The sequence below is a fragment of the Chamaea fasciata genome, unplaced genomic scaffold (assembly GCF_029207755.1).
Source record: "Chamaea fasciata isolate MVZ Bird 193981 ecotype frontalis unplaced genomic scaffold, bChaFas1.0.hap1 SCAF_9, whole genome shotgun sequence".
NCBI classification, from domain to species: domain Eukaryota; kingdom Metazoa; phylum Chordata; class Aves; order Passeriformes; family Sylviidae; genus Chamaea; species Chamaea fasciata.
The window spans coordinates 18,665,063-18,806,053 of NW_027094094.1; the positions used below are offsets into that span (position 1 = coordinate 18,665,063).

General features: G+C 45.4%; 6 protein-coding genes and 2 long non-coding RNA genes across 10 annotated transcripts; 3 read left to right on the plus strand and 5 right to left on the minus strand.

The window, feature by feature from the left end:
- Positions 1-4,307: 4,307 nt before the first annotated feature.
- LOC136294011 (cytochrome P450 2H1-like) lies at positions 4,308-12,150 on the plus strand. The gene is made up of 9 exons (XM_066191297.1): positions 4,308-4,535; positions 5,530-5,692; positions 6,546-6,695; positions 8,441-8,601; positions 8,989-9,165; positions 9,602-9,743; positions 10,028-10,215; positions 10,712-10,853; positions 11,331-12,150. Exons 1-9 carry the CDS (start codon positions 4,359-4,361, stop codon positions 11,510-11,512), a joined length of 1,482 nt encoding a protein of 493 aa, XP_066047394.1. The 5' UTR covers positions 4,308-4,358; the 3' UTR covers positions 11,513-12,150.
- Positions 12,151-14,824: 2,674 nt separating this feature from the next.
- Positions 14,825-18,411, minus strand: BLOC1S2 (biogenesis of lysosomal organelles complex 1 subunit 2). Of its 2 annotated transcripts, none has more exons than XM_066191299.1 (5): positions 18,299-18,411; positions 17,429-17,545; positions 16,489-16,608; positions 15,886-15,990; positions 14,825-15,372 (listed from the first exon to the last, which is right to left on the minus strand). In XM_066191299.1, the coding sequence occupies exons 1-5, from the start codon at positions 18,348-18,350 to the stop codon at positions 15,341-15,343; spliced, it is 426 nt and encodes a 141-aa protein (XP_066047396.1). In that variant the 5' UTR covers positions 18,351-18,411; the 3' UTR covers positions 14,825-15,340. The 2 variants fall into 2 exon arrangements, with proteins under 2 accessions (XP_066047396.1, XP_066047397.1); XM_066191300.1 differs by lacking the exon at positions 18,299-18,411 and adding an exon at positions 17,963-18,099.
- A 591-nt stretch (positions 18,412-19,002) lies between these two features.
- LOC136294013 (broad substrate specificity ATP-binding cassette transporter ABCG2-like) lies at positions 19,003-38,140 on the minus strand. 2 transcript variants are annotated; one of them, XM_066191302.1, is made up of 16 exons: positions 38,066-38,140; positions 35,705-35,988; positions 35,073-35,132; positions 33,681-33,795; positions 31,287-31,439; positions 30,423-30,580; positions 29,143-29,294; positions 27,833-27,949; positions 26,757-27,022; positions 26,140-26,222; positions 25,681-25,770; positions 24,098-24,222; positions 23,583-23,737; positions 22,104-22,193; positions 20,768-20,880; positions 19,003-19,885 (listed from the first exon to the last, which is right to left on the minus strand). In XM_066191302.1, the coding sequence occupies exons 2-16, from the start codon at positions 35,986-35,988 to the stop codon at positions 19,738-19,740; spliced, it is 2,109 nt and encodes a 702-aa protein (XP_066047399.1). In that variant the 5' UTR covers positions 38,066-38,140; the 3' UTR covers positions 19,003-19,737. The 2 variants fall into 2 exon arrangements, with proteins under 2 accessions (XP_066047399.1, XP_066047398.1); XM_066191301.1 differs by lacking the exon at positions 38,066-38,140 and adding an exon at positions 37,466-37,583.
- A 10,283-nt stretch (positions 38,141-48,423) lies between these two features.
- On the minus strand, positions 48,424-64,795 carry PKD2L1 (polycystin 2 like 1, transient receptor potential cation channel). Its single transcript, XM_066190623.1, has 15 exons — positions 64,501-64,795; positions 60,675-60,788; positions 59,217-59,344; positions 57,848-58,104; positions 56,795-57,019; positions 56,203-56,431; positions 55,657-55,827; positions 54,763-54,944; positions 53,667-53,787; positions 52,985-53,083; positions 52,132-52,253; positions 51,710-51,827; positions 51,345-51,481; positions 50,431-50,578; positions 48,424-49,418 (listed from the first exon to the last, which is right to left on the minus strand). Exons 1-15 carry the CDS (start codon positions 64,793-64,795, stop codon positions 49,230-49,232), a joined length of 2,535 nt encoding a protein of 844 aa, XP_066046720.1. The 3' UTR covers positions 48,424-49,229.
- A 2,198-nt stretch (positions 64,796-66,993) lies between these two features.
- Positions 66,994-70,586, minus strand: LOC136293688 (uncharacterized). The gene is made up of 3 exons (XR_010722219.1): positions 70,464-70,586; positions 68,449-68,532; positions 66,994-67,621 (listed from the first exon to the last, which is right to left on the minus strand). It is a non-coding gene; the product is annotated as an uncharacterized lncRNA (long non-coding RNA).
- A 9,660-nt stretch (positions 70,587-80,246) lies between these two features.
- Positions 80,247-101,945, plus strand: SCD (stearoyl-CoA desaturase). Its single transcript, XM_066191303.1, has 6 exons — positions 80,247-80,675; positions 84,499-84,784; positions 91,932-92,062; positions 95,363-95,568; positions 96,761-96,993; positions 98,216-101,945. Exons 1-6 carry the CDS (start codon positions 80,649-80,651, stop codon positions 98,413-98,415), a joined length of 1,083 nt encoding a protein of 360 aa, XP_066047400.1. The 5' UTR covers positions 80,247-80,648; the 3' UTR covers positions 98,416-101,945.
- A 5,196-nt stretch (positions 101,946-107,141) lies between these two features.
- Positions 107,142-111,128, minus strand: LOC136293689 (uncharacterized). Its single transcript, XR_010722220.1, has 4 exons — positions 111,097-111,128; positions 109,865-110,137; positions 107,899-107,971; positions 107,142-107,795 (listed from the first exon to the last, which is right to left on the minus strand). It is a non-coding gene; the product is annotated as an uncharacterized lncRNA (long non-coding RNA).
- Positions 111,129-125,614: 14,486 nt separating this feature from the next.
- WNT8B (Wnt family member 8B) lies at positions 125,615-137,413 on the plus strand. The gene is made up of 6 exons (XM_066190624.1): positions 125,615-125,740; positions 131,730-131,763; positions 132,721-132,859; positions 134,181-134,306; positions 136,314-136,456; positions 136,843-137,413. The coding sequence occupies exons 1-6, from the start codon at positions 125,682-125,684 to the stop codon at positions 137,398-137,400; spliced, it is 1,059 nt and encodes a 352-aa protein (XP_066046721.1). The 5' UTR covers positions 125,615-125,681; the 3' UTR covers positions 137,401-137,413.
- Positions 137,414-140,991: the final 3,578 nt, after the last annotated feature.

The window sequence follows — 140,991 nt, forward strand, 5'->3', positions numbered from 1 at the left end:
GTTATTTGATATCATGAAGTCTTAACAAAGGTTTTGAACTTGAAGATTACTGAATTCTTCTTGGATTTTAATTTATTTGGTGAGTTTTTCTGTTATCATTTTTCTTCATGATATGCACTGTTTTCAGAGCATACAGAGTACCAGCAAATTATATGCTTCCATGATTTTTTGTGATTATGATAAGCAATTTTCAAAAGTTGCAAATTGCCTCTAGTTAAGGCCCTAGCCCGAGTTTGAGCAGGTCTGTGCTCAAATCTTGTTTGTCCTGCAGATTTCCTGATCAGCCTTTGGAAAGGCACGGTGGGCACTCTGCCCGATGATGACGCTGTTCCAGCTGGGGACAGCTGATAATGTTGCCCCTTAGCTGCTTTATCCCCCAGAGCACAGACCTTTGGGATGACCTGCTATACTCCACAGTGGTTCTGCAGCTGGTCAGGAGGAGCTCAACTGCTCATGCAGGTAGCTGAGAGCAGCGCTCTCAGGAAATCTGCTAAGCTCAGACACCCTCTTTGAAACTGGCAGCCTTCACTCTTCACTTCTGTGCCTCTTTTTACCATGTATAGCACCTGACTGATGTTTCCCATTTCCTGACTCTTTTTTTTTTCCACACTTGGGGCAGTGCATGTTCTTTCTTTATGCTGACCACAGTCTAGAACTAAGCACCTTTACTGAGAGATGATGGGGTATTGCAGCAACACAGCAATTTACTGTTGGTGGAGTCATAGCACAGGTCAATGAAAGGCTGTTATCAACTGCGTTTCCTTGCCCTTCTGATTACTAAAGAGCAGTTTGCCATGTATTGCGAATGACTGATGAACTTCATTGACTTCATCCTTTTACAACTGAGTAATGTTTTGGGTCTAGTGAGTTCATACATAAATGCTTAACCAAGTTTTTTGATCTACCTGATCAAATGTGATTTCTGTGACCTGAAACCAACAATGTGGTTTGTATCTTATCTCTAGTACAACGTGTAGCATTTTACAAATATGGGCTTCACAGAAATTGTTGAATACTGAAGATATCACTGAAGCTTAATACTTGCTGACCATGGCAGATCCTTTGTCAAATTGCTGCCTAAAATAAGGCAGAGGTTGATATTGTATTTTCTACACAGCACTAAGGAAAGTCCTGTCTGAAAGTAGTAAAAGTTCAGTAGCTAAGATGCTTCTATTCACAGCAGAACAGGCAAGATGATTTCCACAGGCTACTGTGCCACCTTGCTGTCCTGGTTTTGGATGGGTAGAGTTCATTTTCTGCATAGTAGCTGGTATGGGGCTGTGTTTTGGATTTGTGCTGGAAACAATGCTAATAATTCAGGTATGTTTTAGTGATTGTTGAGCAGTGCTTGCACACCCTCAAGGTCTTTTCTAATGCTCCTACCACCCTGTCGGCAAATAGGTTGGGGTAGCACAAGAAGTTGTGAGGAGACACAGCTGGGACAGCTGATACCAACTGTCCAAAGGGATATTTCAACCATATGGCCTCTTTCTCTAGAGGGAAATAGGCTGGGGGACACTGTTCAGCAGTGACTGGGCATCAGTTGGTTGGAAGTGAGCAATTCTTTTCAGTTTCTATTACTTGTCTTTCCTGAGTTTCATTTTTATAATTTCCTCATGATCGTCATCATCATCATTATTTATTTCAATTATTAGAATGTTCTTAAGTCAACCCATGAGTTTTCTCACTTGTAGTGTTCCATTTCTCTTCCCCTCTATCCTTCTGGAGAGGGAGAGTGAGTATTCAGTTGTCAGCTGGGGTGCTCAGTTGTGGTGCTCAGCTGTCAAGCTGGGGTTAAAACATCTCAATGAAAACGTTCAGTGAAATGTCGCATTTTAATGTAAGGACATAGGAACCCGAGGATGGGTATGCTGGATAATGCCAATAGTCAAGGCAGCCCAGAATTCTGTCCAACTCTAACCCTAGCTTAAAAATTAGTTCCCAAGGAACAGAGCAAAACCAAACGTGGCTGCCACAGAAGAATGTTCTTTCAGACAGCTTCAGTCTCCAGTGATTCCTGATTCTGTCATCAGAGGTGACCCAAGACTTTTGGCAGTTAAATCTCTTCCCAGTTAAACTCATGGATCCCTCCAAGCAGCTCTGGCTTTATTCCCGACACCATTTTGAAACCCTTCAGGGGTTATGTGAGTAATTAGATAAATAATAAAAAAGCCATGTCTGGATGTGGGATGATGCTGCAAGCAAAACCCTGCTTTCCAGTGCATTAGGCTTCACAGCAGTTGTTTACCCTCAGGGCTGCCAATAGAGGAATGCAAGGCACTTCATCTACAAAAGTAAAGGAAAAGAAAAAGCAAACAAATAGAGGTTTTCCTTGATGACAATAAAATTGACTATTTTCAGCAATATAATCGTCCCTCCAAAGCCTAGAAATTTCCTTTCAATTTCACTCATCTGTCCACTTCTGGTTTTAAATACCCTGGTGTGGAGTATTCAGAGTAATGCCCATTGTACTAGAATTTGCAGAATTTATTGCTGATAAAAAAACCCATTAGGACCAGGAGAAATGATCAGGGTATTAGAGTAATCTGCCTCAAAACAGATCCTTAGCAGACAGACATGTAAATATGTATGTCTACAGAGCCTTCCCTTTTAATCAGGGGAAACAAACTTCTTCAGTGACTGACTCATTTCATAAAAAAAAAAGTTCATAAGCAAAGTGAGATGATCTGTTCTCTGGAAGTATCAGTATTTCCCCACTAACAGGGGAGACTGTCAGTTCATTTGTACACCCACCTTTTTAATATCTAAATTTAAGGAGGACATCTTTCTTTCCTCACAGTTGTAAAATCGGCTAGTACTCAGCTAACTGGGCTAAAGATAAAGTCTCCCATCCTTAAACCCAATTTTGACAACTCAGTAGAGAACAAAGTGCAGTGTTTACAGTATGTCTTGGCTATTTTTGTACACATGAACACTCAAAAACTGATTGAACAAATGTGGACTCAAGTTCTAAGCCAAAGAATTCATGCAGGAAGACAAATTACTTTCCATTACCATTACCAGGGAGACAAAGAAGAGATTAGAGATACATATATAGATATATATTTTTATGTATAGGATGTATATTCTTATATATGGGATATGTAAGAATATATAAGATTATATGCATTTTAACACATCCTTCCAGCATCACAGCATCCAAGGGGTCAGAATAATTTTGGCTATGTGTGAAATGATGGAACGAGATGGGAAGAGTCTTGGCAGGTGGAAGAGCGTGTTTCTCTGACTGAAATGGTTCCTGGCATGGTTGTTGGGGTGAGATACCCCTAATCTGACATTAGTTTTCTGAAAATCTGGATGAGCTCCCTCTCTAGTGTGTAAAGAGAAACAGGCACTGCCAGAGGACACTGACACCAATTCAATGCTCATCCATTGTCAGTATGTGCTTTACAGAGACCCAGGTGTCTGAAGCAGAGCAGGAGAGTGGTCAGAGTGTGACCACAGCCTCTGGGGTGATGGGCAAAGGCTCTTCTGTGGGGCAAGACCTACCCAGGGAGCATAGCAATGAGGATTTCTCTCCCCTGCTAGGGGTCTGGGGCTGTAACATACAAAGCTTCTCACAAACAGAGGGGAAGGTGGGAGGGGGAGGAGGGAGAATCAAAAAGAGAAAGCTGTTTCAAATGGAACTGTCCAGAGAGATTTTGCTGCAGAGAACTCATACTGAACTTAGCTCAACTGATGAAAGCATGCTACTAATAATGTCAAGGTTGTGGGTTTGATCCCTGCAGGGACCATTCACTTTAGAGCTGGACTAGATGATCCTTCTTGCTCCCTTCCAACTCAGAATATTCTGTAAGTGTTTGACACACTTCATTTTTTCTCGCCAGCATTATCCACTGCATTGTCTTTGAGCACCAGTTTCATAGATCAGAGATAAACAGAGATAACCAATCTTCTTCTGCAGATTCTCATTCAGGATTACCGTGAGAGTAATGTCACGTCCCTTTCTTATTACACAGAGACTTCCTAAGGTAATGAAAGCTATTTATTTTTTTTATTCCACTAATACTTCCATTCCCCTTCTTAAGCTACAGTTTTTACCATCTTCCACTCTACACATGTTCTCACCCCTTGTTTATTTGTTTCCCTGCCGGAGCTTTGGCAGGTCTTAATTACCACTGCTTTAGGACTATTACATAACTCACAAAGTCAGTTTTAGTAACATTCATTCTTACCATGAGCAGATTAATAAGTAAACTCATATCTCAATAGGAATGGCAAGGCACTATTGGCTAATTGCAACCACGTACTTTGGCACCACAGCATATAAATAACCACGGATTCACAGGTCCAGCATCAGGCTTTTCTGACACTTGAGTTCTTTTCCTCATCCCACCATGGAGGTCCTGGGAGGGACCACTATTTTCTTGCTGGTATGTATCTCATGCCTTCTTTTTGCCACATGGAGAACCAGATCTCAAAAAGGGAAGGAGCCTCCTGGTCCTACTGCATTCCCCATTGTTGGAAACCTGCTCCAGATAAACCCATGGAATTTGCCTGAAAGCATGAAAAAGGTAAGGGACTGTCTTATTCTTTCCTATGTTATCTTCATGGCTTATAAAAGAAAATCCAGTCCCGCTGGTCTCAGCTAAATTCACAAGCTTAATTTGCATTGACCAAATGCTGGATTCAAACAGAAACAAAAGGTTTCCCAGATATACATGCTTATTAAGTCTATAAATTGCAATAATCTATAGCATTTCTAAGTCTATATATTACAGGGGTGTGTGTATATATATACATATATATATATGTCTATATATTGTAGGTCAGTCTATATATTTGCAATAACTGTACTGAAATGAGTTTTGTGCCGATGTCACAATTTGTACCACAGTACTACAATTTGCAGTGGATTTGCAATCCAGGCACTGATGCTGTTGCAGTATAATCCTCCTGTGCTCAATTCCTCACCATGTTGGCAACACAGCCTGGCCCTTTTTTGGGAGAAGAGCCTGGCTCTATTTTGCTGCCTCTGCTCCCTAGCAGATATGTAGGATCTCCTGGTAGTGGAAGAAGCAAGCGCAGAAATTGATGTAAAGACGTTTGGAGGTGAATTGTGCTGTCCATTCCCTCCCCTGACTAATATCACCCATCTGGCAAAAATACCCCTTGAGAGACGGTTTTGCTGTTTGTGGTCAAAACCCGTTAGGCATTTGCTTCCATATTGTGCATATAACTGATTGTCGAGCTCATGTAAATTGTTATCCACTATGCCCTTCACAAAAACATTCTTAAATGTTTTGTCAGCCCTGTGAAGGGCTATTTTCTTTTCTCAGATTTGGACTGGATACTCGCCATTTCCGTTCATATTCCCTATTTCTTGTACGATTCCCTCTTCCTTTGTCTGTAACTCATAATTAAAAGACCTCTGCACTGTTGTTAATCAATGTCATGTCTCAACAGTGCTGGGACAATGACACATCACCTCTCAGGCCTCTTTGTTAAAAACATCACAGGTTATCACTCATGTTGTCATGTTGCTCCTTGTGCTCACCTTTCCTACAGCTCAGTGAGAAGTATGGTTCTGTCTTCACGGTACATTTGGGCCCACAAAAGGTTGTGGTGCTGTATGGCTATGATGTTGTAAAAGAAGCTCTGGTTGATCAAGGAGATGACTTCAGTGGAAGAGGCATACTACCACTGATTAAAAAACTCTTCCAAGGCACAGGTACGTCCTTGGTATCGCCAGCATGCAAAACAGATGTTTTCAGAGCTTCAGAAAAACAGCTGAGAGGAAAGTTCAGGGAGGAACGGTAGATTTCATTTACTACTTTTATGCAGACAAATTAGCAATTAAAGGCCGAAACCCCAGCTCATTACTTGGACCCTTGAGTAAACTGGTGCCCTGGAGAACCGTTCAAGGTCCCAGGATGGCTTCACTGTGTGCCTTGTTATTTCCGGTGTGCTTCAAGCTCTGGCTAAAATTTTGTACATTAAATGTGCCTCTAAGGTCTTACATTCATTCTCCCATTTCTGAAAATATTCTGAATATACACACAACTCAGGAACCAGCAAAAGAAAGTCCACAGCACAACAAAGATAATATTGGCTGACCCAGCAAGGCCCACAGTCCAGATTAGGTCATGAGATTATTCAGCAGGTCAGTCTCTGGTATGGCATTTATAGCACATATTCCATGGTATTATATATATAGTGCAGTACCAATGGTATTGTCAATAATGATATGTTTTATCAAGGTGCACAGCAGAACATTTGAGTTATTTGGTTATGTCAGTGTAAAGGCCTTGTACCCAAAACCAATTCAGCATTACTTCTTACTTACTTCCTAACATAGTTTTTCTTATCCTGGGAATAAAGTCAGTTGTATTCAAGAGCTGTGACAGATGGATCAAATTTGTCACCTTCAGAATTGCAGAGAAGTTACAGTTTTGGGTAGATAGCAATTGCAGTGTAACTCCACAGAGAGGTGTCTTTGCATGCTGAGTACTTACTGTGTAGTTTCCATTAAAGGGAAATAACCCTGTTTCATCACGAAGGTCTATTTTTCCTCCCTGTCCCAGGCATTGTGACCAGCAATGGGGAGACCTGGAAGCAGCTGAGACGATTTGCACTCACCACCCTGCGGGACTTTGGGATGGGGAAAAAGGGCATTGAGGAGCGAATCCAGGAGGAAGCTCATTTTCTGCTGGAGAGGATCAAGAACACACATGGTATGATAAGGACTTTGTGCCTGCTGAGACATTGTGCATATCTGCAATGAGACAATGAGGGGTGTAGGGCTGCTTCACAAAATCTGACTCAAGGAGTGGGCATATGACCACTGCTGTTTCCGCTCCCTGCCTCTGTAGGCAAAGTTGTCAGTCCTGGCAGTGGGTCAATCAAAGGCACTGTGACAGTATGGAGGATAGAAGTAGGAGAAGCTTGGAAAGCACCTTTTAACCTATTCTGCTTGAGGAGCAAGACAGGAAGTGGCAAAAGGAATGGCTTTGCCACAGAGCCAAGGGTTTGATGGAATTTAGCCATGAAGAAAGTGATGGATGCTGTCAGGTAACCAAGTAAGCTCTTCTTCACCTTGTCTCCTGCAGCTCAATGTAAACAGATCCTGAAGAAGTAGGTGACCAGAGAACACATTTTCAGATATTTGGGGTTAGGTCCAGTCCATCTGAACACTAGACAATACGTCCCAGTATTGGTGGGGCTGTCCAATGGGAACAGAGATATAAGCTGCTTCTGAGGGCAGGGTATAAGGTTACCCACTTGGTTTCAACCTGTAAATGTGTTTTCTGGTAGTATGTAAGTCAGTGTTACTTCAAAGTGTGTCCCCTGAAGGTGGCACAGTACCAGCCTGGACCCCAAGCTTTCTTTTCATTGCCAGCCCTCAATGTGTGCCTGTTCTGCAAGGGGGGAAAAAGAGATGGATCTAAAAGAATGGTTAAGCATCACTTTTTCCATTAGCCACTAGAAAATTCAGCCTGGCTTCACAGATAAACATTTGTTTTATAAATCAGCTGCATTGCTTTTATCTTTTGACTATCACAGTAATAATATATTTCTTATGCCCTTATGCAAGCCACTAACTCTGGTTCACCTTATTACAGCATTTTTATTGTGTATTAAAAGGTTTTACAAGCAAGATATATACAAGCAAAAAGTATAAATTCATTATTTAATGCAATTAATAAATAGCTATGACTACTATCTTCTACATTCAGCTTTAATCTTTACATTCAGCTTTATCCTCACCACCTCTGAAACATCTGCTGAGTCTTCAATGGCCATGGAGTCACCAGTCAAGCAGAGAATTGATGCTATTGCTCATTGGAATAGTGTGCTACCAAGTTGACATTTTCTCACTCTGTGGTTTTCTTTCAGGATTTTATACCTTTTCATTTTATTGTTTTTCATCTTGAGACCTTGAAATGCACCCTGTCACTGTCTGTAATTGTAGCTTTTCCTTTCTGTCTTGGATCTAATCTTGCTTTTTGCTTACACCGTAATTCTCTTCACAGGAGTTATGCAGCTGTGCTATCAAACTTAGACTTTGATCACAGGCATTTGAACCCCAAAGAGAGGGCTATATAACTGAGGTTATGCTAATAAAGTTCATAAGGAGAGTGCAATAACCTAAAGACATGGTTCAGGCAAAGTCCCCATGATTTCACTGGGATTTTGTGGGAATGTTTAGGCTTTAGACTGTTCTAATAAACAGTCCATTAGACAGACAGGGATGTGCTAGCTGAAGAGGAACTAAGGCACTCAGACCAGTGTTCTGGTCTGAACCAGAATAAATTGGAGATAGAGGGAAGAATAAATTGGATAAGCCCTTCACTGTCCTTTCAAAGGAGTGCAAAATTCTGGATCTCCAGAGAATGTAAAACTACCCTGTAGTGTCAGAGGAGGGGATGATCCATTAAATACTGATAGCAAGATAACCCTTTTTGGGTGGTTGTTGCAGAGAGACCCCTCAACCCTGGCAATTTCCTAATCCATGCCGTTTCCAACATCATCTGCTCCATCGTCTTTGGGGATCGGTTTGACTACGAGGACGAGAAATTTCTAACTTTAATTGATTGGATAGAGGAAAACAACAAGCTCCAGTCCTCTATACAAACACAGGTGTGTGTGGTTTTACTTAATACATTTGTTAGTTATTATAATATTTTATTAAGGAATATTTATTCATGTTATTAGTTTTTAATTGCAGTGCATTTTCCTAAATTTGAAAAAAAAATTAGGAAGTGAAAAAGGCAGGTAAATAAATTCCTGATGTTTTTTCTTTACCTTATGGAATTGCCGTTGTATGTCCAAAGGCTATCATTGCAAAAGTTGCTCAAATCCTTGAATGCAGTGAAACCATAAAGTAAATGACAATAAAATCCTGAGTAAGAAAAACCTACTGTTCCAAAACAGTTTAACTGCCCCATTTTCATAGTTACAATTGGGGAACATTTTGTTTTATCCACATTAATAGGAATGTGCTTTTTCATCCCTTTATTTTTACAGCTATATAATTTCTTCCCAACTGTCATGGATTATTTACCTGGACCCCATCAAAAACTGATAAAAAATTTTGAAAAAGTTGATAAATTTACAACAGATATTGTAATGGAACACCAGAAAACCCAGGATCCCACTTGTCCTCGAGATTTTATTGATGCTTTTCTTAATAAAATGGAACAGGTACAGTAAGAGTAAAGATTTATCGGATTATATGGAAATCACTGCTTGAATCACATCTTTTAGTTTTACTTGTGATGGGGCATTGAGTTTTTGCAAATACAGAGGGGAACTTGATCTTCTTGACACATTGACTTCATTTTATCCTCTCCAATTTCTAACGAAGGATTTTTAAACACAGAATTAACAACATGTGCCAAAGTGACAAAAGCTGAAGACAAATTTGGTTAACATAATTAAATACTCCTTCCATATTAAAAAATGTTCATAATATTATTCAGTAAATCTACCATAAATGCTGGTGTTCTGGAGAGTGAGTGTCATATTTTTGAAAGAACCTTAGATGTGTTCATAAACCTACATTATGGGTACAGGATTATTTTTTTAAGCAAACTTCTTGGCTTTGTCATTCAAAACCTTCTGCCAAATCTTCCTGCAGGAGAAAGGGAATGATGACACAAAATTCACCATTGAGACCTTGAGCAGAACAACACTCGACTTGTTCCTTGCAGGAACAGGGACCACAAGCATCACACTGAGATTTGCAATTCTGATTCTCCATAAATACCCAGAGATAGTAGGTAATGGCAATAAGTAGTTTAAAACTTTTTAATAGGTTGTGGGATTAATTTGGACAATTCCTGTCACTACCACATGTGGCAGTAGTCCCTGACTAAGGAAATACGTTTGTGCACTGTGGAAATGTGTGTAAGTCTTAGTAGTCTTCACGGGAAGCAGATGTTAGTACTAAGTATATTCATATATTCTTGGCATGCTAAAAGCAAATTTCGTCGTAAATATGGAGAGAGGTTTAGGCAAACAGATGGGGGACTTGTTCATTCAACATTTACTGATTCCTTAACAGAGAAAATGCAGAAGGAGATTGATTCCGTGATTGGCCGAGACCGAAGCCCTCGCATGGCAGATCGGAGCCAGATGCCCTATACAGATGCTGTGATCCATGAAATCCAGAGATACATTGATTTCCTTCCTATTAATGTCCCACATGCTGTAATAAGAGACACCAAGTTCAGAGACTATTTTATTCCCAAGGTCTGTTCAACTGTGTCTGAGAAAGGTTGTAATCTCTTGGAAACAATAATGAGTTTTGTTCTTTGTATTTTATTTATTTTCAAAAGCATTGAAATGTGATACAGAATTTAATTATTTTGAATTTTTTTTTTGGAAGGGGATTCTGGAAGTTATGGAGTCCAACCCCTTGTACTAGAAAAAAAAAAACCACACACACAAAAAAAAAAAAACCCAAAAAAACTTTTTCATCCTCTGAATGAAGAGGAAGATAGTTCTATTTTTCACATCAGTGTAAATTGTAATTTATTTGGAAGCAATATTAAATTCTCTAAACAGACTCACTATTAAAATTCACTAAAAAACATCTTTGCCATACCAATGGCATATATTTTCACACATTAAATGTTCATTTAAAACTGGTTAAACTTTGAGTACCCTTCTATTTAGCTCTGGGAACTTCTAAGTGCCTCCTTGCTTTAGCATATCTCTATTGTACCTTTCTTTTTGGTTAATTCAGGACACTCTGATATTCCCTATGCTGAGTTCCGTCCTACATGATAGCAAGGAATTTCCAAATCCAGAAAAATTTGATCCAGGACATTTCTTGAATGCAAATGGTACCTTTAAAAAGAGTGACTACTTCCTGCCATTTTCTACAGGTAAGACCTCTTGCTGTTTCAGATCCTAGACCATCCTCTCCTGAAATCTCTCTGAAGATTACATGGCTCCATCACCATTGCCCGTACAGTGATGTCAGGGGCTATCTGCTAGAGTCACTTCCAGGCAGCTCTAACCCCTGCACTAGAGTTCCAGCTGACTTCCTTTTTTAGCAAACATAAAAACTCCTCCAATGCCTTCTACGAGATGTGTATGAAGTGGGACTCAGCCATGCAACTTGTCTCTCAAACTTACCATCAAACAGCACCAGAACATAAGCAAGCAGAGCCTTCAAACTGCCTTCACATACTGAGTGCTCTTATTGTTCTAGACCTTTAGTTCCTATTTTAATTCACGCTTCCCCAAAATACTGCAGTGCTACCTGTGCATTCTGAGATGTCTGAACTTTCAGGGAGCTGTGGCTAAAATCAGTTATCAGCAAAATTCTCCACTGTCACCTTTTTTTTTTTCACTTGTAGGAAAACGCGTCTGTGCAGGAGAAGGTCTGGCCCGGATGGAGATATTCATCTTTTTAACATCCATCCTGCAGAACTTTACTTTGAAGCCTATTATAGATCACAAAGACATTGACATTAGCCCAGTAATCACCAGTCTGGCAAATATGCCCCAACATTATGAGGTCTCTTTTGTTCCACGTTAGCCAAGTGAAGACAAGTTTCCCGCTCGCACACTCATGAGTGCTCTGGTTGAATGACATTCATTCCTCAATCTGTTGAGAATTAAACACTCAGACTTTTGGTAGATACTTTATGGAGAGAAGAGTGCTTAGAAAAGAAAATTGTATGGTGCTTTTAAAACCACCACAGCCAGCTCTTAACAGAGTAGGCAATCACACAGGGAAGGACACAGCTCCCCGTCCAAAATTAGACTCTTCTCTGCACCTACTTCATCCAGTTCTGGTTCCTGTCTGGCTTCTGACATGCCAGGCTGTCTGCACTAATTCTCTGAGAGCCCTGCTGCTGCTGTCCTTATCACCTGAGGGGTTCCAGCAGGAACAGATGCTTGTACTCCAGGGCTTTTACAAACTCTGCTTGAAGTACCTCTCTCTGTACTTTCAGTTTGTTTGTAATCTATTTGTAAAGGCAAACATAAAACACTGAGATTTTTTTTGTGTTAGATAATGATCATCTATTGTACTCTTGCCCCAATACTTACTATCTACTGTGGTGGGGATAGAGTTTATCAATGACTGGGCAGATGGGTCATCCTCTGTGTGATCATAATGAGAGTTTGTGAAATTAAAATTTATACTGCAAAATAAAGAAGTAGTATACTGAACTGTTGTTTTTCTGATATTCCAGAACATCTTTTAGTGAAAAAACAGTGTCTACAAAGCTTATACTGCAAAATCTCTTTCAAATCCTGGACACACGTGACTGCTTCATTTCACTCACTTACATGAAATGTGCTATGGCTTGATTAGAATCAACTGGCTAATGACCTATAAACATCCATTCCCAATTTGGGATAAAGCTGCACTGATCCTTTGGGACCTATCAGAACCTCAACTGTGGTTACAGAGCAGTTCACTGCAGAAAAAAAAAGGACAAATTAAATAATACCAGGATCCTCCCCTCAGTGCATTTTCCTAGACAAATGCCAGCTTCCATCTTCTCAATACTTTATGAAGTACATAAAGATCACTACAGCAATGTTATAATCAGGAATAAATCCATAGAGTTTATATGACTGGCTAAGCATATATGTACAAATCAATGGCTGGCACTTCCTGTCTTGACTACATTCCCATCAACGTATAATATAAAGTAATTACAGTGAAGACAGAGAGCTGAATCTGTGTATGTGGGAAAAGACAGAACTGTAATTTTACCACAGTGCCATTAACTGTTTATGTGAAACAGACAGTACTTGCTTCCTTTCAAAGGTTAATATGCTAGATATACTATACTATGCTAGATATATTATACTACATTGCAAAGGCAAAAAGCCACAAATGTCACAGAATCACAGAAGTCCTCTCACCAGATAAAAAGAAGAAAGCACTGTACTTCCTCTTTAGCCATGCCACAACTAAAATAGCCAAAAGAAATGAGAGAGCAGCTTTCTTGTTCTAGTTATCTTCCTCCATGCTGAAAACTCAAAGAGGCAGCCAAGGCAGATCAGCAGAACAGCTGATCCACCACCGCCATGGAGACTCCACCATGGTATGAAGTGGGCTTTGGGACTAGAGGAGGGCTAAAGCACCCTGATTCTGAAGACTGTGGTTATCTCCACATAGTACTGCTCTGAAACTTGAATGACTTCAGAATAACCTGTTAGAGTGGCTGGGCAGAACCATCTTAAGATGCTGGAAGAAAAGAATTCTCCTCTGGAACTGAACTGTTCTGCTTCTGCTAAAAGAGCAGTATTTACTAGGCTGATTTTCATCCCATGGTTTGCAGTTGCAGTCCAAGCCATCAAGAACTGCTTCAGCTCCAAAGCAGTTTCCAGACCATTTTGAAGACACACTTTGCCCCTGGACTTTCATCCATCAGCCCTCCCTTTTCTGTTACCCTCCTGTTCCTCCCGTTAAGAACCCACTATTTTCTTACTTTATTTTCCATTGGAAAATGTTGCAAAGGAGAACTGTGAGATATAATCTCCTTCTGTACTTCCTCTGGAATTTCTCAGGGATTCTCCAGGTGAAACATCTGAGCAGTAACCCAGTAATGCCTTTGCTTTTGGGCTGACTATACATTTCCCCAGTATAATACTGTTCACACACACCTATGTCTCTTCTGTGGTGCGACTCTCCAAGGAGCTGCCATCCTTGACACGATTTGGATTCTACCAGCGATACAGAGGCCCCTAAGGCAGGCAGGGGAACAGTTACTCAGAGACACAACTGGGAACACAGCTATCAGCTCTTAACCTAACTGGAATGCCACTGTCACACACTCCTCCAGCCAGCCAGTGAGTTCGTCTCTAAAATTTCCTCTCAAAAAGGAAATCAATTGTGGGACAAGCCCCTTCTCTAATTTTTGCATCCTGGAGGTGGAATACTGAAGAGTCTGTGAAGAAACTCATTATTTCTTACCTGAAAACACTAAGCGCTTGTGACAGCGCATGGCTAGAAGGATTTCCATTTTCAGAGTCCCTGGTAGTTTTAAAATGGCACTGTATTTTGCATACACAGAAAAGCAACTTTTTCAACAGGAACAGGACATGGTCCATATTGTGCCTTTCCTGCACGATCCGTGGTTTTCCCTGCTGGTAGGGCGCCTCCCTGTGTCCCCCTGCAGTCCTGCCAGGTAACACTGTGAGCACAGAAATGCTGTTTCTATTTAAACCCCAGGATTTTCAAAGTGATGATGAAGGCTCTCAAAAGTCATCTGCTTCACTCTTTTTTAGGAGCACTAGGGAAAAGTGTCCATCCTGACTAATTAGTGGCTGTTCACAGCCTGACAGCATGATGATTTTTATCACACTGGCACCTGACCAGACATTCTTTTAAGCACCCTAAGTTTGAACCACTTCTTTCCTACATTTCAGTTCTTGTACTGTCTTCAACTGCAACTCACTCAAAAGCCAGCTTGAATTACTTAAGGTCCATAGGTACAGAAAAAATATCCTTGGGGTAGGAGGAATACCTGCTCAGTACAAAGGGCTCCACCAAATCAGCAATTTGGAACACTGTTATGCTAGCAGAGAAGCATATTTTTGTGCTAGGCAAGCCACTTCAAAAACTACTAGGATCAAAATTCACTGGTAAAGTAGAGAAAGGGTCTGCTAAGTTAACTGAGCATCTGATAAAGCAGTATGTCTTGAAACTTCACCAGAAGTCCAGACAATCGAAGAATATATTTGCAGGAATACCTGATACAGCGTTTGAAACATGTTCTCTTTCTATCATCCCTAGTTGCTTGAAGGATTTGTCTTCATTAACAGACCCCTTTGAAAAAATAAACCAGCTTGTGTAATCTTTCTAAAAGAACTTCAGATTGCAGAGAAATAAATGCAGCAAATTTATTGTATATTTGTAATTAGTCTCTCTATTTCAAACAGATAAAAAGGGGATACCAAAATGAAGTCTTTTCAATACTCCACCCATTAAGTCCAAAGGTCCAGGTACCTTCCCAACACAAAGCTCAACAAAGGAAAACTTGAAGTTTAGGTCCTGCTGCTACTAAGGGAAAATGTCTTTACAGATTATGGTAGACTTTCCCTAGACCGAGTATTTCACGTGGAAATCAGGACGAACACACATATAGCCAATATCAACATGAGTTAAGGACAAGCTTCTATTTTTCACTGCAGAACTGAGGCAACAGTACCCCTTGACAAGAGGAAAATATTATTCAGCTTTAAGCCAGAATACAGCCTACTGTATTCAACAGCTGGAAAAAATTTCCAGTCTCCATGTCAGCTGCAACCAAATCCTTGTCAACATACAGAATGGCTGTTGTGCAAAACCAGAGATCAGTCTGATTCACTGCCCAACTCCAGCTTATTATAGACTGTTGCAATTTCATCGTTTCTCCAGTTTTTTGTACTTGGCTTCTGCAGAAGGAAAAATAGTATTTTAGTACTGGGTAGGTAAAAGATTTGCATCCTTTAAGTTAATTTACTGTATCGTTCAGGATCCTTTTTTTCTAATGCATTTAGGCAAATATAACAGTATAATAATTTTAAGAACCTGGTGCTTAAGTCAGACAATAATATTAATTTAAGCCAAGAGGGCTTAGTGCCTGGTGGAACATTATGATCCCTCAATTTTCAAAGTTAAATATCAGTCTTTAAAATATAAGTCAGTGTATGCCATAAAAAAAGAAATCAAGCCTCACTAATAAGTAGTTTAACAACACCTGTACGAGTCCACCATAATATAACTCATTACAGGAATCTTTTCCCAATGCTTATCACTTCACACACAATGTTTGTGCTCAAAACAGCATAGGCAACTCTGCAGCTCAGATTTGTTAAACAAAACAGAGTTCACTTTCTTTCTTGCTTTTTAAATCCCTTTGCAAGGCACTATGCTGCTAGGTCTTAACAGTGGAGAATGATAGTTACCAAGTTTTTTGGAATATGCATCCAATTTATAAGCTGCCTGCTCCAGAGCTGCAACCTGTTCCTCAATTAGGTTTATCTGTTCCAGATATGGCTGAAGATCAGCATCTTAAAAAAGAATAAAAATTTAATCTGTAAAAATTTCTCAGTAATGCACTTCCAAGAAACAGTTCACACTTGAAACACAAGAATTTCTTATTACATTTTTCAGATAAGACAGTTCAAAAGGTCCCCTCTCCTGCCCCAAAATTAAATGGTGACTCTGACAGCAAAGTTCCAGGAAAATATTAAATATTTAAGAGTACTGTCTAGTGTCTAACACAAGTAACAAGAGAACATGAATTAAAAGGAGTGTTATTCCCTGGAGATCCAGAATCTGGGGTAAACCAGGACACAAACTCAGATGTATTTCCTCTTACAGTAGTCTGTACATAGTCCAAAGCCGTTAAGAAATATACAAGACTGGCATTGCATGGCAGCACATTTATATCAGTGAGTTTTCTTTCCTCCAGCAGAAATGGAGTGTGAACCTTCTGACTCTAAGATGCTGTTTTTCCCAAGCAAGCGCACCATTCATTACACCCTTACCTTATTTGGTGTACTTACATTTTTGGTTTAAATCCTTCAGATTTCTACTGATGTTTATAGCAATATCTTTCATTTCTAAGTACTTCAAGCTAGTCAGCTTATTCATGTTTTCCAAGAGTTTGTAGTCTTCACTGGTGGCTTTAAAAAATACAGTTTATTTTAATTAAAGGTGATGTGGTTTGAATTGTGTGCAGACTCTTCAAGAGATTTCAAACCAAAAGCTAAATGAAGCACAACAGTTTAGATGGCAATACAGGTTATTAATATACACTCTACAAAAAGATGACATTTTGTGAATTGCAAAAATCAACTGGACTGATGCATTCACTTCAAAACTCTTTTTGAGAAAAATGTACTAAGTCCTCATATTTCTACTATTAATTCTGTCAGTGACACACTCATGTTTACAAAACTGATAGCACAAATCTAGAGTGGTAATCTGTACTATATATCCTTCAAGTCTGTGCAAGTCAGTACTGCTGTGCAGTGCTTTCAAAATTAGAGCCTATGCATTAACTTGGTGAGCAGTTTACTTTGCTCCAGTTAATTTTGCACAGCAGTTTATTCTAAAGCATAAATGCTGGAAAATGTGTATAACCCTTGTTCTCAGGAAAAAAATTACTCTCTGTAGAGCGTCCCTCCTACTCTGTCTTAACCTAGATCGCTTTTGTTAGATTGATTTTCCGTGTACAAACTTCTTCAAGACGAAGAAGAATTATTTTTAAGCAGCTGATATCACACTGAATTGTTCTGAAAAAATATTTGTGCTATTCTGGGACTTTATCAAATTAATGTAACTAATCTCAGTGTTGTTAGTAGCCTAGCAAGGTGCCAAATTTGGACTGCAAGTCTTACCAGATGTGATCTAAACAGTTGCAGTTTAGATAAACTATGCAGCAGATTTATTTGAAACAAAGTGAAAAGAAAGAACCTGCAGGTCAGTACTGCAGTGCCTTACCTGTCAGTTCACCTGTCAAGTAAGTGGCCATTTTGCTGAACATGTCTTTGCAGAGTTCATTGATATCTGCCTCTGCTGGCTCCTTAGCTTCCTCTGCGGTTTCAATAGCAGGATCCTCTACTCAGGGTAAAGACATTACATGGTTAAGGCAAACTATAGCAAATCCTGAAACACATCAGAACCATTAAATGGTTCCATTTTTCCCCCCTTCAAGCTGCCTACAGCTATTTTCCATGTAAGTTGCCTTTTTTACACTAAGGGGTAACAAACCATGGCAGCTCCTTTGAAGTAGCACCAACATTATTTCCAAATAATATTTTAGGGCCTGACAGCACTGACAAGTATTAGACCCCTCTTATGCTTAGAGAGCAAATCAGTCTGGGGAGAACTTCTGAGTGGCTGTGCACGCTGTTGTTTATTTCTAGTCACTAGAACAGAAGCACAGCGGACCCAGTTCGCTTTATAACGGCTTTAACAGATCCCCACCCGCGGAAAGCGGCAATCGCCCCTTTTCTTCTCCAGACCCGTTCCTACCACAATCTGCCCTTGTTCGGCCCCTCCCCGGAGCAGTCCGGCACCTCTCCCCCAACCCGACAGACCGCTCTTGACGCCGTCGGCAGCGTCTGCCGGCTGGCAGACCAAGGCTGCCCGCGGCCCTGGGCTCCCTCCGACCGAAGCGGCGGCGCGGGCAGGCCCCGGCCGGGCCCCGCGGCAGCGGCGGCAGCGGCAGCAGCAGCAGCAGGCATATGGCCCGGCCCGGCCCACGCCAGGCCGCGGGCTCGCCGGGTGCTCCTGCCCGCGCCGCGGCCTCCCCGGGCCCATCCCCGCACCGGGGCCCCCGGCCCCGGCCGCGCTCCTCCGGCCCCTTACGCTTGGCGGGCGGCGCGCCGGGCTCGGGCGGCCCCTCCGCCGCGGCCGCCATGGGGACAGAGCCGCTCCCGCCGCCCGGAGCCGCCTCCTCCCGCCAGGCCCGGGACCGCCCCGCGGCCGGCGCGGGGAGGAGCCCCCGCAGGCTCCGCCCCCGAGGGGCGGCCACGGCCGGTGCGCGGCGGGCGAGCGCCGCGGGGCACGGCTGCCGGAAAGAGAAATACAGGGGTGTAAAGCGTGGTGCGAGGTTACTTTGCCCCGGCTGTAAAGGGCAGTGAGGAAGAACCGAGCGACTGGTTTGTGCTCGATGCGGCTGCGCCGTCAGTGCGAAAATTTCCCCCTTCCCACCGCAACCGGACCGCTCATTGCCAGAGCACCGGCAGGACTCACACCGGTCCCCGGGCTGCTGCCAGCCCGACCCTCCCAGGCAAACTCTCCAGTGCTGTGCTTGAGGATGTTTTCCTTTGGCTTAGCTGATCCACTTACATCTGCAGGTCTTAATGCGATTTAAAAGCATCTCTGCTGCTGCTGCTGCGGCGGTCAGGAGACAAATACCGGCATGATACTCTGTCCTCTGCAGACTGTGGACGTGTTGCTGTAGTTGCCACAGCAGTGTCTACCTCGATTTTTTTCAGTCCGTAGCACTAGTGTAGCACTATAGAGATAGTGCAATTAAGAATTGAGTCTGTTGTTAAAAGCTTCAGTAGTAAGTATATAAATTTTTATTTAGAAAAAAATAAAGAAAAACGGAATTCCCTCTCCTCCTTTTAAGTAGTAAATATATTTTTTGCTGTTCACAGTGGGGAGGGAAGTTTTTTGGTTTCTTTTTTCTGCAGTACAACAGTATATATTTCTCTTCTTAGATGAGATGTCTAACACCACTGCTGTTTAGTTTTTAATGAAGCTGAAGTTGTTCCTGGAAGTAGCTTCCACTGAGAAGCTACTAGAAATGTAACTGTTCTTTTCTGGTAATGAGTGCTTGGTCTCTGTACTGACTTCAAACTCAAATGCATCTCCAACACATTGAGAGGTCTCTGTCTCTCCTCAGATGTGACAGGCACTAACAAGGGCAACATATCAATGCATAAAATGCCACCATCACCTTCCAATTCTCATGATGGAGAAGCTCACATGTTCAATGGAATACTTCGTGTATAAGCTGGCCACAGAATAATAATGGTTTACAATGTAAAGTTTGATATGTATCTAAGGAATTATGAGAATTATATTTTCTTAGGAAAAATTACTTATGCAATGTACATTAATGCATTTTTTCTTAAAACCCACATGCCTCTGGAGATCATATTCCAGAAACAGGGGAACAGGCTTCCCATCTGAAGTCTAGCAAAGTCAGCTGATACATTTAGGCAATCTCCAGTAGGCCCTCACAAGCTTTGCAGTTTTAACACCTGAGAAGCTGCAGGGCAAGGCAACACAGGAGTTTATGTGAACTTCCTCATAAACCGGAGTTTTGCATAGGCAATGATAAGGAAGATAACAGTCATGCAGAAAAGAGCCACTATGTTTTCCCACATTGCCCAGCTGGTAGGGGCAATTCCTTGGCTGCACAGGTATGCTTCACCAGAACACCTGCAGAAAAGCAAGGGGTACAAGTTCATATTACTATGTGGCACACATCTTCAGGTAATTACTTTTACTCCTGTTTCACAAATATCCTTCTACCCTCAACTATGCAAAACAGGTGATAGAAATAGAGAACCTATCACCAAATAAAACTCAAGAGACAAATCTAGATCTCTAGTTCTCATAATTTTTCAGTAGCAATCTAATTGTTCCTTATAGATAACTGGCAATTTATAAGGAAACCTCAGAACCACTTTAAACCACTGTTAAGTACAGAAGCATTAATTTCCCCTCAACGATCACTGGAAGTCCAAAACCCATTCAAACAGTCCTGTAGCACTGTTCCCTGCAAAACACTCAGTTTGCCATCTCTCTAGCATGTGTCATGAAATAGTTGCACTGCTACAGCTTAAGGTATCAATAGCCAAGAGTATTTCAAATGGGACAAAATGGAGCACTGCAAGAGAGATAACTTGGCTCTCTGTATCTGCAGGGAGGTTAATATTTACAAACAAGTTCTGTGGGGGGGGGCATGTTTCTGGTAACAGATCTAGTGCTTTCCAGCAACTCTGTAGCTGTCCACACACTGCATTTGCATTGTTAAGTGACCCTGGATTTGTTTAGGAAAACTAATTAATCAGGGCTAGGTTATCAAATACAAAACTTAATTTAGCTCATCTGCCTATTTTTGTAAGTTTCATCCCTACTTCACTCTTGGGTAATTGTTGAGTTTTACTGTATAATCCTAAAACACATTACTTTGGGACATGTTGTTGAGACTGGCTTGTAAGTAGTTATTCTGAGAAAAGTATAAAAATTTGACAAAGTCAGACTTCCCTTTAAGCAAGTCATCACAATTCAGGCCCAGAACTACCATGAGTTACTTACATTTCTTGTGAAATATTGGGGGGACAACTGCCTGTATCTCCCACAAACACTGTAGCATTTGGATTCCTCTCACCACAGAAGTAGAGATCTCTGTACTCATTCACCTGAAGAGCCTAGGGAAAGAGGCAGATACAAGATTTTTGCAGAGTTCATGGTTTGGGGTGCTAAAACTGCAACACTTTAAAGGAACTTGATTCTTAAAATACACATACAACCATTCTTGGAATCATATGCTCATGTTCCTTTTATTTTCAAGCTCTTAATCACTGCCCTTCTTAGGAACTGCTCTAAGTTCTACATGCAGGGTGGTTTGGTGTCCCAGCCTTGCCTTCAAAGTTACTTAGCCACAAGTTTCTGTCTTGCCAGCTACAAGTTCCTGTTCATCCACTTTCACCTGGGTCAATCCACTGAGAAAACCATGTGGCAGCATGCAGACACCCCAGCACCACCACAATGAAGGCATGGGACAGAAAGCCAAAGCAAGAGGTGAAGGGTTCCCCAGCACTGGTATCCTGCACTCACTGCTATCTCAGAGGACACTTCCACATTGACTAACACTGATAAAATACCTCAGTGATACCCAAACAATGAGGTCTCACACATCTCCCACCCTGCACCAGCTCCAGCATTCATTTCAGTCACTGTTACTCAAAGTAGGACACTATTCCTTCTGAAGAGGCTTGGCCGGGATGCAAACAAGGAGATGGAAACACAACTCCCACCTGTGATCTGCTCTTATCTATTTACTGTGTTTTCAGCAGCTGCATCCTTAGATTTCTGGTACCCCAGCTCCTTACTATTCAGAAAAGTAAAATTTCACTTCAGAGGAAGCCACATTAAAGACTGAGACACTTGTGCACTACAGTAAATCCTTTAACCAGTTGAAAAGTCATTGGCCCCAGACTGGTCATCCATACAGTAGTGTCTGGAGAGGCTGTACAATATTTGATTTTATTCTAAACCACAGGGATCAATTATTCAGGCTAGGAATTAGTGCCCGACTGGACAGCTTGCTCTGCTGCTGTCCAAGCAGCACTAATTCTGTAGCACAAAGTGTTTGTTCAGTCTCTGAGAGACTTCCAGCTCTCACACAGAGTTCCAACTTTTGCTTTCTTTTTGAGGCTGGCTGTTTGGTTGGTTTTTTTTTTTTTTTTTTTTTGGTTGGTTTTTTTTGGGGGTTTTTTTTGTTTTTTTTTTAACCAAGTTCATGCAACGAAATAAACCAAATCTGGCTTTTAAGAAAACTTCATACTTTATATTCAAAACCTCTCCAGGAAGCAGCCTGTAGCAGTGTGGCTACATTACTCAGAGGAGACCAATGCTACTTTCTACTCACAGTGAGGCCATATCGGGGGATGCTGAAGTACTTGAGCCAGTTCAGCCAGCCCATTACTGAAGGGAGGTTCACTAAGAGGCCAGAAAAGATCTGAAACAGAACAGAAGAGATTGGTGAGTCACAAACTCTGTTTACTGCAAATAATACCATTCCTGCACAAATGCTGCAGTTTCCAGCAGAGGTGCACTGCAATTGATGGACCTACTACTGCTTTCATGCCTGTACACAGACATGAGTTGGAGCCTTGCAGCACTCCCACACTGCTGGCCCACCAACACACCCAAGTACCTCAGCTGAACCGCTTGCAAAGAGGTCAGAAAGGTTTTCTACATCCACATATGAGCTAAGAAGCATGATAACAACTTCTTACTCAGGAGGACTGACCCATGGTAGAGCTAGCCAGAGGTTAAAGAAGGATGACTAGGAGATGAGAAAGTGGAGAATCAAAAAGGAGAAAAATTTGGAACCTTAAAGCTGTTATTATTTCATTCTTCCCCTCTGTCTTACATATTTTATCCACACTTTCTCTTGCCTGGAAAAATGTTGGCTTTTACTTCTTAGCACAAGTGGTCTTCATAGACACTTCAGCCTCTGCTTCATCACAAGTGATCTTGTGCTTACCCCACTGACTTTCAGGACATGCACGTGTCACTCCTTATACACTGTGACTTAACTCAATGTGCATCAGCTGCCCTTCACTGCACATGCACACTTCTCACCCGCAGTGAGCAGCTGAAGCAGTGCACTATCACTTGGCTTATTGCAAAAGCAGGTTAAATTGCAAATTGAAGAATAAGGGATGCTCTGTGGCTCAGAGCTTGTACACAGACAGTGACCAGGAATCATCTAACAAGAAATATGTAACTTGGTAGGTTTCACAGTCAAGAAGTTTTATCACCAGCATCACCTCTTGGAAAAAGAATTCACAGCTCTCATCTGCGAGTAATCAAAATTTCTTTTTCTCTCTCCTGTTCTCTTCCTTAAAAAATCCTTGGGGAAGAGTATTGAAGTAGTTTCTTGAACCCCAGGAAAACACTGAATTACAAAAAAGAGAGGGTTTGTGCCTTCTAATCCCCCTTGGGCAGCAAAAATTAATGCAAAAATCAACAGATGTAAAGTTTATTTCAAGGTTTTTTCCTTTTAAATTATCTAGTTGATCACTTAGATTTCTAATACTGAAAATGCAGTATTTTTTTTAAATCAGTCTTTGTAAGGACAATATAATAAAAACAAATAACACTTGTTTGGGGCACACTGTTTGGAGAAAGCTCTGGTGGCATCACAGCTACTGAACTGCACCCAACCCTTAGACTACAAGCTGGCAGAAGCGTATCTTTGACTACAGTGACAATAAAATCACAAGCATTGGGCTCATGTTCCACTGGACTATGGTTATTTCAGCCTGCCTAGGCATAGCTCAACCCAGTCCTCTCAGCTGGTCTCTCCACCAAAGGAGCACAAACCCCCTAATATACTTACAAGCATCAGGACAAAACAAATGGTGATGAGCAGATTGGCCACAGCCACCACATCCATCCCAGCACTGATAGCCAGGGACATGGCTGTGGCCGTGTAGGACACCAGTACCAGGGTCAGCATGAAGAAGAAGAACCGCCCTGCAACAGCTTGGTATCCTGTCAAAAAACAGAAAGGTAACAGTCCACTAAACAACCACATTATGAATTCCAGAGAGGTACCCTTGGATTCCTATACAAGACAGGCAAAACAGGAAGAAAGATCAAATTTGGAGTTGGCAGGAACTATGCATGCTTCAAAGGCCCAAAGAGCATTACCAAAAGACGTTGTCAGGCAAGTCCCTGCGTTAGATTACTGGTGTCTCTGCCCCTGCCCCAGAGTCCTCCAAAGTCATGATGCCAGGCACTTAAATCAGCTGGAGGTCCAAGCAGCAGTATGTTATAGATATTGGAATCTGGCTAAGTAGAAATCAGATGTGTTGGAAGACGACAGGTTCAATGAAAGCATCAATTCTTTACCAATCATCCAGTAACTGATGCATGAGAATATGATGGCTGGAGCAGTTCTCATGGGCAGCAGATCTCCTATCATCAAGGCCAGGAAGTAGGCAGACACACGGTAATATCCACTGGTGTACTGATGGCTGCGAGGACAGGAAGGAGGGGAGTTGTACAGGTTTAGAGGTTCTGTAGGAAGCAGGTTCAGAGTGCCTGTTTGGTTTATCCTGATTTATTTTCTGCTCTTTCTACCACTGACTCCTCTCTATCCAAATTGCTTATATTCTCTGTGCTACCACTGACACTCTACGAAATAAAGGCTGATCTGTCTCTCAGACCCTGCAGTGAAACTGACAGCCCTCCAAGGAAAGTGAATGAAAGACTGTATGATTGCTAAGTAAAATAACATAAAAAAACTCCTAAGTCTCTTTTTAAAGAAAAAGATCCTTAATACAAGAGCACAGGGAAGCATTAGACTTCTATAAACTGAAGGAACACTTCATCCACTGCTAACTCATACAGCTGCTTCCAAAGAAGAAGGAATGATACCCAACAATGGGAAAACGCCTTTGGGACATCAACTCACCTCCACTTCACAGGGAAATTGAATGTCATTATGAATGTTTTACTGCTTAATGGAGCTTGTGAAAAGATGTTGTAACAGGTGAGATGCCTAAATCCACACGGGCACAGCTGTTAAACTACACTGGCAAGCAGGGCAGAGTAGGAAGAAATGGTAGTGCAGGGGGATTTCACTCCTGCACAGCTGTTAGGGATTGTATCAAGCTGCTCTGAGCAGCCTGTGGGTGGACATGTACATTCCAGGCATAAATCTCCAGTTCCCTTTTTACTGCATAGGATCTGTCCCTTACCCTTCTATTGCATGACCTGGAGGCATCTCCAAACTACATTTTCAACAAATATGCATATATACGTGTGTGTATACTGTATCTACAGGCATTTACATATATATACACACACATACAAAAACATATACATATATGTATTTATAAATATAATTATAAAGACATTATACATAACTACTATTAAAAGTAAATAAAAGTAATAAATAACTATATTTAATAATATATTAAAGTAATTACTTATAACAACAATGTAATAATCAAGCATATCCCTCTAAACAGAGAAATGCACTTGATTATTAACAAGCTCTTGTAAGCCAGACAGCAGCCCCTTCATCTGAGCACCCCTTGCAAAGTTTTTCCAGGAACTCTCCCTTCATTTTTGCACAGTCTTGCCACTTTAGGACCATTGCAAGACTGTGTGTCAGCCCTTGTGAGAAAGAGGGCAGGAAGGATTCACAGTCTGCAAGATTCACAAGCAGACCACAAAACCAGCTGTTACCAAAAGTGGGTAGGAAAAGCAGTAAACTGTCACATAGCAAGCAAGTTAAAGCATTTCCTCCTTCCCCCAGCTCTTAGCATTTTAGCTCCCTGCTCTACAGACTAACTTGGCATTACTATTACAATCTGATGTTGCAAGGGAGCAATCAAGTCTTTGGTGGTAATAATTTTGTTCAGCGTGTAAGATACTGCCCCATCTCATTCCAGGGTATGAGACAGTCCAAGTGCCTTACTACTTACACAAATAGTTTCTTGTCTCTGATGAATAGCTCAATTGCAGAGACACTGGAAAAACACTGGTTTGTAGTGACAAAAAACAAGGATCCAACCCTAGAAGGCAAAACAGAACAGTGGAAAAGTGAAGGAACAACCACATGAAATACTGGCAGTCTCAGACATCATCACACCATCAAGTCAGTGCTTTTCTCTGTCCACAGAATGGAGACATTTAACTGTGCTACTGTAAATCTTAGCTGTATCCTTTATCTTCCCTTTTACATTCCCTCTGTACTTATGTGCAAGCCTGACAGAACTGTGGCCCCTTTAGGACCCCTGCCAATTCCATGCTGCAGTGCCCTGAGACTTATGAACCCAACCCTCCTTTGTATTTCAAGTGGATCCCAAGGCCTTCCTTCTCTGTGCCTCAAACCTGACTGCTACAGATAGAAAAATGGGCAAAGCTGTGGCTTTTCATCTTACCGGTTCTGAATGCCACTTCGGTCCAGTTTTACGCCAAAGAAGATAGCACCCACAACCAAGGCTAGAATTACAGTCACTGCAATCTGGAAGTGGAATGAAGAAAAGAAAAAGGAAATCCTTCAGGTAAGTAAAAAAATTAAGAACTAACATTATTAAGTCATATGCAGGGTTTAAGATTCACACCTGCCTAAAGCTTTGCTCTTGTGAGGCAATGTATACCTATGACACACACAATTAAAATCCTTATGACAGTTTTTCAGATTTTAACCTCTTCACTTTCCTACTTCATTCTTTGGCTAGGAGATTTTAGTAGAAACACACTTATAGAATAACTGAGTTTAAAGTGAGGCACAAAATTAGTATCACCCTAGAAGATCCCTATGTGACCCAGAGAATGGAGCACTTTCTTCAGTGCAGTAGTCCTTATGCTTAACCAAACTGGAGATTTTTTCCAAAGGCCACAAAGTTAGCTGAGCATCTCAAGCCACTTACATGACAGTGGCACGGGACTTTTCTCTTTCCCTAACTGCCTTTGAAAACATGATTCTGTTGTACAAACTGCAGATTATGACACTGAGATCAGCAAGAGTCTGAGACTCTGAGCAATTGTTACCTACTTGTGCAATGGAGGCCTGTGGGTTCCTAATGAGATTTTTCAGGGAACGCTTGGACACCCAGTACAGCTGAGTGAGGAATCCATTTGCATAGGTAATCTCATGCTCCTGCTTGGATAGTCTCTGCTTGCTTCCCCGTCCAAGCTCCACTTTCCCCAGTGCTTCCTTTGTGCTCTGATATAGGCTGGAGCTGAGATATTTCTGGTGCAGCACATCTACCACACTGCTATCAACGTTGTCTTCTGCCACTCCATTTTCACTGCTCGCTTCTGAATGACAAAAACAAGATATGGCTTGTGATTCCCTACGAACGTGACCTTCAGATATGGCCCATCAATAAGCTCAGCAATTCTGGAGGCTGAAGAAAAAGGCAGAAATGCCCAGAGAATTTCAAGCCTTAGCTCTGGGTTAAAGAGCTAGCTTGAGTGAGAGGTTTTGCCTACATTTTAATCGAACCTAGCTAATCTGCCCATTCTTTCTGGCACAAAACAGTCATATTCTTATAACATGACACCCAAAACCCTTGTTTTAATTGAAATTGGGAAAAATCAATGTTTGCTCTGATTCACATCACCGAAAACGGCTTTACAAAATCTGTTCCCTTATAGTCCTTTGGTCAACAATGTGCTACATGATCCCCAAGCAAGTATTTCCAAACATTTCATTCACTATACTGGTAGAGAATTTATTCTCTAACAGTTCCAATCTTTTTCACTCTCCTGTGAATCCAAACTCCTTAGCCTATCTATCTTGTCTTCTCTGCAACAGCCTCTTATGTGACTGAAAACTTGAGACTAAGCAGTTCTAGGCTTTCCAGTCTTTTCCTCATAAGTTTTTTTTTAAATTTGTGGTATTTGCCATCGCCCACCTCTACTACTGAAGTGAAAAAAAAATCAGTTTAAAAAGTTTTCTGATCTCTTTAAAGAAGCCCAAAACAAAGTATATCTATTAGTAGCAAAAACGGAAAGATAATGAAATGCCCTTAGACTCAAAGAAACCCAGAGAATAAAAGCTTACCATCACCACATACAATTTCCCTTCTACAGTAGCCAGCAGTGGATTTCTCCTTTGCAATTTACCTTTTCCTGTGTCCACAGGTCTGTTATTGTCCTTGCTTGCTGCCACAGCAGTTGAATCTCCATTTATGACATCGAGGAAGAAGTCAGCTGGATTATTGAAGGGTTCACATTCATATCCTTAAAAAAACCCAGAACAGATCAAACCAAAACCATACATGCAAAGTGTTTGCATTGCACAGGGCACACCTCAGAAGGTCAGGTCTAATACTGTATCACTTTTCCAAAACCCTGTTACCAGAAAACTTCACTGCTTTTCAGAAGTGTTACTTTACAGCAGTAGATGGACAGGATATACGAGATGGTGAATCCGGGCTACCTAAACAGCTTCAAAGCTGCTTATTCACTGATTTCAGGTGAGGAGGAATCTCTAACTTGCTTCTACCACAGCTCAGAATGGACAACTCTTGCCTCCTTCCCAGTGCTGTTCAACCACATTCCACTCTGAAAGACATGCAGTTCCTCAGCAGAGGTTCCTGGATGTCTGCTCTACAGCCTCAGATATTTCTTCTAGAGGCTCAACTCTTGCTGCTGTTTCCCTGGTCGCAAGGATGAGGAAGGACTGTCCAAGAGCAGCTTCTTTTAATACAGTTCTAAGTATGGGACAAGGAGGAAATTAAAAACAAACAAACCCAAAGACGCTTCTACAGCTCCCCTGAGAGAAAGGAAGTGGGCTAGTAAGAGAAGGAGCAGAAGTACTGACATCGGTTAAAGAATCTCCCTTAAAGCCTCAGTCTAATGTGTCCATGGTTGCATCTACAGATTGACAGTTCACTCCACATTCTCTGTTCAAAATAGTCAGACATCCTCACCCTGCTTACCTGGAGAGAGTGCAGCCACCCAAAAATGCAACTATTAAACCATTTAAGACACACCATAATTTTGTCTTCTTGGTTGCACACCTGCATTCAGTCTAGAGCATATTTTTGGATCAATCTGTACAGATTGCTGCCAATCTGCAGGCTGTGGTTTCAAAACCCACTGGATCTGCCACCAAGGCCTGGTACAACTACAAGCATTATCTTGTCTGTTGGACATCATGCTTATATATGTCCAAGTGATTCTTGGCTTTTGTCCTCATGCAAGGCAAAACAAAGGCAAGAGAGAGCCATGCCCTCTTGTCTGAAAAATTTTGGGTTTCTCACTCTGTCTTTTTCCTGTTCTAACATAACACTGCTCAGACTGTACATGTACAGTCTCTAACATCCTAGAGATAGAAAAGTATGGGCCAGTTATCCCATGCTAGGGCAAGAATTTACACACAGATTTAACTCACGAGCCAGTTGCTTTTGCTCTTGGCATGGAAGGCTTACCAATAGAACTGAAGTACTCCAGGGCATGCTTCGCAGGACCATGGTACAGCACCTTTCCCGAAGCCAGCAATGTCAGACTGTCAAACAGCTTGAATATGGAATAACGGGGCTGATGGATGGAAAATATGATGGTTCGCCCTCTTCTTGAGAGCCTGAAATAGAAACAAAACATCTCTTAAGTACACCACACTTTGAATTTCAGGAATGCATCCCCCAAGTATCAAAATTAAAGACAAATACTTGGCAACTTCTCAGGGTCTTGACCCAGAAAAACCATTTCTCCCTTCTCTGTCACTGTGTCATGCTGCCTGCAACACTTTCAAGACAGCATCTATCATTACAGGAGACCAACACTGCAGTCCAGGTAGCCAAAGTATGATGCAGTCTGTAGCTACCAAAGCCTGAGGCCACAGCTGTGTATAAACCCTCCTTACATGTTTTTTATACCAGATGTCAACCTGACTAACTGGAACAGTCCTACTGCACTCAATGGCATCACAGGTGTTACTTATCAGGCTGTCTGGCCAGCTGAGATTTCTCCTAGCTCTTCTCCTGAAGATTGACTCTAAAGAAAACTCAAAACAAGTTTTCCTTGAGGTTTGTCAGATGCTCTTTCAAGTGCTTTAGCACTGATACCCAGCAAGGACTGTTGATGATGAAAGACATATCCACAAATACGAGAACAAAGCAACCCCCACAGGCAAAACCAGACAACATGCCACAAACCCAGAAGGATTAGGAAGTCATTCTCATTAAATAAGCCTCTTTAGTCCTCCTTGCATGTAACTTTGTTCTAAATGTCAGAAGACAGTTCCTCTCCAAAAACATAGGGTACTGAGGGTAAATCTGCAGGTGAAGTTTTATCTGAGTTCAAGATTGTTGTCGGGTAATAGACTCAGATGGAAGGCCAAGAAATTATAATTTCAAGACCTGAACTCCCAGTCCACCCTTCATTGTGGCAAAGGGAAGCTGTCCAAGCTACATCTGCTTTTCGGGCTCTAATCCAATGCTTGCTGTGGAAAGATTCCCATAAGCTTTAAAAGGCTTTGGAAGAGACCCAAACAAATAATTTACCACTATTTCTGAGTATATTTGTCTAGGGGTTCTTTTTTGGTTGTTTTGTTTCGGGGTTTTTATGTTGTTGTTTTGGTTTTGTTTTGTTTGTTGTTTTTGTTTGTTTTTTTCTTAAGGAGCATTAGGACTACTCAGTCATGAGAACACTCCTATTTTTACTAATGAGTTGACAACCAAATTGTAACACAGCCCTGAAGAGCTCTTACTTCTTCAGAAGGATGAGGACTGCATTGGCTGTGCTGGCATCAAGACCAGTTGTTGGTTCATCCAGAAAAAGGACTGGTGGCTCTGTGATGAGCTCCATCCCAATGTTGGTTCTCTTCCGCTCCCCTCCAGACACTCCCCGGATCAATTCAGTTCCTACCTGCAAGCAGAAGAAATCTGATATTTGCAACAAGACCCAGTCAGTACATGCTCTGGAGTTGCGGGCTTTCCACACCCAGCAGCTGTTTTCATTTTGAGAGTCCCTTTAATGAACTGTAGGGCCAGCAGCAGGTGAGTTGGACTCGGTGTGAGGAACTGTGTAGCAGTACACTGAGCCTGGTTTTCAGAGGTACCAGGTGCCTTATGACTTCTGGAAACAAGGATGACACAGACAAGGAGGTGACAAAGCGAGGCCACAGCATTCAGAGGATGCACCGGTGTGTGGGGATGCCTTTTTTTGGTAGCTTGCCTGTTAATACAAGCTCTGCACAGAACTTTTCCATCAAAGACCAGTTTTCCATCCCTCAGAGCTTTCAGAAATGAGAAAACAATTTTCTTGTCTTGTTCCGCATAGCCAGGAAGTGACTGAACAACTTTCCAAGATGCAATGACTAAGTGACTCTTTCCCTTCTGAATTTATACAACATGCTGGACATGGTCCAAAATCTTCCCCTTTTAGTAGCAAATACAAATGCCTCTCTCCAAGCTCCCTCCTGAGCTGGAGACTGATTTCTTGCATGCAATATGGTTTAGTCAGATTCCTGTTTAGCTTCTTGCAACTGCATACATACACCATACTGCCCAGAGACAAGTCATTCTGTTTCTAGAGGTAGTATGATTTCTGAGAAAGGTGTTTTCCTGCTCACCTTAGCATCAGCCACTTTGCTTAATCCCAGCTCATTGATTATCTGGGTGACTCGCTCTTCCTTCTCTTTAATGCTGATGGAGCTGGGGAGTCGCAGTGCAGCAGAGAATTGCAGGTTCTCCCTCACAGTCATCGTGCCCATAACAACATCATCCTGAAAGTACAAATGGACAGTTGGAAAGGCTCCTCAGCTGCTGAGTAGGCACCACAGTCCCACAGTGGCAGCTATCAGATAAGCTGTTTGCAGACCAGTGGAACCCAGACTGAAGGACAACTCCTCCTTCAAATTTTACATGACATGAAATTCAAAGTCCTTCAGTAGCAGACAAGGGAAGACTGCAGCTCTGCAGGTCTCACAGCTTAGACCAAGCACCCTCTCAGCCTGTTTTCACGCTGAGAAGTGCAGACAGTGCCACTTCGTACTGCACGTGCCTTTTTCTTACTAGCCAAAGTGAGGCAGAGCAGGTAGTGATTTTGTAGAGCTAAACTTCTGTCAGTCCAGCTGACGCCAAAGGACATTGCTAGTGCTCAGTGTTCAAGGCAGGCACACTCAGGGAATCACTCTGGTCAGCTCTGTTGCCAGTTGTAAGCCTGGGACCTCGTTGTGGTCCAGAGCACCTGCTGAGTTCAGCTGCCAACAAGGACCTTTCCCCAGTTCCTCACTGGCAGCAATTCCTTAGCGAAGCAAGAATATTACACCAAGATGCTCCTGCCATGTCTCAGCCATGTACAACTCCTGGAACTATGATTTTATTCTAAGGGTTACAAATCTTCAATAGTCATGTGCACTTTGAAGGAGAATCAAATCTATCCAGCTGACAGACCTGAGCACCCTACAGCAACCTGCAACAACCATGAGCCAAACAGAGATTTGTCCTCAGGTCCCTTCAGAGCTCCATGCACCTCCATCACTCCCACTTTGGTATTTGTAACAATTCTGTATCCCACCATGTGATGAGAAAAAGGCTGCAACACTGGGTAGCTGCTGAGAAACATGCCTGTTACATCAGACATCTTTGGAAGATGTCCCCTTAGCTGAAGGGCAGCAGATTCTTGCCTGCTTTGGGACTCTGCCCATGTCAGATGTAGTGCGTCACTAGCACACAATATACCAGTCAACCATGCTTGGCACTGGAGTTAACAGAGGAAAACAAGAAGGTGCTGCCTTGCTGCCAAAGATGGTTTAGGCATTTCATACGTTCCCTTCCCAAAACCCCTCAGTCTCTGACTCCAGCCTCCCATTCTCCACTCTCAGATCCACCAGTGCAACTGTTGGGTCACTACACTGGAAACAAACTGTGAATTTAAGCTTAATACCAAACATAACCATCAGTGGCATGACACCTTCACTCTCAGAGTATGAATGGAGAGACCACCAGCAGTTTTATAGGGGTAACATATGACTTAGCATGCCTATATGCTTATCTGCATAAAAGTGATCCTATAATCACGTATTTAGGACTTCAGTGTTTGTAGGTTTTGGTCCAGCTTTACTGATCCAGGGAGTACTGCATGGGGTGGGAAGAGGGAGAGACCATTTAATGTTTCACCAAGTTGTTTATCATTCTGAAGTTATGTTCGGTTGCTTTGGACATTCGAGAGACAAATGTCTCAAACTGGGACCACTTGAGAGAAACTTACTGGCTATGCATCAGCCACTGAATAATTGGGGATCTCTGACCTGCAAGATCCAGATTTAGCACCAGTCTCATCCCACGGATCCTCCCAGAGACCCCCAGCTGGCAGCTTTCAGCAGCCTGTGTTACATCTGCCTGCAGTCAGAACCCTGGATGGCTTCCAGATTTGGCTGCTCATACGACTGCCAAGAATCCCCTTCTCCCCAAGTTCCCCAGGGCTTTGAGGGTCTATTATTGGTCCAGGCCTCCACCCACTTCCGCAGATTCAGCTGGCTTTTCCTGTCTCCGAGTGGAATGAACCTCTGTCACAGCCAGCTAGAATCAGAGGAAGAACAGCAGGGATCTATTTATTTCCTAGAATTATTGTCTGATAGTTTGAAGGTACTTCTGTCAGCTAGAACTGCTTCTGAGTTTAACAACAAGAGATTTTGGGTGTCATGGTTTTTTTCCCTCCCATTTTTAAAAATCTTTGCTAGTACTTCAGGGTAGAGCCCAAAGGACAAGTCACAGTAGCCCAGCAGCCTCGGCAATCATGTGGCTGTAGGAAGGCACACCTCTGTGCTTGACCAGGCTGGAGTAACAGCTTGATCTTAATTGTCTTCCATATCCCAGATAAAAACTAAAAACTGTAACATCTGAGTTATCAAATTAGGCTCTGTAGGGATCACTGAGAATTACCTAAACTAGTCATTCATGTTTCCTCTTATGTGGTCTTCCATCCCAAGGTCTCCCAGGCCTCCAGGAAGGCAGTTACTCACCTGCACAACATATCCTGAGATGCACTTGAAATTTGGAGGTTGTGGGATTCCATCTATAAGCACTTCTCCAGACAGACCTGCTGGGTCCTTTCTGGCAGCGAGCACATCTAGGAGACTTCAGACAAACACCAGGCATTAGGTTTTGCAATAACTGCTGCTTTTACCCTTGACTGAGTAAGTACCACCAGCCAGGACTGAATTACAGCCTGCTCACAGTGTGCTGCAAACCAGAGGGCACAGGAAGGGGCTTTCCTACTCTGCAGGCTTTAGCTCTTTGTACCGAAAGTCTGGTGTACATCCAGGATTTTCCAGCACATGGTGTGCCCCAGCAGTATGGCAGTGTACAGATGCTCACAATTCACAACAGTCAACCCCCTACAGACATAAACTTGGTCTGTGTATTTACAGATAACCTCAAATGCACAGAGACAAAAGCACCCTGCTGAGTCGTTGCAGGCTGCTCTCCAGCCAGGGGAGCACTGAACTAACTTCTCTGATCTCAAGGAAATTAATCCATATGGGTGTAAACAAGACAAGAGTTAAGATTAATTCTAGAAAGTAATTTTTTTAACGTATCACTGGATTCTCCTTACTGGCAATGCAGAGACCAGCCTGTCTGCCAGATAAGTAAACTGCCCTGATGAAGTGCTGCTCTTGAAAGCATCCTGATTAACTAGCAATCTCCTTAGAAAAGAAGATCAATGGTCACTGCAAAGACACACCTGTTCTAACCCTGGCCATATTTGCAAGTGTCTGACATTCTTTAAGTCGGAGAGTGACAAAGAGCTCTCTTACCACAGGAGAGAAAACAGCATTAGCACTGGATGGAGATGGTCTAAACGGTATTTCCCTGTGCCTTCACCCAAACAACTCAAGCATGTGTACAGCCCCACCAGCAGGCCATAGCCAAGTTGGGGTAAGGATCCAGAGCATCCTACAGACTGCATTACACCATATTCCTGTCAGTTGTCAGAGAGGGGTCTGGCCTAGCAGTTTCAAGGAAGTCTTGTTGCAGAGAGTTCAGAGGGGGTGACACCTTGCATGCCCCAGGGGAGGTTATACCCCATCCCCCACCCCATTACCAGTCAGAACAAAGCCTGCATCTGAGCTCCATCACTCCAGTTCTGCCTGGTATCTTAACTCAGGCCACCACCAAAGATGACTGCACTAATACAGAGCACCAACTGGAGCAGATGAGGGGTGTGACACAGTCACGGTGCAAGAACTTCAGCAAAGCGAACAGAGGGGCAGGAGGTCAAACTGCATCACCAGATTTCTCAAAGGCACGCACAGATCTAAGCGCGCAGATACCTCACATCTCCCCTAACCCTCAGAACCTCAAATATACTTTGAACAGCTGACTGGCCATTTAAAGGAACAGAAGGTACTCACGAAGATTTCCCACTGCCTGTTGGCCCCAAGATAGCATTCAAGCCTGGTTTCATAATGCCACTGGAAGAAGAAAAGAGTTGTTTACAAATAAGGACATTGACAAGGACCACCCATATGCAGATTTTAGTAGATGTAAGATGTGAACAAAATGCTGTTGAACGAAGAACTTCAGAGATTAAAAACTTCTTAAATCTGAAATCAATAAGCATTTTTCCTTTCTGTCCCAGACTGCCAATCAGAACAGAATCAGAACTGGACATAAAAAGCAATCTGTAAAAGACAGAAATTAAGTGTCTTTCCTGCTCAGCAGAGTCTTGAAAAGAAGCAACAACTGCTCTCTGTTGCTCTGACTGCACCTTGAACCATAGTTAAGGGAACGCTCAGATCTTCTGGCAGAAGAGCTCATACAAGTTTGGTCCTAATTTGCTCAGATCAATAACTGAAACTGCTTCAGCTATATCCCAGCTATTTTGCCTAAAAGCAAATCAAAGTGCTTACATGAACTGCTGACTGGCAGGAGGGCAGTAATTTCTGTACCAGCACAGCTGGATCTGGAAGGTGATATGAGGTCACTGGTTCACAGCAGCAGATTAATTCCTACCCTCTAGTATTTCATTTAAGCAAACGCTTACTTAACATTATGAAGGATCTTCTTTTCCACGATTTTCCGTTTACAAAGGAATCCACTGGGCTGCCTAACGGAGTACTGGATGTTATGGAAACTCACAACGGAGCCACGAGGAGATCGGAGGGACTCTTGTGTTGGAACAGAACGTTGGAAATTGCCTGCTTCTTCCTCTTCTCCAACAGAAATAACGCTGTGATCGAATGTGTCTGACATCATGTCCTTGTTACACAGGTCAAGCTCCACTGCACTGAGATTTTTGAGGTCACTGTTGTTTTGAGCAGTTCCCATCTGTTGAGACGAAGAACACAGAAACACACAGAGAAGGAGACATGTGAACAATGATTTCTCCAGAAAGTGTCTTGGAAGAGCAAGTTCATGCACACCACACCAATCGTACACATGCCAAGTTTCCAAAAGGATGGACATCCGCACCGGAAGACATCCAGTAGTCCCCAAAGGCACGGAAACGCACAGATTTAGAACTAACCTTTAAGAACAAGAAGTATGTTCTTGAAGTAAATGATGCTTGCCCAAAGGGCATCTAATGAGGCAAAAACAAGCCTACCTATGATGGTCACCATCTTTTGCAACACAGTCAGTACTACTAATGGAAGCTGTTACCATTGAAAGAGACTCAAGCTCACCCTCTTCAATCATAATATGCTTAACCCCTACCCCCCAACAAAGCCAGCAGGGAAAGCCTATTAATGAATCCATATAAAGAACCACAGCATGAAAAATGTTTGTGTTTATGAAAATGAAGGCCAGTCACAAGCATTTTGTTTGCTGCACAAGTCTGTTTCAGAGATACTAATGTGATTAAAATAACAATTACACATGCTAAAAATTACGGTGATGCTGTGGAAAGCCAAGGTGCACATCAGGTTAAAAGAGCAAGGAGAAAGACCTGTCCTCAAACACATCCACTGCTAGTTCCTTGAATTTTGTGTGAAGGTAGAAGTATCACACCAAGCACCCCTTTGCCATCATCTGCACTTTTTTCCACCCAGGACTGAGAGGGTGATAACTAGTAGGACCACCACTACAGCAGTAGTAGATTTCTCAGGGAGGGAGAGATGGTCACCCTATTAGGAAACTGGAGCTAAAAAAAAACAGGTTTAAAGAAAAGGGAGTTGTCCTTTCCTCTCTGCCTCTTCCTATGACTGAAAGCTCAACAAGTTGCAGAAGTTTTTTTCCTGTATAAGTAAAATAAGGGGCAAAGGAAGGGTTGTTTAGTTGGGACCCATTCTGAACTCTAAAGCTAGTCACCTCTAGGAACGACTTGCTTATGGGAGACAACACAGGATATGCTGGTTACATCAGCAAGAGATGCCTTATATACCCAAAAGGTTGCACAACAGATGATGGGCAAAGAAAAACCAATGGGATGACAGTGACACTAGGGACAAAGACCTTGCGAGACTTCTGAACATTTCATCTGTCCTGGCTAGGTTCTGTGGTTTAGTTCATCGTACACCCTTTATTTAATGTTGGTTTTTGTAAAGCTACCGATTAGCACCGGCAAGCGGATGTGTGCACGGACGGCATGAGGACGAGAAAAGCCTCGCAGAGGCTACAGGTAGGTTGGTGCTGCAGCAGCACCTCACGGCAGTGCCCCTCTGTCTCCCACCCACGCCCCGCGGGCCGGTTTCGCCACTGAGCCACGACCCGACCCGACCCGACCCGACCCGGCCCGGCCCGGCCGACCACGCTCCGCTCTCCTCCCCCCGCCCGCGGCCAGCCCCGGCCCGGCCCGCGCCGTTACCTCGTGGCTGCCGCGGCGCTCGGAGTGGCGGCGGCTCTGCCTTGGCGGCGTTTTATAAGCGGGTCCGAGCGGCGGGTTACATAAAGCGGCGGCGGGGAGTGCCGGCGGTGTCACGCAAGCCCCGCCGGTCGCGGGCGCAGGCGGCGGTGATGGAGCCCCGCTCGGCGGGCGGCGCGACCCCCGGGGCGGTGCCGAGCCCGGCTGCGTGAGGGCCGCGCTGCGGGAGCGCCGAAGCCGGCGGCAGCGCTGGGCCCGGGGCGGCGGCGCGGAGCAGCCCCCGTGTGCCGGGCTGCCGCGGGCAGCCGGCGCTGTCAGCCCGCCTTCCCGGGGCGGGGAGAGCAGCGGGGCAAAGCCGCGGTGCTCGCTCGTTGGGAACCCCCGACGCGGGCGGCGGGCGTCGCACACGAGGAGCCCAGCGAAATGTCCGCGGCCCCTGCGCACGCCGGCACGGGAGGAAGGCAGCGCCCACTCGCCCTCCTGCCCTCCCACCTCCTGGAGAGGTCATCGCCCCCGGGGCATGGGTCCAGTCCAGCCGGGTCAGCTGGGGCCACTGCAGCCCTAGCAGCCCTTCCCAGGGTGACAGCGCCACTGCGATCTCACCTTTTCCGTGGCGGCGTGCTCCTTGGTGGGCCCAGAGGGGGTCAGGACAGCCTGCCTGGCCTCGTGTCCTTCAGGTTGCCACTGTGTGCTGCCGCGTGTTCCCAACTCAGAGAACGTGTGAAATGAGGAGTATCGGATTTCCTTCAGTTTGTGGTCAAGCCTTCTTGTCTTCCCATTCCCAGGCACTGTTGTCTTTATAAATAAGCTCTATCTCCCCCGGTTCCTTGATGCTGTGAATGCAGAAAAAGCCCAATTTTATGGTTTATAAGCATGATTTACAGCAAAGCTGTCAGGTCATCATATTGTCTCCAGTTTGTCTGCCCTCTGCAGCTCTGTACAGCACTGCTTTTTTTCTAACTACACCTTGTACTAGATCAGTTTAAGGCTAGGGTAAAATATACCTCTATCTATCCAATCAATAACAATAATAAAATCTCCAAAGGCTCACCTCTCCCTTTTCCAACACCTGCCTCCTCTGGGTGTGTTGATATACTCAATGCCATTGATGCATTAGGCAGAAGGCATCCACATCCTATGAAGCAGTATTGCTCTGCAGGGTTGCCAGGAGTCAGCAGGTAGGTTTATGGGGATATTGAAATTGCTCTAGAGATCTCTCAGAAGAGCAGGTTTTGCCATAGGCTTGCTGAATGTTATCTTCAGTCACTCTATGGGTCAGAAGTGGACTTGAGTTCATGTTTCCTACGTGATTTAACTTCCTCTTTCAAGGAAAATCTGCCTACATTGAAGACTTTTGCCCTAGTGTTTCACCAAGCATGCACATCTCTGTCTCCAAAAATATTTCAACCTAAATACTTACTACCCCTCAACAAGCTGCAGAGGCAATCTTCTCTTGTCATGTGCCTGTAACAGTGAGACAAACAGAGCCTGTGTGCTTGGGAACAAAGGTGAGCATTTTCTGAGTCATGAACTTGCTTCTCCACATAGTGCCTGCACAGTGGTGCAGGAGAACAGCTCACTCGAGGAGCACAATTAAAAGTTCACATTATTCTTGACAGCTTCAGTTGCACATCAGCTCCTCAGATGAAGGTGGTAGGTGCTTTCATGCTGGTAATTTTGGGAAATACTACTGCTCCTCCCACACTTCATGGAGTGGAAAATTCACTTCTCTGTCCCCTGTGCCTTAGCTCATCCCAATGAGAAAGAAATAAGCAGACCCCTGATATGGGGTGTCCTGGTTTAGACAGACCAGTATCTGCCAGGGAAGATTGGAGTCTCCCTTGGAATGTAAGCCTCCCCCCCCCCCCCCCCCCTTCCAAATTATTATAAATTTGCAATTAAAAGACTGTCAGGCAAAGATTTTGGGAATAGGTATAACAGTTCTTTACTAGGGATATAAAAAATACAAATGTTGTAGTACAGAAGAATAAGCAAGCAAACAAACAAACAAGAAATCCTAGAAAACCCTGACAGAGCCAGAAATACAACCTGATGCCCTGTTGGTCAGGGTGTTGGAAGCAGTCCAAAGTAAGCCCTCCTGGAGTGGCAGATGTGGTCCTGTTGGAGTAGAGATGGTCCTGTAGAAAAAGGGTCCAGTAGTGGTGAGATGGGTCTGGTCCTCCTCCAGGAATCCAGTGGAAAACTGGATGTCTGGTGACACTTGTGGCTCCTTTTATCTACATGGAAATGGTTTGGCACCTCCTCCCTGCAAAGACCATCTCACAATGGGATTATGTAATGTGTAATGTCATTGGTGAGTTTTAATGGCCCATTAACAAAAGGTTTCCCCACGGAGGGAATGGGAGGGTGAGCAGAGATAAGAAACAATGCCCCACTTGGTTTTAACAGCTGGCTTTTTATCAGAAAGGCAGTTGCACCCTCTCTCCTGGAGTTACAACAGATAAAGAAAAAATACTTTTTCAAGTGGGTTTCAACAGATAGAATAGAATAAACTTTTTTTTTTTTTCTTTTTGTTACAAACCCCAAGACATGGGGGTATAAATCTGCCAAATACCAGATCTGGTTGGAGCCTCTGGCCTTCCTCTAGCCCATTCTTCAAGTAGCAATCTTCTAGGCTTCTTCAAGGAGAGCCTGTTTCATCTCCCACCCCAATTAGCAGTATTTTTCAACTATCATGTTACTAATCCATTTGATCTAGCTCATACTATTGCCGAGGGAGGTTTCTGCCAGTACAGGGATAGAAAACAGTGGCCAGGGCTGTAGTTATTTAAGACAAATACAAACAAACCTGGTGACAGCCTGATGTTACTGTACTTTTCTCTTGCCCACCACTGTGTAGGCTGGTCAGTGTGCCAGCACTGCTTTGTGCTCCTCATCCACTGAGAGGGGCATTTACCCTGTAAACTGTCAGTCTTTACTGCAGTCTAAAGGATGTGGTCTTCACAGAAAGACACCAAAAGCATCAGCCCAGTGTAAAGCCCTAGAAAGCACCAAGCTACAGTGCCCTGGTACATTTACTGACATTAAACAAATAATGCTACAGGCTTCAAACTGATATGTTGTGATAGCAAAGAAAGAACAGCCAGGGTCATGTTTCAGATCTCATGCAGATTTAGCACGGGTTTGAGATCTTTCCTTTTGCTCCTTAGCTCCTGCTGCCTTGAGCCTCTGATTTGGCTGCCACTACAGGGTTGCAGAGGAGGAAAGACCATGATACCATCCTGGGCATGCGGGAAGGGATCTAGCAGAAAGTGTGGCTTTGAAGAGTTCTGCTGTTTCTCCACTGCTTTCTTTAGCATGCTGCTCCCATTGATCTGAGGATCCAGGGTGTTTTTTGCTCCTACCTAATGCTGAATTTCATAAAGCTCATAAAATATTTCAGGGACTTGAACCAGCAAGAGAGTGCATAAGAAATATGTCCAGGAGGAAATGCATGATGATTAGTACTACTGCCTTCTCTACTGGATGCATCAATAAGCAGATTCCAGTGCTCACTGTAGAAAAGCAGCTCTGATATCAGTGCAGAAGATAGCAGTGCCAGACATGGCGCTTGAGTGATACTTCCTGGGCTCTTCTTTTCCAAAAGCTCCAGTAAACCATTCCAAAAGACACACCCTGTACAGATGTGTATCATGTACTGAATCTGGTGCATCTACAAATTTACCACCCTCGGCACAAAAAAACTCATTGTGCTTTTTCCACCCTAATTGTTCATCATGTCAAAGCTAGTGCGGACTGGCCTCCCTTACTTGGTTAAAGTGCTGCTTGCCTTGGGGAAGTCGACTTTTGCAAGACTTGCAGATTATGTAGAAGAAATCTGACTCTGTCAAGTTTTGTTAATCATTTAGTCCATTATCTGAATTCATAGTAGCACTAAATCCTTAATTGGTTAAAGATAGGAAAGGGTCCAAGCAAATCTAAGAGTAAAGGAAATCAGTATTTAACTAATACACTACACTGACATATCATGGGCTTCATTCTGATAGAAATCATGAATAACTGAACTGCAGGACCAACAGAATTACACACAGGTATTATCTGGTAAAGCAAGCAATCAGCCAAGGATGTCATAGATAAAGTGCCTAGTGCATCTAAACCACCATGACAGTTCTTCAGGAGTTAAAAAAATGACATCATAAATGTGCTCAGATTTTAATCACTCCTACTTGCTGCTGTTAGTAATGTGTTCAGGAGCCTGCTAAGGAGAAAGAAAGCACCCTGTCCTCTTTAGGCAAGCAGGTCTGGGAGAGACACCAGTCACCACTGCCCCTATAGTGTTCTCAAGCCTTTAGGACGAAGCCTAGGACTTCAGACCAAGAAGTGCACCAAGCACTGAGGCCACAACACACAATCCCCAGTACAATTTTCTCCCACACTCAACCCAAGCTCCTGTGCAAGACTCCTTCAAGTACAGTTTGTCTTGCTATTTGTGAGTCAGGAATGGGCACTCCATCATTCTGCTTCCCTTTTGAGGGCCTCAGTGCCTGCAGGAGGCTAACAGGATTAAAGTGTGTTTTATCTGTCTCAACTCAGCTCTGCAGAGGTCAGTTCCCTTGCTAGACATGAATGTTGACATACTCATCGTTACGTAGGCATTTCACCTCCTTCCTCAGGAGCAGAGTCCAGGCTGCCCTATGAGACAATCCTAAAAACTGTTTAACTTTTATCCACTCCCAAGGCTTGAGCTGTTGTTGTGGCAGCCCTGAACACATTCAGACTTTTTTTTTTGCAGTAGTTGCTGTACACCCAGGGTTGCAGAGTGTTCTTCCCCCACGGGACCATACACAACAGTAAGAGTGTGACATACCATTATAGCAAACAGCTTGCATTCTGGAGAAGGAGAGATAGGAAAGTAGCTCTGTCTCATCCATAACTCTTTCCTTCTTTTGTGCCTTCCTAGAGGCCCACCAGTGCTACATGACCTTGCCAGAGAACTACTGTGCCATGACACAGGGCAGAGCATCACAGTAGGTGAAAGAAAAAGTGCAAAGGCTCAGAAATCTCAGCTGTCCCCTACTCCGACACAGACTGCATGAAAATCATATTTCTAAACAAGTAAACTGAGGAAGAAAAACGGGGAGTCACTAGGTAGCAAGTGTTATCAAAGATAACCCAAAAACAGAAAGCCAGACTAAATGTTTGGATTTTTGTCTTGAACATGAAGGCAGTAACAAAGAGGAGAACAGAGAGAAGGAAGCACTTGGTTGCACAACTCACCCAATAATGCCACAGGAAAAAGCAGAACATTCCTAAGCTTCTTATGCCAGAGTTCTTGGTACTCACCTTCCATCTGGCCTCACTGGTTATGTTCCACTATGTCCCAACTCATCTCTGTATTTGACTTTTTCAGTAAAGCCACTGCCTGGAGTTTGTCTTGGCCAGGGCATCTCAGGTTTTCTGACTGTGTTGTTGTGCTCCTCTCCAGACTTAATTTTTCTCTCCTACATTTGAAATGGCTGTGTAAGTGGAGATGACAAGTGCAGGCAAAAGGGGCAGAGAGAGCCCAGAGTCATCCAGGAGCCATTGAAGGACAGGGAGGTGTCCTAGGGCTGGAGATAGTTCTCGGTAATCAGGAGAGGCAGAGGGAGTAGAGTCACAACAGAAATGCCTAGGTGGGTGTGAATGGAGATTTAATGAGAGTCTGGGTGTAGAACACCAGGAGTGGCAAGTGTTAATGACACTGAGCCTAGCTTCTCCTCATAATAGCTGCACATCTAGGGGTAGCTCCTCCAGGCACCCAGAGTGGGAGAGAAGGGGCAATGAGTAAATCTTAATGACTCAAGCAGGATGGACAGGACAAGAAATTGAACAGTCATCTCCTAAAGTGTGTGAAAAGACGTATTCACAAATAACTCCTGGTCACCAGGCTAAGGATGGAGGAGACGTGAGAGTGCTCTAGCTGGTGTTCTTTGTTCTGTGTCATGACAAGGATCCTGACCACAGCACCTGGACATAGGTCCTGGTGCCCAAATGCTGAACATTTGGGCACATCTCTCCTTCCTCGTGAGTACTAGGTAAGAGAACAGAAGAAAGTACAATCTGTTCTGTTTTACAGTAAGGTCATCCTATTCTCTTAATGGCAAAGAATGCCTGCTGGTGGCATGGCCTCTCCTGGGCCTGAACAGAATAAAACTCTTTGAGGCAGAAGAGGCAGTATTCCTGAAAGGATTCAGAAAGCCTACCATCCCTTGTTGCTGTAACACTTCTCAGTTGCGTAGGAAGCTGAGAGGAAGCTCTGCCCTTTTGTCTGTCCCAGAAGTCTTTCTATATGCTTTCAAAGCCTTCTCTCTTTGTGAACTCCAAACATGTCTGAACAACCTGGGTGGTTTGCAATATTATAGCAATATGTCTGCAGGTGTGTGTGTGCACGGATATGGAGTTTTTCTCTTTGAGCTTGCCCTTTACTATTATTTCTGATGCTTTTTTTGCAGAAGGGGACCCCACAGGGACTCACAGCCCATGGAAATGATCACTTGCGATGGCTTCCCAGTCCCTTCTCAGGCAGCACAAGCAAAGCCAGCTTCAAGTTCCTGCTTTTCACATTGCTCTGAGTGGCTGTTTCTTAGGCTGCTGTGCCTTGTGGCACCTCGGGGTAAGTGTACCATCAGAGTATAGCGATTTTCTGGGGACAGCAGTGGCCAGGAAACAGCACCATCCAGAGCTGGTTGGGACATCCTGTGCTGTAGAGCCCTGTGACTGCCATGCACACAGGCTCTTGGTAACTTGCTATGGCACGCCTCAGCAAAGCTGGGTGATTCAGGCTGGAGACCCATCGCTGAACAGCTATTGTTTTGTCAACTGAACTTTTGCACTCCTTGAGCACTCTTCAGCCAGGACTGGGCTTTATCTCACCGCACCCCGCGGGGCCGGCACCCTTCTGTCACTTGCCTGAGTGCCTGGCATGTGAACAGCCTGGCTGGCTGGCAGTGAGCTACGCCTGGCATTTGCCACCTCTGGAAACAGGCCATAAGCAGAGCCATAAGCGCTGAACTGTGCCATGTCTCTCCAAAACCCGGCACATTCACGTTATCATATCCCTTAACCTGAGCCCGGAATGGAGGATGGACTTGGCACTCACTGTAATTCCTCCTACTTTTAGTGCTCCCGCACTCCCAGGCTTCCTGCTTTCGTGTTTGGAGACCTGGAATTAGGGTTTCTGTGACCAGCAAAAGGATAGCACATCGTCTGGGCTTGATGGTCAGCTAGATTATCAGGTGCTAGCTACTCCCCACCCTTTTTCATTAGTTGCTGATAAACTCTGAATACTGATAGTTGTTCCCGGAGATTGCTCTTTTCTTTTGTAAATGACTCCTGCTAGGGCGTGTTTGTAAAACAGACAGGGGCAGGGCAGCCTGGAGCTAACATCCTTCTGTGCTAAAGACTGACCAGTTAGCAGCAGCTCCAGGCTAATGATAACACTCACTAAGAACTTTTCACAAGACTGAAAAAGTGAACAAAACCTGTACAAACCCTTTTCAGTTGTGGGGAGAATTATAACCTGCCTGAGATAAAGCTTGCAACAAATACTCAAGTGTGAGGGTCTAGTATCACAAATTACCTTTTGTAAGCCGTGGATTCTGCTTCTGTCTTTTCTCTGTCACCAGGAAGGTAATGTTTCTGTATAACAGTAAAACAAATGACAGATTCGTTTCTGTCCATTGAAAACAGAAGAGAAAGGACCATAGGTGCAAAGTGTTGTGAGTAGTGTTGACTGACATCTACTGGTAAACCAAAACAAGCTGATTAGGTAACTAGAAGCTTGGCTGTATTTGTGAAGGGTCAAGGGATTTAGTGTGTTCCTTTTAAACATGAAAGGTTAGACTTGCTCATTGTTAAGACTATGGCATCCTGTTCATGGAGAGACGTAGCAAAGAGACACAACCAGGTGCTTTCCATGCTCATGGCCACGGCTGGTGTGGGGCTGCCTATTGCCATATGCCTGAGCCTCCCCTCAGACCTCACTGCCATGCCCTTCCCTGCACACAATCCATGAATCTCTCTCTGCCTTACTTGTACTTTGAAATCATGGCTAAGACACCGCTGGCTCTAAATCAGGAGCACACACAGCACCTGCCACTGTGGGCCTCAGACCACATCCACTGCTAGTGCCAACATAAATAACAGTGATAACTGCTGATATATTTTCAAAGCACTTGATACTTTTCCAAATCTTTTCCCAAAGATTTTAACCACTTCCAAGCACTGCTGGCACAGTGCGGTTTGGAAGGCTACCCTCTGGAGATTGAAACAAAACACAGTCATGCACATTTCTTTTGAGGAAAAATACTTTACTTTACCTATCAGACATGTATCATCTAAGTAATATTGGCTCCTGATGGGAGGCCTGACAACACGCATTTGAAAAGAAATGTTTGTATGAACTTAACATTTGGTGTATTGATGTTATTTCTCAACCAGCTTGAAAAACCAATTGACAATTGCACAAAAGCAAATGCTGGGGACAAGTAATTTCCTTGCCTGCTCTAAGACACATCGTATACATGACAGCATGGACAAAGAACAGACAAGGCACAGTGGCGTGAAGATGTACAAGAAATACAAGATTAATGCAGGCACAGGCACATGTCAGTAACAGAAGCTGTTTTACACTGCGAAGCACTAGCACTACTAAAATCACAGCACAGGGGAAGGTGGTCTTTCTGCCAGGAAGGGGGAAAAAAGCTGACCTGGGAGACCACTATAGCCTGCAGTTCTTTTCTGATCACAGCCAGAGCTGGTTTAGGGCTCCTCAACATGTCAGGCTGACTGCTGTCTCCCAAGTCCAAGGGAGAGGAAGCTACCAGACTGTTCTTGCCAGAGAGAAAGTGAGAGCCCTGGCAAGCTGGGCTAGAGTCTCCTGCATTTACCAGAGACAGGCAGAGTGACAGGCAGGCATCTCTCCCAGCAGCAGTGGCCCTGTGGAGACTCCCATGCTCTCGCTTTGCAGGGGAAAACTGGCTTCCCAAATTTCAGGCATGAACAAACACTGCACGTGAACATTAGGATTTTGCTCCTCCTACTGCCCTAAAGAGCAGACTCAGTACCTGGGAGATGGTTGCCTGATGCTGTTGGTCACTGTCCCATGGATCTGAGTTCAGCTGTAACACCTCTCCACCTGCCTTCCCTGATAGTTATGGGATTCCCTGTGCAGAAAGGAGCGGGGGGTGGGGGGGGGGTGGGGGGGGGGTGAAGGTTGTCTTCTGGTGTGTAGTGGCAGGCAGGGCTCTTACGCTGTGCTGCTGTGGCTGCAGTATCTCTGCCTCAGTGGGAGGTTATCTGTGAGGCTGGTCTTGGGGTCTGGCACAGCTCAGAAGGGAAGCGGAAAAGAAACAGTGGGCAATGCAGAAAGGGAGGTTCTGAGTCACCTTCTCTGTTAAACAGAGCAGCTAAACACTCTCCCTTGTGAGAAATTTGAGCCTTTGTAAAGCCAAGCTTTATAGATAATAAGTTTGACTTTAATTTTCTTGGCAGAACCTGATTTCAGGCTCCTGTTACCCTCGCAGAAGTTATTTCTAGGTTAAGGAGCTCAGCCTCAGCCAGCAACATATCTTACACTGGCTACTAACACAGGTTCAACCACCTGAAGCAGACAACTGCTGCTTTGATCCCTCCCAGAGTGCCAGACTTAGTTCCTAAAAGATCAGCATCCCAAGCATTTGATATCTGTGCAGTAATACAAACTCAGAATCTCATCCAGTAATTTGAGTTAATGGAAAAGGCAGGCACTCTTTGAGTCCTCAAAAGAACAGCAAATCTTTTTCTTACTCTGCTGTTATGCCTAGGTGCTCATAGTCTGTCTGCCCTTTTGCCAGGATCTAAAACAAGGTCTTACAAATTAATTTGTAAGAACCTTCCTCTGTGCTTTTCAGCACAGAGAAGACCTGATGAATTGACTACAAAGGGCTGTGTGCATTATTTGAGCACATTATAGAGCACATACTTCCTCTGTTCAATACAATTTAGCATATGAATTTTTTGTTTAATTTAAACGTGGAAGGGGAGGAAAAAAGCCTATTTCAGGAAGTTCTCCTAACAGGCTGTTTTCTTCTGAGTAAGATCATAGCTTCAATGCAGAGAGGAGGAGGAAGTAAGCAAGTAGTTGTTCTGTTTTCAGCCAGAAAAACTGAAGGTAAGACATTTTGTTCAATTCTGAATTCAGTGGAACTGGGAGTCAAGAACCGTGGCAATATCTCACAGATAAGTCTTGTCCCCATCAGCAGGACCAGCTGATGATGGGAAGTGAGTCATGAGACCCTGCAGTTCCTGCCTCCACAGCTCCTGTTTGAAATCTAAGCTCCTGTGGGCTGGACAACAAACTACTTCTCACAGCTCCTGCTGGGTCCTTGTAGTTGAATGACGCTCTGCTTCGATTTACCAAGACTATCTTGTGGCTGTGGCAGCCCTGAAACCTGGGCCATCTGAGGACAGGGCTCATCCTGAGGTCCTTCAGACATTGCCAAAGAGGCTTTCCCCAGAATGCAGTGACACATCCATCTTAAAAAAGGTGGCAATACAAGATGCCCCTGCACAAGGTCCCCACTAAACCTATCACTGCACTGCACAGCACACTAAACAGTATAGCACTAATGACAGCTGTTAGCAGTAGTCTGGTACAGCTCACATTTCTATTGGCTTTAAGCCTACAGAGCCTATTTGAGGTTAACTATTGTGCAATATCAGTGATTAAGGTATTTGAAATATATTTACAATGGCCCTGTAATAGCAGCAATAGTCTGCACCAATTACAAGAAAAGAGAAGCCTCAGCAAACAAAAACATGCTTGGAAAAGAAGTATGTGGTCAAAAAACTAACATTCATCTCATTTTCACAATATTCTTCAATGCAAATGGTGTCAGCACCCACAACTGCAAATTTGTTTTCTTGACAAAAAGAAGCATCAAACTTCATAAATGGGATGCTAGTTTGCAAGGTGCAAGAACATTAAGATGCAATTTAAGGAGTATGAAAATAAATAATAAAGATTTCTTAGTGTCAACAGCTATGTTAGCAACCATATAACCAGAAGTTTGTTCCCTAACACTCAGACCTAGGATTCCACCATTTCTCATTTTAGAATATTTCAGACCTTCTCCCAGTTACACTGGTGTCAACTCTTATTGTAGTCATCCAGAGTTAAGCACTAGTAACCTCTTTCCTCAACATCTGAATCTAAGTAAGGTACAGAGAGGGTTACCAAGGTAATCTGGAAACAAGCTACAACAGAACAAAACTGGCTGTTACCAGGTAGAAACAACAACATTTCTTCTTCCCATTTCACACTAGTGATTATATTCTGCTTTCTTTACATGGCAACTCTATCTCTCTCCTGAAGACCATCGTGTGTTGGGAACAAGTTGCAATATGCCACTCTGGACACAAATGTTCAGAGTTCTGGGGTTGCTACTTTTTGGGTAAGGTTAGATAAACAATGTTGTGCCAGCCTGTTCAGAGGCAGAAATCTAATACATCATCTAGTGCCAAATTTCACTTCTTCCTGAGATATGGGCACAGGGGAGAAGGTGAAGAGGGGCGGAAGTTCTAGCTCTGTGACATGATACGTTATTAAACCGGAGAAGAGCATCCCTGATTTTTCACATTAAGAATTCCTGGCAAGAGTGGTGTCTGTGTCCAGCTGTCTGGATTATCCTAACAGTGGGGGAACAACTGACAGTGGCTTGGTACCCTGGCAGCCAGACTGGGAGCACTGGGCCGTTGAGCACTGCTATAGAAGTGCACATCAGACTGTCTAGACGTTCTTGGGCACCTGAGACCCCAGCACACTTGACTTGGGCAAGATGTGATACACCCCATTTCGGGAAGAGTTGCCACTCAGGTTGTTTCTCTGTACGTGTTCCGTCCCCCAACTTTGTGCTTCTTCTTTCCCCAGCTGGTCTAGCCTCTGGGGGTGCAGCTCTTCCTGACTGGCTTCTTCCTCCTGTGAAGAAGAAGAAAGTGTGACCTGAAATGTCAGCAAGCTACCAAGAAGTCTAGCAACACTCCAGGAGAGAGGCAAGGTGTGCATGATCTTCCCACATTCTCTCAGAAATTAGAACAAGCCTGCCTGTCTATTAAAGATCCAATACACTGCTGCAATACACTGATGAATGCACGTTCAAGCTTTAGACAAACAAGGAGAAGTTCATCTCTTTTCATCCTTTATGAGCACATTCACAGAAATGCTGTGGCAAAGCAAATCTGCAAACAAACACTTGCATAAGATTTTGGGCATGTTCACAAGAGAAGCAGGACCTCCCAAAACATTCTTTCAGATGAGAAGGGATCACAAGACTACTCTGCAAAAGGGAGGCTTCTTTCTGACTCTGCTAGGTCACTTTGTGCTGTTTGGCTATTCTCATTATTGAAGCAGCAAAACCATGAAGTAGTGACATGGCTCCCACATGCCTTGCTGCCTTTGACTTTAAAGCTGAAGATCCAAAATACACTGGTTGACTCAATATGGGCACTCTGGAAGAAGTCACAAATCTGCAGTGATATTCTATAAGCACACAGCTGACCAATCTTCCACCACACATGTGATAAATGATCCACAGGCAAGATGTTAAGATCACAGTCCACTACAGCCATGAGCTGCTCTTGTTGGAAAGGACAGTTTGATCATTTCAATGTCTCAGGATGCTTTCAGTTGGAAAGCAACTGAAGACAGGCAAATTTTATCCACTGTCACAGGGCTGAGGTTGGCCTCATAGGAGCCAGAAGGTGTGTTTAAAGGTACTAGGGTTAACTTTGGGGACATGAAAACAAGAGGTTTTGTGTCATTTTGCTTAAACAGAAAAGGATTGATCATACAAAATGCTGACCCTGCCCAAGACTTTTTGTCTGAAGTCAATGAAGATTGGAAAAGCAAAGATGATACCAGGTCCTTTCTCCCAGCAGAGCTGGTCACCTGATCTGAAGCTGGTTCAAATGCATGGTGGAGGGCTACCAACCTTGCTACCATCACCCAGTGGTTTGCCCAACAGATCCTTCCTCTTCAGCTCTTTTCTTTCTGGCACATCGAGCTTGTTCACCACTGCATCAATCTTGGAGCCAATGCTGTTTATGGACTGTTCCACCCGCAGCACACGATGCAGAAGGCTGAGGGAGACATGGAGAGCATTTGTAAGCTTTTTCTTGTGATGAATAAAGGGATTTACTGCAGACATCTCCCAGAGACCTCAAATAGAAGTGAATGCTCCCAGATCACTGATTCACACCTACTAGTGACATAACTTTCTGCTACACTGTGTTTTCATCTGTAATCAGTGGTTCTGCTTAGGATGGATCCCAGCCCAGACACAGTATAATTCCATTATTAAATATTGCACCTGCCTCTCCTTTGATATGGCCCTATGTGGTTTGCTCAGTTTTACTCAGGAGCAGAATCAAGATATACTGATTCTCTATGCTGTGTTTATCCTGTGCTCCTCCTATGGAAGAAATAGCCAAGTGTTATTCTTGTACCTGGAGGATAAAGGCAAGCTAGGCTATAAATCAAAGATATTTATTCCTACAGGACCTTCTATAAAGGTATCAACTTTCCCTGGCCCAGTTATTGGGGCCACCTTCTGACCTGAAACATGACAGCATATTGCCTGTGGCTAGATGACAGCTGCAGAGGTTATTCAAGAGGCAGAAAGCAACATTTCTTAACTCAGTCTTTTATAGGAACAAGCAAACTACATTACTACAACAGTCCCAGTTATCTCCTGACCTGATTATTTACACATGTGCAAGACAAAAGGGACAAGATCCTACAGAAACTGCTCAGCACCACTGCAAAGAGTAACATGAGGGAAAGAAGCAGCAGGAAATCGGACCTCTCATTTGCAGGGTGTTTAAACTACTGACAGCACAAACATACACTTGGAACTCTTCTTTGGAGACCCAGGTGGCCTTATAAGTGTGGCTCTTCCTTGCTTCCATGTAGGTCAGATTCTCATCCAGGTTGTTGTCACCGTAGGATTTCCCTAAATTTTCAATCTCTGTATTCAGAGCAACCTGGAAAACAAAGAAACTCCTATAAATATGGATACTAACTCTGTGGTCAGTTTTACTGTCTGCAACAGAGAGCTTCCCAGGCAGCAATACACTCAGCTGTATCCAGGTAGAGTTGGAACTATATTTTAGTTGCCTTCTAAGTTTATACCATAAACCCGAAGATTCCTGAGGCCCCTTTGGAGTGATGTCTACCAAACAGAAGATTTTTTTCCTTGCCCTTCTTTTTACCCTTTTTGCCTCTAGGTCACTCTTCATCTGCTGTTGCTCCTCTTCATCAAGGATGTGGTTGCCATCTTTGTCAAATCTGGAGAAAGCTGCTGTGATCTCATGGTCTGCATGTCCCAGTCTGCAAAAGAATAGAGAAAGCTCAAAGCATGGAATTATACTGTTAAGCTCTAACAGAGTGGGAATTTTGAAACCAGGGTATTGTTTCTAAACAAACCTAAACATCCCAAATAGGCAAGAGATAGTTACAAACCTATTCATAACAGGAAAACAAACATTTGAGGAAAGATAGGCTTTTTTTTTTTTTTGGTCTTAAATTGCCCAGATCTGAGCTAACTGCTCTCCTTGTCTTGAAAAGCAGAAAATTTATATTACCTGTATTACTAAGAGAAAGGACTAAGTGAGCATCCCTCAAACTGACTCACTCCTTCAAGCTGTTCTTGAAGTCTTCAAAGTCTAGTTGTTTTGTTCTGTTCTGCAGGGCTTTCTGCACATCAGAAATCTGCTCCTTCTTCAGCTTCAGCCTCATGAGTGTCCGGTTGTAGCTCTGTTACCAAAGACAGAGACACAGAATCATGCACACAGAACAGTGAAAAATAAGGCAGAGTGGGCAATGCTGTACAGGTGAGCTAAGTAATACCAGGAGTCTTCCAGCTTTTCACAAGCAAAAAATAAAGCACTGCTGTATGAACCTCATCTCTAAACTAGAATCATGCCTTCAGAGCGACACGAACACACCCCCTGCTTTTCTCAGCCCAGTTCTTCCTTTATCTGATTTCCCAACACATCAGCTGTTTAAGATAATGTCCCAAATAATATTCCTTGCAGAATATTGGTCCCACAGCAGAATTGTGACATTCCAGGAAATTTTCTGGAATTTTCCCATGGTAAAGACAGATTTAACCTGCTAGATCTGTGCCACTGTACCAGGCTCAGCTTAGCACAGCAGGATTCACCATGTTATTATTGATCAAAGTACATTTTATGAAAGACTGAAAGAACATTGTCTAGAGACCATCCTGGGAAGAAAAGTCTCTCAGAAACACTACATCAAGTAACAGGATTCCCCCCACATCTGCTTTTTCGTCCTCTCATTGCCAAAGGGTCTGGGAGCTTGATTTATCCCAGAAAGAGATTGTGACTCATGTGCACACAAAGAAGGGGGATCTGGAGTTGGTAACCACTGTTTTTCTCTAGTAAATTCCACTTAGGTCAGGGACTTCCAAAAAATACTTCATGATTTAGCTAGAAAGTACCACAGCTTTCACTATTCATCACCTGCTTCAAGATGTCAGAGAGCTGCAGCTCATCTTTCTGGCTTGAAAGCTCCTCCTTGACTTCTGAGTAGGTGTCATTGATGATGGCCAGAAACATGTTCTAGGAAAAGGGGAAGAAGTGAGATGAATATGCATGAAACATCTTGCCTGCTCTAGCAGCTGAAGCAGCAAGAAACAGGCACAGGTGTGCAAGACTTAGTTAAGCAAGGAGTTGTTCCCCTCTGGGGTATCTCTTGGGCAAAGTAAGAGGGTACAGAAAAGGCCCACTTCAGCCAGACCGTGTTTTCTTAATTTTTTGCAGTTAAAGCAGTGGCTGAAAGTACGTTTGTTCCCACCTCAAATACAACCTTTGGTAGCTTCTCTTGCAAAATCTTAGGTTGCATATGGACTCCTGACACTGGGTGCTTAACCTGGTTATTATGAGCATCCCTCTGCATCCATTGCTTTGGAAGCAGTCAGTTTCAGTCTTCACCTTAACAGATGATGGCTCTTAATCACCCTAATAATCAAATCCCCAATTGTAGTAACACACTCTTTGCCTATTGTGGTCTATTTGCACTGCAAAGCTTTTTTAACCAAAACTCCTTTTCTAAGCATTTGCACCTAACTAACCCAGGGATTGTCAGGAGGGGTCTCTCAAACACTACTTTCAATACAGAGACAAAGAGGACTTTGTTGCTTACCAGAAGCACAAAGAAAACAAAGAACACATATGTGACAAAGTAAACAGGCCCAAGGACCCTGTTGGCATTGTCAATGGAGTTGTAGTCAAAATCACCAAGAATGATCCGAAACTGGGTGAAACTGGGGAAAGAAAGAGCACAGGGTCACACAGAGGCACACGCAAACAGTCCTGAGGTGAATCTGAACCTGCCTGCAGCCCAGGTGGACACAGGCACAAACCAGAGCAAAGTCACTCCAGAGTGGCAAGTTAAATGCATCCATAGTATTTCAGGGGTGAAGTGAGTTGATCTGGTTAGAGCAAGAAGAAAATGAAACGTGGTTTCCACACAAATTCAGGTTGTCCAAAGTGTGTTTTGGTATGAATAGGAGTCAAAAACAAAACAACCTGAATTTTCCCTGATTAAAGGCATTTGACTCAACAAAGCCATGTCTTGCAAGAGAGTATGTGAGACTCTGGAGGGATGTTAGAACTGGACAGTGCTCTTCAACCTTTTGTAGTTCATAGCCCCTATAATGAAGAAAGTTTTAGTTTATTGATCCTAAACTTCCTTATCTCAGTTTTCTCTTGTAGACCCCTCAAAGGCAGGACCTGGATGCCCAGAGGTCTGTGGAACATAAGGTGAAAACCATTGCTGTAGCAGATACCTCTATTAACACCACACATCACTTAAACAGGCTCATGGACTGCAGGATGGTCTGAGACAGGATTCTAACTCGCTTCCCCAACACTCCCTTCTATGTGTGCTCATCTGCCCACCGGTCATCCTCCATCTCAGATATATTGATCAATATCTGTGGGACTTCATGGAAATAGATTTCCTTACCAATATCCACCATATCTCTTGTCCTTACTGATAAACACCAGCCAAACAGAAATCTGCCTGTAGCCCTCAGTTTTCGCATTGCATTCTTTTGTCCATGAAGACGTCACAGCCAGAAGGCTGTGAGCAATTTATTAAGGATTTGGGCTTTATTACAATGAGATACAACAGGTGTCTGATTGACACTGAGATTTGCAACTGGGGGGAAGAGTGGAAAGCAGTTAAAATTATTTTGATAAAATGCTGGAAACATGGTACTAACTTACACACTTACATGCATTTAACAAAGGTACTGAAGTTTTCCACTTGTGTCCCGAAAAGAAGGTAACCCAGCTGGGCATAGGCAAAGAAGACAATGAAGAACATAATGGCAAAGCCCAGGATGTCCTTGGCACAACGTGCCAGTGTGGAGGAGAGCTGGGTCATTGTTTTGTTAAAGCTAATGTACTTGAATATCTGCAGGATGAAAGAATGGGGACAAAGTTACGCCAAAGCATCAGCTAGGTCAGTCTCTCTCATGTATGCACATGCTTACTAAGACAAGAGGTTCACTACAGGACCAAAGTATTGAGGAGAAAGTTGGCTAGGGAATGCTGGCTTAATCTTCAGGACATTTATCTGAGGTGTGCCACCATCCTTCTCTGAGTTCATAAACATATGACTTTGTTCCCTCTGTCAAAGGAAAATATAAAGAGGCACTGCTAGAAGGACAAATCTCTTAAGGCTGATGAGGGGCCCCTTGGCTTTCCGCCACACCAAGATGTTTTAGTTGAAATTCATGGTCCATGTCAACAGATGAGTAATTTCCATCTCTTGAGTGACCATCGTGAAAAAAACCCATGGTTTGAAAGATTATCCTCAAGAATACCAAAATAGTACAGGATGGGCAAAGTTACATAGTATTCAGCATTTTCCAAAACCACTTTTACACCACAGTGTCTGAGCTCATATCCCTGATTATGATGTTATCTCCAAATAACTGACTTCAGAATGCAGGGTAAAAAGTTGCCCAGATTTACTGCAAAACAGAGCATATTACTTTGAGGAAAATTCTCTGTTCCATAGCTTTACACTCATTTACTCAGAGGGACAGAAGAGACAACCCTCAAGCTATCCAGAAGGAGAGGCCTGACTGGAAACCTGGCACCTCCCAGACCCCCTATAATACCTTGATCCAGGCAAAAAATAAGTTGACTGCGTTCATATTGTTGTACTGTGTCTGCCAGAATGCCAGGAATTCAAAGTCTGCATAGGCATCGGGGTGTTTCAGCAGCTCTCCCAGCAGCCTGTTCACCTCAGTGGTACGAAAGATGTGAAACCCAATAGCGACAATGGAGAGCTGCAAAAACGAAGAGGAATAGCCTTCAATGACTACTGTCCCTATGCTTTCCAGGGAAATTAAAATGTCACAGAACTCACTGGAGTCCCACTTCAGAGCTGCAGTCTAGTTGTGGGCTACGGAAATATCGTCTTGATGTGCTGAATGATGCCCTGACTTCACAGTCTCTTGGGCATCTCTAAGAAGGAATTTTCTCCTAGCAGTTCTTCCAGACACAAGAGCGTGTGTCCATTTACTCTGCTGTTCACTTTAGTATTAGAGCAAAATTGTGCCAGTTCTTGTCTTATCTAGACTAATTTCCACATTCCTTCATTTATTTTGGCTCTTATACATCTCTGCCATTGTTCCTCCAAAAAAGTGTGCAAGGATTCTCACCAGAATGACAACCACATCCAGAATGTTCCAGATGCTGGTGAAGTACTGAAACTTGTGGATACGGAGCTCCAAAGCCTCTTCCACCACGTAGTAGAAGATAAAGACACAGAATACAATTTCACAGGCAACAATGAAGAAGTCCCATGCGCTGACATATCGTATAAGCTTCACTGTCCGGATTTGCCAGGAGGGAATCGCACCACCAGTGGCTGGAAACTCAACCACTAACCTTGAAAGGGACAAGGAAACAATTTCAGACTAGGGGATGGAGGCTTAGAGATAGTTTTGAGTGACATCAAACTCGACCCTGAGCTATCCACCAGACCATGAGTGGAACCGTTCTGTATGTGTTTATGCAGCCGTATCCCTGCTGCTTCACTGTCTGTGATAGGAAAGGGTGAAAGGTGATGAGAAGTGCAACTGGTTATTTCAGGAAGACCAAGACTTTTCACTAATCCATACAATTTCTACTGGCATCAGTCAGACCCACCCCACTGGTGGACCATAATAAAATGTTTGCATTTTAAGAAACAAATTGAGGCATTGAGGAAGATGCAAGAGGCTGAAGAATTTTCATTAGGACTCAGCTTACCTCAGAACACAGAACAGATTGATATTTGCATTATACACAGAGAAATCAATAAAGACAACCCGTGTTCCCCGATCCAGCCACAGTTTCTCCTTCAAGACTTGCAGGGCTTCAGCACTCTCTTCTCTGGTCATCTTGAGGTCTATGTAGTATCCTCCCCCACTGTAGCTGGTTAGTCTTCCCCAGTGAGATGAACCACCTAGCTCCTCCTCAGAATGGTACCTCCACCTGCAACAGACAAGGCACAAACAATGGCTTCACCTGCCCAGGCTTGAATATGGCCTTGTACCGAGGAAAAGTTATATCTTCAAAGGGCAGAGCAGTTTTCAGTTGAAGAATTAGCACTTAATTCCAAATCCTCATCTGACCCTACATAATACTGGTAACCGTTATGGTTAGTTTTCTGGTTTAGTGCTTCCCAGCTGTGACACAACATGATTTGCAATTCTATGGAGAGAAGATTCTGAGGTTTGTTGGCTATATCCGTCTTGTTTTCATGGAGGTTATTCTCAGGATCTACTCAATTACCTTCTACCACATCACACACAACCATCTGCTTAGAATGCTCTTGTACTCTTATTTCCTAAAGAACAATAGCTTCTCATTCATGGATCAAGATTCATGCAGTGAGCAGTTATTAAACTGCAGTTACCTCACATTATTACAGAGAAACATGTTGTCAAGATGAAAGGGAGGTACTCCCTTTTCTCTGGCTCCTGAAATCCCAGAGGAAAGCAAATAGTAACTTGGCAGTTGAATGCCAGCTTGCCATTTGATGGATCTGGCCCCAAAGGTCTTTATTTATTCTCTTAAAAATAAACAACAATTTCTTCGTATATTCCCACTGGATATTTAATGGCTTTCCCAACATGAAAACTCATTCTGTTGTGCTTCTCCACAAAGAGACACTAGACCTTATTGATAGACAAAAGGGACTTTCTGCCTCTGACTACAAGGGGAATTCCAGACTCATGTGAGAAATTCACCCCCAGCAGCCTGCAGCTCAGCAGTTCTTATTTGAACTAGAAGAGTCTAATTGGGATTAGATATACTTACGCCGTTCCATTGATGAGCCCAAAGGAGACCCTTTCCTCCTTGTCTTCAGAGTATACATCATAGCAGCCCGAGATTTCCTCCTTGAAGTCATCATGGACCACGCAGGAGTTGTTCTTCACCTTCAGTTGTCTCATGCGTGGGACACCCAGCAGCAGGTTCTCATAATAGATGTATGACTGGGTGCTGTGTGCTGCCAGGGACTCATTGTTGTACCACTTTGTCCAGTAAAGATTATCCAGCAGGGGCCCTTGTGCATACTGCAAAGGAGGCACAGGAGAACAGCTCCTTTGTAGCTCACACATCAGAGGAATTTTCTTAGTCTGGGATTAAGGTAGGAAGACCTGACCAACCCCTCTCTGGTCCCCAAGATGGAAAGTAGGAGAACTTTGTGCTGCATGTGTGCTAAGGAGAAGAAAGACCAGGCTGGTGGCAGAGGAGGGATGCTGGGCAGCAGGGTCTTTGTTTGTTTCTCACAGGCTTGTAATGTGCCTGTAGCACCTTCTATGCCTAATTAAGAGACAAGAGCCCTACGAGTCTCATTGTCTCTTCTACTTCAGTCAAAACAAGTCTCAAGGAATTGCCTTGGCACAAGTTGCAAATGATGAAAAGTGCGTTTGCCAGTGTCCTGGAAATGGTGGGGAAACAATAGTGCCATTGTTTGCACTATTATGAGTGTTAATATGAGTGTTTTAATATGACAGAAAAAGGCAACTCTAAATGACAAATAATTTCTGACTGCCAGAGATAAGTGGATGCAATAACTCAATGGCCTTCACTGAGGCTCTCATTATTCTTTCACCCATTCTTCAACAGAAATGTTAGACCTCAGATGTTTTTCCCATATTTTATTCTCTTTGATAAAAGTAACTGCAGTTTTTAATCCAGTTTCTTCCTAAAGAATCTATAGATTAGACAAGCTCAGCCATGAATTTCAGGCAGGTTAATTTTGATGTTCTCAAAATGCCATGAAAACGGACATAGGCTATTACTAAGACACCACCTTGAAGATATTGATGTCTAGGATTCAAAGCCACTTATGAAGTAAATCCCTTGGCTTCTCTAGGCCAGTACTTCCTATCTGTGCAATGAGTTGAGGCTTATATCACCAAAATTATTTTGTTATGTCCTGCCTGTTTTACTGCAAAGTGGACACTTCTGGGCACACACAAAACTTAGCCTAGCCAGTAGTCTGGACATGGTGCTCACGTGATATTTTGCATGCAAATGTTATTGTAAGTATTGCTAGCAGCTGGCAGAAGCATGTAGCAGCAAAGTGTCTTGCTGAAATCACTAGATAGGACTTCAGAGGGAACTGAATATCCCAGTCTGAGTTTCAGGGCTCCCCATAGCAGGCCAGATTCGTACTCACCACCCAGAAGTCAGCCATGCTGCCAATGGACTGGAAGGAGACACGGCCATCTGTAGAGGTCTGCAGGAAGAGCTCAGACATCACTTTGGTGTAGTAATAGGCATTGGAACTTGTCATTCCATATGTCACTAAGAGAACAAGAGGAGGGTCGGATCCTTCATTATACCTGAGTATTGGAGCCTGATATAAATGTATTCATATATTCACTTTCTGTGTACCTTGTATTTTCACAGGTAAGCTGAACAAGGCACAGAAAAATACATCTTTGGGCTTTCTGCCTTCTTAGGGATTTACAAACTTATCTGCCCTGTGTTTGAGTTTAAACGGTCAGACTGGCCAACAATAAGAGTTAAGTGGTGAGAGAAGACCACTGGAGGATACAAGTGAACATTCTGGGTAACAGTTTTTGTTCCCAGACAGAATTTCTGAGGGAAATTTTATTTCTCAGAACAAAGTCCACGACCTATATTTTGAATTTCTGATGTGAAGTCATGAAGGCACAAAACCCACCCCATTTTCCCAAGAGGAAAGCTCCAGGTCAGTTTTCATCTACCAAGAAACCGCAAGAGAAGCAGGCTCCAACTTCCACAGACACATTGTTTCAACTCTCCAGTGCTCCTTCCTTCAGAAAAACATCCATCATGATGATCACTAAGACCATGTCCTACTCTTGAAAGGACACCAGGATAATAAAGCACCTGACATTCAAGACACAACCCCCCACATCTCCTGGATGAGTCAGTGTGTGACAACATGTACGTCTGTGTGCGTGTCTTGGTTCTTTAGGAAGAGTGACTGAAGCACTGTCACCCTGGGCCAGCATGATAGTCACTTAGGGTGGTATTGTCTGTCCATTTCTCCTGCCATAGGGTCCATGAAATATAACCCTCTTCAATGTCCCATGACACAGGTGCTCACTTGTGATAACCTTTGCAAAACCAAACAGCCATTGTCCTACTGACACAAAGTCCATATTAGCATTACCATTCAGTACAGGGACACATTACATTCACTCAAGAACAACAGGGTGAGCTGCCATCTGCTTTATCACCTCAGCCACCCATCTAGTCTCAGAGGGGAAAATCTCCCTGAATTGTGTCTTTGATACCAGAAAGTTTCTAGAGCTGCTCTCCGGGTGTTGAGCATTTGCTGTGAAACTGAGAAAAGACCTTGAGCAGAATCTCCAAGGACTGTGGAGTCAATGACTAGATCAGATAATGCCAATCAGAAAATACTGCTTAAGTCTAACCAACATCAGTTAGCTAGCATTGGTCAGTAATTTTACTTCTTTGTGGAGAATCAATTCTGTAGGTTAATGACAACTTCTTGCTGCTGTGAGCACCCATACAATAAAGGTAACATTTGCAGCAGAGCAAGGAAGACTAGTAATAAAATCTCACATTATTCTCCTCACACTGCACACAGAAATGGTGCCTATGAGATATGACAGCTACTTACATAGACAGATGTCTACCAAGAACATAATGTAGACCAGCAGCTCTCGCAGGGTCGTCTTCACGTAAAGCTCCCTGTTTTCAGCTGTGTTCTCAGTCAGCGTGGTGCCCCACAGACCTGTTGGGTATAAAGAAAGGATTGTAGAGATTTCATGGCCATTCTCAAAGGCCATGTGAAGAGCTGTAGTCCTGTTCCAAAAAAATGCTGTTGGGAGTCGAAGTTTTGTCACTTTTCAAGGCCAAGCCACTTTTAATTTCAAAACCTGACCTATAAAAATGTGCTAAACACTCCTAAGAAGAACCATACCAGCAATGAATAAAAGATTTGTGGCTAACAAACACTGAAATATACTGGCTTTTTATTTTGCTAAATCACTATTTAGTTTTATGTTTCTTGTGTTTTCTGTTTATTATAGGCTGATCTTTTCCTGACTGTTTTTCAGCTTACTCTTTGCAGAAATTTAGTCTTCGTCACAAATGCTCTTGAAACCATAATATTTCATCTCAGTCACCCATGTGCCAACAGCTGAATTTCTGAGAGGTCTTCCATTGCAGAATGCATCTGGTGTTAGCTTTACAACTATTACTCCTTTTAGTGTATATTGAACCATTAGGCCCCAAATATTTGTCTCTTGCTTACCTAAAAACTCGTGCAGTTTTGTTTTTGGTCATGAAACTCAATCAAACAACCCAACTCAATATTTTCAGCATAACATTTAGAGTCAAATTATCTTCAGGACATCTAACAATGGAGCTTAGCTGAATCCAATACACCAATTGCACCAGCTAAAGATTCGATTTCTTCACGCAACTCATTAAATGTCACCAGGGTTGTCAATAAGAGAGAAATGCTTCCTTTAAAAGGAGCCTTGATATTTTGGGTTTGATGAACCATCTAATACCATTAGTGTATTTGTTTGTTCTTTTTGTAATGGCTTTCTGATGTGATTTCTGGAATGCACCTGAAGTTGAAAGGCATAAGAACTTGCAATTGAAAGCCCAGTGATGAAAGTCATGTCAATAACTGCCATAGTCTTTCTGCTTTCTGCAGCTCCTAGAGAGCTCAACCCCGATTCCTATCCCCAGTAGGATGCAACAACCATCTTCCTACAAACCAGCATCAAAGCTGATCAAAGGCCCCACATTTGAAGTCATCTCTGGCAGATGACAAACTTCTTTTTCGTCTGGAGTAAGCAAAAGTGTTCTAGTGCTCTGTGTGCATTTATCCTGTCATTTTGATAGCTCTTTGGCATCTCAAGAGATTAGAGGTTTTTGTACCATTGACTACCATATTGACTGTTGCAGCATCTGCCATCACTTCTGGGCAGGCAAACCAGTATCCTGCTCTGGACAGTCCAGATCAGCAACAGAAATGACAGCCTGGGGATGATCTGGATTAACTCCTCTGGAGGAGAAAGTATCATGTGATCCACAGAAATCTTCACAACAGAGAAAAACATGGGGAAACAATTTGCCCATCTCTTCAGGTCACTTTTAAATGACTGCCTTCATCCTTAGATATGACTACACTGCAACCTTTTAACAGGTTTGTTTGGGGGTTTTTTCATGAGCAGTGAACCCCTACTATCCGTATGTTTGGAGCAAATCCACAGACCTTCTTTACTTTGAGAACAGAAGTGTATTCAGGAACACCTAAATTCAAGGACACTCAAATATCCTTGAAAACTTGGTTCAGAGACTTGCCCAGAATGATACCTGGAGGACCATGAGGCTGCTCCAGTCCTTTCAGATTGCATGCAGTAGTTGTAATACTGTATCAGCTGAGGTTTATTTTCAGCTATGTCTTTAGGAAACACGCCAGGGAAATCTATCACCTCATATATAAAGCATGTCCCCATACGTGTCTCCTTTGGCACCACCTACCCCCTTGGAGATGCAGCTATTTTGGACATGACATTTGGAGTAGAAGGACTCAAGGCTAGAAGATATGCAGTCTTCCTTGTGGCACCTTGAATGACCATCCAACACTCACATGACTGAGCAAAGAAAAAATAACAGAATCTAGAAACTAGGCTATGAATGCAGTTCATTTATAAGTCTCACCTTCCTGATAATAACAAGTGACTGATAAGAATTACTGACAACACAAACACATTCTGAGTGTGCTTTTAAACTAGCCTTGTGACCCAGGTGAATGACTAGCTCACAGTCTCAGGTACAGCTGGAGATCCTCCTCCCAAGGTAGTGGGAAGCTGGGTATCCCTCAACAACCACCATGCACCGAGATACCCAGCAAAGGTGGGCTGTCAATAGGCTGGCCATGAAACAGCAAAGGTGGCAGGAGGCAGGCAGGAACCAGGGGACAGAGTTACTTGAACACTGCTTAGAAAGGAATGGTCCTGAGCAGTGGCACTAGGCAGCAGCTACTCACTACTAAACCAGTACAGTAACTGATGAGGACAAGAAAAAAGCTTAGTAATCCAACTATTACCAGTAGCTATGGATGTGTAATCCCAGGAAATGGTTTTTAAGCACAAAACCCAACCTCTCCTTGTCTAACTGACTTGTATGTACTACTTCTGTTTTTCATGAGAGACACCAAGGTGATTAAATGGAAAGGGAAGGGAGAAAGCCAGCAATGGAGAGGCAATGAAAAATGATGAGCACCTAGTAAAGATGCAAAGGAAGCAAATTCTTCAAGGAAAATTTCCTCATGTTTGTGAGGGTCAAAGAGGCCTTTGGTCTGTCTGCACTGGCCCTTGGAGTACCAGCTTTGGTATTTCCTACAGCCCTATTTACCATCCTTAGTGTCAGGACACACTGCTGCAACAGTCAGAAGAAGAAAATGATGTAGTATCCTAGCAGTTATCATGATTTGCATGCTCCAAATTCAACTCTGGCAGATCACAAATGGAAACTTGATGTTAAAGTATGGATATGTTTTTTTCCATTTTAAGCCTCAAACAATGCCTAGAAGAAAGCATTTCAGAATAAAGCCTCTGCTCTGAATTCCATGTGAATTAATAGTGTTAGACTGTAATGGCAATGACAAAAGCATTGATCATGGAGGGGCTGTGCAATTCAGAACCAAGATATACTGTTATTCACCCACTCATGCTGTTAGAGGTACAGCTCTGAGACAAAGGTTCTTGCCTTCCAAGTGAGGAAAAAAAAAGACAAAGACATTGGCAAGAATTTTTTTTTTAATCTTTCCTGTTTTTAAAATATTACGATTTTATGCCTTCTATAAAATAAGGCCCTCACCCTGGATTGTATCCTGACAGGAGACTTATCTTGTCCCCAGGTTTTTGTTTGCCTCTGAATAAGTCTACATAATATTTCATTCCCCTTTGTCTTTTAAACTGGAAAACAGCACCTCTTTCTTTCAGCCATCTTCAAGCAAAGCATTATTTGATACATTGCTGTAATCGCCTGCATTTCAGTCCTGACAGTGCTAGATTTTCTCTGGTAGATAGTTCTTATGTTACTGTAGCACAGGGGCCAGTACCACTCTATCTAGAAAATGCACACAAAGACAGAATAGTCACAGGATGGCTCCTGGGGATTCAGAGCACCTAAGCTCTGCCAACAGATTCACTGCATGACCTTGAGCACACCACTAAGTCTCTTACCTTGTGGTAAAGGTAACAGGACAGACCATGAAACTATAGCAAGGCACACAGAACGAGGATGCTCCTTTCAGATCAGCCAAAGATGATCTCTGGAACAATGCTGCTGCATGTTGAACAGGTCCCTGGGCTACACAGACACAGTTTCTATCCTCTGCATCCCTTCTCTTCCTCCCCTCCTTCCCACACCATTGTTCTGAGGGCTAATTAGTCCCTTCTAATGAGATATCAGAGATTTACCTCGGATGCCTCTGAAAATGCAGAAGCAGCACTTGAGGAAAGGACTTGTCTTCCCATTCACAGCTTTGTTCTGTTCTTCCTGGTAGGGCAGTGGGTCTCCAACGTCTTCAAAATTCTCATAGGGATTCTCCAGGATAGACTTGGGGTTGTAGATGGTTTGAATTTTCAAAGAGGTAGACGGGGAGCCATTGTAAGCAGGATTGTCCCAAGCTTTCTTCCCCACTGTCTCCAGTTCGTGCACCTCTGATACTTTAAAGTGGCTCTCAGCTCTGTGGTTTAGGTGAGACAAATTCATGACTACTCACTGCCTGCAGAAGTACTTTTTAATTGGAATTGTGACGGCTGTCTGCCCAGGCTGGAATTAAAAGTTAGCAGAGAGATAGTCAATGTCAAACAGTTTGTCTGCCTCAGCAGCCAGGAGAGGGCAGACCAGTAGCTCCCCACAGAGAGCAAGCATCCTCTTTCCTTTATATCAGCTCAGCTGGTGACACCGATGAGAGGGGTGGCACTACCCGTTGTTAGGAACCACCGTCAGCCCTATTATCCCAGTAGCCCTGGGAACACCGACAAGTCCAGCAGTCCTTCTCTGCTTCTTGCCGGCAATAACAGACGTAGATGGCGTGGTGAGAAGAGGAGGCTGCCAAGAGCCGGCCCCTGCGGGTGGGGAGCGGCTGGAGCCCTCAGGCTGCTGCAGCCCCGGCCAGTTTCAGTGAAGGGCCGAAGAGCAGAAGCTCCCGCGAGCGGCAGCGCCCAGGCGGGCGGGTGGCGCAGCATCCTCTTCCTCAGCTCATTGTAAAAGCAGGGGTGAAACACGGGAGGAAATGTAGTGGTCGGTTTGGAAACCACGGGGTGGAATCTCCTGCTTTCGCAGTATTTCCACAAGCCCTGGAGTGCCTGCCAGCCCTGAGGCAAGCCCGATAATAAAAAAAGCCAATAACAACAACAACAAAACAAAAACCAAAGCAAAGCAAAACACACACACGCGCACGCGCGCACACACACAAACCCCACAACAAAAACCAACCAACCAAAAAACCCCACCAAAATAACAAACTGGCAAAACTGGCAATAACAGTGGCTGGGAGCTACCTGCATCCACCTTGCCACTGGCCACCAGTAAGTAGTTGTCCCAGGCACCACAGGTCCTGCAGGCCTGTGACTGTGCCCTGAGGGGTCCCAGAGCTTAACCCTGGGACTACACACTTGCCTTGGTGATGAGACTATAAAAAATGTGTAGCCTGAGCCTGGTCCTTCCTCAGGTCTGAATACATAATTCAGAAGAAGTGCCTCTCCATGGACACTGAAGGTTGCTATTTTTCTGGCATTACCCAAGGAAGCAACATGACTTTCACACCTGTAGGCCCAAGTAAGGATGTTTTCTTTGGACTGTAATGTTCATACAAGTGATGTTGCCAAGCCAGCTGGGATGTGCAGAGATGTCCCCTAGGTGTCACCTAAGATCATGGCACTAAGTAGCTTCTTGAACAACAGAGAGACAAGACCTAACTTGGCACTAGGAGGGTAGCCTTAGTAGCTGGAAAGTCACTGGAGGTCTGGGTTGGATCCTTTGACTGAATTTGGTATTATTAGGGCCTGTTGTGTTTTATTACTCCCTAGCAAGATGAAAGCAAAGTCATGGAATCAGTGGGTTCAACAGAGGGGAAGCATTTGCAGAGCAGCAATGCTAAGGAATGAGGCCTCAGTGAAAGGCCACATGCCACAGCCAGGCATCCAGTTGCACTCCTGGGACCATACAGCAGATATCCCTGCCCATGCACAAGTAGCATGACTTATGTGCAGAGCTGCTGCTTTGGGAGAACTTGGGGGTTTTTTCACAGTACAGCTCTTGCTGCCTATGACATAGTACCACTGCACATCCCATCCCATCTTTCAGGACCCAGGTACAGTGCAGATCTGCTGTCTCAGTGGCTGGGGCACAGAGCAGGTGGTGAAAGGGGGGGTGTTGTCCTGTGTTGAAAGACCAAGGCACCTGCGGAGCCCAGAGGACAGGTCATGTCTGTGTCACCTGATTTTGAAGGGCCTAACACAAGGCAGAACGAAGAGCACTCTATAATTAAGGAAACACATGCAACGCTTTACAGTCAGCATGGGGTGACTCAATTTATGTGGGTCTAGAAAGCTCCTTTTCAGCCAGTAAACTTGAATGATGGGAGATGTGTCAGCTGGGGGAGAATATGATCCAGACTTTAGGACCTCATAGATCACTCTGCTATGCCCTCTGTGGTGTTTGATGTAAGCCCGTGTGGACCAGCAATATTTGCTGGCTAAGGAGCAGTGTATGTCTGGTAGCATCTGTGAGCACTTACCTCACAATCTCTTTTCCTTATAGTGCCTTGGACCTTACTCACCAAACTTTCATTCTTGTGAAAACTAGCCAACAGAATTTCTCTTCTCCATTTCTCTTTTTTGCATCTTTGTTGAGATCCATTTTTCAGCAGGCCTAAAAGAAACCTTTCAGAGATACCCAGGGAAGACTGTTTCTAAAACCAGAAACCACTATCACAATGGGATTCAGCATGTTAGGATAAGATAAAGTACCACAGCCACAGAAGTTTTTTTGTCAGTGTGCCAAGCACACAGACCTTTAAACAATATCCTACACTTAATTCCTTTGTGTAAAGAGAGCACCAAAGAGTTCATAAATTCCGCCCCCAAAAAAGCACTATCAAACATTGAATTAGAACTACAAAGCATTTAGATTTCATGGTTAGAAAAAAGTCCTATCAGTTAATGAAGAGCAGACTCTTGTTGGGACTGGAGGTGAGTCTGCTCACTAGACCCAGGAGGACAGGCTCTCCAGGAGCTCACCAGCCACTGCTGAAGCCACCCTGGTGGGAACATTTTCATTAGAGGTGATGCTGGGACACCAGTTACAGACAAACTTTCTGTGCTGAATAGAGCTGGTAGAGGACCAGGACAGAAGTATCCCACTCTATAACAGAATCAGTTTTGGCACAGATTTTGAACACTACTTTTGGTTTTCTTCCAGGAGCTTGATCATCATCACCAAGGTTTAAAGTTTTACAGATGCCTCGTTCTTGAGAAATCTTCTATGTAAGTTTAGCAGTACACAGTATTCTATAGTCACTCTTCACTGCAACTAAAACAAACAAAGAAAGAGACACAACCATGCATAAATAATTCTGTATCCAAGTTCCTGTTTTCTTACTTCGGGTGCTATGTTAATTCTCTTGGCAATAATCCATTTTCAGCTGGTTCTCATCAACACAAGCATTTGGTTCCCACTTCCAGGCAACATGAACAGGGCTAGAGAGAGTTGTTATCTCTATGGATTGCATCAGAAATAGAGAAAGGGAAAGTGGTAGTGACAGTCCTAATCAACTGTTAAGCATCAGAAATTAAAAAAAAAAAACAAAAAAAAAAACCAAAAAAACCCCACAAAACCATAAACAGGCTGCCAAGCACAATACCTTGGTGTTGAGAAAACTTTTTATGACACATTTTGAAAATTTTCCCAGCACAGTGTATTAACATTCATGTGTTTTCATTACTTTTCATTTAAGTGAAATCTTCTCTGCTGATCTCTTATTTTGCATCAAACAGGTGGATTTTATCGATATTTCAATAATACCATTCTTATTCTAGTTATGTTCAGAAGCTAAGGAATCCAACCATCCCAAGAGACTTGTTGAGGAACCAGCACAAAAGGTGCTTTCTGCAGACCAAGATGTAAGAGCTGTTTCAGTAAGCAACCCTACATGTCTCCAATCTGTCATGACAAATCTGCCTGAGGAGGAAAAGGTGAAGAGAGAGTGAAAGACATTTTAGCTAAGGACAGATTGAAATTGAGCTATAAAAACTTGTTACCTTGATGTATAACTTAGCAATAAGTTTTCATAAACATCTGTACAAACATATATTTACTAAAACTTACATATTTCCTAACACATTGGAGTGCTCTCTTACATTCATGTACTCATGCAGTGGCCTTCAGTGGGGACTTCATTGGCTGGCTGGAAATTCACAGGGACTGTGCATGTGCAACTCCACCTGAGAAGAAAGAAGCAGGTACAGGATGAAGTTATCAGGTCCTTTACTAGATAATGTTGATTTTTCCTCTTTTTTAGAATATAGAACTAAATTTTCTTGATCTCTAAATACAGTTTTGATTACGAAGAACCTTTACTGTCACTCTGCAGGGTGTTGTTTCATTGCGATAAGGCTTCATTGCGATACGTGCAGCTGTGCAGATCCATGTGTGGGCATGTTACCACACACACATCCAGCAAACTCTGTGCTCCTAGGAACTGTCTGGGCCAACTAGCATTGCTGGGAGAATGTCTTTGACACACCGTGGGCAGTGATGAGCACCACGCCTTAAAAAACAGAAGCACCTGAGGTGGACCAGCTTCAAAACAAATGTTATTTCCTCCTGTGCAAAGAAGCCAGCTCTGGGGTGGCAACCAACCCACAGTTTACTCCCAGAGGTGACCCACGCTTGTCACAAGTCAGGGAGCTTCCATTAAGGGGCTCAAGGAGTCACTTCTCATAGGCTGGGCTGCTGTCAGTGCCAGGGGCAGGGTGTTTGGATACAGGCTGCTCCTTTAACCCAGATTTATCACAGCCAGCAAGAAGAAGGACACACAGAGTCTGTGTGCCATGGCATATCACAAGCAAACACCTGCCACTGCCCCTACAAAGACAATGCAGGACTCAGATCAAAGATTTCTTCCCCAATCCAGCTATCTGCCATATGCAAGAGAGTCTCTGTATAATATCCCTGACAACACAGCAGGTTGCAGGCTTGTGTTGAATAATGTGATGAGAAGAAGGAATGCGAATCCCTCTCGGTTTTTGGGGAATGTCACATTAATACATGGGCTAACACGTAGGGGAAAAAATTGCAGGATGTATCAGATGTGAGAGATGAGATTGTAGTTTCCATCAGCTTTGTTAACAGAAGCAAGCATGATGGAGAATTACAGTGCTACATCCAGCTTTCTGATGGAATAGCATAATTCATATAATTGGGAGGCAAGTAAAAGAAGGTCTCTCTTGTGGAATTGTTTCCCTCCTCCAGAATTTGTGTGCCTGCTGGTGTTTCCACTTTTAGATGCACCAGCAATTTTTAAAGCATTTAATCTCTGAAGCATAGGTAATGCCTGTAGTTTTTTTTCAGTTTATTCACAGTAAATCTTACATTGAAATATTATTTGGTTTCATTAGCTATTATTTATACTTCGGTGCTTTTCATCTACTTACTCCCCAGTTACATGCTTATGAGTTTAGTAAAGCACCTAAGCTCCCTATTGTGACCACCTAGGTTTGCTGGGCAGTTCTTAAGCATGTGGCTACTAACTGGCACAGGGCTGCCCTCTTGGAGAAAGCTCACTTGGAGCATCATTGATCTTTTCTGCCTTTTTGGAGGAATCCCACGAGGATGGCGTTCAAACCTCTCAGCGCAGGCAGTCCAGCACACCACAGACACGTGCCCCCCCCCCCCCTTCCCCCCCCGCCCGCGCTCAGCTGAGGTCCGCGGGATGCGGGATGCTCCAAGGACTGCCATCGCAGCCTCGCATTCCCCGCGGGAGCCGGCGGGCCGGGCCCGGCCCCGCTCCCTCCGCCTGCGCCGCCCGGCCCCGGCCGCCAGGTGGCAGCGGCGCTCCGCCCCGCGCGTCCCCGCGCCGTCCCCGGGGCGGCCCCGCTCCGCCGGGCTGCGAGCGGGCCTCGCCTGCTGTCCGCCTGTCCTCGCCCTCCTCGGGTGTCCCCGGTTCGCCCCCTCTCCGAGGCCGTGCTGCCCGCTGCTGAGCGCCTGTCCTCCGCTGGTGCCACGGGCAGCCCCCGGACACGGCCCGTCTTGCGCCCTTCCTGCAGCTGGTCCCCCCTGCCCGCATTTCCCCCTCCTCAGGCGGCTCTTCTGCCTGGAACTACATTCCCCAGCAGCCGCAAGCACTGGAAAGCCCAATCCTACCAGCGCTCACCTTCCATACCACACTGGGCTTGTTCTTTATCAGACTCAAGTCAATTACTACCTGTCACCCCGGTTAACGAGGACAATATGAGCAGAACCAGCAGAGCCTCAACAAGACCCAGCCTGTCCTTGCCAGGACAGAGCAGCAGCAATATCCTACATCCAGGAGCAAGGCAGCCAGGCTTCTTCATATGCTCAGCAGAGCACTCAGCTATCGCCCAAACCCACCTGAGGACCAGTGCAAGTGTTTGGGATGAAGGCAGTGCAATTTATTCTACCTGGGAAAACTTCTTCAGGCTGGTTACTGATCCTATGCACAAGCTACAGCATGAGTGGCAGACATACGCTGTGGAGGACATATCGTGGCCATCTGCTGAAAGTTGCTAGGCTCTTTGCAGTTACATCATTGCATGTTAACTTTAGGAATACTTCCACCTCTCAGGGCCTCTGGCAGGGGCAGGCAGTGAAGATATCCATGCAGAATAATTTCGGGAAAGTCCAAAGGGTGGGGCTGGGGGTATAAAACTGGATTAGCAGTTCAAACTTAAATCCTCAGCACTGGTTAACTGTCATGTAACTCGTTACTGGACAAAGAACTCACCCTGCCTGTTCTTGTCATGCCTGGAGCAAACTTTAGCAATGAGAGATACTGAAATCAGGGCCATCCAGGGCAAAACATCAGGCATCTGTGAGACCTGCTGCAGGAGTATCCCTGTCCCTCTCCTCCAGCATCTCTCAAGTGTCAGCAGTTGATATTTTGGTGTTGTTTTTCCTGTAGTCTATGGCTAAGGCTCACAGTAACACATGCTGAAGAGGAGACACCCTGTTCCCAGGCGTGAAAGAAATGTTTGTGATACATCCAGCAGCACCAAAAGAAGGTCAGGGTCCCTACATCTGAAGGCCTGGCACCTCCTGAGATCCAGCTGTGTGCTTCGGGGAGGAAATGCAAAAGACGGAATCCTGACATCTTTGGAAACCAAGGCAGGAACCCTCTGGACACTAAAGACCTGCTCTGGTTTTACCTCAGCACATCCTGAGCTCACTCCACTGTTCTTTTGGGGGAGGGTGCTGGCCAAGTCCTGGCTGGAGACCAGAGAGGCAGATTCCACAGGAGCTGTAAATGATTCACCACATTTCTATTTTTGTTCACTGGTTTTCTGTAACCAAATAATTGTTTAGATGAAAATCATTTGTCTGCAGTGCAATTATATCCATTCAACCTGGACAGTTCCATGCTGCACAGTGCTTATTTTTCTCTACTTATTCCTCACCATGTAATTCCAAATAATCCGTTAAGTTTATATTTTATAGGTAGGAAGACAAGATGGGAAAGGCTTAGGTGGCCATTTGAACACCCAGAGTCTATCATCAGTTTTGGGATTATGTGCTGCATGTGATTGATATTCAGGGATGAGCCAATCACCTGATTGAGCCAGTTTTTTAAGGATATACTTGAGTGATTGAGAAAGAGGAGGTGAAGGAGGAGTTGGGGCCAAACCAGTCTCTGGCAACTTTGTGTGTTTGCATGCCTGTTAGCTCCTATCTGTGTTCCAGTGCCTTCCAAACTCTTTCTATCTCAGCATTCAGGCATGTTAGCTGGGATCCTGGAGTACCTGTGGGGTGCTCTCTGCATAATGCAGAAGCTGTGATCAGGTGAGGACATCACTGGGCAGGAGACATTGCAGTCCCTTGGTAGTGGTTTCAGAGGTGCCATCCTGACAGGCATTTATCCCCCAAAGCTGTACAGCTGAGTATCTCACATGAAACCAAAACTTTGCTGCTACAGGACAGGCAGCAAAGGATTCTGCCTGGATTCTCCCTGTGTGATATTTTTGCTGTTCAGGGAGTCTCTTCAAGTTTTAGGGTTGCTAATCTTTACATGCAAATCCTTTTTCAGGATTGTTATTCCCAAGGCACACCACAGAGTCAGCAGGCTATTTAAAAAGCAAAATGGCACAGTGGACAAACAAAGAAAACCCTCAGACCCTGGGTGTCCCCAGTGCCAAGCAGAACCAGAGAGTCACTCCCTGTGTCTATCATATGCCACTATTTGTACACCTACAGTTCACTCTGCTTGTAGTGTGGCATTGTGAGCACATGCTCCACTGTTGCCCCCAGACTCTTACCTGCAGAACTGCTATCTCACCAAGTTACTCTCCCAGTGCAGGTTTGGATAGTTGACTCTTCACCTCAAACTAGAGCTTTGTACTTGTCTAGTGAATTGCATCCTATTACTTAGTTCAGTCCATGTGTCCCATTTGCCAAGATATTACTGAAAATCTAAACAGGTGACTTCCAACATATTTTCTACTCTTCCTAGTCCAGTACAGTCTACAGAAGGAAGAAGTTTGGTCTGTCTTTCTTCATGTGTATCAGCAGGGAAATTCAAAGTAGCTGTACTGCAGCTATGGATCCCAGAGTTGTTCCAGTAACCTTCAGACTGAAAGTGGGCACTCTTAGCCCAATTTCCCAACACCTCCACAACCAGCTTCATCTAGGTAAAATTAGGAGGATAAGAACGGTGGTGATAACATCATTTAACTCTATACCAAAAGCCATAAAATTCTGCTACTTCACCCTTACCTTGCTTTCTTTTCTCAAAGAATCAGGAATAAAATCATCTGGCATTATCAATTAGAGAAGGTAGGAATAATTTCTGTGCCAACACTGGTTGTTCTTGAAGTTTATACCTGAATCCTCTGCACATATGATCCTCTCAAACACAGCTCGGATAAAGGAAAACACACACCTTTCAAAACGCACCAAATGCCTGCTGTGTGAATGTGTGTGGGGGTCAATCATCTGCTCACCTCTCCAGTGAGGACTGGAAAGGTGAGGACTAGACTTTGTAAGAAGTTCTTGTAGACTGACATTTTGAATGAGACTGCTGTGTTAGTAGTGTCACAGGACTTTAGAGACAAAATGAGGATGCTTTAAAAAGGTAACAGAAGTAGCTAAGAGCAGATGATATCAGGCTGCAGGGTCCCCTCAGTGTTACCTGCTCAGGATTTCTTTTACACTTGCAACAGAACTTTCCTTCTATTAACACTCCAAACACAAACACCAGGTTAACATGGGACATTTATACCCACCAAAACTAATAGGAACACAGAAGTCTGCAGCTCTTTAAGTGAGGAGGTAGACATGGAAAGGGAAGAGTATTTTCAGCTTCATTCTTTAGAGGAGACAGGGTAGACAAGTTCTTTAAAGACCTGAAAAGGCAGCAAAACCAGGCAGGCAGGTAAGGGAGCAAGCAAGGAAACCTAAAAATGTTCCTGGCCAGAAACCCAATAGCTTGTAGGACCTTTTTTCTGGGCAGAAACATGACAGCTTGTAGGACTTTTCTCCTTAAGGACTCAAAATATCCTTTACTGGGCCAGCCATGCATACTGCTGCAGCCCATACACCATAGTGGGTAGGCACTCTGCTCAGACAGGAATCCTGAAGGATTTTCAGTTGCAAATAGACTTAGACAAAGACACGAGCACCATCCCTGTAGGCAAAAAAATTTCCTAAAACCAATAAAATGCTGTTGACAATATATATCTCTTCACTGGGATAAGCAGAGAGCGAAGAGAGGAAAAGCAATGCTGGCTTCTGGAGGAGTACAAAGCTCTCATCTCTAGTCCTTTTGTCCAAGAGGAAAGAAAACATTCACTTTAAAAGCAACTGAGGTATGAATGTGGACAAAGTCAGAAGCAGCAGACAGAGAGAGGCACACCCCATCTTTGAGGTTTTCGTCTGTGTGCCATTGATAAGCCTAGAGTGGGGAGGATTGAGTTGACAGTCCAGCAAGTTTCTCCTTTGTCCTTCCTGCTTCTCATCCCAGCAGCATGTATGCATTCTCAGGGCAACCCCACCGGTGTCTCCCTGCTTCCCCTAACAGAAGTCTATCAGAAACATCTCCAGGAAAAAAATTAATATCTGGGATTTAGCCAGCATGTATGTAAGGGAGATTTCTCCCAAACCTTTAGACCCCAGGTTATTTTTAACTTTGGTGAACTACTTTTGTTCTCCTAAATGTTGGGGCAGTCATCGAATGGTCAGGCTGCTGTTGAGCAAGGAGACGGGGTAGAAAGCAATGATGCAGAACACGCACACAAACAGGATAAACAGTGGCATGGGACACTGTGCTCTGCCCAAGAGGCAGCTGCAAACTGACCTTGGATGCGCCCTCACCATCCCCCGGTGCTGCAATTTCCCCCTGTGCTGACTATGTGGCAATGTGTCCCCAGGGCTCACGCTTACGGCCACGCAGCATCACCTCTCTCCCCACACAGGTGGAGATCCACCCGCAGACGCAGCAGGTGTTGTGGATGCGTTAGCTGCCTCTAAGCCTGGCTGACACCATGGAGCACGGGACACTGTGGCACTGCCCACGCCACCTAAGCTGCGTCAGAAGGTCTGCCACCAGGAGGTGGCATTCCTGCAGATCCCGCTCCGCACTCCCACGGTGCTGGCAGCAGGCGGTGGGGTACCTGGCAGGACGGTCGCAGCCTGAAGAGGGGGGGGAGATGTAGGCTGCAGATGTGGGAAAGAAGGCACAGAAGGCCTGGAGGAGGAGAAAGGCCAGCCGAGATGAGCAGAGCACACTGTAACCCGAAGAAGGGAGGCTGCAGAAGTGCAGAGGTGGCTCTGCCCAGCGAGTGCGGGGCGGGAGGGTGGGGATGGGCGCTCGGCATGCGGCTCCTTGGCACCTGGCCTGCCATATCTGATGTGGGTAGAAGGACACCAGAGAGCACCAGTGCTGAAGAGAGGGTGGCAACACAAAGACCTCTGTGTTCCTCTGGTCCCCATCCCTTTCTCCCCCTCCTCTCCCAATTTATTTACCCGAGTTCAAAAGACAGCCTTACAGTCCCGAGGGGCTGGCTGAAGTGGCCAAGGGGTGGGCTGTGAGGTCATCTTCAATGAGGGCAAAAATCCAGTGTCAACAATGCTGCCTATTGTATGGTCCTGTTTAGACAATACCGGCTGGCTTCTTGCTGCTGGCAGCCCGAGGACCGGGAGCAAAGCCTGTTTGGGGTAACAGGAGGGGAGGAGGGTGGGCAGGGTGTGTGGCATTGAGTCAGATCGAAAGGGATGGAGCAAAGTGCAGAGATAAACACCATATCCCAGTCATCAGCATGTTATCCGCCTAATTCTTGATGCTGATAAGATTCTCTTGTCATGATTGTCTCATCAATGGCAGGGAATTTAGCTATCCTGGTCATAGCCTGAAGCCATGGCCATCACCCCAGTTACATTTGCTTTCCCTTCTAACCCTAGCAATGGAGACACCAGTGATTTCAGCTACTTTATTGACTCCCTTTAACTCCACATTTCCCACTCAGCAGCAGCAGGGTGGCAAGGTAAGCATCAGCTGCTTCTTCCAGTCCTTGCCCTTCCAAAGGCAGCTGGGGATTTGGCCATTGCTATCCTTCTGCATGCTCCCAGCTGAGGAGCCCAGGTAATCCATACTGAGCTTAGCCATGCTTGAAGAGTGAGGATGGAGCAGGGGATCTTCAGGAATTTGTGGGAACCATTGAATTTATAGAGCAATGGTTGATTTTTTAAGGCGTGTGTGTACTGGGGGGAACATGATAGAAAGCAAGCAAGTGACCAGGATGCTGCCAGTTCTTGTAAACATGGATGGCACTTCTGGTAAATGCCATGATACCAGGCTCCTCAAGTCACTGTGTCTGGAGCCAGGTGACTGAACAATTCTTAGCTTTCCATTTCAAATATGAGAGCCATTTGCTACCTCTCCTGGAAAAGGAAGTGTGTGTGAAAACCAAACACAGGATCATCAGCTTCCAAAAGAAAGCATGGGGAGAAAACAACATCGAACAAGGGTTGTGATCCCATGAGCTGGCATCTGATCCCTGGCACCTGAACTCCTGAAAAAGACAACCCCGAAAGACCTGCAGCTGCCCTCATCTTTCAAGCAGGCATTAACTCTGAACTCTTGCAGTTTGAGCCAGGTCCTGTCCCAACTGTTTCTGTAGCCATGGTCCCCTACCCTATTTCTCTGCAACACATAACTGTGCCCACAAGTCAACTTGTCAAAACCAGAGACACCATTAACCTAAGAGACCACTGGCAGCAGCAGTGAACGATGCCAGTGTTCATCTGCTCTGCAGAGTGGGCTTGACACCTTTGAAGAGCAGATTCTTAATGAGGGTAAGGAGAGGAGAAAGCATTAGTGAAAGGATGGAAAGCCACCCCAGCACTACTCTTTGAATGAAAGACCCACAGCATGCTTGTCCTACCTCTAGAAAAAGCTCTAAAGCTGGAATTGCTTCCTACTTCTCCAGGAAATCAATGCAAGAGATGCAAAAATAATCCTTGGAAAATTTTTGCAAGCCTTTATTTTTGGCATAGGGTTCATTTCTTTCCCCAGTTTTCAGCTTATTCCCTCATTACTTAAGTCTCCCCTTCTTGTTTCAACTTCCAGCTGTGAAATAGAAGACAAAGTGGAAGACAGGGAATGTTGTTAAAGAAGATAAACAAACATTAAACAAACCTTGCAAAGCGCTTGCAGCAAGCATTTTTGTGTACATGGCTTTTTCAACAGTTTTGGAGGGGGTAACTGAGGAGATCCAATAAAATTTCCAAGATGTCAACACCAGATGAAATCCCCTTGCAAAACTTACTGCTAATTGGAAAACCTTTTTTTTTTTTTTTTGGGGGGGGGGGGGGTGGGGGTGGGGGGGAGAATATGAAGGAACATGTTATGGTAAAAGAACCTTAGCTTAGCTTTGATGCTTTTATCTGCATTCTGGCACTGTGGTAGCTAAACCAGGGTGGCTAGTGCATCCCAGGACAGGAATGTGACAGTTCTTTCTCTTAAGGTGTCTGCTCACTGATACTATCTTGTGGTAAACCTCCCTGCTGGTTTATGCCTCATTTTCTGCAGCCTTGATGAAAAACTGTGAGACCCTCTGACAAAAAGAATTCTGCAAGAACTTTTCACTAGCCCAGTTCCTCAGCTGAGTCGTGAATCTGTGGGGAGGTCTTAGGAAGGTAGAAACAGCCTTACATTAGACCATGAATTTCTAAAGAAATCCAGTGCTGAAGTTCAGGGCCTGTGCTGCCCATGACATGGGCCTGGCATTGCATCAGCTCTTTTATGAAAGAGACTATGACCCTGGGCAGCAGTCACCAGATGCAGAAAAATTGAATCAGTTTCCTGAGGACGGTGGCTGAAGCCAAATCTTCGTGAAGCAATGTTGCCGTACACCGCAAGCAATGTCATTCTGCTGAAGGCTCAGCTGGGAAGTTCTCCCTGGAAGGAAGGAAAAGCCTCTCTGGAGAGATACAAACTAGAGTGGGAAAAGCCTGATTTAAGCTGTATTGCTGTATTTATATAGACATTTCTGTTTTCCCACCTGGGCTGCCCAGTGATCCCCCTTTTGTCTCAAGGCTTTGAGCAGCAGAGCTGAGACAGAAGTCTGCAGCTGGGACTCATATGGGCAGGGCTGGGTGGGGCCAGGGGTGTGCAGGGTGCAGGCCACAGGCACGGCCAACAGCTCTCCACGGGAGGGAGCCTGGCTGGCACAGCATGGCCAAGCCTCTAGCCCAAATAGGGCCAAAAAGCCTTTTGACAGCAAGGCCAGTTCTGCTGCAATCCAAACATGGGAAAAGCAAACCACGCTGCACACTCTCCACTTCCTCACCAAAGTGTCAATGCCTGAACCTCATGGCCACATTCAGGAGCATTAACCTGTTTCAAAGGTGATGAAAATGGTAGCTGAAAAAGTTGGCCAAGCTGTGCAGGGTGTTTCTCAGGACTGTCCTTGGCACAGAAGACTTGAAACCTGCCAGGTGAGCACAGCCCCAACAATGGTCAAGATCCATCTCTTCCTCTATGCAACAACAAAAAAAGTGATGGTCATCCCCCAGACTAACTGGGCAGGGAAATATGCAGAAAACTTATTCCTGTTGTGAGGGAGCAGCCAAACATGTTATTAATTTTAGATGGTAAAAGTCTAGCTGCTGTCCTGTATAATCCCTCTTACTTGCACTCCATGTCTGAGGAAAGAAACCCTTGGAAAAGAAAAGAGCTCTGCTGGGTCTAAGTATCTCCAAAACTGCAAACCTTGAATTCCCCAGAGCCTCACTGTCACCAACTGGTAGCAATTCCAGGTCTGTTCCTGGTTCAAGACACTGAGATTATTTTCCCCATGTGTTATGAGCTGGAGATTACCTCTTTAAAATCATCAAGTACCACCTTCTTTTTTAAAAATCTATTTCTTTTCTGGTTTTCTTTTGGAAATAGCAGGAGTCAGGTTTCGTTAGGGTCGTTTTTAGCTCAGTTTGTAGTTCTTTCAGCACTCACATAGAAAATAGGTAGAATCTTTAATTTAAACACAATTTCTCCTCAGTGTTGTTAACCAAACATTTAATGGAGAGCCTTAAAAGAGACGGTTGAAAGTGCCTCCCTGACTCATGTCTGCTTTCACCACCCAGGAACATCTTCTGATTTGGCCTTTCTGTTTTAGTATTGTGTCTCAAAAGGTAGGCATGACTCAAGATCCTAATATCAAATTTAAACACATGCTCCTCACAGACCTCTTTATCCATTCCCCCTTTGCTGGACACCTCTAAATCTGGAGAACAAATGGGCTACTGTTATTTTTCATTGTCACTTTCCCCTTCCAGTGATTACAGTGCAACTCACTTTTGAAAGCTGCCACTGGATAAGCCATGATATGTCTGAGCAGCATCAGCCCAGGGATGGATTCTGCAAGATCTTGGTGTGGTCAGCTCCATCACTGCAGGAGGGCTCTGGACAGGATATATGTCAGAGGATATGGGCACAGTTTTGGCTTTTCACATCCTTGCTCCACTCCCAAAATGACTCATGTGCCAGCAGGGAACAGAAACTGAACACGGGACACACTGTTGAGTAGGGGAAGGAGCTACAAGAGGTTCTGGCCAGGGTGATGGCATTAGGGGACCCTAAGCCTGGATGCTAAATGACTGAGGGTGCCTGGCACGGTGACCACACGGTGGAGTTAGGAGCGCCTCCGGGCTCTGCCACCGAGAAGGTTTCATTTGTAAGGGCCCTGTTTTTCCACTTTTAATGGTGAAGGTCTTTGTGGGATACAGTTTGAATTTTGGATAGAGCTTGGATTTTGGATAGAGGCTGGATATTCCTGGCATTACTGGTTAGCAAGGAGGTTGTTACAAATAATAGCTGATTGCAAACGGAGCTACTACTTTTTCCTTCCATCCTCTGCTGAAGGCACTATTTCGGGGGCAACAGACAGGATCCTTTTTTAAATGTTACAACCAACAGTTTCCAAACTATTTGTGCATATCGTGATGAACATCCACACAGACATACATGCTTATCCGGACATAAGTTTGTGGGGTGCTTTTCTTTGCAGAAATGTGTGATTTCTGTACACGCATATACTTGTAGAATGCTCTCCAGACATATCTCCAATACAGAAAGATGTTTCATGCTGAATCCCCTTTTTCCCCCGCCGCAACCCACATCCAGCTGGGAAAGGGGCGCGGGGCTCCTTGACATCCCCTCACCCGTCGGGAGCCCCTTATTTCATGGGGGGCAGCCCTGGCGGCGGCGGAGGGGGCTCCCGGGTGACGGCAGCAGCCCCGGCGCGTCCCTGCGGGCGCGGAGCGGGGCGCGGGACCGTGCGCGGAGCAGTGCGCGCAGCGGGGCGCGCAGGGTGCGCGCCGCGGGGAGCGAACAGCAGATTGCGGGCAGCCAATGGCGAGGGCAAGCCGAGGTGGCACCAAATTTCCCGCAACCAATCAGCTCGCGAGGGGGAGGGAGAGGAAAAAAAAAGGAAAGAAAAAAAAAAGAAAAAAGCAACCAGGCATCATGAGAGAGCCTGGCCCTCGTCATCCTCCTCTTCCTCAGCATCCTTCCTCCCTCCCGCCCCCCTGCTCGCTCCGCCCCGCCTCTCCCCCCGGCTACGCCGAGAGCCGGGCCCCCGCCGCGATTCGCCGCCCTCCGCGCTGACCCCGCGCATCCCAGCCGCGGGCAGGGGGTCACCGGGAGGCCGGGGCGCGCAGAGCCCGGCCCCGCCAGCCGCCGAGCAAGCAGCCCCCCTTAAATACCTCCGCACCCGCCTCCGCCAGCCGCACAGCTCGCCGAGCGAGGAGCCGACCAGAGCCAGCCTCTCGCCAGCGCCGGGGACCTGCGCGCCCGCGTACCGCCGCCGAGGAGCAGAGACAGGGCCGCCCCATGCCTGCGCACTTGCTGCAGGAGGAGGTAAGCGGGGCCCCGGGGTGCGGGCGCTTTGTCTCCCCCTCGCCCCTTCCTCCTCCATCTCCGCGGCTCCGGCAGCGCTGCGCTGCTGCTGTGTTGGGGAAGAAGGTCTGGGCGTCCACGCGTGTCTGTGCGTGCACACACACACACACGGATTCACACGTGTGTGCCCGCTTCGCAGCCGGGAGGCGAAGGGGTTCGGTGGTAGCTTAAGACATCAGCCCAGTCTGATGGGGAGCCCGTGGATGAAGCGGGAGACATCCGCCTTTGAGGTGATCTTCCTGGGTCCTGTACCCTCAGGTAGACTGAGCATAAAATACAGGTTTATTTTGAAAACACCCATCGAAGAATGCTGTGTGCTTGAATAGCACGAAGGGCTATTCAAGAAGATCTTTTGTGCCAAGAAGTCATAGGTTTTTTGATAACAGACTGGGATTTTTAAAAATTTTGGGGTTTTTTTAATATAAAAAGAGGTCTCACTCGCAGGGTTTTAAACCAATATTGCAGCAGGAAGCGTCTCTAGGACAGACACAAGGTGAAAGCCGGCTGCCCAGATGAAATGAATGACTGTGTCTGCATTGCTTGAGCCAAGCAAGCATACAATAGGGAGACTGCCCATTTTTGGCATAAGAAGGTCTGAATAACAACCTGACACACCAGTAAGATGTGTGCAGCTGTTGAATTTTAAAAGATTTTCATTTTTATTTTTGACCCTTATGGCAGCCACCCTTTGCCTAAGGGGAGGAGGCAGGGGCTTGATTCTGGTGTTTGTGCCCTCACCTTCTCATCCTTCCCCCCTCTGCCAATGCCTAGAAGTGGATGTAAATCATAGCCCTGCTCTTTTCCTGTCACCAGCACACAGGGTCTCCCTTCGTCCTTTTGTGCAGGTGCCATGACCTTCCAGAGACGCTGTGATGTAAAGAACTTTACTTTTCTCCCGCCCCCCCTGACACCCCCCGGCCCCAAAATGGATGTCAAGGGCAGTGTGCTCAAACTATGTTTCATGGGTTTGGCACGTGTTTTGGGCCATATCCTGGAAGCTGGAAAGAATCCTGTCCCTGCACCATGCTGGGCATATTTAAATGTACTGGACCTGAGATTCAGTGCCCTGGGGCCCGTACAGTGTACCCGGTGCAGGAGCTTGGAGCTGCAGTTGGTTGTATAAGCTGGCTGGGTGCCAGGATCACCTATGGCGTGTTCAGCGCTGGGGAGGTGGGGGTGTAAATGGGGAAACACATCTGTTCTGCAGATGAGAGCTGCAAAGTCATTCAGAAATGAGAGAAAGCTAATGAAAATGATTTAGCTGGCCTCCTCCTTCTCTCAGCCCCAGATCAATCTCCATCCCGTTTTCCTCGGCCACTATGGTCATAAGGGGATAAAAATCCTCTTTCTTTCCTCGTTTCCCCCCACCTCCCGGTTCTACCTAAATTGCTGCCCTCTCTCCCTCCCTCTTCCCCCGTGCTCCTCCCACCAAGTCTGTAACGGTGGAGCTATTTCACAGCTTCTTTACAGCCCTTTTGTTCAAGGTTAGTTTACACGTGAGAAATGACCAGTCTGATTATATCAGTGTAACTCCAGCAGCATAGGTTTGCTGGTAAAATTCCTCATGTGGCCACTACAACTCTGGAAGAGATTTTTTTCCTTTCTGCTTTTTTTTTTTTTTTTTTTTTTTTTTCTGTTGTTGTTGTTGTTTTGTTTGTGGGTGGGTTTTTTTTTTTTTTTTTTTTTTCACTTTTCCTCCTCCTTCTCCTCCTCCTCTGCCCCTGTGTAACTTTGACAGTGACAAAAGCTATCATGGAAGAGAAAAATGCAACTCCAACCCCACATTCTTACTCTGGAAGCAGCATGTCCATATGGGGTGTGTTACCCGTCTAATTATATCACCAATCACTGCTGGGAATTTTTCCTGCATAGACAAGTCTTGGGTCTTTTTGGTAGACTGTCTTGCTGCCAAGAAAGAAAATTGTACCTTTCTGCCAAAATGCCAGATGAGAATATCTAACACTTGGGAACGGGCAGGAGTTCTCCTTGCCTGATGTCTGGATTAGAAGCCATTTCTCATGGCTTTTTTGGTGTGGGGATTACCTCTAAATTCTCTAGCAGATGAGAGTATCATACCCTCAAAACATTAATTAAGAAAACAGGCAGAGACCGCCTATAGCCAGGATGCAGAAGAGCCAGTCCAAAGCTCAGCAGTTTGCCGGCCTGCAGTGAAGGCAGCAGGATACTTTGTGTCCAGTTTTTCCTTTCGAACCTTTGATTCCCCAAGGAAAAACTAAAAGCGCTCCTTCTGTAGAGATCATTTTACTTCCCAAATGTGGGGAATCTGTCAGCCTTGCCAGCTCCTCCCCATCGGAAGGTATGTCTGTAACCCTCTAGTCTCAACCCTTGGGAAAGGGAGGAGTTGGGGTGGCCACGTAAGCTGCCTGGCCTGATTTTAATGCCTCCCTCAGGAAACTAGGCCATGGCAGGATGGTGGTCGTTTATGAATCCTGAACACCTGAGTGGGAATCTGCGGTTAATTCAGGAGAGATTTCTGTTGGGAAAGGAGTTTTCCCAGCTTGACCGTGCTCCCTCCTGCAGTCTGCCCTCCTGTTCCTGCTGGCTGAGCTTTAGTGCCCCTTCACCCAGGGAGGCAGCGGTGCAGGCGCAGGGGGATGCGACCCTTGGGCAGGTTCCCAAGGGGCAGGGGATGGGGCTGATGTGTGCAGGACACACCGCTTGCATCCCACGTGCTTGGCACCCCCACAGCCATGTTGGGCACTTGGGCTCGGGACTGACAAAGGACTGCGAGTACCAACAAGCACACGACTGTCAGGATGGAGATGGAAATCGGTGATTCAGGGTTCAGTGACCTGTCTCATTAGGGTCAGTGCTGCCTGCTCCTTTTGTCATGCATGCCTGATCGGCCGGCTGTCACTCAGCCAGGGCAAACAAGCATGTTCTGCAGGAATGTTGTGTCACAGTTACAGAAGGGAGCCAGGAGCCAAGCTGAGCCAACTTTGCTGCTTAAAACTTCCTCTCTGCATGCTGGTGGCCATAGATCAGAGGATTGTCTTCCCTTGCCTGTGGGTGGGAAGTGAGAGAGGGATAAGAGTCTTAGCAGCAAGCACGGGATAAGTAGCTGCGGTTCTAACTGGAAGTACCTCACCTGACTGCTTCCATCCACTGATCTTCAAGCATGTTGGTCTTGCCACATGCCATCTTGGAAGGGGAGGCAGGGGAGATAAGGAGGCACCCCAGAGGAATTCCCATGTGGATCTTCCTGATGTTCCCCTGTGATCCCTGGTGGGGTGACACAAATAAGTAGGATATCAGGAGCAGCCCATTGATTTAATATAAAATTGTGTTTCAGACCGTATTTCTCTCTCACCTCTTTGTTCATTCACAAGATTTCCTTTATTGTTGTCTGCTTATGCACAAGCCCAGACCACAAACCCACCTAAAAACACCCACTAATCAAACTGAAGAAAAATAAAAATCCTTGCAGTCTGCAAATGATCTCACCAAAGCCACTGGTGGAAAAGAGACTGACTTTCAAGTATTTTTCTTTACGTTTGGCACCCTACCTACCATGCACCTCCTCTCCAGAAAGACCAGCTCCCTGTCCTCTCAGGCCATGACTCCATATGGCCAGAGCAGGCTCTTCTTTGTGCCAAGGGCTCAGCTGAAAGAATGGAGCCTTCCAGGGAAACTACAGGCTGTGAATCTTTACACTGCCAGCCTAGATGCATGTGTTTCTATTTCTTGAATTGATAACCACCAACTTCTTGTTTTGTTTTCCCTTTTTTCCTTTCTCAAAAATATCCATTGCTACCTCTTCAAGGAGTTCTCCTCCACCTCCAGCACCACTGCTGTTGGCACAGTCACCTCCCGGGTGACCAGGAATGGAAATGCCGTCATGGAGAAGGACTTACTCAATCATGAAGACTTGGCAGGAGACCGGGGCATGATAGACGATATCTTTGATGAGACCTACCAGGAGAAAGAGGGTCCCAAGCCGCCGCTGCGATATGTCTGGAGGAATATCATCCTCATGAGCCTGCTGCACCTAGGGGCCCTGTTCGCATTGACACTGATACCTTCTGCAAAGATCCAGACACTGGCATGGGGTAAGCACATTTTTCCATCTGTTTATTGGCATCCACAACCCGCAAATCTGCTGGGTGGTGGGGTTTTTTTTTTCCTCCAGGTCCTCCCAGACTCTGGGATGAGAGAGAAAGATGCAGGGGGCTTCTTCTAGAAGCAGCTCTTCAGCCAGATTCATAGCAAGCTGTGGAAGAGCTTGCTAGTGTCTCTTGTAAGGTCATACATGAGAGGGAAAGATTGGGCAGGGATTTGGCATGTCTGCTCAAAGAAAAAACTAGATTCACAGACATTAGGCTTGGAAATATCCTGAATATGCAGCTGCTTCTGGGGTGAAGCACAAAAACTGTTTTGTAGAGTACTGTGACAGTGCCAGAAAGTTAGGAAGAAAGATGCTAGCAAGAGGACCTTAACGGGTGTTTGGGGAAACAAGGTACAGAGCACAATTTGGCATGAGATTGCTGCCCAGACATGAGAACCATTCCTGTCCTTACCAGGGAAGTGTAAATCCCACAGAGCCCCAACGTGTTTATGAGGGAAAAGAGACAAAATACAGTTGTGCTGAAGATAAAAGTCAAGAACTAAGTCTGAAGCTCAGGTCTTTTATCATTCTTAAAAAAGCACAGATTAGCCACCATCATCCCGGAACTAAGCCTGACAACTTTCAGAAAATAAATAAGCGTCTCTCCAGGCAGCAAATTCCAGTGGAAAGCACAACCCAGCAGAAAGTAGCTAGGCAAAGCTCTGCTTTTTCAGAGTTCTTGCCCTGGGTAGGAACCAAACTTTTCCTCTGACTGCTTGAAAGACAGCTGGGCCCAGGGCCCGCTCTGCAGGAGAGCCTCGCTCTCCACGAGCCTTTGTGTGGACCCCTGGAGGAGTCCAGAAGCCAAATGGCTCCCAGTAGGGAGGTCGAGTGATTGCATCCAGCCCCTGCCTCCCTGTAAAACAGAACATTCTGAAACAAAAAGTAACAGTCTAAACTGAGGCCTGCTGGGGTGGCTTTCGGGTTCAGTAGCGCTCCTGCTTCCCAGTCAGCCTGGCTACGGAAGGGCCCTGGGGCGATCCACCTGGTCTATCGAAGTCTGTCTTCCTGATGGCTGTGTGCAACAAGTATCACAGCTCAACTGGGAAGGAGACGGCCTCCTGGATGGCCAGGCTGTCTCTTCCTCCTGAACCATATCAGCCTCTCACAGGCAGAGGTCTGGGGGCTGAACTTCACTGGAGGCAACAGGCAGTCTGGATACAGCATCTGCAAAAGCAGAGGCACTGATGTGTTCCCTTGTGCAGCCAACATGGGCTTTCAGGGGGATGTTGTGAAAGACGACTTTGCTGGGCCCTTCCCTTGAGAAAGCCAGACAGGCTGTACTTTCCCCTGGCCTGTCAGAGCTGGGCAGAGCATGCAGCCTCAGCATGACCTCGGAGGAGCAATTCAGGGCTCTCGGTCCTGTTCTCTGTGTGTCATCCCTGGGTTGGAGGCTAAGCAAAGACTGCTGGCTTCTCTCACTCACTGAGCTGACAGCCTGTGTCCTCCAATTCCAGTCGTATAACCTCAGGATGTTGGGACAAGGAGAAGGAAAAAAAGTGAGTTGAATTTACGATTTCATTTCAAGCTGCTGATACGCTCCATGATTTACAAATCCATCCAACCTTTCTCCCTTGAGTTCCCTCAGGATAATTAAGAGGGCTTGAGCATCTTTACCCAGAAAGTTAATGCTGTTTTGCATTCTGCTAAAGCCCACCCTACCCCAAAATGGTTTCTGAGGCAGTGTCTGCAACCATGCATCTCTTTAGGATGTCTGTATGGCATCTCATGGCACTTCCCAGGAATCCGCTTTGCTTTTTGTCTGATGTCAATCCTTCCTGCTCTCCTTGCTCAGTCAACTCTGATGTGAAGTGCTCTCCTACCACTGTGAGGCACTGCAAGATTCCTTGGTGGATTTTGGAGTGACATGTTCTGAGAATGGGAGTAGGACATGATGTTGGGGGGAACTGCACTGTTCTGGAATGGCTGAATATAAATCCTGCCTTACCAAAGCTGGAGTAGCTCCACCAAACTCCCTGTCCCGCACTCCTGTTCTGGAAAAGAACCATTGCTCATGGCACCTTGCAGCCAAGTCAGAGTTCCCTTATAGTCCATTCTCCTTCAGCACTAACTGGAACTGGAATGTTCTGATCCTCCACAGGTCTACCTTCTCAGCGAGGCTTCTTGCTCTTTGCATTGCTCTTTTCTTAGCTCATGCTTATTTGGCATATATAAGGCATCTTTGGCTGTCATGTCAGTGACTTGCTGTTTTTTCTCATCACACTCTGGTAGCAAGGAGAGGACTACAGTTCCCATGTTACACACAAGGACAGTGCAGCAGAGACTTAGATTGCTCCTGGCAGTACACCATAGGCTCATAGAAGGCCAGCTCTAGCAATGGTAGTTCTGGAGCTGCTGGAGTTTTTGGTTGTCTCTTTGTTTTTCAGATAACTTCTTCCTTAGGTTGTGTACATATGACACAAAATTAACATGGTCCCAGGTGTTCTCTGTTGTGGTGCAACAGGCAGCTGTGGGGCCTGGTAGCTCATCTACCTTCTATAATTTATCCACTGCTTATATCCACTTCATCCAGGCCACTGTCTCCTTGATGTTCCTGTCCCTTGGAAACCAGTTATATTGGTGACTGTCCTCTTTTGTTTTCATTTCTCTATGTGCTGATTCCTCTTTGTCTCTCAAGCTCCCCAGCCCTGCCTTCATCATTGTTTGCTGTTCTGCGTTGCTGTGTGCATTGTATCTCCTGATCTCTTTCTGGTACAGAGCTTCCCAGAATGAGCTCGGGTTGTTGATCAGGTGAGAGCTCACCATCACAAGAGCTCTCCGAGCCTGTCCAGCGCTGGCTTTCTAGTCAGCTCCCCTTCTATTTATTGTCTTCTCCACTACACTTCTCAAAGTTTTGCTTAGTCTTTTCAAGTATCATGGGCAGATTTTACGTCATTTGCCAAGTGGCACAAAGACTGACTCTAAAAGGGCAGGATGCAAAGGTGATGGACAGTTTGTACTCTAATTGCTCAGATCTTCCCTGGAAACCTGATTTGTGGGTAGTCCCATAGCCCATGGATGCAGCAGACTGACAGTAATTGTGTTAACTCCTGTTGGCCTGGACAGCAGTGTCCGTAAACAGGAATGGTTCCTCTCGACATGGTGCTCTGTCAACACCTCAGTTCCCTGCAGTGCCAGAGCCTCTAGAAGTATGGGTTGATACCATATTTTGTTGTTGCTATATTATCTTTGGACCAAGGTGAATCTTGCTGGATAATTTAGGCAATTCTGACAGTCTGAAAATCCTAGCCCATACTACCCCCAGAGATACAACCAGCAAAGTGTTTACAGTGGTTTTTTTTACTTTCCCATCAAGACTACAGCTGGCAACACCTTTCCACTTAGTGTTCCCTCCAGGCTTAAGTAGCAGGTGGTGTGTTTCTCTGAGTGTGGCAGGGAAGTTAGGTTTCAGTGACAGCAGATTCTATTGCTCCTTCTAAACACTGTTCCCTTTATGCAGCCTGTAAATTTCATTGCTCCTGGTATCTTTGTGCTGAGAGTATCAGGACTCCCCTGGCTAACAGGGACTGGGCAGCAAGGAGGGAACAGTCCTGCACTGAGCAAAAAGCCCAAGGACACCTTCTGGAGCAGGAGCACCTCTTCATGTAAACATCCTTGGTGTTCAGTGCAGGTGACAATGCTTTTAGCACATTCCTAGTTTCTCATCATAACTTGGGCCTGAATCTGGGCCCTAAAGAGGTAAAGCCTAATGAGTCATAACTATGACTGAATATGGAATGTTTTCTGTTTAATTTTTGGAGCATTGAGTGCTTATTACTGCCAGTGGTCATAATTCTTTGTATTCCAGTTGAATGGGTCACTGGGAATATCATATTTGTGAGTTGCCAAACTTTTGAATCTCATGTAGTTCAAAGCATGGTATGGAAGATGTCTTCGAATCCTCAGCTGATGGAGTCCCTAAGTCCTTCAGTTTGGGGCAGCATCACAGGGCAGGTGTGAAAATCTGTCTGCTACTTTATTTCACCTTCTCTACTCTCTTTCCAACTGAATTCTTAGTGGATGATCGTGGAGGAGTTTTTCTTCTTCCCTGTGAGATGCTGATTCCCTGACTATGATCATCACTGTACCTGTTTGTGGGGGTGAACTCTCTGAATCATAAGGGTGCTGGATTCTTCCGTATTCCACAAGGATTTCAATCATTGTGCATATCCTGTCACTGTCACATAAACTCTTAGATATGACTGATGGCTCTAATTGTCTCCAGGTAGTGTTTGGCTTTCTGTGGGGCTGGTGCCACGAATGCATAGACTGAGAAGCAGCTGCTTTCCCACAGAAAGTGTCTGCCCCTTAAATAAACTATAGCTTCTACATACGGGCAAGAGGCCAGGCAGCACAGGATTATAATTAGAGAGGTATGGCCAGTGTAGTGACCTGGGATACAGCTCCAAGAGAAGTCAACATGAGCTGCTAAGGTTCATGGGCTTTGGATGGAGGCTGAGTCTGTTCTATGCCAGGGCACCCAAAAGCACCGGGTACTTTTTCAGTTTTTTTACAAAAGCTTCCAGATACTGGGTTGTCTGGGTTTGGAGTCTGTTGGTGTCCCCATTACATCTCTTTTGTGATTCCCTGTACTTGCTGATAATGTCTTTGTTGCTGGTGTCATTTTTTTCCCAACAGGGATATCCACAGACAAATTCTGAGAATTGTTTGTATAAAAGAGATACAGATGAGCTTCCTTTCCTGCAGAGCTTAAATACAACAGTCTTCAGCCAGAGTCATCTTCCTGGAGGCCTCTTTTACCAAAATATGCTAGGTCAGCATGTGAAGACTCACCAGATAAGGAAAGCTGAGAAGTCAGGGCTATGAATCAGGCCTGCAGTCATCTAACCTGGCATTTACTTTCTTGTGCTATTGAAGATCATGAAAAATCACATAGTTCATTTGTGTCCCTGGTACACCATCAATTCATAGGGTCTGCTTCCCCTACAGTGGACAGATGTGCTCTTTCCATAGCAAGTTGCCCTACACATCCATTGCAAGGTGCCACTGTTTATCATGGACTCTCTGTCCTGTATTATCTGTGGGGATAGTACTGATTTAAAATGTGTCTTAAAATTTAAAATAAACAGGTCATGAGTTGGTTCATAACTTTCAAGTCAGAATCATGAAACTGAGAAAGATCCTCAAGGTTTCCAGCACCAGTAAGGCCAAAGGGACACCTGAACCAAATTCTCTGTTCCATCATCCTTCGCTCCTCCCCTTCCAGGCTTGGACAGCTTTGTAAGATTTGTTCAGCTCCATTGTCTCTTGCAAAGTCTGGATCCTCCTGTATTTGCATGCTTGGCTCTTCTGAAAGACCACCAAGGTGCTGGGAGACACAAGGCAGAGTTGTGCTGGTCCAAGGCCTGTGCTGTATTCAGCAGCAGGCAGGGCAGCCAAGAGAGAAGATGAAGATGGGGAACCATAGTCAGATCAGCAGACAGTCAGTCTTGTGCAGCAGGATGGAAGTGAGAAATGTTCATGCAAGTTTAAGGGTCCAGAAGATGATGTTAAATCACCCAAGACAGGCTTTTAGTGGATAAGAGATTAGGTTGAGAATGTAGAAAAACAAAAAGAAGGTGACAGAAGGAAGATGAAGCAGGAGATGACAGGAAATAAAGCCTGTATTACTTTGAATGAAAGAACCGGGCCATGCCTGGTACAGGTCTCAGATTTCTGATTCCAGACAAGTTTCTGTCAGAGTATCTGGTTTTCTGGGTTCAAGATAAACTTGGTTAGAGCCATTTGGCTGGACTGAGTGGCTGAACGTCAAGCATACTACCAGCAATTCCTATCCTTGGACTTATGTGTAAGAAAAAGGAACTCCTTTCATGATCGATACAATTGGCTGAAATGTGCAAATTTATACCAGGGAGGTTTGCCCTGGGAGACTGGTAAGAAGGCATCCCAGAGGACTAGAGGTGGATCAGTTGACCTGTTCACAGATGTGCACCCTTCCCTCTTTGTGTCTGAGCTTGCACAGCAAACCAGCTGTTGAATGCTCTCTTTTTTTGCCAGACTTCCTGACCCTTCCTTCCTAGAGGAAGAGTTAATTTGCACAACCAATTTTCTTCTTAGCCTACTTTCCTAGTGTAATGCTGCTATGAAACTCCTGGAGTCTTTTCTCCATTTTAGTTTTAGGATCAGATGCTGGAGCTGAGGTTAATTTCCAGAATTCCCAGGAGGACAAATGGGCACACAGACCAGGGCAAATATGAACACGTGATGTATTGGGAGAGGAATGTGGTTTTTTACTAGATGGCAAAGGGGCAAGGAATTCCTTCTGCCCTGTGTGGAGAGGGAACACATGAAGCAACCTCAAAGCTGAACAGGGCCCAGCAACATCTGCCCCTGCCATGGGCAACACCTTGCAATGAATCATTAGCCCTGGGATTTCCTTCTGTGAAAGTTGCAGGAGGTGAGCAGAGGGAGGGATCAAAAAGACCCTAGGAATGGTAGCCTCTGGGCAGATTTTAAGCCAGTGAGAAGAAGGTGAGCTAGAGCTGAAGGCGAAGCCCAGACTTCAGTGGGAGGATAGGTTAGATGTTTTTTTAGCCAGTTTCTGCTCAGAAAGGGAGCAGAAGAAAAGCCTAACTCTGGGCTTGAGTTGTCCCTCTCAAGAATGCTAGGATTATCTACCATCTCTAGGTGAAAATAATGTAAAAGATATTTAGTGGGGAGTGGTGAGATAGGAAAGAAAGATCCTGGGTTATTCAGGGTGGAAGGAAAGGGAGAAGCTGTTCCCTGGTGGACTGCAGTGCTTTTACCGCAGTGCTTTATGGAAGCAGCCACTTTATACAATTTTGACTATTCCGCACCATGACAGATGGCACTATGCTGAAGAACCAACCCTTATGACAAGTCTTCTAAGGGGGAGCCTCCTTCCTTGTTATAGATAAAAAGCTGAATTGATTTGCCCCACATTGCCTAGGAGGCTTGTGATAGCTTGGGCACTCTCACACAGAGTTTTATTGCACCAGTCTGTGCTCTCCGTGGATTCCTCTAGTGCTCATACAGCTTTGGGGGAAGGCCCACCTTTGTGTTGCTCTGCCTGAAGCTTTGCTCTAACTGCTCAAACACTTCCTTTGTAGCTGTTCTGTGTTTCGTGGTGAGTGCTTTGGGGATCACAGCTGGATCTCACCGCCTCTGGAGTCATCGGTCCTACAAAGCCACGCTGCCCCTGCGCATCTTCCTGACTATTGCGAACTCCGTGGCCTTCCAGGTAAACACTTCCTCAGTGTGCCACTGGTCCTCAGAAGGAAGTGCTCCCATGAATCCCTGTCTCAGCTATGGGACACAATCTGATGAAGAGGTTCCTCCTACTACCTCCTGTTAGGAAAAATATGGCCCTTTCCATCTAATACTGCAGTGCTAGAGTCTGTCTCATTGTCTTTACCTTGTCCCATCAGATGTTGACTCTGAGACAAACCCGATGGGGAGAGGACAGCTGGCCAAGACCAGGGGTAGGAAAGCTCTCCAAAGCAGGAATGTACCTTTCTCTCAAGGTGTGGTTTCCCTGTCCTTGCACCAGGTCCCATGAAAGAGGTGTGGAAGTGTTAAGTGTTCTCCTGGTGTTGCCGCACTCTCCTTCTGATGTGTGGCTCATAAAGGATAAGACATCTGCAAAGCCAAAGAGGTAGAATGCTACAGGATGTAGAATTTGCTACTTCATAATGACCAAGAACTTGTTGAGATTTAGGGGATGTTTCTTGTATTCAAAAGAGTGATATTTAGGACTAATTATGGTACAAATCACACCACTGGCTTCCAGAGAGTTGTCCCAGGTCAGTGATATTTTAAGGAGAGAAGGGTTGGGCCCATTCAGAGTGGCACGAGTGACTGCAGGCACTGTTAAGCACCTTGGGAGGTTGCCTCACCTCTCAAAGAGCACTAACCTCAGGATATTGCCTAACTACTGTGAGAGTACTTCACAGTCCCCAAGCAAACAAAACTGCAAATCTGTAGAAGTCAGAGTGAAAACCCAGATTGGCATGGCACAGAAAAATAAATCCTCTCAGGCTTGCTGTGTAAGTCAGCCCTAACAACACTCCATCCTCCAACTGTACTGAAAGGTTGCTTGTCTATGGGAACTACTCAGGAAGGTGTCAGAATGCAGCACTTTCTGCTATAAAAAGGTAAACACAAAAGTATCAGTGCTGTGCTCTTAAGTAATTCTCCAGAGGACATTACTTTGTTTACATGTAATGAAAACAGAGTAAAGTTTTTTAAGCCATGAAAAACTTTCTAAAACATCTTTGAATTTCTTCTTCTCTGATAGTGCCAAACAGCAGTCTTTGATGAAGGAGGGGAGGGACCAGGCTGCTGATTCCAGCCAGTGGTTCAGCACTCAGCAAGGCAATAGGATGGGTTGCTGTGTATTAGCTAGTCCTGTACAAAGACCATCTTTCAGAGGGTTATAGGGCAGAGGGGGAAAGAATTTGCTGAGCTATTGCTGTAGGGGATAGGAATAGACAAAGATGAGAGACAGACAGATATTTCAGCTTCAATAGGAACTAATCCAAAGTTTTACTGAAAATTCGATACTATTCCCCATGGATTTTTTTAATAGTTACTTTCAGTGAGATCAAGAGAAGATTTATGTTGAATTTATCTCATTCCTATTAGCAGCAGAGGAGATCAGTAACTTTTAAGATCATGGAAGTTTATGGACCTTTTTATCTTAGGTCCTCCAGAAAATGCCTGCTGGCTGCTCAGAGACCTGTGACCTGTAATTTCAGAGAATCAGTGAATTCTGCCTCTAACTGGCTTTTCCACTTGCAAGACCTGTCAGCTGCAGCACAACCGAAGCTCTCGTGGTTATAGCCTGTAGCTGCAAACTCCCAAGAAAGAAGACATTCTTGGCTTTGCTTGCTCTTTTGAGAAAGTTATGATTTTCAGTCAGGGTTGCAGTTAGAAGTAGTCCCAAAATAAGACCTATAGAAAAGACAATGAGCTAAAGGTTGGGTAGAGATACAGATTTTTCAGGTTTGAGACTCCTCATTTTGTCTGTAGACAGGGTGTGGTGGATGAAGTCATACCATGATCCAGCCGTGTTACATGGTCTCTTTCCAAATTTGTGCCTCCTGCCTCCAGCAAGACAGGGAAAACCTTCCCATATGTGCAAGCCCAAGCTGTCTGTCAACTTTCAGACTGGGCTTTCTCATGCTACATGGTGGTCTGTAGGGTCTGGAATGGGAAAGAGACCTTGGGTCACTAGTGAAACTTTTCCAGCATAGGTACTGGTTCATTTTCTGTGCTCACTAGGTAGTGAGGGGAGCTGGGCCACCCTCTTCTGGGGGAATACGGAGTGGCCAAGTTCTGGCCAAGATCAGCAAGGGTTTCTGATACTTGGAGATATTTAGCTGGAAGTTAGGGAGCAGTTTCCAGTATTTGGAAACAAGCAAGAGTTTAATCCTGACCCATGTCTATCACTGCCTTCTTGAATTGCCTGCAGGTAAAATAATTTTATCTCAGTTAGAGGAGGAGTGGTTACAATACTTGAAAGGGACTTGAGGAGTCGTGTCTCTGTTACAGGCTCCCTGTGTGGACAAGTCCCTTAGTCTTTCGAGGCAAGAAATAGGGATGGTTATGCCATTTCCCTGCCTTCAAAGTGTTTTCAGGAAAAGTCCTGGGTATGTAGGAGATTAAGGAGCCTGTTGTGTAATACAGGTAATAGAGCCATGATTGGATCTCTATTTCATGTTTTCTAGGATGGTGTAATACATGGCTTTAAGCTCATTGAAATCTTGATACAAAAAAATGATCACAGGCTTATGAAAACCTATTCTTAAAACCAGCCAAAGGAATCATTCCATAATACAAATGATAAAAGCGTTGACATTTTCCAAACTGTATTGATTTTCCTGCTTAAATGGAACAGTAATGGGGCTGAAGAGAGGTATTTTTGAGAAATGTCATTGAAATGGTGTGTTTGTTCTCTTTCTAAAATGGGACCTTATTTTTAAGGCTGTTTGATTTCCAATGGAAAAAAAAAGTTTAAAAAAGTCTTGCCCCCCCTAAGTTTAACATCTGATTAGGCAATTCCAGGACAAGCAAGGCAGGATGACCTATGGGAAATGTCAGGTACAGGGAAGGGGCAGGTCAGCCCCGGCTGGCACTGTGCAGGAATGGGGACAGGGATGGGGATGGGAAAGGAGCCGAGCGTAGGAGGGCGGGGCACCAGCCAGCCAATGAGAGTGGCTGCTGCAGGGGTGGGGCACATGCCTGACCAATCAAAGCCTGCAGCACCATGGGTGTGGTGCACCCCCCCCCCACCCAGAGGCTAATCAAAGAGCAGCACTGAGGCACCCCTGGAGCTGCTTCCCAAAAAAACAGGAGAGGTGCAGCTAAAACCCAATCTCTGTTTTAAAGGCCAGAAACCCCAAACCCTAATGAGACATAATACCGCTGATACAAGTTCAGGTCGATAGGATTTAAGTATTTAAACATTTCAGACCATTTTGTAGTTTGAAGGGAATGTCTCCAGCCCTGACCCCAAGTTTTCACTCCTGTTGACTTGCAGAATGACATCTATGAGTGGGTCCGGGACCACCGTGTCCATCACAAGTTCTCCGAAACAGACGCAGACCCACACAATGCCATGCGGGGCTTCTTCTTCTCCCACATTGGCTGGCTGCTTGTGCGCAAGCACCCCGATGTCATCGAGAAGGGACAGAAGCTGGACCTGAGTGACATAAAGGCTGACAAAGTGGTGATGTTCCAGCGCAGGTGAGTGGTGGGGTCAGCCTTAGAGGGGAGCCATGGGGAATGGAGCAGGGACAAATGGGCTGGGAACTCAAGCGGCTTTGATGGAATGTGAGAGGATTGAGCACATCATGTGAGAAATGTGACTCTTCAGCATGCCCAAGGCTTTGCTGTGAGATGAACTGTGAGAAATGAGCTGTTTAGAATCCGGTGCTACCTCTAGCCCTCCCACACCCTTCTCTTGTCTGACTACCCTGCAGCTTCTTGCCAGCAGCAGGCTGAGCTTCTCACCACAAAGCCCCCCCCACACCTGCTCACCCCACAGCTCAGCTGCTGCTTTGACTGGCCCAGAGCCCACACACAGGTGCCTCTGAGACATCCTTGGAGATTGTACATCTTCCAGGCCATGTGTGTGCCCCTTTTCCCTCAGTTTTCTAGAAACAGTATGGTGAAAGAAGGGTTGAAAATGGAGATGTGAGAGGGGCAGCAACTGGGAAGGACAGTCTTGATTCACTCTTGGGTAGGGTATCTCTCAGCCATCTGGAGCTGTACTAGGACTGATCCCCAGAGCAGCAGAGCCTATCACCAGGGCATCCCAGGAATGTGGGACTGAACCCGTATAGTAACCAGCCTAAGTCAGGAAGTCCCTAGTTCAGTCCTAGACTGATTTTTCTTGTGGGTCATCAGAGTGCTTCACCTTCCTCTGCTGCCATTCTTCTAGTGTGAGAGAGCCCACATGCTTATCTGTATGCTCATCTGTGCCACTTGCTTGCACTTGCTGATGGGGTGTATTTGTAGGTAGAACCAAGTCTGCAAGGAGGAGTTGTAGCACTTGGCCAAAGCCAGAGAAAGGACCATCTGTGGGACTCTGGAAGCATGGTGTTGCCTTTACAGGGACCAATGTAGCTGAGAAGCAAATGACAGATGAGGCCAAAAGCAGCAGCTGGTGTCTGGACTCATGGTGATGGGGGCATGGCTTTGTGCATAAGCGAGGACAGCAGGATTTAGTCTGAGTCTCTTGCCTGATGATAGGACTTGGGAATCTCCAGGCATGGCTTCTGCACATCCAGAGCAAAAGCTACAAGGTTCAGGAGTGAGGCATTTCTACACTTGATTTTCCCTGTATAGCTGATCATGAATCCTCCAAAGGGAGGACTGAATGAGTCCTTCCTGTCCTGCCTCTGCCACTGAACACCTTCCATCCCTTCCCTTCCAGATACTACAAGCCCTCAGTGGTGTTGCTGTGCTTCACACTGCCAGCTGTAGTGCCCTGGTACTACTGGGATGAATCCATCGTCATCAGCTTCTTCATTCCAGTCATCCTGCGCTACGCCATAGGGCTCAATGCCACTTGGCTAGTGAACAGTGCTGCTCACATGTTTGGCAACCGGCCGTATGACCAGAACATCAACCCGCGGGAGAACCCCCTGGTCAGCCTGGGGGCTCTAGGTATGTTCAGCATCTGTGTCTTTGCTGCAAGGGGACTGTAGAACAGAGACTGTCTCTTGGGGCTGTAACTGCTTCTAGGAATTTCTATCAATCTAGGTGTCCCTATTTCCCCTGCACCTTTCCCTTCCAGCCTTTGCATCTTGGGGTGTTTCCCATGCTGGCCAGTGAGTACCTAAGGGCAGTGGGGTTATCAGCTCCCATCAGACTCTTTCCAGGCTGGAAAGGACTCTGCTACACTTAGCACCTTCTTATCTCAATGGCAATATTTTATTTGCCCGGTTCAGAGGTCTCTCTGCCACATTCACTAGACTGAAAAACATGTACTGCAGTCACTGTATACCTGAGATTTGTCAACTTGAAAACGAGCAGATTCACATTTTGACATGTTCTCAGGACAGCTGGTGGTTTTGGGGGTACTTAAGGGTAAGACAAGATAGATAGATGCTTTCATGTTTTCTACAGAAATTCTGGAGATCTAGGAAAGTATATCCCAGGATCAGCATATGCCCTTATCTGTTTTCCCACACCTAAATCCTCATCTGTTTTGCACCACTGTACCTCACTGGGACTCCACTGATTTCTACCACCAAAAGATCTGCTTGTGGAATTTTAGTAGAGATGGATTTGAACTGCAGAGATTCAGGGGTAGGAGCAGGAGTCAAGGCAGTGTCTTTGAAGGGGTGAGCACTGAAGCCAATGTTGACAGTGTCCAGAACAGATGGTGGCTGACTAGTGTAGATTGCTCAGTAGAAGTGTCTGCTTAGTGTCTGCCTTTTTCCCCATCTGGAAATGTCCTTTGGACTTGGCATTGGGATTGCCAGTGATGTAGGAGTATTGATTAGCCTGGTTTGTTGGGGGCTTGCTGCTGACCTAGCTGGTAGCTGATTTAATACTACAAGATTTCTTGTGGTGGCAGGGGAAAAACTATTAGGAATCCCCTGGTGTTTTGTTGCAGCTGGGGAGCCAGGGCTTTTCACCACTCCTTGCCACATGCTTGTTTTCCTCTGAAGCACCAAAAATCCTCTGATTTGGGCCAGTCCTGACATGCTGGGTCATGCCCAAATTAGATGGGGTAGATTGCAGAAGGGTGAAATTGGGCTGAGAGGAGAGAGGAACCTGGACTCAATCCAGAGGCCATTACAGGAATGTGGTGCTTTGGGTCAAGATAAAGGGTCTATCACCTCGAGCTCTACAACATCCTCTCCCTGGTTGTGTTTTTCAGGAGAAGGCTTCCACAACTACCACCACACCTTCCCCTATGACTACTCCACCAGTGAGTTTGGCTGGCGCTTCAACTTAACCACAGCCTTCATTGACCTCATGTGCCTCCTGGGGCTGGCCAGCGATCGCAAGAAGGTCTCCAAGGAGGTCATCCTGGCTCGGAAAATGCGGACTGGAGACGGAAGTCACAAGAGTGGCTGAGTTCCTGCTCCCTTTCACACACACATCCACACCTCTCCTTCCTCCTTTTTTCTCCCTTTCTCCCTTCCTGACCCCTCCAAACACGCTGGACAAAAGTTTAATGTTCTGTTAACTAACTACTGAATAATGCTACCAGTTTGCTTAAGATAACGATAATGAGTTTTAACACCCCCCTCCCACACTGCATTTTGTGTGATGTATTTAAGATCTAGGACTCTGCCTTTATAACACAAGGCCACCCTTTCCCTCCTCTCCTTTCCCTTTCTGTTTTCCTCTCCAGCCTCTCTAACCTGTCTCCTGCTTCACATTGTCCCAGTCTCTACCTGGAAGAGAAGCTGGTAGGAAGTGGCCTGGGGAGGCCCATTGCAGTTGGCCATGTACTATTTAGTTAAGGGAAGCCTGTACCAGCCAGATGAAGAGTTGAGCCAAAGTCAGTGACCCTCTCCCCACTACCTTTCCCCAAAGTTTCTGCCCCTGTCCCTCCTCTTTTATCAAGGGCTGCTGACAGACATGACATGGCTAAACTGCTCTTCCTGGGAAAAGCAGCCCCATCCCTTGCTCTTGCCATCAGAAAAAAAGAGTAAGAAGAGTTGTTTCTTTCCAAGATGTCTCTTGGGAAATGTTCTCCCCTGCTCCTCACCACCTAGTCACTCTGGCTGGCGAGAGGAGAGTGCCCAGACTCTCTCAGATCCCCAGCCAGGTCCACCAGTGGCTGGGGCATGCGGTTACAACAGTGGGCACTGGAGGGGGAGTGCTGGTGGCCTTAATTCCTACTCCCTCTGGTGTCACAGCCTCCCTCCCTGCACTGCCCTCTGTGCCACAAGGGACTGAAGGCAGAGCATGACTCTGAGCTCCATAGCTCTTTTGGAGAGTCACAGTGAGGAGAAGGACAGATGGAGGGGTGTGCCACTGGCTGCCAAGGGGCAGCACCAGCCCATATCACCTCCACTGCTGAGATTTTTGCTGGCAAATGGGACTTTGCCAAAATGGAGAGGAGGAGAAGGATGTAAACCAAAGCTCCACCTCTGAGTTAAGCTGCTTTATGTGCTGGAAAAACAGGGTCCCTTCTGGGTGGCAGGCAGATCCACATGTTTGCTGAACACAGGGATAGGACAAGGGAGCACCTGCAGGTGTAGGGAGGAGTGAGGGTGTCTGCAGGAGCAGGCATTTTCATCCTCGGGGGCTCCACTCAACAAGTGCCTGAGAAACACCAACGTGGGGCCAGGTGGCACAGGGGGCTCGAGGAATTTGAGACCTCAAGGTGAGACACTGCCACCAGTGTAAGCAACCTCTGTGCATTCTTGCCCAGGGTCTGCTCTGTTGGTTTGCCATTCCCTGCTGAGCAAAACCAGCTCTTTGTTAGTCCCTTAGCTTGCCTCCCAGCCCCCTCGGCGAGCCATCTCGCCGCCTTGCTCCTTTGCCAGTGAGACGAGCAGCGAGGGTGGCTGAGCCTGCAGAAAGGTCAGTTACATCACTGAGCCATGTGGGCATGCAGCTGGAGGGCGCTGGGGAAAAAAGTCCACGTGGGTGTTGTTTCCTACGAGTTGCAGAGACCAGCTTGAGTTCAGGCGGTCGGTTACATTCTGGATGTTAGGGCATCACGCCCCTCACTGAGCTGAACGTGCTTTTCCCCCCTTAATTCTCCTAGTTATTATTAATTTTTATTACTATTATTATTATTAGTTGTAGCAATAGTACTCTTTTGTTGCTTCAATGCATCAATTGGAGCTGGAGGAAAGCACAAGAGGTAGCTGGAACAAAGTGATATTGGAGTGGGGTTTGCAGCATCCCCCTTATTCAGGCAGGCCAGGGAAGGCAGAGACAGTGCAGATGCCAACTTCCTCACCTCAGCTCTGCCACGTTGCAGCCAGGGAAGCTTCATGGGAGCGAGTGTCTGCAGCTTTGCTTCCTCCTGCTGCAGTGAAACTCACCAGGAGCCAGGATAGCTCTGTGATCTTCTCCTTTACAAGAATAAGCTTGTTACTCAGAAAGTGAGTCTGTCTCCTCACCTTCCCCTCCCTGCCATCACCATGACCTTGCTTTCGCTCAGCAACGGGACCCTTTCAATTTTTGAGCTGTAAGGAGTGATGTGGTCTCCAGCCAAGAGGAACAAGGACAAATGGAGAAGAGAGTCCTTCAACTTCTGGTTTCAGGAGACAGCATCCTTACTGCTCTGAGGCTTTTGACTGCCTGGGTGCTGGCTGGAGCAAAGGGAGATGTGGCTAGAGCAGTATCCTACCATTTGAAAAAAAAATAAGCCCTCCAAAAAAAGAGAAACACTGTTAGCTGTGTAATTGTGGGCTGACTTTGCTCTAGTGTAAACCCCTCTGAACTTGTGGAAGTCCCCGGAGAGGATGAATTTGCTCCAGCCAGTAATTTAAAAGGGGTGTGGGCAGGGGAGAAGGGCAGAATGATTTCCTTGCTCCTGGTGCCCTTAAGGTGTACTGTGACATACCCTGCAGTAGAGATGTGTGCTGTGAAATGCAGCAGTATTTCACATCCTCTCAGCAGAGAAGCAGGGCTTGACATCAAGGGTTCCTTTCAAATTTCAAATGCTGATTTGGGTCCAGATTCTGGAATGAGAGTGGAAGTTGAGGAGCAGTAACCAAACAGTCCTGGTGTTTGTCCAGTCACTTTAAAGGTGGATTGGCAAATATCTCTGGGTGCCTTAAATCTTTCTTTAATATACATAGAAGTATTGACAGCTATTTGCCATTTGTTTTTGGGTTTTTTTTTCTGAGTTATGAACATTCAAGGGGTTTCTTAATTATTTAATTGCCTACATTGAACTGTGGGTGCAGATGATTTTGAATGTATTTGAGTTAGAATTTTTGTTAGATTAAGAAACAGATACAACACTTTTAAGTAGAACTTTGTTTGAGATATATATATATATACCTATAAATATATATATATTTTTGGTGGCATGTTTGTGTCCTGGACGCATCATCTGTATGTTTAGCTTAAATGAGTCTGTGAAAGATGGAAGCAGAAAAAGCATCAGTGGGACCTCATGGCTAAAGCAACTGGGACTTGTTCCCAACTTAACAACTCGCTCACTGCGCGATTTGGGACAAAGTCACTTAAAAACGCTCTGTGCCTCAGTTTCCCTATCTGTAACGGGGGGTGTAACCCACTGCCTCCCCGAGGTGTGGTGAGGCTCGCTGCCAACTAGCCGAGCACAGGAAGGAACAGTACAAACCACACACCGCTGCTGGCAGAAGCATGGATTGGTTTGTTTTCCAAAACCGTTCCCGGCCCTGCTGGTATTGTGAAGAGCAGAAGTCTAAGTGTTGGGTGTTCAGGGAAGGATTGGAAAGTTGAATCTGCACATTGTCTAAGCTCTGTCACTGTTGAAATGTGAGTAGGATACGATTTTTCACAGCTTAGGGATTTCTGCATAGTAGTATCTCTGTTTTGTGTACTGGAAAAAAAAACCTTTTTGAAATAATTTCTACTAATATGGAAACAGACATCTGGTTGTGCTGATCTGAAATTTTATTTGTTCATAATAAAAATGATAAATGTTACTTTAAAACTTGTTGGACTGATGACATGGTGGGCAGGGCTTGGTAAAGCACAAGATGGTCTATCGGGGATGGGGAATGCTGTGCCTTACTGTTTCCAAACCCTTCTCTCTTCCAGGAGAACCAGGGGAAAAATGCCTCTGGCTCTTTAAGCATCATGAATGAGTGGATTATAATGGCTTTCATACACCAGCGCAGGCCAGGCAGGCACACCCCACCAAGGCTGCCCCTGCGCCTGGGGTTACTGCAGGTTAATTCCAGCCGGGGCCCCTTGCCAGGGCCTTGTGGCTGGCGGATACGCATGCAGCACAACACGTAATACCGGCAGCCGCCTCCTGTCAGGCGGGTTCATCAGCCTCAGCGAGGGGAATTTTCCTCATGCAAGAGCAAGTGTCCCTGCTTATCCCCACCCCTTCTGCAGCTGGAGGGAAGTGAAAGGAAAAACGGGAAATCCCCTGACCAAGTATCACTTCAATGGATAGTAGCTTCCCTGCACCCCACCCAAACGCTTTTTGATCATAGTGGCGAGTAAGGCCATCTCTGCATGGCACCAGCTTGCTCCATGCACAAGCAGGTAGAGGGGATGGCCTTGTTTGTGGCATCTTTGCCACCTGCAACACACAGGGACCCCTGATCCAACCCATGCTTGCTGGCACCGCCAGACCCTTGCAGCTGGACATGCTGAATCCCTTGGAAAAACAGGCCCGTGCCTTGGTTTTCAGCTGCAGCTACTGCTGCTGGAAAGCCCTTTGGGTGGGAAGGCCAGAGCCAGCACACGCCAAATTGGAGCAAAGGGATGAAAAGAGACTCAGACAGAAGGTTGAAGTTCTTCCAGCAGCTGTGTTCTTCCACCTGGAGGTATGAGACCAGCCCAACCAATCTGACATGTGGCAGCTTTGAGCTGTAGAAAAAAGCAAATGCTCCTCATCAGCTGGTCACAGCAGTTTGTCCCTGGATGTGACAAGAGAGGTGCTTCTTCTAGTAATCTGGTGCACTTTTGATCCCAGCTATGACAGCCCCTCCTAAAACAAGAAACAGCGAAGGCAAGTCAAGTCTTCAAAACTCCTGATTATTCAGCCAAGCCTAAAAATAAAGTTAATGATCCCTCTGTCTGGATTTCATGAGTGCAACTCCAATCGCAGCCTCTCCCTCTTCGTTAAAGACTGTTATTAACTCCCCTGCCCAAAATATGTTTTCCTACACTATCAAGCCCTTCAGCAGTGCCAGCTCAGCATTTTTAGGTCATTGCCTGGAAGTATTTAATGCCTGATCATTCCTGGTTTCCTATGTAATCTGCACATTTGAGCTGCAATTCCAGTGCACCCCAACTTTGCTCCTCTGAAAATCTCCCACTCACCAGAGAAGGAAAGGGAAAGGAAGAGTTAATGTACAAGCCAGTTCTGCTGGGTAGGAGAGAACAAGCGAACAAGTGCCTGCTTGTTCAGACCCAAGGGAGGGAAAGCAGGGAGGGCTGCAGGCTGTCAGGGGAGCGTTTGTTGAATCTTTTTGCTCTGAACACAACATGCACAAGATGCCAACATGATCTTGAGGGGAGACCAGGTTCCAGCTGCAATCCACTCCCCAGGGGTGGGGTGCAGTGAACACAGCTGTGAGGAACCCAGAGTGTCCAGCCCAGGACCCTGGGAGCAGGACTAGGGAGGGTACCCTAGGGAGAACAGCAATCCCCCCAGGAGCAGGACTGGGCACCAGCTCTGCTCTAAGCCTTGCATAACAACTGATACATTAGGTTTAGCTTTCATATTTTCCACATTCTGTACTGCATTAGTATATAACTCTGAACTTCATATAAAGTGTTAGCAAGTTCTCTTCACAGTTTAGTTAGACAAAACAATCCTTTTCCATCTCCAGAACCAAGGACTCTGTTGCAGCTTCAGGCCCAAAAAGTATAAACAAGAGCAAATTGAAGAGAGCAATCTGGGAGGATGGGACTCCATAACCCGAAGCTGTAATTGGTTAATGACTGTTAGTGTCATTAACCCCAATATATAAATGGACCATAACTTATAAAAGTGTGAAAACGTGTGATCCGTCGTCCATCTTGGGTGTAGCCTCAGCCAGGCTCTTGTACTGCCCAAGGTACATTCTTTGAAGGCCTTTTTAATAAATACCTACTTTATTCCTCTAACACTTGCTAGCCTCTGTTCTAGGTAGCCTCACAAGGCATCACAACCACAGCAAGCAAGCCCCAGCTGCTGCTGACCCCCCATGTGGGCCCCACAAGCCCGTGGGGACTTTCGGAAAGAGGGAACCAAGTCCCAGGAGAGCACGTGGAGGAGATGGCACCACAGCAGCCCCGCAGAGCAGAGGGATGGATGCGGTGGCATGTGCGGGATGGCCAACCGCCTCAGCCCAGCCCCTGAGGGAAGCTCTTGTCCCGGGGGAGCCGTGGCCGCGCCACGGCCACAGCGGGGCTGTGCGGGCAGCCAGGCGCCCCGGTACCCGGGGAGACCGGGCACAGCCAGGGCCAGCCGACGGCGCAGGGCCGGGATCGGGGGGAACACCCGCAGTGGGCTGGGCTTCCCGGGGTTACTGCCGGTCGCCGGGGCCCGGAGCCGCGTGTGTGCAACAGCCCACGGCGCCTGACCGCGCCGGGCCAATCCCGCCCCGCCGCCCCGCCCGGCCCGGCCCCGCTCCCGGCCCCGCTCCCGGCCCCGCGCCCGGCCCCGCTCCCGGCCCCGCGCCCGGCTCCCGGCCCGGCTCCCGGCCCGGCCCTGCCCCTGCCCCGCCTCGGACTCGCTCAAAAAAAAAAAAAAAAAAAAAAAAAAAAAAGCAGCACCAGATGCTGCAGTCGTGGGAAATGCGAGCGCTTCAAGTGTTCTTTGAAAATAAGCTTCGGTTTTAGCTTTAAAAAGACAGTAGAAAAAATCCGGAAGGCAAAAAATTGTAATTCAGTATGCGTGTGGACGCGTGTAGTCACACTCAAATACGGTCATAAATATACATAAATGTATCAATCATGAAGCGGAATACTTAGATTTGGGACAGAGGCTTAACAGTACGATTTTCATACACATGAGCGTTAGCTGTGTTATAAGCTGGTAATTTTGTAGCTGTATTTTGAAAGTTAGCATTACATGAAGACAGTCAAATCCTCACTCACTTTTATTCAGTTAATTCTTAACTGAAAAAAACCCAGCCTTGTAAAACTGTGTCTTTTATTTCTTTTTAAACTGCATGGAAAGATAAAAACACTTTGCAGAACAAACACTATTTCCTAATAGAGAACACAGTGACGACAGCTCTTACATGCCACTTTGGCTGTGTAACAAACACAGCTGTTTGTTTTACTTTTTTTTTTCCAGTTCTCCTAAAATAGCTTTTTACAAAACTCTGGTCTTTATCACTCAAACAGAAGAAATGCTTATCCCTTTTGAAAATGTCTATGACCTTCAGGCACCTTATATGCTGGCTAAGTGAAGATGTCATTTTGACAAAAGGATCCTAATTTATGTGTTCCTTCACCTACAGAGAGGTCTAACATTCTGTCACATTTACACAGTTATATAAAATTTAAAATTTCTAAGCTAATCACACAATTCTGGTAACCCCTGCCATGTGACTATTAAAGTTCAGAAACAGAAGGAGACTTACGCAATAGTAATATTTCTCTTCTTCCTTGTCTTTTTGAGTTGCCTGGTTACATACTGGTGATTCAAATATCACTCACTTTACTACCATATTATCATCTACAACAGATTTGGCCTGATCCTGAATCTCAAAGAAATTATGCTTGGATACATTGTTCTTGGGTGATCACCAGTAAGAGCATCATTAGAAAACCAAAATAATTATTTTAAAAGCCTCAAATGACTACAACTCTGGCTGAGGTCAAGATGTTTTCTCACCTCAAGCAGGTGACAGAGCATCAGGCTGCCCTGCACTCACCTGTCCACCATCCCCCTTTAGCCAAAAGTCTTTCAAAATGACTCAGAACCCTTGTGTCTCTTTTCACAGGGCAAAGATGGTGGGGACCGGTTTCAATTAACTTCAGCAATTTTAAACATGTGTGAAATCAACTTTGGTTAAATAAGCATCCTCTAGTCAGGGGAGACAGGAAGGTGGTGCCCACAGTGACTCACTCTCAGCAATCTGAGATACCTGTTTTAGAAAAGGGTGAATCATCTACTGGTGGTGCATCTGTAACTTCTATATAGGGATACCTGGATTAGGTTTTGGATGCCTGTCTTTTAGATCATGAGTTGGGCGCAATGAGTTCCACACCTGGATATTAATGAGGAGAGCCCTCAGCTCTAAGCATGGGCTCTGAGTGCTCAGAGTGAGAAACATGTCATCTGAGGCATCTTGGTGGCTTTGGCCTTTGACTAAGCTTCCTTGTTTGGAGCTAAGGAGTTTTAAAATGCCCCAAGAATTACTGGAAATTTGAAATGCACTTGACATATAAGCAAAGTTTTGTTTTTTCCTGCTGGGGGTGATTAACTTCTGGAAATTGTTTCTAATTTCCACAGCATCAACAGGTTCACCAGTGCTTTAGGAAGACTCACAGCAAACAAGGTCTATAACCAGCAAAGACATGCCCTCTAACACACACAAAGGGTTTGTGGACTAAGGTCTGAGCGGAACAGATCTGGAACAGCCCCAAACAGCTTGCAGGCTCTTCCTAAACAGCCTCTCTTGCTGCCACTGATGGAAAATATGACCAGCGGTTGCCAGTAGTTACCCTGCTCTAAATTCTGCTTTCATGACAGCCCCTGTTGCAGCATGGGGACACAGAGGGCTGGAATCACTGTGGATCCCACAATCCAACCCAGCTTTGGAGGCAGCACTCCTATTCCTCCACATCATTCCTTCCAGATCTTCCAGTTCTCTTCCCCAGGCTTTGTTTGAGCACTCCAAGCCTCTAAGAAGGCCAGCCATTAAATTATCAAGATGTTTGATGGCACATAATAAATATTGGATCTTTGGGAAAGAAGCTCATAACTGAGCTTGCCACTCCTGACTGACAGAGCCATCTCAGACTCATGTGGACTAATGACCACATAACATACCGGGATTGATGCTGTGGAAGATACTGCAGACATTAGAGTTTTCAGGAAATAAGTCTCTGGAACTGCTAGTCACAATGCAGTAGCTTTGTTTTAATATTTGTGTGGGATTTATTTTCTGTGTTTATGAGATTTTTCTTTGTCTCTAATCTCTCCAATGCCAATTAAGCCGAGTCATATGCTGGCAGATCATAAAAGGTTATAATAGAGAAGCATCAAAAAGGGATTTTTTTGTTTCACAATCAGCTTTAATTTGGATTCAGAAAGGTGAAAGTTTGAAGGAAAAAATTTACAAAAACTTTTTGGATTTATCTGAAAGGAGACAGAAAGCTGTGAGCTCCCAGCTTTCTTGTGTGGTTGATTGTTCATGAGGCAGTTTCAGCCTTAAGTGTTTGCATTTCTTTGTCTTTGATTTGACTCCTTCCATTCCACATAATAGTATGTAAGATCACCACCTTTGCACACAAGTACACCTGAAGAGTCTTTTCCAAGCAACATTTAGAAGCATTTCACTTTGAAAATACCCAAACCAGGAAATTTCAAAATGACCAGAACACCTTTTTTCTCTTTCTGGTTTCAAACAGTGTTTCAATTATGATGACCACATTTTCTGCTGGCAGGTGGCTCCCTCAGTGGAATTTATCCAGTCAGAAGGATGATGCAGTTTTATGTGCCTTGGGCTGGGCCAGCCTCTAGCCTGAATCACTACTAGTGAATTTGTTTGGTTCCACTCTACTGTTGACTTCCTATGTGATGCTGTGCAGGTCTCTTAATCCTCCAGGAACTGGGAAAATGCTGCTTTCCTCCTTCCCAGGTTTTCTGCTGTGCTCTGTGGACAAAAGACTTCATGTTCCACATCCAGCACAGGGAACCCAGAGCATGGTTAGGGGTGTTTTAAGACAAAGAGCTGTCGTAGAAACCTTCCATCTTACCTACTTTACTTAGAGTTCAGCCATTCTGTTTCTCTGAAGTTCACAAGGCAGGTCCTCGGGCCATTCCTCAGTCCTTGAGGAAAACCAGAGCACAGTATCCCATCCTTTGCTACTGCAGAAACCCTTGCCATAAAAAAACTCCTGTGCAATGACACTGACACCTGACACTAAAGCACCTTCTCCCAGGAGATGCATGCAAGGGTTTGTAATTTTTCTCAAGAGACTCAAATCAGTTCTGACTGCACATTTAAATACATAATGCTTTTAAATGATTGATGGGTTGAGGTACAGCTCTCCTAGCTTGTTCTACGCCCTCATCCTTATCTGGATGCCTTGAGCTAACAGAAGAACACAGACTGATAATAAATGCTTCTGCCATGAGAACTGGACACATTTAATTTCTTAACAGCATGTTTACTGTCAGCTCCTTCTTCTATCTGAGCAGATACAGGACATACTGCAAGGATCACTAATTGCCTGACACATCTTTGTCAGTAAGCCCTTCAGCTGAGTTTTCTCTGCCCTGGATGAGTTACTTTCATTCAGCTGCAGTATGTGTTGTGCTGTGATAGATTTCTGTTTGGCTGGAGAAACACTTCTGCATCTCCTGCCCAGCTGAAACACAGCTGCATTTCCAGCTTCTGCATCTGCTCTGCCATGCAGCAGCAGAGCACTAAACTAAGCTGGGGCACAGAACTCTAAGCTCAGCCTCTTTGCGCTTTAGTTGCACCCTAAAGATACACCTCCTTCCCACGTGGACAGCACATACAGACATTTCCAACCCAAATGTTCGCCTGGGCACAGTATATGGTGTCAGTGCCAATGGCCTCCAGCCTTCTCTGGTCCCCAAGAGATAGGGCAGAGAGCTTTCCTGGCATCATGACATCACCTCTAGCACAGGGGTGGCACCACAATCATCCTTATAATCGTGCTTGCTCTTCACTGCCCATGTTTAAATGCATAAGACTGCTCCAGGCATGTAAAATAGTAAATATTTATAAGATCAGTCTGTGATCAGGTATTGCATCTTTAACACAAACGCCACTTCAGAGCACATCAGCTTGTTAAATGCACTCAATTCCCTTCCATGATGAGACTACTGCAGAGAAAAAAGCAATTCCTGGTCACGAGGAGGCCACAGTGCAGCAGTAAAAGAGAACGGTGCTCACTTAGAAAGTGAGTTAGCTTAAAGATAATTACCCTTATCCTCAGTGGACAGTACTGAGACACTCTAGATTAGCTGGCATAGATAAAGCACCTCCCAGTAAAAGCTCAGATTTATAACTACCTAAAAAGTGCCCCTTTCCTGATGTATTTGCAAATAGCTTTTCCATGGCTGAGAGGACAGGGTTAGGCAGCTCTTTCTGTTGGGGGAGATAGGGACATTGATACAAAAAACCCTGTAGCACTTCACTTAGTACTTAAATCCACAACTAGTGACTGTGTAACAAACATGTCAGCATGGCCTTTTCAAACTTTCCTGCTGGTTTATACTTTTTATCATATGATACACAAGCTACCATATGTTTTAAATTTATAATTCTGCGTGGGACTTCCGAATGTTGTTGAAAACTAACGGAAAATGCCAGCAACGGAAGGACGTGGAATGTATGCTAACCTACACACCTGCCTACTTCACTTCCACCATCACAGGTAATAGCTACGCAGCCAGCTGTCACAGCCACACAGCAGCACAACCCTCTTGGTTTTCTCCACTCTCCTATGTGGTGAATGAATTTACTGGTTCAGAATGTTTCTCCATTTTGGTTCCTCCTAAAAAGCCCACTCCTCCTGTTTCCCTGGTTACAGCAGTCAGATTCCCTCATGCATCCTGGTTCCCCTGCTGCTGGCTGTAATGTGGATCAGAGCATCAGGCTGCTGATAGATCAGGAGCCTCTTCAGAGGGCCGGACTCCATGGAGGTGAAAAGGAAAGGCTGGATTAAGGGAGAATTTCAGAGCACTTACCCCTTTCCTTCGCTGTGGGCACCCAAGATGGTAATACTCCTTTCTCCAGGCTAGCTGGCTGGCTTTACATTCAGGGTGGCCAGCTCCACACCAACTACAGCTCAGAATTCTTTGGAGATGCTTGCTGTGCAGCCAGCAATAGGGTTTTTTCTTTCAGCAGCAGAAGACCAAGACTCATCTGGGTGAGACCACAGGAAGCCAGCCAGGAGCACTAGCAAAGGCACCAGTGTGAGCCAGTGCTGCTCAAAAAGGAGCCAGACTAATTGAGACCTGCTGAAAGAGCAGATTGTCTCATTGATCACATGTATAGAAAGCCCCAAGCAAACCTATTCATGAGTAACCAGCACTGCATGCCATATGGCTGGGATCCCACAGAGCTCTCTCCTGGTTTGAAAGCTTGGGCAAATCCTGCTCTGGTAAGTTCCCATATAGGGCAGAAATGTAAATTGGTATCTACTGTGTGCTACGCAATTCCACTGCTCCTCCTAACCCTTCTAGGGTCTGCAGTGAGCTCTGTTCTTCACCAGCAGCCATGCTGGGCATTACAACACAGCTCTCAGAGGAGGTCATCACTCCAGGTATGAGAGAGCTGGATCACCAGGGGAACCCCAACCAGCCTGCAAAACATGAAGAGGAGCTGTGGCAGGGAGTCTTTCTATGTGTCACATACAGGCTCTTAAACCAGTTGGAGTAGGTAAATGTCAAGTCCATCCACGGGAAGATGACAGCATCAGTGTGCCCAAGTACTGGTATCCATGCAGCTTATTCCAGATGAATTTGAGCCCACCTCAGACCACAGTATCACTTATTCTGCAGAGGACGTACATGTTCCACTACCACCCCAGTGAAATACTGCCTCCCAGTATCATAGAAGCCCTCTTTGTGCAAGTTTGTGTGCTTCTATAGATTCAGATGGAGAAATAGTTACCAGGAAATACTACAGACTGAAGTCAAGACAGATATATGCTAAGAAGATATTATGTGAAGGCTTCACAGGGACTGATAAGCTTCAGAGATAACTAATCCTCATGAATTTGCAAGAAATTATAAACTTAGATCAACAGCATTTAATGGTCTACAAGGCTGCCAGTACACATTAGAACCTGTAACAGGTTGTATAACTTGGAGCACACCCAGGAGGGCAGTGGCTGCTCTCCACAGATTAAGAATACAGAGTTATGTATACAGGTGGTGAAACAAAGTGCCCTCTGAAGGAATTTCTAAAGACCTACCCAGAAGGCAGTGGTGTGTCAGGATGACCTTCTGCTTCCAAGCACTCACATTGGGATTGGCCTTCTAATGACTGCTCCCGCTAACAGGTGAACATGAATGAGTGATGTGTTGTGTGAATAGCTATCTGCTTTACTAATAACACCTTGATTCTATTAACAGCAGCTAATGAATAAAAGATATTTTAAGAAATAGCAGTTGTAATCTGTGTTTTCCCCCAAGCATATTCCACACCATATTAAAGAAATTAGGACCTTATACTGCCTGTTTGGGAAAAAAACATGTTAAAGAGAGCGTGGCATGCATAACTCTTCATGGTGAACCTGCAGATGCAGCTAGGACAGACAGTGTTAGCACAGGGCAACTTCTGTGACCAAACAAAACATGAAATGGTTTGTGGAAAGCCCAGTGAAACACATGCTATCGTTTGCCAGAGAGAATTGGTGACTGTGGGGATCATGTTCCTCCTCCTGAAACGTACCATAGGAAATTCAATCAAATTCAGCCCTGTGGAGGGACTTGACAGGAGCCACATGCATGTCTGTAAGGGCAAGATCTGTTCAAAAGGAGAAGGTCCCACGTAAGAGCCAGCTAGGTGCTTTCTGCTCCGTCACCCACATGTTGTCTTCCCTTCATGCTTCAATGCATGGCTGGGGACCATGAACTGGCAGGCCCAACTCTGCCACTTAGTTACTCTGCAAACATGGGCATTGCTCGTGTCTTCTGTTTTACTAAAGCATCTCCATATGCCTTGTGGCTTCCACAGATGTCCAGAGATTCTGTGCAAACTCACCACTTCTAATGCAGAAAAGTAACAAGTGTTGGAAGTCACGCTGCTGCAAATAAGTGAGACCCGTGACAATTTATCTTGTAAGCCTCCCTTTTGATCTGCCTCCAGGTAATCTGCATTCCCATCTCTCCAGGGCTCTGAAGTTTGTACCTCCAATTAAGCAACAGTCAGATTTTTCCATCCATAAAAAGAATGTAAGGTTGTTTGAGTAACTATTGCAAGAAAACTAGCTTTATTTAGACCAAAGGTATCCTCTGACTAACCACAGCCAGCAGCAGATGATTTGAGCCCTATAGAAGAACAGCCAGATTATATCTGGACCTCTGTTTTTAATAACTACCAATAACCTCATCTTCTGTGAAGCACTCCTTCCATGTAAGTGCTGAAAGGTTTGAGCAGTTCACACAATCTTGCAGCTCCTACCCCAGAGAGAGTTTATAACCCAAGAGGCAAATTTCCCATCTACAAAATCAGGCACAGAGCTGCCTTGCAAGAGGCAGCCCACAGCATTCATGGCAAAGCTGAGAATCAAATGCAGTCTCTTGCCACTAAGTTATATTTTCAAAACTATCTGTCCAAAACATGACCAGTGTGATTAAACTAAAGAAACAAAGACTTTGTCAGATGAAATTTCCTTCCAGATTTTCTGGTGCTGTTTAAGCCTGATCACTGAAATCCCTCATGCACTGACCTCCAAGTGTGCAAGAGCACAGTGCTAGCACATGCCCAGCTGTTACACCAGTCAGGCGAAACTTTCTGCTTGATGAGCCTATTGCCTCCAGTAACTCCTTCAGTACCAGCACACTGGTATCAGTGATATGATTAACATGATTTATTGAGATATGCAACAGAGTTTTTCCAGTGTTTCCCTTCCCCACCATTGTAATCACTGATAAGGTCCTGGCTTTGAGAGCTTTCTGGGTGCTGGCAGCTGGAGCTGGCAAGCTGTAGTCAGCAAACATTTGCAATCAGCAGCTGACTTCCCACTGTCACCTGCCTGCATGGGCAGACAATGAAATGTTTGCTTTTGTGCCCAGCACCTCACTTTGAGGGCAAAAGGTGGCCCCCCAGGCTGTGGGACCTCCTGAGCCTACACATTGCCTACAGCTGTTGAATACGTTTAGTGCTCAAGTAAAAGAAGCCAAATTGTGTGTGATCGAAGAACAGGGAAAATGAGCTGGCTCAGCTATGCTTTAATGATATTAGTCATGAATTTTTACTCAATATTCTCAATGCTTGCTTTCCTTTTTTTCCTCTAATCTCTTTCATCTGTGTGAAATGGGTGATACCAGTCCTGCTGAGACACTCCTGAAAACTTTGCTTAGCTTTGTTACTTCCACTCCTGCCTCAGAGTTTAAGGAAAGCCTTTGGGGTGTAAGCACCTGTAGAACTAGAGGAACTAATTTCCAGTCCACTCTACCAGTGCCTAAACATTGCCAAATCCCCACACTTCTAGCAGAAGCATCCCAACTTCAGAATGGAACATGCCTTTACCTCTCCCTGTGCACCAGCAAGTACGGCAGCTGATGGCATGGCTCCAGTGCCCTCTAAATCTTCCCCACTGCTGCTGCCAGTCACCCAAACAGATGTCACCTCTTGTGGCATTTAGAAAGCCTTAGGGTATCGAGTGAGAGTTCTCCAAGGCTATATTGCCAGAAATGCCAGAAGGGAGCCAGCAAGAACACTAAGATTAAAGCCCATCACATTAGGACTTAAATTAATTACAGAGCAAGGGAACGTGTATGAGGTAATTTATACACCTACTCAAGTTAAACCCCAGTTACATCCATTCCTTCCCCTCAAAGAAGTGTCTCCAGTCTGGCTCTGTATGCAACAAGGTGAGCATATCAGCTTCTCCATCAACAGGGCAGAAATTTCCAACTCTTCTTTACCCCTGTAAAAGTCTAATGAGTATTAAAAAAAAAAAAGTGCCTTTTTTCAGCTGATGCATAAAACATGAACTGGAGCTCATTCCCACTCTGCCACTGATCAGCTGAGCAATCTCAGCCACGTGTCCCTGTTCCTTCTTCACAAGAAGTACTAATCCCCACTGCACCTAGTCCTATGTAACAAAACCCTTCTGCAGCCTGTGATCCTGCTGCACCCATTAAAGGATTAACTGGACCTATACTAAATGGCCAGAAGCTTGGCAGGGCAGTTGGGTTTGAACCATCGACAGCCGATTTGGTTCTGCAGTCTTGATTAAGGTCTTTCCGCAAATGAAGGAAAAGGTCAATTTCAAGCCCCAAAACCTTTAAAAATTTCACGTAAGTAAGTAATAAAAAGATTTGAAAACTGTTTATTTGCCTAGTGATGAAAGAGCAGGGGTATAGCCACTGGCAGCCTTTCAGCTTAATACCTGCTTTTAAGTTATCAGAAGTATGATAGCTGTTCAGGTCTAGTAGGGGTCCCAATTGACACTGAAGATCTAGCTGTCATTTTCCCTCAGACCAGTTCCTGTCAACCACTGCAGGGACATGGTCACACTAACACAAGTGTCAGAGTTTCTGTTTGGCTACAAGCACCAGGGAGTTGCCATATCTTTGGCTGAGCGCAGAAACCTGAGAACAGTAACCCTCAGATAAGAGCAGTGCCAGGCAAAAGGCTGGTTGATGCATCCCCACACTCTCTGACATGTGAGGAACAAGGGGTTACTTAAGTGAAGTGTCCTGACCAGACACTGCCAGCACACCAACCTTCACTAAGGATGACATCACCCAACCAAGATAGCAGGTCAGTGACAGACCTCATCCGAGGATGGCCTCAGTCTCCAGCACCTCTGATGGCCCTTCCTGGAGCTCTGCCCCTCCACCCCCCAGAGAATCTGAGCGGTCATCAGCTGAGAAATACTCCTGGCTTGCCCAAAGAGATCCCACAGCAGACATGCTCTGGTATAGAGAAGAACCTACAAATGAACTATTAAGATGTTCAGAGACCTAAAAACCATAGCTTTCCTATGCCTCTGGAAGAGGGAACAAAGGCACTTAAAATAGCAGCCCTGTCCCCAGAACTAATTCATAAACTTCTAGACCCTGATGATATCCCAGCAAAAAGAAGAGAAAGGCCACATGGGAGGTCAGACTGCCATATCATTCTCAGAAGAGAGACTTTCGCAAGCCTTCAATGCATGTAAGGGACAAGGGCACTGCTTTCTACAACAGCAGGAGACCCTAACCTCTCAGAAACATTTATAGGCTCTGGGGCCTCAGGGTTGCTTCAGGCCCCCAGTATCAGAGTGGTAAAATTTCCTTTACACTATCCGAGCATACCTAATTACAGAAAAAAGATAGAAACAAGAAAATTAAAATAGGTAGGTCTCTATTCAACCAAGTATGCTTCCCTCCCTGAGAGCATTGCTTTTCTCCCCTTCCCCTCCACAGTACCAGTTATAGTAAGTAGTATTCAAATTCATCTATTTCCCCTTTTCTCTAGCAGCTGCTTTACTAGCCTTAAACAGTGGCCTAAACTACAGAGTTTCTGAGGCCTAATCTCCAAACCTGCATTACAGTTTTGCTGCAACCCACCCTTCCCCTCGCACATACCATCAATTCCCTACAAACCCATATCCCCCAGTCTTCCAGAAGTTCTATCTCCATAGTCTCCTTTTACAGGAAAGTCCACCTGCTCAGCTGCCCTCTATTCCCTAGAAATTCCCCCACCTGAAAGGAGGGATAAATGCATAGCTGAGGTTCACAGGGGGTCAGTCTACCTTTTTTCAGCAGAGTAGTTTCCACCTTGTGCTACTTTCAGACCGAACTCTAAAATGCACAGGCCGAGCCCCTAACTAGGCCTGAAAGAAATTTATTAGCATATTTGACTGACCGTAAGAGAATAAGCAACCATCTTAGCCTTACATAAATAAGACCCAGCCCAAGGCTTATATATACAGGTGATTTTGGAAATCCTACCAAAGATAGTGTGAAGCAGAGTTTTCAGAAGTGAGGGACTCTGTTTATTTTTCAAAAACCAGAGATTTTATTACTGTTATTGTGGGTTGGTTTTTTTTTTTTAATATATTTTCTTAGATGTTTTCTGAGTTTTGCCCTTGGAAACTCGGTAGTAATTGCTAGTTCCTCAGGAATTCTGGCTTGTATTCTGTCAAGATAACCCAGCAAAGTGGGAGGAAAACCAGCTCTGAATTAGCATTTAGCTGTTGCTACAGACAACATATTTGGGGCCACCTTCTCCCTGTTATTATAGGGCTTAGCACATTTTGAATGTGTGTGCTTTGACTCACCTGAGACAAAGCCCCAGCTGTGTCTGCTGGTGGTCCAAGCCAGAAGAATCACGCAGCTCTCAATGAGAGGTATCACATCTAGGGCACACTGGGGCTAAGGTCACAATAGGACAGGGCACTGGACACTGTTCCCATTTGTTGGGACATTGAGGGCAGAAATCTCAGAGGACTGAGTGATTTTTTGGAGGTCCTGCAACCTCCCTTGAGGCACATAAGGCACTTTCTCCTTTGGTGTTTGGGGAAGATGGTGGACATGGTAGGATGCTGCTGAATTCTCCTCTACTACATCATTAATGCAGTTATTTCGGGAGCAAAGGGGAAAGAGACCCCTAGTTTAGTGGAAGTGCTGACAGAGTCCTGATATTCAGGTGCTTCTTCCGAGAGGAGAACCTTGTTACTGGGGTCAGCTTAGCAAGCAAGATGACATTTGATTAGTCAGTTGTTTTCTGGCAGTAAGGCCAGAAATTACTGCAAACTGCTTTGCCTTTGGCCAGACATTTGAGAGATTGCCACATTATTTATTTAATAAAGGAGTGAGGAAATCTGAACTGGATAAAAATAGCAAGGCTTGGATTAGAAAGTGGCTGGCAAATGAAGAACTGAGACACAGAGGTTCACTGTTGCTTTGGTAAGCCTAGTGTTGCCAGGAGGATCCTGCACAGTGTGGATATGGGTCTGTTGAGCTGGGGTGGAGGAGACACATAAGACACAAAGCTGGCCTGAGGAAGCACTACCAGGTCTTTTGAATGACTGACTGATGTCTTGGTTAAGAGAGGTAGTAGTACGCGAATGAAATAAACTCTCTGTGGTAGAGGTTGCACACAGATCTGCTCCTTACAGCCCAGCAAAGCAGGAAGACATACCCTTGGAGGTGAGGTACACTATAGGGTCTGCTCTTCTGCCACACAAGATGGGAAGTTCACTCTCTTAATGATGGTGAAACAGTATTAATGGTCCTCACACTACTTATGTCCAAAACCTCCCCATTAAAATGTCCTTTGTGAGATTTTTTTAGTCAAAAGGGAGTTTTCCTTAAGAACTGTTGCTTCCTATCTCCCGTGGTGTTTCCAGTGTGTACTTAAAAATGGATGAGAGACAGGAGGGCTGGAGGGTCCAGTCTCCTCAAACCTGTGTTTTTGCTCCCTCTTCAGATGTATAGCATCCCCTTGTAACAGAGGTACTGCCAATTTCTTCTCTGGTGCCAGTGCAGTATTAGTTCAGATCTCTAAGGAGTTGCTCCCTGCAGAGAGCCACCACAATTGGTACAGAATTGCCCTTTGGGATCCAGAACTTGTAATTAATTTCTTTTCCCTACTCAGAAGAAAGCTTCTAGCAGGCAATGCATATGGCACACACATTGTGTCTGAGGTGCAGTGCTGTCACTTGGAGGGCACTCACCTCCACTCGGACTGCAAAAGTTACATCTTCAGTCATTTCAAAGACATAAAATGGTTTTACATGCACAAAGCTTCCTCTGTCACTTCTTATCATGTGTCTGATCTGGAGTCAGTATGGCCAAAAGATTGTTCAGAGAAATTGTTTCACATATAGACTTTGATGCTTCTATTAAGATGATGAGTGAAGGCTGCATCAGAATCAAGATCTCCATTGTTCTGGGTGCTGTACAGTACCAGTACTACATTCTGTATCTTCACGCTATGAGAAATCCACTATCTCCAAAAGCTTACAGTCTAAGTAGACATTTGAATGGAGAGAGACACTGACGCATGTGAAAGAAGAATAATTTATCCATGATCAAAGGCTGAGCTGGAATTAGAAGAGCCTGTGTCCTGGGTGGGATCTGTTATCTCCTCTTAGCATAACCACCTACCAATAACTGACACCATCTGTAAATACACATAATAAAAATCATCCCAGAAGCAAGACACATGTAATTTCTTAGGACGTTCTGTTCTTCCTCTGGTTACAATCCATGGGCAGGTAAGGGCTGCTCCAGCAGCTACATGCAAGGCTTCAGATGTAGCAAAACCAGGCGGACCGTGGTTGTAAGAATGACTCCTGCCATGTGCAATCATCTTTCATCACACCCTGTGGTGCTAATAAAAAAATTCCTTCGGAGTACACAGTGTGCATTGTTAGCTGGAGTAAGAGCTGAGGCAGCATCGCCACCCTGGAGTCGGACAGGGAACTGCAGGCACAATGTGTCTGAATAACAGATTCCCCTTCGGTCACCCTGATAGCATGGAGTCTGAATTATGTTGCCATATTTCTGAAAACTGAGGTGAGGAAAGGCTGGACTCTGTTTCCAAACAGGTACTGCAATTTGACAACATGAAGTCTGGGACTTAGCTCGTCTTTCACAGTGGCAGTGGGTAAGGATAAAGGTATGTAAAGTACATTATTCTAAAAAAAATACCACCCTGTGATGGATAAATGTGAACATTTGTATAAAGAAACTATATAAATAGTTTCTCCTAATGTGGCGGTTGGGGGTTTTTGCTGCCTTCTCTCACGGCAAGGAATGTTTTGTCCTCTACAAAGTAGGGCTCACTCCTACTTTGCATATATTAATGTGAAATGAGTGCAAACTTTGCTGTTGATTTTCATTCTGACACCAGATACAGGTCCCCATATAAATGCCAGTGTTTGGGAAGAGCTGAATTTATAAAGGATCCTCTTGTACCCCAGAGGCAGTGCCATCCCAGCGTACTGGGGTCTCAGCTCACAGTAACTTCTAGCCAGAAGTCAGGATGTTCTTGCATCTTCTGCTACGGGGTACCCTCCTTCTGAGCAGTTATTTGTTGTATGGGCACCCTCAGCTCCCTCTTCTTCTCACTATTAGCAGGCTATATCCTGGTTTGCTTTCAGCTCAGATGTACCATATGAGACAGCATTTGGCTGCCTGAGTCTGGACAAGTCATTATCTACGTCATGCCTCAGTTACCAGCCTCTAGTCAACAGCTGACACTTCATAAGTATACTGAGAGGTTGCAGTAGTCCATGTCCTGGGATGCTGCAGTGATGGAGGTGACATAAGAATTACTTTGTAAAAGATTTACACAAAGTAGGCTTGACTGCTGTCGGTTGTGACAAATGAATACAACCAGCCAAAAGTTTGTCACCGTGTATTGACTCCCCTCAGCAGTACATGACAGCACAAAGCCATCTTTCCTACCTGTGATTCAACAGTGGCACTCAAAAAAGCTCATTATTTCTAGCCACAATTCTCTTTCTTTCACTCTCTGCATCTCTGGTTTGTAGGGCTCAGGGAAAATATTGATTAGACACAGACCATGCTCTTAACATTTAACTAAAATATCTGGTTCATCTTAGATGGGAAAAAGAAACATCTCCTTCAGAGAGTGTTGTGCTTAAATAAAGTACTCTTTGTGGTGGCCCACATCAGTGGTGAAACCTTGTCCAGGCTGGCAGTATGAAAGCCAAGGGGCTTGTTCCAAACAGGCAAACAAAAATGATGCTTTATTATTTATGCCTCTTTCTTGGGACACTATTAAAAGGGGTCTTGGTTGTCCAACAACAGTCCATAACATTTTTCCAACAACCATCATTAAAAGTGCTTCATGTTTAAGACTGTGACAGAAAGCCCGAGAGTGACTCTGTCAGCAATGATATTTGCAAAGGATTGATGATAGATTTTGTGGTGCCAGTTTATCCTGACCATCTTGGAGTTGTTTCTTCATCTTGGCTGCCTGATTCAGCCTCCAAACTCATCATCATCACCACCATTTATTGGGACTGGCTGACTATTCTGACAAAAGAAATAGTCCTAGTCAATGCAGATGACACTGGGGAACGCTGGAGCTGGAGCCAGATCCTGCACCCTGGATTTTATGGGGAAATGATTCAGCTTTCCTTACAGCTCACTGGGAGCCACCGCACCCCATGGGCTGATCTCATGTTCACCTCTAAAATGCAGCCACTCCCAAGGTGAAGAGCAGCAACAAGTATTACATGCAAGGCCAAGAGGAGTTCTCAGCCAAGGAAAGAGCAAAAAGGATCCAGTATTTTAATGTACAAACACTGAACGTGTGAGATCTCTCAGGCAAACAGCCAGGACCCACACTCAGCAAGTTTTGGTCAACACAGAGAGGGCCTATATGCCTGCTCAGTCTCACTACCCCCATAATTTCTGGCAAGCCTTTTGACGTTGGGTGTTCATTGGAAAGTCTGATTTGCCTGGAGCCCAGGACTCTCAGCTTGCCTTTCTCACAAGAGAACAGCATGTTCCCAGCTCTGCCATTTCCAGAGGAAACAAGCCCCAAGAGTACCCTAAAGACTTGGACACAAATAGCTCATACTGTGTATTGTTTTCAAGCTGGTCTCATGATTTTACAGGTCTGACTCATTCTGGATAAATGCAGAAGGTCAGTCATGATAGTCAGCTGTGGGCAAAGAGGAAGGACCTCACTGGACTTGCCCCAGTACAGTTTTCATTGCTATTGTAGGGCAAAGAGCTGAGCCATATTTGCTGGTCCCTGACCTTGGGGTTTGTCCTAGAACCTGTTAAGGGGCACACCAGAGAGAAAGTGTGGATACAGATCTGTGCATACTGCTGACAGCCTTACATCCACCTTCCTGCTGAGAGCTGGTGAGCATCTGCTCATGCCTGAGCTAAGGCCAGGTGCTGGTAGGAGTCTCATCGGCTGCCACAGTGGCTGGCTGTGGGAAGCGTGCTGCAGCACATGGGTGACGGCTGCACCTTGGCCCAGCTGACCTCCAGCTGTGGGCAGAGCCATGAGCAGTTCCACATCACTGCCGTGACACAACCAGTCAGAATCATCTTTGGACTTTGCCTACTCTGAGGCCTCAAGAGACTTGGTCTGGAGAAACAGGGAGGAGGAAAGGAGAAGTTTTAAGCTTGGATCTTGTGCAGAGCCTGTTGTCTGTGCTGGACATGGCCATGTCTAGCACAGCAGCATTTCCCTGCACCCCTGCAATCCGGGGATGTACTTCCACAGGAGTGCTGAGCCACAGCCCAGCCACAGGCCAAGCTGGGAGCACCATCTGCCGGCTTTGACACGGCAGGCTGGCTCGTCAGAGGGACAAATTACAGGGTAACCCAGAGCTGCTTATGCCGCTGCACGGTCATTAGACTGCATAGCAAATCAGAGATGAAAACAATCACAGGGTTAGACAAATGCCTCAGCTAAACCTCCTCCTGCCAGCCTCACAAAAAGGACTCCAAACTAGTCAGTCTTTCTGAACTAGAGCCGAACAAACTGACTTGGGTGAAGGAGATCCAGTTGTAAGTTAGCTGGAGCTTTTAGGGCTCTTGCAGAGCTTGTGAACAGTTTCAGCTAAAGAAGTTTGAAACATGTCACTGGGCAGTCTTTTTAATGCTTCATTCTTACAGTTTGAAATGTAGTTTTGTTTACAAATATTACCAATAATAATAATACTGAAGGGAGCACTGAGAGCCTGAAAGGGAAAGAAAATGTATGTCTCTGGTGCAACAGTGGACCTTGGGAGTTTAAGCAGCTCCCAAGTAGATTTTTCTTGGGTTCCTCAGGTCTGCTTCCTCAGGTCAAGTTACTTCCTATGATGTGTGATGGATGTGTCCCATCCCACAGTTCACTGCAGTGGACAAGGATCCACTGAGCTGTCCCTGCATGAACCTTACAGAGGACCTACGAATGTGAGGATACTCTCAATACTGGTAAAGCACAAGCAGATCTCACAGGAGGCTGCTCTGTGTGCGTCATCTGTGCAGGGAACAGCATGGGGGAACAGTGCTAAGTTACAAAATCAAGCTTACAGCAAAGAAGTCACACCACTGTTGGCATATTCTGGTGTGTCAATACTGTCTTTAATGGCACTACCTCAGACTGATACACCCAAACACAAAAATAAACAGAGAGGCTTCTGGGCACACCAGTACCTTTCCTGCCTTTTTAGAGCCAAAATGATAAAAATTCCATGTTTGCTTCCACTGCGTGTCAGTTGATCTCATGAAAGCTATTGCATTTCCCCAGCCTTTATTTGGCTTTGTTTCTGAAGCCACTTGACGGAAGAAGAATAGCACAGGGCATGTTCAGTACAGAACTGTGAACAACATGTACACCTTCTTGGGGTGCTGGTGGATGTTTTGACACACTTTAGACACTATTGAAGATGTATTTAGTTGGTCCAAAAGGCAAAGCTACAGTCAAAGCAATTGAAATTCACTTACTGCACTGGATGCTGGACCTTCCTTGAGAGTATTTCAGCCCTTTCAGGTTTGAATTCTGTGTGTTGCCTAGATAAGATTAGCTTCCTTTTATTTTGATCTCATACCTTTTACATATCTTTTTAACAGAAGAAATGTTGAATTCTTTCTTGACCTTTTTAATGGCCATTTTGTTTTAACAAATCTGTCCTTTGGGCACTTTTCATTGACACCAAGAAACTTTTGAGATATGTGAGCCAGACTTGGAATTATTACCCCCACTTCTTAGCTTCTTTTTTTCATATCCATCAGTTGCATTAGTACTGGGGTGGAAGGTAGCAGGACTGTTAAAGGCCTTATTTTTCACTTTTTCTCTGACTTTTGTGATTACTTGTACAAGTTCTTTTAGGATAGTTCACATTTTCTCTGTACTCTGGAAATTAAACTTAGACACATTATATTAAAATTTTGTTTTGTTTGAGGTTTTTTTGTTTGTTTTTGTTTTGTTTGTTTCTTTTTTAATAAACTGGAAGCAATTACTGCAGATGGTGGCAGGTTCTCTATCTGCTGTTGTCCTCAAGCCCTGCCTGCCATTTTGGGAGATGAACACAGTCAAACACATTACAGTACTCAGTGCAAAGGTCAGAAGAGGTCTGTATTGACCAGTGGGTCAAGTGGGGTAAAGTACCAGTTCTGGCCAAAAAATGGGTTTTACTTCTCTCTGCATCCATTTAGTAAATTTACAGAGCTTTTGTCAGTAACAATAACAAAATTTGAGGAACACTATAAAATAATTTTTCATCCCATTTCTTTAGATAGTGCTTCATAGAATCTTTCAAATAGCTGTTGAGAACTGTAATTAAATACTGTGCAACACATTTGGGATAGTTTTGTTTCAGACTTTGACTTTTTTGGTTTGAAAAACATGTTTGTTTCCAGGAAAGTAAGTATTGCATTTAATTGGAATTAGATGCTGGCAGAGGAGGCTGATGTTTCCAAAGCTGCTGGTGCTTCTGTAAGCTTGGAGAAAGGCCTGGGTGCCTCTTGCAACAGTTAATAAAAACAATTAATTGCATCTGTTTATTTTGGATCCACCTACTATTAATGTTTTCCTACTTTTTGTAATCTTCTTACTTAATTTGTCTCACAGTAACCAAAACAGGTCACCCCAGTGAACCCAATGGTGTCCTTCCTTTCCAATTGGTCAAGAAATGTCTGAAGTGTTGCATGATTTCAAAATGCAGTTGCGGCCGGACCTGAGAAATGTGAAAACTCCAGCTCAAGAATTCTGAAACAGACAGTCAGAGACTCACAGGAAACAACTGAAAATTCTTCCCCTTTCTACCACCAGAAATAGATGCCAGATGCAGGATGGTGGCATCCCCTGCATCTCAGCAGTGCTGTCCCAGAGGGACTGAGCCCCTTGCCTCAGCTCCCCTGAGGCAGCGTCAGCCTCGGCAGCTGCTCTCTACACCAAGTCCAGGACAGCCTGGGAGGGGGAGCACAGCTACCTCCACTACTTCAATTAGACCACCTAAACCATTAAACTGTGCTAAGCATCACAACATTGAAATTTTGTTTCAATATAATGAATAATTAAAAATAGTATTCTTAAAAATAATTTAAGAATAGATGAAGGGCTCATTTCCCTCACTTTTCGGTTTTTGGGGTTTTATCTTCCACTAGACAATTTCTCAAGCTTTTTCTCAGCATACACAACCCTTTAGTTTTTAAAATGCTCAGGGCTCCAGGACCTGGAGCTTTAATGAATGCAAATACCATTGGTCTTGCTGTAATAGGACACAGCTGGGGGCACAGCTGGCCCTGGGATAAACTACTGCCACCTGCATTTTCTTCTCTAGGTGCCCACAAACTGCCCAGCCATCCTTGGGGTGAGGGGGTGCCCTGGCTGGACAGGTAGCACTCTGGGTAAAGGTAGTGTTTTGCCAGCAGTGTAGTATGTACTGTGCCTGGCCAGGGCTCCCTGCCTTGAGCATAGCTGGGCTCCGTGTGAGATGACCAAAATCTACTGGAGAGCAAATCCCTGCCGGGCAGCTTTCCTTTCCTGAGACTGTGCAACCCAGGAGGGACGTTCACCCACCTGAAGTGTCCCCAAGCAAAGCTCAACCTCCTACCAGCCCTGCCTGATGGCTCAGCCACACGGCCTCAGTCCTCTTCAAATGCTGCCTGGGTCCAGCACTTCTGCTTGGTAGCTGTGCCCTGGGTGAAATGAGTTTGACTCATCTCAGCCCATGTTTTGGCTGATCATGTTCACAGCACAAAATTCAATTGTATAGCGTGGAGAAGATCTTCCTTTGGCTATGGTGATAAAACTGCTAATGTTGATTTAGGGCCAGTCAGAGTATCTGTGGTGGATGCTGTGACAGTAACGGGGATGTCCCATGTGGCCAGCTGCCACAGGCTGGAGGCATCTCTAGGTAGCTTCAGCAGCTGTTGGCCTGGGATAAGCCCTCACTAAGAGACTGCTAACCCTTCCAAACCAAAGACTCCCTCCCATGGACTTTATAGGAAATGCCAAAAGCAAAAAATTAAGGGGGAATAGGAAGGTTTAGTCAGAGGCCTTTCTCCTGGGGTGAGGATGGCCTGATGCAAACAGGAGGTGGGAAGAAAGAGCAGGTCACCATGATGAAGGAGAAGCAGATGGAGGTAGGAACTGGCCCTGATCATCCTTAAACTTCTGGGGGAGACTGAGGCAGAGACAATGATCACATATCTGTGACATAAGCAGCAGATGCAGACAGCCTGAACCCAATCCCTCCACCCCAGAGCACCAGTGCACCCCAGCTCAGCAGTGTCTCCAAGGCAGGAGGAGGAGAGGACACTTCAAAAGCAGCCCTTCCAGTTGCCTTTGCCGGGAATAGTGAACCAGGGCAGTGCTGGTGGAGATTGAATCTAGTGATTACTTTAAGGGATTTGCTGTCTCTTTTTTTATCCCTCTCTCTCTCCTTTTTTTTCTTTCTTTTTTTCTTTTCCCCCCCTTTTCCCTCCCTCTTATCCCTTTCGTGATGCATTTGTCTTCGAGGAACCTGGGGTGTTCTTTTCATCAGTTCAATCTCTCTCTGGCACTTGAGTCCTGATTGGCTGAAGGACTTAAGGGAAAAAAAAAAATCTTTAATTAAGTAGATAATCTCTTCTTAGGAAGTTCTGCGTCTCCATTTCACCAGCCCCCTTTAGCTCTTACTTTAGGATTGGTTATCCTTTGCAGAAGGTGGGATTCAGGAGGCATCCGCCTCTTCATCACACCAGGACTGCCGGGTGGAAAATAACTCCATCCCTTCCCTAAATTAGTTGTGTTTCTTTTTTTTTTTTTCTTTTTTTCTTTTTTTTCTTTTCTCTGGTGGTAGTGGTACCCAAGTTTGGGGGGTTTTTTAGGATCTCCTTTCTCCCTCTTTATTTGGATTTTATATTTCACATGGACCCTTATTTGGGCATCTTCTTCCTCACTCCCTTCTTCCAGTCCTGCTATGCCTGGTGAGTATCAAGAGCATCTCAATCTGTGCCACAGGCAGGTGTTCTTCCCAGATACCCTAAAGAAATTCCTCTCAACCTTCCTAAATGTCTCCTCTTTCTCACTTAGCTCAGTTCTGTCTTTAACAGAATCAGATATTTAACCAACTCCCTACACACTCATTGGCAGAGAGGTTAGATCTATGAAAGTCCCCCTTTTTCCCTGTGCCTCCCAAAAATAAATAGGGGCCAGATTGTAAGCTGGGGTAAAATAGAGGAGAGTGGATGCTGAGACCTAGCCCCTCACTTTCAAGTGGGAAGATAACCCAAGGGAAGAGCCAGAGACGTCTGTTTTTCCGAAGGCTCCCAGTCAGCTTGTCTCTTGTCTTAATTAAATCAAGTGGGGTTTCTCTCACGCTCCCCAAAGACAGTCCGTTATTAAGAGCTCAGAGCCCGCAGGGGTGAGTTAAATCCACAGGAGTGTCACTCTGGATGAGCAGCCCGAGAGCCAAGCTCCTCAGCACACACAGGGTCAGAATTACATGGCTGAAATTAATGTTTTAGGATTTCCTGGGGAGAAGCTTTTGCTATGGTGATTGCTACAGATCGGTTTCCAACCACCTGAGTCCCATCAGACCAGTTCTGCTGTGCACAAATCTCTGGCCATCGCCCGTGGACCTCTTGCTTTGTCCTGAGGGCAGTGTTATATTTATTTCCCAAAAAGTTCTTTAAGGATAAACAGAAAGAGATTATGCTTGCATCAAATCTTGTATCATTCCTTGTGGGATAGATCAGTCCCATTCCCAAAGGGAAATCATCTCTGCAGGTATTTTTCCTATGTGATTTTTACTGAGTACTCAAACTTTTTTCTCAGTTGCTATGATGCCCTGGGGAATCTGCTCAGTGGGTTACAGACTTATCTCTAACGGCAAGGAAAGTCTTTTACCATTCAATTACTAAAATCTCCTGCCTTCCCCATAGCAGATCTCTAGGGTTATTACCATAGATGGAGAAGTCAAAATTACAAAAAAAGAAACTAAAGAGTAAATGGGAACTCATTCCTGTTAGTCTGGAAGTGAAATTCATGTTCTTTCAGAGATTTTCTACTCCCTTCATTAAAAGAATATGCAACAATTTGTATATGGCTAAATACTATAAAGCCACAAACTCAAGATAAACCTCCCTTCAGGAACAAGAGGAATACGTATGCTCTACAGAAAGGCTAGGCAAGAGCTCATGCTGATTTTATTGTTATTTTTCTGCGCTTCCTCTGTACGTGTCTTGCTTTCCTCCATAAAAAAGGTTTAGAATACGTTAAAAGAAAAACCCCCAGCATTTTATAGAAACAGTTCAAAGGAGAGAAATTTCAGCACACAAAGTAGAGCTAAATATGGAAATCCAGGATATTTTCAGTCCAAAGCTGGATGTTTAAATTCCCTGTCTCTCAGCAGTTTTTATCTAAGAGAAAAGTTTATAGATCAAGACAACCCCACTTCTCTCTGCATGTAGCTCATAGGTCATGAGTTACACCGAGGAAGGAAAATTGCAGCCTTTATTTGAAATTATCATTTTGCAGACACTCCCTCTTAATTCTCAAGGAGAAAAAAGACAAATTTGTGGGAATCATAAAATAATTCTGCTTGAAATTTGTGCTGGTTTTCTCTATCTGATCCAACGGCTTAAAACACAACATGTTATTTTTTTCCTGTGATTTAATCACAAGAATTAGGTGGGAGCATGGGGGGGAGCAATATAGAATAACAAAAAAGTTTATATATATATATGTGTGTGTGTGTGTGTGTGTGGCCATTTCCCTTCTTTGGTGTGGATTAGATTTTACCATTTAACAGACCATTCAACCAGTGTTTTATTTGTAGGTGATCAAAATGTCAGGGTTGCATTTAGGAACAAAAATCCTCAAAATAAATATAACAAAACAGAGAAAAATGAAGAAAAAAGAAGTAAAGTGCCAAATGTTATTGAGGTGCCGCCAAGTCTCCTCTCTTGTGGGAATAATATAACGATCTCTAACTCAGTAGTTCGCTTTTAAATGTATTCTTCACACTTCAGCTATGGGGCTGCCTTTGGTTTCCAGCCTCCCTGATTTTCTAATAACCTCAGGGAGCTCATATTGAGAACAAAACTCAGATCCAAAGGGAAATTCTATCCATTTTCTCTGTTTACAATAATGATAGTGAAGATGTAAATCCAGCTTTATCATTTTCTAAATAGCAGAACCAGCAGCACAGTAACCTGAGTGCGCGGTAAGGTATCAGAAAAATACTGTAATAAGAGATTAGGTAATGCTCTTAGGGCATATTAAACTGAGGAGTGTGATGTTATTGGTTAAAGTTGTAACTGAGAATTATCGGAGGCTCATTAGTATTTGATATGAGTAAAATATAATGGAACAGCTGCTTGGCAGGGTTCTTTGCTTTCAGATTCAATAAAACTGACAGAAAAACTCCTGCTGAAGATATTCACTAGCCTTGAGATAATTTTCTAATATTGAATCCAATGAAAATATCTTGCCCTAGATTTACTTTTTACCTGGAGACACAGAGTTGTGCTGAGAGAAGCAGTGTGCCCTGGCCAGGGCCCTGCACAGCCTGGGGAGGGGGCAGAGGAACTCGGGGGTCTCTTCCCTCTACCTGCTTGAGCCTGCTCCACTTCAGTCCATGTAATGCTGTCCTGGAGTTTGAAGGTAGAGGGAAAGGGGTTTACACAGCTAAAAACCCCCTGAGCTTTCTCAGACAAGAGCAATTACTTCAGGTGTCTCTTTTCATGTGCGTGATACAAAAAAATCACCAAAGTCATAGAAATTGGGCTGGTTAACACCAGCTATGAATGCAACTATTTCGTTAGTTTAGTATTACATTCTGTTTTCCTTTACAATGGAATGAAAATGTAGTAGAAATACATAATTTCTTTTAAAAAATCACACTACATAGAAAATAATGAAGAGAGATTTTGATAGTGATTCCTATTTGCAGCACAGAGATGATTCTAGAGACACTGTCACTAGTGTACTACATCTGTGTAAGTAGTGGCTTAATTGCTCTCTGCCCTTACTAGAGACTATACAGAATGGAGATGCATTTTTCTTAGCTAAATTTTAAGAGCAAAGACAAAGCACACAGATTTTTGTCTCTATTATTATCTTTCCTTCCCTCTCAACACAAGTAGGAAAAATTTCAGCCAGCCTCCAGCCACATGACAGTTCCATCTCCCCTTCTCCTGAACCCCCCTGAAGTTGCAAGAGTTAAATGTGGGGGTGTCAAGTGCACCAAACACTTGAAACTTTGTGAATCCTTTACTTGTCCAAGTCCTACAAAGCCAGCCAGCAGCATGCCTGCCTGTTGGTCTGAGAGCTCAAGGAAAATACCTTCTGTCTCTCTGACTTTATAAACTGCTTAGAATATCCTGCTGGGAAATTGCTACTGTATAATTTGCTCAGCTGCAGATGGAGAATTGGCATATCCTGAACTTGGCCTTTTTGTGAACCTTGAAGTTTATCCTGGAAGGAACAGATCCTCTGCTTCAATGCAGTCATGTCAATTGACTCCTGCTAACAGGCTGGTTTGCTGTAAACTCTAATGTTGTGGATTACCATCCTCCTCCTAAAGCTGTCTTTGCAACTTCTCAGATGTTCCTTCCTAATCCAAGGGTTTGAGGCAAATCCCTCCTATACACTGTGAATCTGGGTTTTCCTACCCACATGGGAAGCAATGCAGATGGGATATATCTCTTGTTTTGGTGACAAAAGCAAGATAAGAAAGGACTTTCAATTTTCTAGCTCTTGCCTATGCAGGAGCATTTTACCAGAGTTTTGTCACAGCTGCTACTAGGGGCTCAGATTCACACTGACACTATCCTGAGTGTGGTCCCCATAGCAAAGCACTTAAGGTCAAGGCAATGGACAGAAGGGAAACCAGATGGAAAAATGACTTGTTCATGCTGCTACCCAGTTGCGTTAGGATGGGGACCCATGGAGCTTACACAGTCTGATTAGCCCCAGGTTCATGGCCCTGTGTGATTCAGGTCACCCGATGCTCTAATCACTCGGCTACAGATGCCGTCTCTCCAAGTCCCAGGAAATATTTAATTAGCTGTACAATGCAGAAGCAGCTTCCAAAGGAAAATTCCTCTGCAAAACAACCTTCGACTTCATGCTAAAGTACCCATGGGGGCTGGAGCACAGCCGGGTCTGAATCCCAAGCCTGGAACAAAGGGAAAGAATCTCCTGTTCTTGCAGTGCTCTGGCACAGCCCACTCCTGTTTTGACCCAGGGGAATCCTTCCCAAAGCAAGCTTCATCAATATAAACACATTTTCACCAAAAACCCCACAAAACCGAAAACAAAACAAAAGAAAGCTAGACTTGCCAGAAAGAAATGTTGCAAATTCATTCTCCTAACTCTTTCTAAACTGTAACAGCAAAGATCAGGTTTCTTGTGATTTTGTCCAAGCTAAAGTAATGAGACATCCTTTTGTGGTGGCCTTTGGAAAGAATCTCTGTGGGTGCAGTTGTACTGGAGGTGAAGGAGGCTTGCTAACTGCACAAGTGGTTTTCCAGGGCAGGACAGCATCCTTTCTCAATCTCTCACATGTCTGATGTCTGGGCACCAGTCCTGTCCGTGTCTATGGCAGGGCTGCACTTTGACCCTCAGTTTTGGACAGCAGTGCCTGCTTCTGCCTGTGCTTGAGCCCACCCTGGGACGCCCCCACAGTGTCTGTGCTGGATTTGTGGCACAAAAAGACAGTATCTTTCTCTCCCTTACGAGGGAATACTTGTGGCTCATTTGAAGTAGAACATAATCTTGAGAAGAAGCTGAAGAGCCAAGTTTCTATCAGTGCATGCTCTGTCATTTTCCCAATCCCTCACTCACTGCAAGGTCTCAATCCACTCACTCCACCTCTCTGGCCTCAGTGTCCTCTCTGGGTGATAACAGCACTCATGCATTTCTCTGAAGTGCTGGGTTCCAGCAGGGAAAATGCTCCACAGACTCACCAGAAATAGTGATGAGTGTTATTTTACAAACATGGAAAGAGTGGAATTAGGTATTTTTAGGAGACTCTCTCTTTTCATACTTCATTTCTGACTGGGATATTTGGAGTGGGCTCTTGGGCTTTTTCAAAGGGTCAGTCCTTTCTGACGCAGCTAAGCAGGATTCACCCAGCCATTCTCCAGATTTTGCAGGTGGTCATTGCACCGTATGGAGTCCTAATGCTGACTGACCATTTGCACAAAAACAGTCTTTCTTACTGGAGAAAGACTCAGACCAGACAGCATCAGTTCTGCAAGGCCATAGGGATAGTGTTGGAGGCAACCCACACTGCCTGACCCTTGGAGGTGATCCCTCCACACCTTCAGTAGAAAGACCAGAAAGCTTAATTTTGTCTAGGACCTCCCACCCACCCCAAACCCCCAGGGTCCCTTACACGGTGTCCAGGAGGATGGGAAGGACATGTGTATTTGTGCTCAGCCATCACCATAACCTGACCAAGAGGAGAGTGTGGGCAGTTCGACATGGCACCACAGGAAAACAAGGGACTGTGATGTGGAGAAATGCATCTGGACACACATTGCAAAGGAGCAGCGGTGTGATGCCCTTCCTCCCTCAGCATGGTCCCACTCCTGGTGCTGGGGGAAATGCCACCTTGACTTACCTTTAGTCAAGTGAGGTAAAAAAGCAAGGCTAGGGGAACAGGAAAGGTAAACAATGGGTGGATTGGTACAAACGGTAGCTGAGCAGAGGAAAGCAAAAGGAGGGAGCAGTGAAGAAACTGCAGCCCAGTACAGCCTGACTGAGGGGAGCAGGGTGGGGGGAAGGGGACGGCACTGCCCTGTCCCTTAGGGAGCAGCAAGGGGACGTGGGGGAGAGACCAGAGGTGCCTGCAGCCAGGAGACAGGCAGACTGTGGGGGAGTGATAGGAGAGCCCTGGGATGCTTGGCATTCCCCAGGCTGCTCCGCCATCACCCCCTCCCTGCTGACACTGTCTCTATCTTCCAGGTCAGTGAATAATTTCCTGATGACGGGCCCCAAGGTAAGAGAAATCCCTTTGATCTCTGTCCCTGATTCCACTAAACCCAGGGAAGGAAGGGGAGAGAGAGAGGGGGGCGCTCCTCCTTCCCACTCCTCTTCACCCAGCCTTGGCCAGAGCTCCCCTCACCCCCAGATTTCCAGCAAAAAGGCAGAGAAAGGCCAGGAAAGATTTGCTGTGAGCTGCAACTTGTGAGCTCCTTGGGCTGCACGAGCCCTGAGCAATGCTGACCTGGGGGGCTCTTTTAAGCTGGTTGGGGCCAGATTCTGGAGCTTTGTCTATTGACACCAGCCAAGGCTCTCACCTGATATCTATCACTTCCTGAGGATCAGGTTGGCATCAGGGCCCACACTGATCCAGCCAGAAAGTATTTTCTGTAGCCCCTGTAAAACATTCATCCTCAAGGAGCACAACTAGAATTGTCAGGACTCTGTTCCATATTTTTGACTCCTCACATCCTTGTGTTCCTTTTTCAGAGTTGTTTTTTTCTTAGCCAGGACCAGCTGTAAAATTTGCCCAGATTTTGTTCTGGCTATTCCCCAGGAACACCTCCAGGCCCAACTAGCTGCTTTGCCCCAAAGCACTAGCTCTCCCCCATGGGCTGTAGTAAAGAACAAGGCACGTTGAGGCACCTGCTGGCCTGGAGTTCCCTGATCTGAGCGGAAAGCTCTGTTTCCTCTCATGGTGGAGAGATAAGGGGTTCCCCACGGCAGAGGCTGGCTGGTACATTTCCTAATGTGGCTAAGAGCCAAGAGCTCAGCTTGCTCCCCCAGGTGGCTCAGGCTCTGACTCAGCACAGCAGGAAATTGGTTTGCTGCTGCTGGTGGTGAGCTTCCCTGGGATGCCAAGCCTGGGACACCTTCTGAGCTCTGTATGTCTTGTCTTTGTAAGATGGCATGCAGGTTACTTTCAGGTGAAAATACGCATCGTCCCTGTGCTGACCCCCAGCTCTGCTCCTAGGCCTATCTCATCTACTCCAGCAGTGTGGCAGCTGGGGCGCAGAGCGGCATCGAGGAGTGCAAGTTCCAGTTCGCCTGGGACCGCTGGAACTGCCCGGAGAGGGCGCTGCAGCTCTCCAGCCACGGTGGGCTGCGCAGTGGTAAGGAAAGCATTGGATACCACTACTGGGACCCCCTTGCTACAGGTTAGAGCCCATCGCCCCCTCCTCTCTTTTCTTCCCCATTCCCACCTGGGAAGTGCCTCTCCCAGGAATCCCCCAGAGGGATCTCCCCAGGAGACCCCTTCACCCATCAGCTCCCAGATACACTGGAATCTAGCTCCAAGGCCTCCTTGCAATGCCAGCCTTACCCATGGACCTGCTGAACCGCAGCTGGCACAGGACCGACCCTCACTCAATTGCCTCCACACGAGGATGCACCCCCCTGACCTGCACATGGCCTGCTGAACGCACCATGCCTAGATGCTATCCCAGGGTATCCCAGGGAGGCTGAGCCAGTGCAGGCTGGCTGGGTAGCAAGCAGAGGGATAAGGCTGAATGGAGCAGGAAAGAGTTCATCAGTGGCTGTGCTCCTACGTCTTCCTACATCTTCCTACATCTTCGAGATGTCAGAATCACCCTAATCCAGGACCCCTGACCTGGGCCACTGTAGGGCATGGGGCTGTGGTCATTGCCACTGTATCCTATTCCTTACCTATTTGCAGGTCCCAGGAAATATTTCAGTGCATATCTGTCCATTTAGACCTATGTTTGATGCTGGGCTGGGCTCATACTTGCTCTGTAAAAGCAGGACCTGGGTGTGGAGGAGAGCCTCAGGCCTCTGGTGGGACTGGCAGCAGACAAGAGACCAGAGCCCCAGGCAGAGGTGAACAAAGATTTCAAAACAGGGCCTTGAGCAGTACAAGGCCAACTCTGAGACCACAAGCAGGTCCCCAGATCATTCCTGTGAAGGTTATCTGCTCAGATCTATACCTTGCTGGTATTAAATGAAAGCCAAAGGCTCAGTGAAGCCAGCTGATTCCCAGACTGATCCTGGTTGGTAGGTATGGTCACTGCTCAGAGCCCTTCCAGCAGAAGGTAAGGCTCAAGGGGACTGTGGGGAAGGAGCTCTTTGATACTTGGAGCAGACCCCTTCCTGTTGGGAGTGTTAGTGAGAAATGGGGGACATCGGCTGTCTGTGCTGTGTCACCATTCTTGAGCTCCCACAAGGACAGCCAGGAGCTATCTCATCCACACCCTTTCAAATGGCATGAGTCAGCCTGGATCATATTTGGGAGCTTCTGCCTTCATGCAGTTGAAGCCCAAATGAAGCTAATCTGACATGTAGGGCATCTTCACCCCACAAAGACTCCCCCACTGCAGATGTCCTGTGCAGACTCCTGCATGGTAGGAACAATTTCTAACGCTGCCCTTGCCATGAAATCTTTTGCATATCTGCTCTCTTTTTATTCCCCCTTGACAGCAAACCGAGAAACAGCCTTTGTCCACGCCATCAGCTCTGCGGGCGTCATGTACACGCTGACCCGGAACTGCAGCCTGGGGGACTTTGACAACTGTGGCTGTGACGACTCCCGCAATGGACAGCTGGGTAAGGAGAGATGAGCTGCTGCCCCTCACTCGTCCCAGGCAGCAGGAGAAGCTCTTCTCTCCTCCACTGAGGCCTGCAGAAACACGCCCCCATCCTGGTCCCCACACCTGGGAACAATGCTCAGAGCAGAGCTTCCCATGGTTTAAACCAAAGTAGCTCTGTGGAAGCTAATGGAGCCACCTCCAGTTTACACCAGCCAAGCTCTTGATGCTTTCTATAACTTTCTAAATGAGCAGGAAAGTAGAAGGGCTTGCAGTTTCCTTGGTTCAAATCGAGAACTCTATTTAAGCTGCTGGAGAGAATAACTATATCATATGTGCAGAAGAGTGGATCTGTTGCAATGCACCTAAATGATCTTGGTATTGCAGCACAGATCTTGGTATGGCAGCACAGGTCAGGGACTTCAGGGCTCCCAGGGTCTGCAGGATGAGGTCGGCCCCACAGCAGAATGACCACGAGGAAAAGCAGGGTGGCATTCATAAACCTCTCTAGCACTTGTTAGCATGGCAGGCACACAAGAGCAGAACCAGGAGAACCACTGTGGCAGCACACAACCATCACACTCTCCACCATGACAGTGGTATCCAGGCCCTCAGCCACCAAGCACCCCTGGTGGGGAATTCCAGGCTGCACCAGTCCAGCTCTCCACTCAGCTTTCACAGAACTGACTTTTTCACTGACATTTAGGGGTTTTGTTTTGCACAGAAAGAGGTCAAATTTCAAATGATCAAAATCTTTCAAAAGCCATGCCCTGTCCACACTAGACAAGTCAGTATGTGTCACTTTATGACACACTGGTCTGGAGTGTCCAGTATTTAGTAATTTACTTTACTGGCTGATAGTTTTGAAAATAGCCACTACTGCTTAGCTGTCCAAAGTCTGGGAATGCCTGTCTCTAGCAGAACAAGACTTTTGGGCAACAACACATCAAATTCTATCTTCTCTGGAAAATCAAGTTAGTCATGCCACATTTCTTTTTCCCCAAATAGATCTGTTTTTAATAAAAAAAACTTTCCATTGTGGACTTAAAACCTTGTAAGGCACAGGAAACCTTTGGGCTTGACCAAAACAGCATGATTCAATTCAGCCACTGGACTGAATCCAAGCTGGTGAAAGGTCTTCCTACTTTCATCAGTCCCAGTTCTTGATGTGGACTGCATCATCCACTGCAGTTACCCATCTCCCATGAAACACTCCTGTCTGTCCCTGGGAGAGGGGATCACGATGCCCTGGCAAGGTCCAGGCAAGGGCCAGGCCTTTCCAGAGAGGCACAAGGCCATTAAACCACAACTCCCAAGATGTGCCAGTGTGGCATTTCAGGGTCAGAATGTTCCAGATTTCAAATCTTCATTAATAATTCGGCATCTTTCTCTGGGAGGGAAAAACTACATGATATTTTTCCAGTCCCACTCAGCTCCCACTCAGTTAGGAAAAGTACCTTCCACATATTTTTGTGTAATTTCACCATTCTGTACTGACTCCCTTGTTTCTTGATGGTAACTAGAAAATCAGACCCTTCGAAGATGCCAAGTATCATCTCAGAATTCTGGGCGTGCCAAAACTAGGGCCTCCTTGATGCACGTGTGCCAGGCTTGGGCTGTTCTAGGCAGAGGGGAATGTTGCCTCTGACCTGGATGCCTCCACCAGCTTGTTAATCCAAGTTAGCAAGATTCTGTCCCTGCAAGTCACACTGAATCAGCTGAAGTCAGGGTTTGAGAGGTGATTAGAGACCCAAAGGCTTATTGCATGTCTGCTAATGCATGATAACTGACAGCTTCTAAATCTTGCTCCATAGAAAGCCTGGAAGGTCCTGCATTTTTTGTACAGGACATTCCTCTTTGCTGCCTAACTGAGCCACTTACTGTCCAGGCCTCAGGAGAAATGTCATGAACTCAGCGGGAGGGAATCTGTGAAAGGCTGGATTTGCCCCACAGCCTCCATTCTCTCCCATCACTTCTGAAACCTCTTCTGGTTCTTTGACAGCAGACATCTCATCTCCTTTCTTAGGGGGACAAGGCTGGCTGTGGGGGGGCTGCAGCGATAACGTGGGCTTTGGGGAAGCTATTTCCAAGCAGTTTGTGGATGCCCTGGAGACTGGACAAGATGCCAGAGCTGCTATGAACCTGCATAACAACGAGGCAGGTAGAAAGGTGAGCTACTCTCTCCCTCCAGAGCTGACAGTGCATACCAGATTGTCTCTGATCATTCACTGTAGAGAGTCACAATTTGATGTGGCTAAAAATACATGTCCAGAAGAAACATCTTCTTGGGGGGATGGCAGCAGTACAGTGGTGTCTGCTCTAATGTAGCAAAGTTTCTCTGTTACTGTTAATGACTTTCTGCAGTCCTCTTTCTCCCAGTTCAAGGAGGGGAGTGCTGTGAAAAAGCAAATCTGTGAGCTACAGGACTACTGTGCAGGGAGAATTGATGCCAAACTCTTTCACAGGCCTGGAGCCATGTTTCTGTATGCATTGCAGTACAGAAATGGCCCGTCCAGGGTTTTTTTCTTGAACCCCTCTCTCTGTTCACCCTGTAGGCAGTGAAAGGGACCATGAAGCGGACTTGCAAATGCCATGGTGTGTCAGGGAGCTGCACCACCCAGACCTGCTGGCTGCAGTTGCCCGAGTTTCGGGAGGTGGGCACTTACCTCAAAGAGAGGTACCACAAAGCCCTGAAGGTGGACTTGCTGCAGGGAGCAGGGAACAGCGCTGCCAGTCGGGGTGCCATTGCTGAGACCTTCAGTTCCATCTCCAAGAAGGAACTGGTCCATTTGGAAGACTCTCCTGACTACTGCCTAGAGAATAAGACACTGGGGCTGCTGGGCACAGAGGGCAGGGAGTGCCTGAAGAGGGGCAAGGCACTCAGCAAGTGGGAGAAGAGGAGCTGCCGGCGGCTGTGTGGGGACTGTGGGCTGGCAGTGGAGGAGAGGAGAGCCGAGATGGTGTCCAGCTGCAACTGCAAATTCCACTGGTGCTGTGCTGTGCGCTGCGAGCAGTGCCGCAAACGGGTCACCAAGTACTTCTGTGTCCGCAAGGAGAAGCGGGAGCGCAGCGGCGGTGGTGGAGCCAGCCGCAAGCTCAAGAGAAAGCTCTAACTTGCTTCTGCTCCTCCACAGTCCTGTCTGCCCCTCTCCTCTCCAGCCCTTCCCATCAGCTCCTGGCACCATTTCTGTTTGGCACAGTTCTCATTCCCACTGCTGCCTCACTGGGGCTTGGGCAAGGCAAAAGTGCCTTGTATGAGTGCTCAGGCCTTGACAATACAGGGCATTAGTGCAGTGGGTAATGTCTTCTGGGGAGACCTTCAAGTGTTGACAGAACAAGGTGAGACTCAGTCCCTTCAACTTAGGGTCACTCTATCCAGTGACCATGGCATTATCTCTGAAAACACAGGAGGTCTTGGTGGCTCCTGTGGTTTTGAGCTTGTCTGCTCCCCAAACAAGCACCTGCTCTGGGCTTTTGAGTAAGTGAGATAAAAAGTACAAGGAAACTGAGATGGCACCAACAACTGGGCAACTCAGATAAATAATCTGTAAATGAGAAGAGGCTTTTAAAACAGTTATTGCCTCAGGCCTCATAATTGCCTCACAGTGTAGAGGAAATAGAAAAGGCATGAAACTCCTTTCTCAGCAAGCCAGCCTCCAGGAACCCCACAGCTTTGCTTCCCACCCTTTGACAGCTTTGCTAAGCTCTCTGGTGCTTTACTTTGCATTTGAAATGGCAGAAGCAAGACCAAACTGCAGCTTGACCTGCCCATTACACAGCTGTCCAAAGAAGAGGTGCTATCACTTAGTTTTTATATGCTTTCTCTGTGTCTTCCAAGCCTCCAGGTCTGGTCTCCCTTTTTAGGCCAGCATTCCTGTCAAAGCCCCTGACTGATGCTATAAAGATGTCCTCACACTTCTTCAATACTTCCTTCCTCCCCAATCTCTCCCAGAGAGGAGCTGCCCAATACTCCCCATGTCCTGGCGTACTTGCCAAGCACTCTTACCCTGTCAGCTAACTAACTAAATACTTCTTCCTAGTCTGAGAAAATGTCAGTTACTATTTAATGGTGGTGTAAATAGGAAAGTGAAGCACTTTGAAGTTTAATTTATTGCACAGTTACTGTGATGTATACATAACAGTTTTTCCTCTACTACTTATTGTATATATTCTATAGGCTAAGCAAACAGCAGGAAGATTTGGTTGATGCATCTCTGTTCCCTTGCTGAGGCTAGGGGAGGAAAGCTGCCAGCTGCAGGACTTGGGGAAGCTCACTGCACCATCACAGCAATCTTCCCCTGTGCTGCGATAATATCATCTACTTTGCTGTTTGAAGTGTCCTTTAGCCAGTTGAGAAGCCAGCAGAGCTGTTACTGGCCATTAGACCCATCTTGTAGCCAATATTTGTAAACCAATAGCCAATGCAATAAATCAGTAGCCAAGTGCTTGCAAAATGCTTTGTGTCTAAGTGGCTGGGCGTTCTTTCATCCCATTTTGTGTGTGTATGTATAAATTTAAGAGTCCCGGAGATTAAAACACACTGCTTGCACATCTGAGCCCAGGAAGACCTAACCAGTTCCAGCCAGCACAACCTCAGCCCCTGCGACAAGGGAAAGGATGTGCTCTCTCCTGAGCTTGCTTGAGGATGCATCCCACTGCAATGCAGCTGCCAGGAGGAAATGGGGTGGGAGGGGGGCAGGCAGGGCCCAGTTGCCCACTACATAGCTGATATATTAAAGACAGTCAGCAGTCCATATTTGTCTCTTCATTATCAATTAGTCCCTTGATTCTAGGACTACCTCTAGGGAAGCAGGAATTTGGACCTAAGGTCTCACCAGAGCAAGAGCATTCCTGTCAAGCAAGAATCTGGCCTTTCAGAAATTGCAAGAAATCTTGGCCCATTCTCAGGGAAAATTGAAACACTTCCATTTCACACACAAACCACCACTGTTTGCAGAGGTTCTTACTAGTACAGCGGCCCTGCCGAAGGTCTCTGTTGCATCCCCATCAGTAGTTCCTCTACGTCCCTGTGGCTGGCCAGTAAAAGAAAAGAGGAAGCAAGAGCCTCTCGGCCGTCAGGGAAAGCTCCAGTATGGGCCTCCCTTTTCCTTCTGGCTCTCCCCATTCCACGGTCAGCTGGAAAAGGTGTAGAAGCCGTTTCCCTCTTCCTCCCACTCGTAGTCCATCCCTCCCCTGCTGACACTGCTGCCCCGCCAAGGCCGTGGCACCGGGGCCCGGGCAGGCGCGGTGGCGGCTGCTGGCGACGGGGACATGTGGGGCACCTCAGCGTGAGCCCCACCGCCACACGCTGCTTCCGCTGGGGAAACGGCGACACCGCAGCTGCAGAATGTGCTGACCTCAGCAGCGGGTCCCCCCTCCCGGCGCACGGAGCCCTCAGCGGCAAAGGCCCTGCTGCCATTGTGGGCCGGATTGGATGCTTCCATGTATTCATTTCGGTTTAATGAAGGCGCATTCCTCAGAGGAGAAATATTTACATTCAGCTTCCCAGGTGGTCACCTTCGCCCAGATGACACACAAACAGGCAGCCCCCCGCTCCCTTTTCCAATCCAAGCCTCTTTAGAGGGCTCGGGAGGAGGGGAGACAGCGGAGGGGGGGCTGCTGGGGGAGCAGAATAGAGAAGGGAACAAAATGCTAATAAATCAGCCAGCCAGCCCTTTTCCCCTCCCCTCAGTGGAGTCAATGGAAAGTGTCATTTCACATGCTAATCCCCCTCCGATCTCTTTACAACACCTTTTCCGAAAAGTGTTTGGGAAAAGTCCTTGTGGCCCGTTTACAGCTCCCCGCCGCTTCAGATTCCTTCTTGTCTAAGGCCGCGGCCCCGGTGTGGGTCTCTCCCTCCAGCAGGGCTCCTTACAAAAAACATCTCAACAAAGACTTTGGAGTTCATCAGCCTCCCACTGAAATTCACAGCTGCTGAACAAACTAATCCCCTCTCTTGGCCTTTCTTCCTTTCAATGGGTTCTTGGCTTCAAAGACACTTTGGGAAAGGACTTTGTGGGGACTCACACTGCTCCCTCAATAGAAGTTAGTGCAAGCATTATCTTCAGAGCAAGTGGCTTTACAAACAAATACTGCCTAACAATCTCTGCCCCTCCAGCTCCCCCAAACACACACAAGCCTAGCCTGCAGACATGATGTTATCTGCCACAGGATTAGAGCTCTGTTCTCTGTGCCCAGGGATCCTTTCCTGCTGCCCCCTTCCCCCCCGAATTCTTTGTCAACCCAAAGGCCTTCTCACCCAACTGAAAATGCTTTCTCTGGTGCCCGGGTGCTGTGAAGCCATGCGCCCACATGGGAGGGGGCAGTGCCCGCTGCCCCTACACTGAGATATTGCCAGAGACGGTGCTATAAATGGAGGAGCACTTTCCAGTGGGGTTTGAAAGGTAATATACCACACCAGGGCTGCAGAGACAGGGCTTCTGCCACAAGCCTCTCCCGAGACTTTCAAACGAGTCACCTCACTTCCCCCCTGTGCTTGCTTTCACTACAAAGAGCTTCAGGGATGGTGCTTACAGAGGTAAATGAAGCAAAACAGAGCAACAGCTATACGTGCTAGAGGGAACTAATGTCATGTGTGTCTGAGAAACATGTGGAAAACCTGTGCTTATTTCTCAGCAGTAGAAGTGACCTGAGTTAAAGAGAGCAGAGGGCTGGACTGCACAGGGTACTATAACTGAATCCTG

What these genes read in the sequence shown, in the direction of transcription:
- LOC136294011 (XM_066191297.1), top strand. Translation starts at nt 4,359, where the DNA reads ATGGAGGTCCTGGGAGGGACCACTATTTTCTTGCTGGTATGTATCTCA. An exon ending in GAGACTATTTTATTCCCAAG is followed by an intron (nt 10,216 to 10,711) that starts GTCTGTTCAACT and finishes TGGTTAATTCAG; the next exon opens with GACACTCTGATATTCCCTAT. An exon ending in CTTCCTGCCATTTTCTACAG is followed by an intron (nt 10,854 to 11,330) that starts GTAAGACCTCTT and finishes TTTCACTTGTAG; the next exon opens with GAAAACGCGTCTGTGCAGGA.
- BLOC1S2 (XM_066191299.1), bottom strand. Translation starts at nt 18,350, where the DNA reads ATGGCGGCCGCGGCGGAGGGGCCGCCCGAGCCCGGCGCGCCGCCCGCC. An exon ending in CGGCGCGCCGCCCGCCAAGC is followed by an intron (nt 17,546 to 18,298) that starts GTAAGGGGCCGG and finishes TACCCTGAGTAG; the next exon opens with AGGATCCTGCTATTGAAACC. An exon ending in TGCATATTCCAAAAAACTTG is followed by an intron (nt 15,373 to 15,885) that starts GTAACTATCATT and finishes TTCCTTCTGCAG; the next exon opens with AAGCCAAGTACAAAAAACTG.
- LOC136294013 (XM_066191302.1), bottom strand. Translation starts at nt 35,988, where the DNA reads ATGGGAACTGCTCAAAACAACAGTGACCTCAAAAATCTCAGTGCAGTG. An exon ending in AGAGACAAGAAACTATTTGT is followed by an intron (nt 24,223 to 25,680) that starts GTAAGTAGTAAG and finishes CTGTCCTCGCAG; the next exon opens with CCATCAGTACACCAGTGGAT. An exon ending in CATCAGTTACTGGATGATTG is followed by an intron (nt 23,738 to 24,097) that starts GTAAAGAATTGA and finishes GTTTTTTGACAG; the next exon opens with GATACCAAGCTGTTGCAGGG.
- PKD2L1 (XM_066190623.1), bottom strand. Translation starts at nt 64,795, where the DNA reads ATGAATTTGTCTCACCTAAACCACAGAGCTGAGAGCCACTTTAAAGTA. An exon ending in AATCTGTTCTGTGTTCTGAG is followed by an intron (nt 56,432 to 56,794) that starts GTAAGCTGAGTC and finishes GTCCCTTTCAAG; the next exon opens with GTTAGTGGTTGAGTTTCCAG. An exon ending in AGTACCTTTGTTAAATGCAT is followed by an intron (nt 53,788 to 54,762) that starts GTAAGTGTGTAA and finishes TTCTTTCCCCAG; the next exon opens with TTTCACCCAGTTTCGGATCA.
- SCD (XM_066191303.1), top strand. Translation starts at nt 80,649, where the DNA reads ATGCCTGCGCACTTGCTGCAGGAGGAG. An exon ending in GTGGTGATGTTCCAGCGCAG is followed by an intron (nt 95,569 to 96,760) that starts GTGAGTGGTGGG and finishes CTTCCCTTCCAG; the next exon opens with ATACTACAAGCCCTCAGTGG. An exon ending in GGTCAGCCTGGGGGCTCTAG is followed by an intron (nt 96,994 to 98,215) that starts GTATGTTCAGCA and finishes TGTGTTTTTCAG; the next exon opens with GAGAAGGCTTCCACAACTAC.
- WNT8B (XM_066190624.1), top strand. Translation starts at nt 125,682, where the DNA reads ATGGACCCTTATTTGGGCATCTTCTTCCTCACTCCCTTCTTCCAGTCC. An exon ending in TTCCAGTCCTGCTATGCCTG is followed by an intron (nt 125,741 to 131,729) that starts GTGAGTATCAAG and finishes TCTATCTTCCAG; the next exon opens with GTCAGTGAATAATTTCCTGA. An exon ending in CTCCCGCAATGGACAGCTGG is followed by an intron (nt 134,307 to 136,313) that starts GTAAGGAGAGAT and finishes CTCCTTTCTTAG; the next exon opens with GGGGACAAGGCTGGCTGTGG.